The following is a 101773-nucleotide window of genomic DNA, read 5'->3' as shown; positions in this document are numbered from 1 at the left end:
CGGTATTTGCCACATGTCCGTCGCCCGAGTTCTCCCATACGTTCCTTACGCTTGAAGTCTCGCCATATCTGAGTCGATCGGATTCCTCTGTTATTCTCACATAGTCCGGTCTTCTCTGTTTGTTGAGATTATTTGACGTGTATATATTTGGTTCGCATGAGATTTGCATGTTTCTCGATCGTATAATAAGAAATATATAATTAATGCATTAAACTATATATTTATTTAAATATTATATTTTGGATCATACCAACAAACAAATGTATATGTCAACGCGAAGTCGATACCAAAGCCAAGTCGTTGAATCTTTTTCCGGGGGGTTTTTTTGAAAAGACAAAGGTGGTAAAGATTCATGTTGCGGGGCCCACCTTTTCCCGCCATTGTTAATTCTATTACGATTGCTTTATTTTTATTTTTATATTTATTTTTAGTGGTGGAAAGAAAGAAAGAACGAACGAACGAACGGACGAACCACACGGGTCCTGTTTTAGGGTTGCCTCTTCCGGAGCTCCTGCGATGGACACGCTGATTCCCGAGATTTGCCGGCTGCTCAACGACACCTTGAGTCCAGAGAAAGCCGTGCTAGCGTCCGCCACCGATGGCCTGGATCGTCTCTCGCGTTTTCCTCATTTCCCCCTCTCCCTCCTCGCAGTGGCCACAGGTTGGTTCGTCAATCGCTGCTCTCCGTTTTGTTTCTTTTTTTTGGTTCCTCAAGTTCTAGCTGCTTGGATGTTCTTTCCGTACTATGTTGCTTGGGATTTGATAACCAAATGATGTGTGATCTTTAGCAAGTTTGAAGTGTCGATGTGCAATCTTTGTTGCCTCTTTTCTTGAATTTGACGAGGGAAACTCGTGAATTTTGTGGTCCTTATTTGTAGGTGGTGACAGCCAGGGGCTAAGACTAGCAGCGGCTGCTTACCTGAAGAACTTTGTCCGAAGTTGTATGGATGACGATCCACAGTCTCTTGAACTTCAGAGGTTTCGGAACCAGCTAGCTCAGGCCCTGCTTCAAGCTGAACCTGCAGTTTTAAAAGTTCTAGTCGAAGTTGTATGCAGCTAACTATTCTTTGTTTGAACTTTTTGCATGCTGAGGCTGATTGATTTTGATCCTTATATGCATCGCTTATGCAATGTTTTCATTCTATGAAACAATAATTCTAACTTATTTGTCGGGGAATCATCTCAAACAATCTGAAACTATGCAAACAAGGGCTATGACATCTTGATCGATGGTTTTCTTGTGCAGTAGGACCTTGATGTGAACATATGATGCACCTTTTGAATCTCATGACTGATAATGATTAGCCAATTTCCCTGGTCGGATTCTTAACTGAGAATCTACAATTAAAGCTTTCGTAACTAACCAGTTATCAATCGACGAAGTAAAATGATTACCTTCAGTCAGGATTTCTAATTTTATGTTAGAAATGAATGTTTTACAAAGAGTTGCAGCTACAATTTTCTGTTAAGGATTCTAACTTAGCGATGTGAACATTGTCTTACCTTCAGCTCATGTTCTATTCAGCTATGAGCTTAACTTTTAATTTCAAGTGCTTAAATGGTTACCTTAATTGACCAAATGGCTAAGCTACTATTCTGTTAAGGATTGTTCAAGTGTGAACACATTTGGTGGGCTAGAATATCTTGTTAGTGGCTTCCGGGATTTTAAAGATGAGATCATTTTTCCGAAAACATTGGTTATGGTTTTACTTTTGGTGGAGATATGCTCAGAAAAAATATGATGAATGTATCACTTATATGTACTTCAAAATTTATTAACAATGTCAGTGGTGAGCTTTTGCTGATAATTTTTAATATTTTTAAATTATTTGAGCTAGGTTGAATACGAGTTTTCTGAACAGTGTGCAATGACTAATGATATGTCATGTTTTGTGAAACCTGAATTATTGCGCTGTCTGCCTCTTGTCGAAATGACTGATAATGTATATCCTGAGGCATGTAAAGTAACCAATATGATGTACTATATTATGGCATGGGTGTGTGCTTTTACAGAGGTATGAATGTGCCGGAGAAATATGGCTCATGTTGGATGTGCTGTGCCACAATCTAGTAATCAATTTGCATTGTGCAAGTGTGGCCCTGAAATCAATGCTATGAGTTGCTATCCTGTGTATATGGAAACCATTAGTTGAACTAATGTTGGTCTTGTCTTGCTTTCTTGATCCTGGTTGAGTTTTTTGTTATAGAAATATCTTAAAAGCATGATGGGATAAGACATATTGCACCTGATCAGTAGCATTGGGGTGTTAGGTTTTTTTCAGTAGGTCAGCCATTCTTGATCGTTTGCCTCCTGGAGCATCAAATTTGAGAAGCCAAACTTGAGGGTTTTCTTCCTTTCATGTTTGTTTTCCTTATAACAATTTTTTAGCAGCACTTTCCATATGTGAATTGTTTTCTTACAGCCCTGTTGTTTTCATGTAAATTATCTCTAAGATAAGTTGTTGCACTATCATGCTCTCAGCTCTTTTGGGATTTTGTCTACTCTTTGTTATGACATTACAATTCATTGTGGATTAACTGTTTTGTCCATTAGTATTTTGACAAGCTGCCTTGTACAAGTGGGTGAAAGAATATCCAATATTCTCCGGTAACACATAACAAAATAATTAGAAGTCTCTTTACCATCGTTATCTAGTGACATGCCTCAGTTTATTGTAAAGTTGAAATTTACATACTGCTTATCATGTTTTATTTGGCTCACACTCGCATACCTTATCTAAATTAGTAAATTTCAACATCATTATGAATTGAAGCTAATTTCAATCATGTTATACGTGCTGGCGTGTTCATGTACATAAATTTTCTGTGTCATGCAGTTTCGTCTGATTGTGGTGAAAAACTTTGTGAAGGAGAATACTTGGCCTGAACTTGTTCCCGAGCTAACATCGGTAATCCAAAGAAGCAATCTTATCATCCAAGATAAAAATGCTCAATGGAGTACCCTTAATGCACTTACAGTGCTTCAAACAATCCTAAGACCATTCCAGGTATCTTCTGTACATTCAACAGAAGTTCTCCATGTAATAGTAGTTCTAGATTCTTTTCAGATGATGAGTACCTTTGTTCTGTCAATCTCAATTTAGTTGCTCGCTGAAGCATACAATGATGATGCACAAAGAACACGCTATGAACCAGAGTCTGGACACTGAGTTGCTTTCATGTGAATCTGTTGTAATTCTTTAAAAGTGGTTATAGATGCTTCTTGGATGGAGTTTCTTTGCTCTGTTAATCTGAAGTTAGTTGCTTCTGAGAGCCTATTGATGACTATGCACAAGAGCCCATTGTAAATCAGATTCTGGATACTGTGCTACTTTCATGTGAATCTGTTGAATTCTTTGGGAAGTGGATGCATGATATCACATTAAAGGACATTAAAGGAACAATTTCGTTCATGGGTTCATAGCACATGCTCAGTCGAAAAGGCAGTCATTGATCTCCTAACTCCAAAGCTTGAAGAATTCGCTTTTCTCTACTTTGTAAGCATAGAGTTGAAACATGATAGTAACTGCAAAATTATGACATTATTCAGACGGTCATTAAGTGTTCAACTTTTGCATCTTTGAAAACTTAGACGGAGTAATTGTCATGATAAATTTGCATTCAGTAACTAATAGCCTCTGCAATTTCTTGCTTACTGACCCATATTAGTGCCCATGTAATGTTCTTCTCCGTGAGATGGATTTACTGTTTATTTAATTATTTGGTGTATTGTGGGTTAATCAGATGTATTTGTCTCTTTTAGTGTCATTAGGTGAGCTAGTGACAGTGACTGTCCAAGATGACTGACAATTGAGTTAAAAGATCTAGCAATTATCTTCTTCCTAAGTTATGTTCCTGATGACTCTGATTGATTACTTGTTTTTGTCACAGTACTTTTTGAATCCAAAAGTTCGAAATGAATCTGTACCAGTGCAGTTGGAGATAATAGCACAGGAAATACTTGTGCCTTTACAAGCAACATTTCATGACTTTGTTAATAAGGTTGTACTGTTATTATTTATCAGCAATTTTCTACTTATTCACTTAGCTCTGTTGATGCTGATATGCATCCTGTTTTTATTACAGACGTTATCATTTCAAGATCCATTTCAAGATCAAGTACAAAGCAAGCTTGAGGAAATCATTCTTATTATATGCAAATGCATGTATTTTAGTGTAAGTTTTTATTAACATGCTGATCTACTTTGACCTACATTTTTTTATGATAGTACAAGGTTCATAATCGTAACATGCTGACATTTGTTTTCCTGGATAACAGCTGATATTAGATATTGAGCATGATTTTGCAACTTATGTATTGTGTATCTATCTTATAACTAGTAGGGCTTATTGATTGTTAGATTTGTTACACCATAGTTATTGTAAATCAAGTTTATTTAGAGCAATCATGTACCCAACTCTTTAGTCGCAACTTCTGGGGGTACCTACGTTGCTCCTTCACATTTTTGTTGAAGGACAATGTCAAGGTTCAATGACTCAGATGGCCACATGTCATATCTTACTGTTTCCGTCTGGATGCTGCTACACGTCCACCTATCAGCCTGGAGACAGCTAGGACTGGCAAGGGTGGCTGCATCTCTAGTTTATTCAGCAGTTCTGGGAGTGGTCATGATACCTTCTTTGTGACCTAGGCTTTCTTTTGCCTTCCTATATTTTTGTTTAATTTGTTAGCTTGAACTTGACATAGGTTTTTTTTGTTGAAGAACTGTAAGGTGTTCTATATATTTGCAGACCACCTATGTTCTGGAATCATCTTTTTTTTTTAAAGTGGAGATTAGTCTAATTTTTTTAGGCTATAATCATAGTTTATTGAAAATTTTATTGTCATGGAATTTATCTTTTCAATATTGTAGTTTTATGATATCTACATATCTGGATGTGATTCACCATCGTATATTCTGATACATGAGTTATGATTGATCATATGGTCATCCTATAGATTTCTTTTTTTTAGTTGAAGGGCCATATTGGCAGTCTACAAAATATCAGATGCATATGCCCTCGATAATCAATTAATCTTTTTTAAATAATTCCTTCTTGAATAATTGAGTAACATGTTGAAATCATGATGATCTGTTTTAGCCATACCTTCATTATCTGGTCCGATGTTATTAACTATGTGATTCTTTTAACATCTTGATCCTGCTGATTTAATATGGCACCTGCTGCTGATGATCTGCTGATGATATCAAATAAATAATAATTGTACATGTACCAGATCAGATAACATCTTGAGAAGCACTAGTCTTTGATATTGGAAAACATAAGAATGATTGAATAAGGCAGAGAAAGCTGCTTGATACCATTGTTCTATGATATTTCAGCATGTAAATATGACTTGAAGAAGGTGGCCAGAGCTGTTTGATACTTCTCTATGTAAATTAGCATACTATGCAGCTTATTTAGGGTCAAACATGCAATTAACAAACTCCTTATCTGTTTTAGTTTTTTCCCAAATTGGACATCATAGATGTTAAAGACTATATAATTTCATGCAGTAGCATGATGGATGATAAATTCAATTCCAGGTCAATTTCTTTCTGATGGATCTGTATAAAGACCTTGGTCTTGTTTTCCTCATCTCAACAAGTTTTTGTAATTTAACAGAATTTTGTATTCAACTTTACTATTATATTGTTATGATCTTTATGCTTCTCGAAAATTTAAAATATTTGGTTTTAACAGGTAAGGTCATATATGCCATCTGCATTGGGCCCCATTTTACCTTCTTTTTGTCATGACTTGTTTCGGATACTGGATTCATTGAGTTTAGATGGTGCTTCTGATGATGGATCTCTGCTAAGACTGAAGATTGCAAAGAGAGGTTTGATAATTTTTTCTGCTTTGGTGACACGTCATCGGAAACACGTTGACAGGTAACCTCTCATTTACTCATAATTTTGTTTATGCAACAACATATTATTGACCTTGATTTCTTTCTCAGGCTGATACCTAGTGTAGTAGATTGTGCATTCAAAATAGCTAAGCAGAGTGGTAACATATGTGTAAGTTGTTTTCATAAACTTGTTCATTCTTTGTTAATTCATTGCACTCTCTGATTTGTTAACTATTTCACAAATCTATTGCTTTATCCTCTAGAAATGAGCATTGCATGCATGAAAGTTCCCTACATAAAATAAGCCTGCAGAATTTTCGGTTTAGGGGTTTAGTTTATTGTTGCTAATGTACCATCATATTATGGAAATAATTTTTTTGTTTAATTAGTTTGTGCATCTTTTCTTCTCATAGAGTTCTAAAACAGTGAAGGTCATGCAGAATTTGGATTGTATCTCAGAGCGGATTATCTCCTTGGCATTTGATGTCATCTCATATATATTAGAATCAGGCCCTGTAAGTTCTTAATATTTCCTTCTTCTGATTTGAACTTTTACAAGAGGGTGGGTTAAGTGTGGTCAACTGTTTTTGTTTGTTAAGTGGTGAAATCATAGATGATAATTTATTGTGCCGCGGTTTAGTAATGCTTACTGTAAAGTATTGAAACCATATTTTAAAATGTGCTAGTCCTTTTTGTTTTAACAAGATATGGTGGCTTACTATAGGAACCTGTAGAAAGGGTGGTACAAAACACTGTTCATATGTTACATAAACCTTATACACCTTTTCAAAGTTTTTATTTGTTTTTGGAAACTTTTTTACAGGGATGGAGAGTTGTTTCACCCCATTTTTCTTCACTGCTTGATAATGCAATCTTCCCAGCGCTGGTTTTGAATCAAAAGGTAGTTCATTATCACCAATGATATGGCATTGTGTATACTGTGATAATACATGCTCTACATTGTTTCCTTCATACTGTTAACTATGAAATTTAGTTGGGTTTGCATGTGAGCAGGCTTTTGTATGTCATATTGAGGATGCATATTTTTTATGTTTGTAACTATTTTAAACTTTGTTTATCAAGTTGACTGACTGTTGGTTATGGTGGTCCGACATATTGTCAAGCCTAAACTCATAATTGTGATCAGAGTTATTTACATGTTCACTACAGGTCTCAGGCACATATTACAAATGATTTAGGGAGTTTTGAAGTTTTGCATATAAAAAAATGTGTCATCCTTTTGAGTCTTTTGGTTTTAGCCTTGTTTACTTGATTAATTTTTCTTGAGTACACCTAGAAAGTTGTTGACTGAGTTACATTATCAACTTGCCATACTGGCCCATGTAGTCTCTGTAAATGCAATACTTTAATACAGATGGAAAATTGCCAGCCGAGGCAACCATGTAAAAAGTCACTTCCAGTCTCGGTGGACATGTGAAAAGTTCGAGTGCGTGCTAGATGATATTTTATCTAGTTTTCACTAGTAAGGAACTAAGGATTACAACTTTATTTTTTTCCCCTTTGTTGTCTTATTGTATGTATCAAAAGCGACTTGAACACGAAATTTTCCTGATGAACATTGGATAATTAATATCTTTGATATATCCTTCTGATTTACATGAATATGCAAGAGAGCACCAACTACTTTGAGCATTCAATTGTTCTAATCAGGCTTTCTTTGTGAAGGATATCTTAGAGTGGGATGAGGATGCTGAGGAGTACATACGGAAGAATCTCCCTTCTGATATTGTATGATTAATGTTACAGATTGTTGACAATACGTTGTGGTTTATTCTTTATGAAACCATATTAATTTTTGTATCACAGGATGAAATTTCCGGATGGGCTGAAGACTTATTTACTGCAAGGAAAAGTGCAATTAGTTTACTTAGTGTTATTGCAATGTCGAAGGTTATGACTCTTGACATATTTGTTTCCTATACATTCTTTTGAGTACTACTAATTTGCCTTCATATTGTTCCCTGAATAATATGTTGAACCTATTAAGGTCGTTGAAATTGACCAATATAAAAGAGGGTGACATAATGCACGAGGCTCCTGCTGGCGTGGGGCTTGGGAAGGGTCATGTATGTAGTTTTAATCAATTTCTTCTATCGTCAGCGGTGGTTAATTCAGTAAAATTGGTTTTCTTTTCCACTGAATAACATACATCAGTTTGTGAAATCCAATTCTCAGCATTCTTTTAAAAGGATGCTGAGATATCATGATGAGCCAGAACATGAAGCTAAAAGGTTATTTGACCTTGTAGAGACTATTTGAGTTGGTATGCAATGACTAGACAGTCTGTAAATATCAGGAAGAGTCCAACAATCCAATGGACACTTTTTTCATTAAAATGAGGCATATCCATGAGGCTCCCACCAATCGGGGTCTAGGGAGGCCAACGTATACAACCTTAACTCTAGGTAGATTATTTTCGTAACTGATTTCCCTGGTCGCAAAGGAATGACCTGGTACCACACCCTCAATGGACATTGATTTCATTTTGGAGTAGAAATCATAATTCAATTGTAATGCACTTTAGAAAACTCGGACTTATATTAGAATAAATCAATAAACAGGTTGTAAAGTTTTATTTGCTGAGACAGTTAAGGCTTACATTTTATTGCATCAGGTATTGCTTAATACTGTTACATATTAGGGGACATGAGTTTTGTGTAGACTTTGGCAGGCAGCCTTAACAATGATATGGTTGAAGTGGTTTTAGCTTTTAGTGAAGATGTCTCCTTGTCAGTTTTGAGTATATGTCTATCTGGTCAACTTATTGTCTCAACTTGAAGGTACAGTTTATCTTCAGGTGAAACACATCATACTAGCAAGTAGCAAGTTGATTCTGTCTGTCTGTCTCTCTCTCTAACTAATGCCCTTGGTTTTCTTTCTATCCCTTTTAATTGTCAAGTATTGTGTTTGCAGGGTCCACGTATTGCCACTGCCACTACTAAACGTAAAAAAGCAGACAAGAGCAAAGGAAAACAACAGGAATCCTCTATCGGGGAACTCTTGGTTATACCATTCCTGTCCAAGTTTCCTATGCCCTATCATGGGGATAAGGCCTCATCAAAGATTGTGCACAAGTGAGTATATATGACAGGCTGGCATTGTAGTACCAAATACCTACTGCATTAAACTCCATGCATCAACAGATTCTCTCCACATTGCTCTTAACACATCCCCAGACTTGATTTATTCTGTGCTTTTAGTAGTACTGCTCCTGTTAAAATTGTTCATTATATTGGCAGTTACTATGGTGTTTTGATGGCTTATGGCGGTCTTCCAGATGTGAGATGTGTTCTGTTTTCTTTATCCTGTTAGTTTTAAAAAAATCTTGGTAGAGTGAAATTGGAGGATGATTTTGTTTCTTTTACAGTTCCTGAGGGAGAGAAATTCTGAGTATACAACTACTTTAGTTAGAAACCGTGTGCTTCCATTGTATTCATCATGTCCATTTGTTCCATACTTGGTTGCCACAGCAAATTGGATAATTGGGGAGCTTGCTTCCTGCCTTCCTCAGGTGCGCATACTATAACAGTTCTTCAAGCTTTAAAATCATTAATAGCTTTTCTGATGTGCTAAACAGAAATGGTCGTCTCATAAAAAACCACATTTTACACTTTGGATATCTTGGTCATACTGGAATGTTTTTCAAAATAAGAATCAAATATTTAGCCTTCTGATATTAATACAAGTAAAAGAGAAGTGTAGAGTGTTGTAAAACTTTAAGCTTAGTTTTGAGAAGCTTGGATTCTAGTTGTGTTATCACTAAGTAAATTAATTTAAACAGTGCAGTTGCCCTTTATCAAAAAAATTTGTCTAGTTTTTTACTAAACCACTATTTTGTGAGTTCATGATAGACAGGATGTTAAAGGACATTGCTAACTACAATAGATCAGTATTATATCAGTGAATAACTTAATGCTTTTTCTGGGAGGGATGTGCAGTTTCTAACATCGGCTCAATCTTAATGTAGGCCATGAGTTCAGATGTTTATGATTCATTGATCAAGGCATTGACTATGCCAGATATAAATGGTATTAATTGCTATCCTGTCCGTGCTTCTGCTGCTGGGGCCATCATAAGGCTTCTTGAGGTAAGAACCATTTATTGATCTTTGTCTATTTGACAAATGTGGAATTTTCTTTATGTTTGTTTTTTGCAGAATGAGTATGTTCCTCCTGACTGGCTGTCCGTCCTGGAAGTTGTGGTTAACCAGATTGCTAATGGAGAAAAAAATGAGTCATCTTTTCTGTTTCATCTTCTAGGCACTGCAGTTGAGGCTGGACAAAACATAATTTCTGCTCATATTCCAATGCTCATCTCTAGTGTGGTTGGTGCAATTGTCAACCACATACCTCCAATTCCGGACCCTTGGCCACAGGTAGTTCGTTGATTAAATCTTGCCCTATTTAGGTTTGTGATATCCATAATGTCTATAGTTTAGTATAATACTATGCTGTTCAAGTTTGCTTCATTTATATCAACAACAACAACAATAAAGTCGTAAATCTCAATTATTTTGGATCGGCTACATGGATTTTTTATTGTCATTAAAATATGTAAAAAATCATATGTTTAGTTAAGTTTAGAGTATTTAAATTTTTATTTATAGTTTCTATGAAAATTTTTTTTAGGTCTTCCTCTATCTCTTTTCGTACTACTAACATTAATTATTTTACTTCTTCTGGTTATTGAATCTGTAGTTCTCTTAAGCATATTCCCATACTATCTTAAATGATTCTCTTTCATCATATATTCTGTTGAAACGATATGTAATTGTGCATGAATAAAAAAAAAATTTCTTCTATCTTTTTTAGTAACTCCACACATCCATCTCAATATTTTTATTTTAGCAATAAATTTTTTTTGTATATGTTGTTTCTTAATTGTCCAACACTCAGATTCTTTAAACATTATTGGTCTAACAACTGTCTCATAATTTTTTTTTTAAATCTCAAAGATATCCGATGATCACATAAGACTTTTGATGTCTACTATCATTTTAACTATCCTGTTTTTATTCTATGAATAATATCTTTATCGATCTTTCCATATTGTTGAATAATTTATCCGGGATACCAAAAACTTTTACTTAAAGGATCTCTCCATATTGTTGAATAATATCTTTTTGTACTCTTATTTGCAATACTGTAATTCTTTGCTAAATTGAGACACAAGTATGATAGAGAATTCATGACAAGGTTTATTTCTTCTTTGCATTTCTGTGTCATGTTCTTGCTATACTTGCTAAATTGGACACTCAGGTACATGCATCTATTTCTTGTTTGTACATGCAACAGTGTTTGTGAAACCATTACAGCCAGTAAATATGGAAATTTATCTGCCTTTCATCTGTTGTTTGTTCTCACATGAAATGTAACTTATCTTTGTTGCTTGTTTTATTCTGTGTATTATTAACAAAAAAATAAAGTTAATGTTTTGCTTAAGGTGGTTGAGCGAGGTTTTGCTGCATTAGCAGCCATTACAAAGACCTGGGAGGCTTCTAGTGCAAGTGAAGCCCTGGAACATGATGACAGGAAGTGGGAGTCTGCCCAGGCAGTAATTGCAAGGACATTTGCAACTTTGTTGTATCAGGCTTGGGCAGTGTCTGTGCAGTCAATTGTAAGTCTCTGTATTCTTCACTTACCTATGTTATTCTGGAAGCGATATGTCAACATCATTCACTGTTCTCTTGTATTTATTATGTTGATAAGGATTCAGCAGATAGAAGTACATCACCACCTCTATCATGTTTAGATGATGCCTCCACATTGCTTGGATTGATCTTGAAGTCTGCTACTAAAAAGAATGAAATTGAAGAATTGAAAATACCAGAGTTGTTAGCCTTATGGTCTGACCTTATATCAGACTGGCATGGTTGGGAAGAGATGGAGGACTTGGCAGTTTTTGATTGCATTCAAGAAGCTGTCAATCTACAGAGAAGATGTGATTCTACAAACTTCTTGTTGACAAGGATATCATCTCGTGTTTCTCCTGGTGTGGACCAATCGATTATTGAAGGTGTCTCTGCTTTTGTCACCAAGGGCATTATGGCATACCCATCTGCTACTTGGAGGGCTTGTTCATGTGTTCATGAATTACTACATGTCCCTTCATTTTCATTTCAGATGCAATGTGTCAAGCAGTCCATTATTACTTCGTTCACACAGGCAGCTTTTTCTCATTTTAAGGATTTGCGTAACAAGCCTACTGGGCTTTGGAAGCCTTTGTTGCTGGTCATTTCATCATGCTATATATTGTGTCCTGAAATTGTTGAGCAAGTCTTAGACCGAGACGAGGATAATGGCTTTATGATTGTTGCATGCGGGTTGGCACATGTCTCATCAAGATCTTTTGATTCTGGTATTTCATCAGTATCTGAGATCAAGTTAGCTGGTAAGCCACCAGATACCTTTTAAGCTCTTCTTTTCCTCATATTGTTCTGGTACTTATTTTTTGTCAATTGCAGTGAGGATTTCTGTTAATTGTTCTGGAACATTATGCAGTGATTACACTGGAAAAGTTTGTTGAGCGACTTGTAGCCTTCCCATTGGAGGATGGCAATAAGGTTTTGCAAGATTGTCTTGTGTCCTTGATGGAGGCATTCCTGCATCTTAAAGAAGTCGAGGAGAAAGAAGCTGAAGAGAGTGATAGCGAAGTCATAGATGATGAATATTCAGATGAAGAGATTAGTGATAACGAGGTAAATGAATGCTAAGTACTTTAATAGTTTAAAATGCTTAGCTCAGATTTTGTTTTTTTAGTGTTCTGCAAGTTTCCCATTTTCTGGTATTTGTTGCTGAGCCATACTCTTGAAATCCTTTTTTCTGTAGATGTACTTTTCAAACATATCACATTTATATGAGGCTAAAGATAATGCAATGAACCTTACTGTTGGGAATGTGTGTTCTTTGTTTAGGATTCTGAGGACGACGACCTAGAAGAGACACAAGAAGAGTTCTTGGATAGATATGCAAAAGCAGCTGATGAACTAAGTGAAGTAGTTGCAGGAGACATAGAAGATGGAGTCCAAGATCTTGAACTAGGTAAGCTTCACTTAAATTGATATTCAATTTGCTTGTGCTCAGTTATTTAAAATTACATGTTTTATTTTTCATTTAAATTACCCTCTCATATAGTAAAATACTAGGAATTAAGAGTTTCCAGTACCGGTTGGTATGGTTTAGTAGTGGTGGTATTTACCGATTCAATAGGTTACTGGCATATGACCAAGGTAAATTGGTTGGTGGTTCGAAATGCACGTTATAGGGTCGGTACCACCTGGTATATGATTGGATGGCCATTCATACAAAGGGTGGTATAGGTTTTGTACCAGATAGTTTCTTTCTATCTTTTTTAATTTTTTTTTTCAAAACTCGATATATATTGGTGTACCAGGTGTCAGTAGATCAGCATGGATCGGTTTGGTACTGGTCGAAGCCTTGACCAATGCAGTAATGGTTCATGAAATTATGAACCTTGCCTTCAACATATATTTTTATTTTATGAAAGTTTCTTTTAAGCAAATTGTACATGGTTTTAGCCTTTTAGGAATACATACATTTGTAGGATCCGGTGAATACATACATGAGTGCTCGCTTAGGCACCAAGGCCATGCGAGGTGAGGCCTACGTGCTTGGGAAGTGGTCCAAGCAGGTGCCTTCAATTGGGCGTGGCCCAAGCGATCGCTTGGGTCGTGGTGTTGGGCAGGCTAGGTGCACACTTGATTCAATTGATGCGTGTGTGGGTCTATTACTTAATTTTGGTTCGATTGAACCACCTAGCCTGCATGGTTCATTCAACTAGAGCCAACATCTATTGAGCCCCACTCACCCCACATGCACGAGCCCCTGCCCCCTTTGGAAACCTAATCGCGACGGCGATGTCTTCCTCTCCAGTGAATGACGACGGTCCCCTTTGAAAACACAATGTAGTACTTTGGTATTTTAAATGAATGTAATTTAATATTTTAGTGGTGATATTTAAAATATAAAGATATATAATTTATGTAATTTATTATTTTTATTTTAGTCATCGTATTTCTCCTTAATTATATAAATTTATGAATTTTAATATTTGCGGGCGTCTTGTTTCGCTTGGGCAAGTGCCTAACACCTCAGGCATCTTGGTACCTTAATGTTTTTTACCGCTTAGTGCCTTTGAGGTTTTGACTACATTAGCATTGAGCACCATCTTATAACCTCAGATATTTGATCTTTAAAAGCAAACTAATGGTAATTGTGTTGAATGTTAGGTGCAAAAAATTTTTGGTTGTTGATAAAACTAATCTTAGCTTCCTAAATACTCTGTATATATATGTGGTATTATTTTTTTTAAAGATTCTCTAGATTTGACGGGAGAAAATGATTTAAGATGGTATGAGCATGTGCGTAGAAAACCTCTGGATGCAGTAGTTAGAACTTAGAAGAGATAAAATTGTTAATGTTAGTGATACGAGAAAAGGTAGAGGAAGACCTAAAAAGCCTTTAATAGAAACTATACATAAAGACTTAAGTATTTTGAACTAAACTAAATATATAGCTTTTTATATATCTCAATAGTGATAAAAGATCCATATACCCAAACCTAAATAGTTGGAACTTACAGTTTTATTGTTGTTATGGGTTTGATTGTCAGAAAAACCTTTTTTGTGAAATATAACTAATGAGAAATCAAACTTGAAAATCATCTTTCACCATTATGTTTCTAAGTGCATTTTCTCTAATAAATGACTTTTAGTTCCATTTGATAGTAATTTTGAATTGGCACCTCAGATGTTTTTTTTCTCAATTCATTCTTCTGATCGGACTTCCACATCTCTAAATTTGGCCATAAAAGTCCATCAAGATGCATTTCAAACAGGCACAAAACTGAGTGATTTTGAAACATATGATGACATGTTGCTGTTCCGAAGAACTTTCTTTTCAGACTCCCAAATGTTGGAGACCCTTTTCACCAAATGAATGATAACAGCTTCTAGCCTCTATAGTTTCTTCCATTTTCCAAGTTGTTCTTTCTCAGCCTGATCTATCACTAGTGAAGAGATCATGTTATTTTGAGCAAGTCCCTTTGCTTTCATCCTCTGTTCGAAATGTTGCCTAGTAGAGCAAGAGATGAAAGTTGCTGATCTCTGCTAATGCATGCAATACGCACTTCAGGCTAGCATTTTATATTATGAGGATTTTATTTTGTGGTAGTGCTTCAATACGCAATGTGTCTTAAATGGTTATATGTGGCTCTGCACTGTAGGCCCGGTTGATGAGATTGATGTGCGAGAAGAAGTTCTATCCTTAATAAGGAGACACCACCAAGTTCTATTGAAGGGGCAAGTGTTGTCATCGGGCCTCATCCAACAGATGCTTGATGCATTTCCAGAATGCACCCCTCTATTGCAAGTACATTGACAAAGTCAGCTTGGGCATTCTTGAAACCCAAATGCAGATGTTTGTTCTGTTCTCTATATATGTTGTGTGACCCCTACTTATTTTTGAGGATGTCATTTTATTTGCCAAATTCTATTGTGATTAATTTTCTTTTTCTTCCTCCAGCTTGTTCTCTATATATTTACGTTGTATATCGGGTTTCTCATCGGTGCAGCTCTGTTCTTTCCTTTTTTTTATTATTATTATTTTGATTTGCAATCAAGCTGTCACCATTGAAAAGAGTTCTTGATGCCAGCCAGTACTCTCACTTAAACTGTTTTATGAAATTGGGTGCATTAAATTTTTTTTTCGCAAATCTTATATTATTGTAAAAAAAGGATACAAAACATTTTTTTTAACAAAAGAAACCGTTGTGTTTCTGATATTTTTCAATTAAGAAAAAAACAGCGGTAATGCCGGTTGGTTCTTTTATCTGTTTTCCATCAGATTTGATGCTTTCGGGTCCGGATTCTAAGAACACTGGTAATCATTCTTACTCTTTCTTTGTCCAACTTAAATGAATCCCTCACCTTTTTGTTGCGGTTCCAATTAGATTTCTTTGTGCTTATAACTCAAGCTGCTGCTAAACATTTACCACATTGTACCTAAATAGTTCCTTGAACCAACCTGTTTGATATAAATTGTGGTGTAGGCTTTGGTGTTCTTTTGCTTGCCTTGCATGAATTCCATTAATGATCTGCAATTGCAAGTAATTCATCTTCGATCTTTTACATCTAGTTAGACAACAAGGCTGTAACCTCATAGAGAGAGAGAGAGAGAGAGAGAGGGTCAACTCCGTGTCACCATGAATCTAAAAACAAGCAACATGGTAAATGCAGCGACGTCAGGGATCGAAACCTCCCATGGGCTACAGGCCGCCGCACCATCTTGGAGTCAACGAGTTGAAAACTACGTCCGTCCCCGACACAGACAAGCTCGAGACGACAAGCCCCGCCGAACCCAATGCGCTGACTTGGAGAAAGCAACCCAATTATGAGAACCAGAAGTTTCTCGCGTTCTCTCTCTCTCTCTCTCTCTCTTCATGTTTCCAGAGAACCACAGCCACTACTTTCTCCTCAGCTCGTGTCCTCCCGATCCACGCTGTCCAAAACCAGCTTCTTCGGCCGAGCATGGACATTCTCGTGAACTCAGAACTCAGAATCCTCAAAGTTCGCCTGTCGTCAAAAGCTGAAATCATGAGGAAATGACACAAACTCTAATTCTACTGTTTCAATAACAGAGACATGACAGATGTTTTCGCATCTCTCTGCTTTGTATGCTGTGCAGAGATTTCCTTGAGAGTATTGGTTGCTTTAAGAAATGAATCATGGAAATACCACAAACATGTGGTATCATTTTCTATTTCCTTTGGTTTTTCTTTCTCTCTCTTTCGTTCGTCCTTCTTTTGAAATGGATTCACAAGGTTTCATCGTGACATCGAATCAAACAGGCTGTGCAGAGAAGCAGGGCAGTCGATTTGATAGAATTTGGAGAAATATAAAGACTCGTTTATAGTTTGCTGAAACACAACATAATCTCCTCTATATGGAGAGGGAGAGAAGTTGAGGATACAATATTTCACATATATGATGGCAAGATATAGCAATCCACCCAAAAGAAAACTACATTCCATCTCTTCTTCTACTTCATTGGAGAATTCAGAGCACCTTCTCCTAGCTTGGAAGGTTTGATCTCTCCCATCCTTGGACTGAATGCCCTTCTGCCACCAACCCGAGGACTGCGCTCCGGCCTCAGTTCGCCCACCCGAGGGCTGTAAGCTTTCTCCGACAACCGTGGACTACTGAGGCCCCTGACGTCTGTCGCTGGTGTACCTCCCGAGCTCGTCACTTTAGGACTGTTCATGTGTTTGATCTCGCCTCGGCTCCTCGTCACGATCTCATCCAGGACCTCTCTGGTCTCTGAGAAGGAGTATCCTCTTCCCATGTCGACTTCCTAACACAAGCAAGCCAATGCCATCAGCAAATGCTGCAGAAGAACAGTTTGTTGGATCGGACGTGACCCGAGAGACAAACCGTGGGCAAGTTGAAGGTTATGGCTGGTGATTCTTCGTACTCTGCTGCATCCAGATCGGTAAGGTGGGCACCTTTGAAAAGCTTGGGGAGAATGTACTGCCGCACCGGCACCAGAAGCATGATCATGAGGGGAAAGAGAACCCCTGCGATGGGAATCCACGTTATCCCGAAGCATACGAGCAAGTACGCGGTCTGGAAGATTGTGAAGGCAGTGATCGCCTTGAAAGGTACGCTTTCCACGAAGGTCGCGTGGTAGTCCTCGAGCACTCTGTGAGATCGAACCCCATGGTTGAGCAGGCAATACAATCGGCAATAGAGCTCTTACAAACTAGTGAGCTTACTTGTATCTTCTGCTTGGTGCAGTGAAGAGCAGCAGAATCCTCTCCCAGAACTGGTTTCCAGGCAGGCTTTCGATGGCCATGAACGCGAAGTATCCCCACAGAACAGACGTGGGGATCTTCTTGAGGAGCGGCATGGCCGCAACACACCCTGCTACCATCATGGCCTGTAACAGGTTGCTTAGACGCTGCTCTTTGACCTCAACCGGAAGAAGGTCATCGATTTCCTTGTCAATATCGAACACCGAATCATCGACAGGTGCGTCCATGCTCCCCATGCTCGAAGCCAGCTGAACCGTAGAGTCCTTTAGCTCCTTCAATCCCTGCACGGTACGTTCATCACAACCTACAAGCGATTCAGAACCAGAAGACAACGACGACGACTGTAACTTCTCGTACTCGAGCTGACTGTTCTTGGTAGATCAATGGCGTCTGCATTTGCCGATACGCGTCCTGCATGCTTCCATAGAGCTGACTTAAGCTTGAGTTCTGACTCATACTCTGGCGTGCAGTGGCTACCAGCCGATTACGAAGCAGCTGCGAGGAGTTCTCTTTGTTAGGAACTCAGCCAAGCATGAGACGAACAGAGGCAGTGGCTTACTTGATGCTTGAGAGTGGCCAGACTCTTGGTGTGCATGGGAGATTGTGGGATGACACCATTGGAAGGCGGAATTCCGATCAGACCACATAGCAACGTCTGCCATGCAACCCCAAGTTAACCCAAGAGCTAATAATCTTCGGTAGATGCAGTAGGTGTTGCAGGGAGAAAGAGAGAGTACCAAAAAACCCAGAAGAAGCAGGTCATAGTGGAACGATGGTGGCTTTCTTAGATTGAACTCCTGCTGCTGAGCAAGCTGAGATGCCACGCTGTGATCGAAGTAATACAGAACTGCAATCATGGTGGCCGGTATGAAAGCTCCAAGGATGTAGAGGAAGGGCACGTTCAACATGTCCTGTGAGTTGCGAGAAGATGACACGACCAATACACCATGAGAAGATCCAACACGACCAGCAATGGAGTCATGCATACCTTGATCACAGTCCAGTTCTGATAGGCACCAGGTGACCATGGATTTGGGCTGAGGAGGCGTCTCGGAATCCCTTTCGGAACACCACCTGCCGGCATATACGAAACTCCGGTCCACACGAGCACCATGAGCGGCACGCCGTAATCCGCGATGAAACCTCGCAGCCATCCTGCAGAGATCACAATGTTTGATTCTCGCAGGCCATTGCGGTGCGAAGAAGGAGATCGAAGAAGATGCGTACCGGTGCCGTAGCGCCATGATCGTGCCTTCCTGCTTCGCAGCGCGGTGAGCAGAAGCCCAAACGACAGAACCAGAGCAAACATGCCATTGGCAAACCTCCAAGACGACATCAACGCTACATCTCTTGGGTCCTCTCTTTTCGGTATCCGGAACTCATCAACAAGCCCCTGCATGTGTCATCAACACCATGATCTAGTCGTGACCAGATGCAGATTTGTGCCGAACCAAAGCAGAAAAATCTGTTCTGTTCCTACCTTGATGGCCTGCTGCATGAAGAGCATTGCGATCAGGAGGCCAAAAAGCTCCCCAGCTAAACGAGTAAATCTATTGATGATAGAACAAGCACCTAAAATGGCTAACAGAAAGAGCAAGAACGCAGTCCAAACACATACCCTGCGTGATTCAGACAACACAAAAGATTACGTTGCATCATTCGATGTTTCAGCCTACATACACAGGATTACTTGTTCATTAGCTCACCATCCCGTCCATGCCAGGAACATGTTTCGACCGAGATCGGCACGATCTTTGACGAAGTTGAACATGAAGGTGTACATGAGCACGGTGGGCTCTGCGACTCCAAGAATCAGCAGAGGCTGTCCTCCTATGATGGAGTGTATGATGCCACAGAGTGCAGTCGATGCCAGAGTTTGAACTGCTGTTAGAACACCATCTGCCGAAACCATGCAGGCACAAATATGTCACATGAATCAGATTGCAGCACACAACATGTCGGCTCTTGAGATTATAGTTCAGCTCACCTGTGTTCCTCTCCAACTGTTCTCCAAATGATATGACTGGGATTGCTGATGCAAAGAATATGTATGTAGTGGGAGCCAAGATCCTGAAACAAAGAGCTTTGTTGACTAATACTATCATGTGTAGATTTGCTTGAGAATTCCTAAAGGAATGACCACTACCTGATGCCTGCGTTGAAGCCACTACTCCAGTCCTGCTTGTAGCACATCAATCTCCCTCGAAGGTCATTCTTGATTCCGTGAAAAGGTTCGAAGGTCTCCTCCATGCTTGTGTTGTATTTGGTCAAATATGCTCTCTAAAACAACTTTATATCGAATGGATGGAAAAACAAACAAGGCATGGAAGCTTAAATTGATGCTGAGTGATCTGCTTGCTCAAGGAAGAATGCAGCTCAAGGACATTGATATCAATGATCTCATGGAGTTTGGAGAAGACACATGCAACAAATGAATCAAGGACAATGAATCTCCAGTATCAACAAAAGCTGAGAAGGGTCCAAGAGAAGCTTTGAGGCTTTTCTTGCATCAGTTCACTGCCATCAGTGGATGCAGAGGGACACTGGGAATGCTTGATAGAAGTCCAGGTTATATAGGTGGTAAAGCTTTGAAAAGGAAACATGTACATGATGGTGAGCAATATGGTCAAGGTAATCAGTGCGAAGACATCACTATCACTGCCTAAAAGCTTCAAAGAATAATGACTCTCAATTTACTGTGCCATAAAGTATATACCAGACAAATTAAATGTTAGAAGAGGAGTGGTCTCTCTCTCTCTCTGTGACTCTGAAAAGAGTGGTTAGGGAAGAGGAGGGTCTTCCTTCTCTTCTTTGGGTACTTTTACTGGTTTGACGGTCCATGACAATCTGGCTGGAGCAAGAACGAAGCAGATTCTAATGTAATCATTCCACTGAGAAAGAAGCAAAATTTATGGAATCAATGTTGTCAATGAAATGACTGTTACTGGGAACTACTTTTACTCACTGTTTTCTCTGGAGAAGAAACATCCAATACAATCTGAACATTCGATTGAGTCATGATGCTGTGTTGTGTTGCCATTACCTGCAAATCTCTCACCAACTGATCAATAATTCATTGTGTACTTACTGTGTGCTTCAAAAGCATCTCTTTGATGCATAATGCGCTTTTTATTGTGCTTCTCCCTATTGATTTTGGTAGATGATAGTCTGTTTTGCTGATGGATTCCTATGAGCTTTTGGTATATGAGGTAACCATTTGCTCATTCATATGCAACTGCTTTGATGCCTGGCTTTCAGTAGGTTCATCTACCATTCACTAAGAGAAAACACAAGTGTTTTGATAGAAGAAGAAATTAATATTCCTATGTTTGTACTTGTTGGATGATAATACTTCTTGACCTCTGACATGGTGTCCAGGTAAATGAGCTGAGTCATTTCCAGGATCATCACGACATTCAAATATCATATGATTTTGATAGCAACAAATTTGTCAATGATTAAGGTCAAATTACTTGATATAAACACAAAGAACATGAGGCCAGGTAAGAACTTTGACTAAATTATGCCAAGAATGATAGAGGGGAATGAAGCTTAAGGTGCTTTTGAGGAAAAAAATGTTGCTATCAAACAAAAAAATTGTCCTAAATTTTCAAAGAAGAAACAAAAATGAAGTGGTTCCTATTGATAGATACTCCGAAGATGAACCATCTACCTGATCTGATTATTGACCTCTTTGCATTAAACAGTGAACAGCTTGAGGCCTCAAAAAGGACCACGAGAGATTCTAGCAGCATTCATTTCAAAGATTTTCTAACCATATGATGTTATATCATCATCATGTATGGTCTAACTCAAATTCTTAGTAATATTTTTATCGATGTAGAATTTGCGTATCAGCAGAATTCCTAATTAAACATTTTCTTTATGCGATAAAACTCTTCGTGAAAGAAATCAAACTTGCATTTACTAGCAGCATCACCACAGCTGAGGGGCCTTAAGATCAATCATGATTCCGGATTTGTGACTGCTGTTTGTTCTTAAGAGGCATCAGTTGTGTGGGGAGATGAAATTTCCTGATTCCAGCATGAGACAACCTCCGGATGCATTTGGTTATGCTTCATTTTCAAATTATGTGGCTGGAAGATGAAACTGCAGATGTTGAGAACTGAGTCCATCAACACCTCATGACCATGTTCTGACCTATTTGGAGATTGCAGACTACCTACTTTTGTAGAAGAAAGGCTATGATCCATTTTCTTCTTGGCTCACTGTTTTGGAGAGTCTAATTTTAGGTACTACGTTTTCTTTTTATATCTGAATGCATTTTTCTTTTACCTCTTCAGTACCTTCTTACCAAATATTGTGTTTGGCTGATCTGTTTCTTTCATATGAACTCACATGGAGACTCTCTCTCTCTCTCTCTCTCCCCCATGTCTAATGGAGGACTAGAATAAAGATGCTAAGATAAAATTTGGTCAGAAATTTTGGCTAGTGCCAGAAGATTTTCCACTGTATGACTTTTGTTAAAGTATAGCAAATTCCAGTAGATAAGATCTGCAGCAGTGATGCTAAATTTCAATCGAATTAGACCATGTTAGCTAGCTTCACCCTGTCCATGAAATGGCAATTTCCAGGCCTATAAACTTCACAATGCTAGTCTTGATTTGTATAAGTTTCAGAAACTATTTGACAGGCCTTTTCAGTAGCCAAGTTGAAACCCTGTTCCATTATTTGTGGAGAAAGATTGGGATTCTGAAATCTCCCAGTTGGGTGTACTATGAATTTTAGATTTTCTAGATTGTCCTCATGCCTATATTGTCATTACCATGATTTGTCATTTAACAACTGGATGTGACAACATCATTCTAATCACAACCATTACAAGTGAAATGATAGGACTTGTAGCATGGTCCATAAACCTCTCAGTGTTACTCAGCTCTGTGAATTATGTTATTTCTAGAGATGGCAAGAATAGATCCAGTAATTATTCCTTTCCCCAAAAACAGGAAGGAAATGATTCAGTAAACAAAATCTTGTTGGTTTAGTAGAATGTGAAGGTGAAGATGACCATATGATGGTTTTTCTGCAAGCAATCATGATATGAGGATTATTGTGCCTAAAATCATAATTTTATCTTGCTATATGATGATATTTATGTAATTCAAACTAGAGTGAGGAAATGAAACTATTTAGATCTTGAAATCATAGTAGGAGTACTTTTAGTTCTCTTTTTATTTATGAAAATATTTCTATGAATATCAAAACTTATGGAAGTAGAAAGCTTTTACTCGTAAAATTTTCAAAAGAAAAAGTGAAAAATTTGTATTATTATCGAAAACTATTTTTCGACATTAGAAGCAACGGTTATTTTGTGACTAAAAAATCTATTTAAATAAATGAAGTAGAAAACAGAAAAACAAAATTCCAAATACAAAAGACAAACCATGGCAAATGAGTTCTTAGTTGTCATCATGAGAAAAGCATCAAAGAATTGAAGGTTAGGGACAGCTCGGAAGGTCCACTGTCACAGCACCAATCCTAATGTCTAATTTCTATATCTGAAGCAACCTACTTTTGATAATTTAGGTTTAGTAATTGGATCAACTTCTTTTAGAACATGTAATTATTGCGCTAATTATTGCTAGAATAAATGACTTCCATCATTACATAGTACATACATTGTAGTGACTGTCAAAAGCATCCTAAAATGAGCTCATTTTCCACAGTTTTTCATTACTCCTTCCACAACATGACCTACCTATTTAAAATATTCAATGAACAAACAAGAATTAGATGCTTTTGATTATAAACATCAAAATGATCCAATAATGTGCAGAAAGTCAAATTGGGTCTAGAGTGTTCATAGTTCCTTGGAGAACTTGCAGTCTTGTGCCTGCAGAGTGTCTGCATGATCCATGTGTGGACTAGAGCATTTTTAAGAATTTTGTTTTCATTATGAACACTGAGGAAGCAGAATGAGATAGAAAATCAAATTCAATTTTCCAACTTCCAGAGAGATCACAGATCTCCACTACCTACAAGTCACTGTCTCCTGTTGATTTGTGGGGATAGCCAAAGAAATAGGAAGAAAAAGGAGGAAAGACATGCATAGCCATTTCTTGTTTCTGGCAGTATTATTGCAGGTGTGGCTTTCAAGCTATAGATTGGAAGCCTCCAGTGGAACATTATCAATGTGGTGTTCAAAGTGCACGACTGCACAACAATCCTACTCATCCAGTGCTTTTGGATGGGTTCATTTTAGAAATGGTTGAGTGCTTTGAATTCTTTCTCAGCAGTCCAAAAGACTAGGTTTCAGGATGCTTTAGCTTGTGGGACAGGGACTGCAATCCATCTGATTCCACTGTTTCAGTCTGATATATGTCAAGGTTGTCCATTTTCTGTGAATAAAAGCTGCAATCTTTGAGTTTTATTAAAGCATGATTAATACAAACCATAATGGTAGAAATTTACCCCTTTTTTAGTTTTATATCCATAAACTCTATCTACTTTTCATGTTCTAGGCATTCTGTTTTTATAGCCACTGTGTGAAATATAAGTTCAGAGAGAAAAAGTGACACCACATGCTGGTAAAGTAGCCTTTCCCTGTTATCAGTTTTAATTAGTATTTTGTTGCTTAATTGGTGGCACACATCTGTTTCTGCATGTTTAATAGAGAAATAAACATCAATGTGGGCTAAAAGATTGCATGCTCCATGGTAAGGCCTAGAAGGAGAAAAATGCACTCCTCTTCTACTAGTCTTTCTTCTCTCGAGGAATAGGCCATGACAAATATGACCCAACAAATGTTAGATAGGGCTGGACAATCTAACTAGTGAAAATTGAGTCAACTCTACATTATCTTCTCCTTTCTTTTTTTCTTCTCATCAATCATAGACCATGTCTGAACATTTGGAATTCTTAGAGTGAAATCCCAGTATAGCACAAGAATAAAGATGAAGATGGGAAAATTATTCCTAGCACAAGCAGAGCATCTGCTTTTCCTTTTCTTTTACTTTACTACTGATCCAACACTCAAGCCACTTACAAAAGTTGTTTAGTGTGCAAACAAACTATGATTCCTGGGAAAAAGAGAGGACATGTAAAGTGATGACTGTCACAAGCAAAGTAAAATAGCAGAAAGCAACATTGGATTCATCCTAATGTCATTCAACAAAGTGCAATTGTAAGAAAACTTGAGGTAAAACAACAGTCATACTCATGAGAAAGGAGGCCAACACTGAATCATCTTTGTAATATTTCAAGTAACCTCAAACCAAGCTATTAATATAATGGAGATGTGACTACCAAGTGGTCACATGAGTGACTGTATTAAAGTGATGGAGATGCACATGAGTGACTGTATCAGGACCAGGGAGACAAACTAAAGTAGAGATGACATATGCTTGGTGTCAATGGCACACCCTATACCACACTTTATTATACTTTAAGATTTTCTCTAGAATTCCCACATAAAAATACCCTACAGGGAAGGAAGCTTCAAAATGTTGGAGCTTGTAATGTTTGTGGTGTGTGCCTGTGAATCCTGTGGTTTCATGAAGTGCAAAGAGATCATGCATCATGGTGTAAATCCAAGGCAATAACAACATGATAGAGATTCAAATAAGCTGGTCGGAGTTGTAGGTAAGATGTCCTTTTTAATCAAGGTCTCTCTTTTCCATCGCACACAAAAGAACGGTTTAGCAGCAACAGCTGAACTCATTCTGATCGAGTGTGGAAAGCATAGGACTGTTGAAGAGCAATGGCTCTCAAGCATCCACATGCAATGCATTGTCTGGTGTAGTGGGAGTTGAATGATGCTGTCCAGCACAATGGGCTTCCTTTTTCTTCCTACAGTTTGTGAAGTAATGCAAGCCTCATCGCGTGGGGGGGGGGGGGGGGGTTTGGGGATCTCAGGAGTTGACTGTGTGGGACACAGCACCCACAATGCGCTTGTGGCTCCCATTGCTGGGTTGGATCCCTCTCAAGCTGTGTTGGATTTGCTTTCATGGCTGCTGCCTCTGGTGCTGGCCTTGCCGTGCATTAAACTCGTGCCACCGGGCAGTGAGCAGTGCCAAGTCTACCCATGTCAAACCTAGAAGAAGACAAACAAGAGAGAGAGAGAGAGAGAGAGAGAGAGAGAGAAGGAGAAGATGGATCGAGGAAATAGAGTGCATTGCTGAACTCTTTTCTTGTGATCAGATTGAAATGGAGGCGCACGAAAAAGATTGAGGAGATGTGACTTCAGGTAAAGGCGGAGTCTTGAGCGGCTGAGAAGAAGCGAAGCGTTGAAGTCTGCATGAAACAGCATGCACAGGACACATTGACATGACAACAGAGACTGTTCGAGGGTTCAAGTGGCCTGCATTGCTACGTCGCATCTTTCTTGGTGGCGATGGCTTTTCCCATCTTTTTCTTCTTGTTTTTTCTGCAGAGACTTCAATCATGGTTCAGTCTCCATCATGTTCATAAGGTTTTTGTTGCTGCGGAAGGATCAAGCAAACAGAATAGATGGAGATTGTAACCTAAGGCATCTCGATTGATCTGAGAAAGATAAATGTGTGACAGTTAAGCCATCATCATCAGATTTGCATACATATATAAGAGAGAGAGAGAGAGAGACTGTCTCAAACACAAAGATTGTCAAAATCCAACAGGTTTCAGAACTTAGATGATGAATCCAACAGCTTAATGATTCAGAGAACCCCTTATAGCTCATGCAAAACAGTGAACAGACAGGAATGACAGCCATCAACTATTAGCCCATGGAGATTGGACATAATTATTATGTCTGCGAGCAGCTTAAATAGGATGTCCAGATTAAGTCAAAGGGAAACAGTTATCCTGCCCATGTGATTTATGAAGCTCAACATGACTCTGATCCAAAGCCCATTTCCTCAGCTCCAGAGAAAGAAAATCCAGTAGTGATTGCCAGGAGGACTGCACAGAGTTTGCTTACTGAAACTGATTTTGGAACTCAAAGATATAGTTCTGTGCCACATGGCTAATCAAAATTGTTTTTCTTTGATGAGATATAATGAGAAACAGTACAAAAATCCCATCCATTTAAAGAGATCCACATACAAATTCACCAAAGAGATTCAATAGGATGTAGGCAAAACTTGCTGACAGATTCTACCTCCTTTTCTTCTTCTTTCACATCTTTTTTTCATGTATGCTAGGAAGAAAATTAAATTACAGTTATCGCGATGTAAATCGACTCGAGCTAAATGAGTGAATCCGAAGCATAAAAATTAAGCAGTGCAGAAGTAATCAAAGGCAAGATTGGGTTTTGAATACTTTGTTGTCAGTATCTTGGAAGCCACTATAACATTGGCAGCCTCAGTGTAATGAACCCCATCCCAACTGATGTACTTTGAGCCGAGAGGGCACACTTGGGAGCCAAAAGCACCACACTCAATCCTTTGATTGAAGTTGTATGGAGGTCCACCATATCCACAACATGCCATCAGTGCAGTCTCAAAACCTGCAAAACAGATCACATGGCAGAATCATGGAGACTGTCCATGGAAGCAACTTAGGATGATGGTCTTTTGTTACCTATTCGAAGTAATCATGACCATTTTGATGATGTGCACCTTCAAATGCAATCAAAAAGAAACTTTGGAATTTACAAGAAACAAATATCCAAGTATAAGCCATGGATTTTGTGCTATGCACTTCCCTCTCTCAATGAAATTTTGAAAAGAAACTTGGAACTTGAACTATGAAGATAGCTCGATACATGAATTCGACAGCTTACCATATGCAGTGTGATTGGCGATGAGATCGTACTTAATAGAGTAGATATCAGTGTAAACAATGGTGGCATTCTTCAACTCTGAGTTCAAGTTATCACAAAGAGCACTCAGTTGGGCATTGAATTCCTTGGCAGCATTGTTGAACGGAATCAGACATCCATAAGGATCGAAACTGCTGTTGTGTTTTTGCGGCAGGGCAAGCTTTTGAGGCAAACATCCCAAGGGGCCAGTGTTGTGTACCCAAAACTTTTTCCCTCCATTGTCATACAAATTCTGCATTTGCACTTCATCAGAGACATAAGGAAACATAGAGATCAATGAGAATAAATACCAAGTAACAAGCTATATTAGCAGGATGAGTAGGTTTGTTGACGTTGACTATAAGTTCTTCACTGTGGAAAAAAAGAAACAGAAAACTGATGAAGGTAATCTATTTCATGGTTTCAAATACTGGTGAATATGGTGCGATACCAATCGGGTATTATTTATTACCATTATCTTTTATGAGCAACACTACCAAACCGGTCTGATAGATAACTGAATGATAATTAAATCTTTGGTATAGTTAGTCAATTTACTTCATATGGACATTGGAAATCAACCATTATGAATCCAATGCAGCATAAAACGAAGACACATTCAGATTGATATTAACAATTGGCAAATGTAAGATATGCACATTCAATCCACTTTGATTAAACCTAATAAAAAGTCAACATTTTGTGAAAACTAATGTAGAATCAGCCAAAGGTTGATTTCAAACTACATCAAGGAATTGACAAAGCTAAGTTGAGGTAGTCAACGCATTCGATATGGACACGAAAACCCTCTTTTGTGAAACCATTGCATATTCAATCAAAGTCAAATTCAAGTCAACATCAGGAATCAGTAAAGCTAAGATATAGATTGTCAAATGTACCATAGACAACAGCATAGTGTTTGCAGTAATTTCATCATAAGATCGAAAGACATCTTCCGTGAATCAAACAAACATCAAGTAACTGATGATTTATACTAAGACTTGCCTCAATAGCTTTCTTGATCTCATGGATGACCGATGGGACTCTTTCGATGACCTGAACATAGCTTAAATTTGCAGAAAAGGCTGCTGCTAAATCATTCTGCCCGATGTCAATGGCATATATCGCGTTGCGGAATCCCTCTGCATCAATCAGGTCCTCGGCACCTGCAACATGCACCAATGGTGCATTCTACAGCTCATGCTAAGTGCATCGCCAATGCCTTCGATTGAAAGCATTGATCTCAACAGTCTGATAAAGATAAGAGATGAAACCTTGAGCAACGAGCTCCAAAGATCGCAACTTGAAGCGGAGGAACTGCCGCACTTGGACGGCCAAGGCGAAGGGAACGTCCGGTGGGCGAGTGCAAGAGCCGGCAACGGCGAAGTTGGCCCCGCTGCTGAAATCCGCCCCCAGCGGCTCCATGTACGGGCTCAGGTAGCTGGTGTTCAAGCTCTCGCCTGCGAACACCGACCCACTCTCATTCTCCGCTAAAAGATCTCGAAGGAGGTCGGCGAGGTAAGTAGGGTTCACTCACAGAGGAAATCGATGACGAGGCGGCCGTCGCAGAGGCGGCCGGAGGAGCGGCGGAAGAAGACGCGGCCCTCTTCTTGGGGGAGGAGGATGCCGAGGCCGGCGGTGAGACCCCCGGTGTCGGAGTTGGAGTCGCCGAAGTTGAAGACGACGGCGCCTGAGCCGCACGCGGTCTCAACCGGTAATGTTGCCGGCAGCAGAGGCAGCAGCAGCAGCAGAGGCAGCAGCAGCAGCAGCAGAAGGCCCGTCGGAATGCTGCGAAGACCAGCAGACCGTCCCGCGGTGCGGACCATCGCGGCCGAGCCTCTCTTTCTCCCTCGACAGGCGTTCGCTCGATCTGTTCAGTCACAGGATTCAACACTGTCTCATCTCTTAAAGTAGTCGGCGTGGATCAGAGTAAAGACAGCGAAGGCGGGCAGGTTTGTCGGCGCGCTCTCGCTCTGTTCGCAAGCGAACAAATGACGTTCGATTCTTTCTTGAACGCGCGAGGATGGGGCGCGAAGGAGGAGCACGTGAAGCCATGGCAGAAGAAAGGTCTGTCGTTCAGAGGGGTGGAGCTCACCTGTCTCGTTCCAGACAGAAATCATGGAGCTTCCCCCTTGCTATAGCCTGACGGGTCCCACAATATCTTGATTCGCTGACGTCGGCATCATCCTTTTGAGAAGGGAACTGTGTTTGCTGTCGGAACCAATACAGCTCGGCCACTCTGGTGGCGAGAAAAAGGCCTCGTCAACGACAGGTGTACGGTAGATCCGATGGAGAGAGAAAATGTGGAGCCCACATGACTTTGACCACGTGGTGAAGGGTAGGCGAGGTGGGTAAGGCTGCAGGGTGGGGTAAGTTCCGAACTTTATCATGTAGTACAGCTTACTTTCTCTTCGTGGAGGCCCTTTTTTATTGCTAATTAAATATGGCAAATTTATATGTACTTCCAAAGATAAATCATTTGTGTACTCACGTCCTTAAATAATTTGCGTCTGGCATATAACACATTACAAAGTTAGCATTCTCCAATCGATCGTTAATATGACGACACCATTTAATTTGAAGGGGAATATATTGCAATTTCAATTTATACAGGCATACATACGAACTGTTCAACTAATATACGGGGAGGGCGTGAAGTTTGACTGAGGCACCGCCACATAAGTTGACCCACAAATACGAACCGGGGCCGATTGTGGGACCCACTGAGGAACGTCTGGTCCGCACGTTGCCACGCGGGTAGGGAGGGGCCAAGCGCATGACTATCGCGTGACACTTTGTTTGAGTCGGCCCGCCTTTTTCTTGTTCTTCTGTGTCTCTCTCGCCACGGAGAAGCTTGTCCACGGTTCTTCTCGATGGAAGAGGGACAGAGATGGGTTCCGTTTCCAAGAAGCAGGAGGAAACGAGGGATTTAACGCATCGGCCTCGTCTCTTCTCGTCTCCTCCTCTTTGCCCAAGAAGAGGAACTAAGCTCCGAGAAACAACCAAGTAGGTGTTGGGGTTTAGGTCCGCGTGCTGCTTCCATTGTTGTTGACGGTGGTGGAAGAAGGTGACCTGATGGCGGTGGAAGCAGAGGCTACGGCCGCCGACTTCGCCCTCTCCGAGACCAACATCAACTGGGACAGGTTTCCTCCCTTTTTCTCCGTCTACGCTTCTTCTTTTCTTCCTCCCCTAAATTTCTTGGATATTTTCGCTTTTAAGTGGCCCCTTTTTCTTTTCCTTCTTTATATGGTTTTAGGCTGAAGACGTTTCTTTGAATTGCCAAGAAATTTCTGGAGCAGTTTCTGCTCGTTTCTTGGATTTCTTGATCAAATATTTGAGTTGTAGTGTGCGATACTAGTGCTTCTTGGACGATTGGAAAGAAGGAGAAGTTTCCCTTCTCTTTTAAAGCTCCGAGTTGTCAAGATACTCGTGTTGCAGTTTCTATTAATTTCTTGGATTTCTTGATCAAATAATAGAGCCATTGTCTGTATGTACTAGTGCTTGGTGGATGAACGAAAAGGAGGAAAAAGAATCTGTTCTTCTTATAAAGCTTCGTGTTTTTCTTACATTTCTTGATGCGTTTAGGGTAAAGATCATTTCTGGCATTTGTCAATAAATTTTAGTAGCACTTTCTGTTCATTTATCGGATTTCTTGATCAAATAGTTGAGCCGTAGTCTATAATAGTGCTTGGCGGACATATGAGAAGAAGAAGTAAAATTTATGCCCGTCAGAGTTTTTGATCCATTCTCACCGAGCTGATACATTATGATCATATGTTGCCGATCACCAGCGTCTGATTGTGATGATATTGTTGATTGCAGTATGTTTGTGGAAGATATTTTAACAATAGTGTGTGTTTTTGTTTGTGTCCTGGCAATTTATTTTATCTTGTCCAAAATATTTCCATTCATTTCTATGTTCTACTGGCCAGTAAAACTTTAATTACCAAATGCAAAATGCAGTGCAGTCATGTGAGCTAGAATAATCCAGTGGCTGAGTGATGGCAATCTTGCGATTGCAGAAGGGACTACTCAGGCTGTCTTGTTTGTGATAATTATTTTATTAATTATTTCCGATTGATGAATACAAAAGTGCAAAACACAATCATCAACAAATTTTTTTGGCCTGGTAATATTTGACAACAACCATAGGCACACTATAATTGTAACAAAACAGAGAGAACAAATCTTAAACCTAATTTTACAGACTCATTATTGACTTAGCAAATACTCATCTAAGAGCTAACTTTTACTTATCCTGTCTCACCTAATCTTCTTCTACTTCACTGGTTGTCCCCTGATATAAATGTAGACCATTGTGTCACAAAATATGATGCATGCTCATCTAAAAAGCTAATTTGGTGTCACATAAGCTTCTTCCACTTCATTGGTGGTTCCCTGTTATAAATGTAGATCATTGTGTCTCCAAATCTGATGCATATTTATATCTTCATGTCTATTCCTTGGAAAGCATGAGGATGAGGATGTTTTATTGAATGATTTCTGGTATTAGCAGTCACTCTTTGAAGGATGTGCCTGACCTAGATTTATACACTAGCCCACCAAACTACTGTGTTTTGTTATATTCGACCATATTTCTCTTCTTCTGGTGGCATCCCATCTACCTTGTTTGAAATCTAGTAAATGTCAGTTTGTCCTGCATCTTCTGACAGTTAAAAGATTTAATTAATTGCTGGTTTTGCTGTGGACTTAAGGTTGGACAAGATGAGGTTCCATGTTATTGGTGCTGTTCTCTTTACTCTTCAATCTGGGTTATTGCATCCAACAGCTGTTGTTAAAACTAGAATTCAAGTTGCTGAAGCTGGATTATCACACATGCATGGATTTTCAATGTTTAGAAGAATACTAAGATACGATGGAATTCTTGGACTGTACAGAGGTTTTGGTACCTCTGCCATTGGATCGTTACCTGGTCGAGTATTGGCTCTTACATCACTTGAAGTATCTAAAGATATGATGCTCAAATACACAGAACACATGGATCTTTCTGAGGCAACACGCATTGCTTTGTCTAACGGAGCGGCAGGGTTGGTCTCAAATGTATTTTCATCTGTTTATTTTGTGCCTTTGGATGTGGTAAGTTATCTTTATCCCATTCATTAAACATTTCTAATTTGCAGCTCCAATTTTATTTTATGTTACATGTTTTTCCATCTGAGCACTGAAGTCCCTGTCCTGATTAGGCACCATTATTTCACACAATTTCTTCCAGTTAGTAATATTGATGTATGCAGAGGGGCTATTGTTTAAAAGGAAAAGGATATTGAATTTGTGCTGCATCATGTTTATGTACTTTTCATTGCCACCTGATTTATACTTAAAATGATTAACAAAAAAAATGATGCTTTAGGAATACAATAAATTGCAGTTAAAGAATACAGCGATGTGATTTGGAGCAATCAAACAAAAAGAGTGATTTGTCCCTTTAAGATTACAACCAGTAGATATATTCCTCCGGTCCTTCCATTTATTGAAGCCTATCCCCCTCAAATTGTTGTCTCATTTGGTGTGTTCAAATTCCACCACTATAGCATGCATTACGTATCCTGATCTTAAGAAATATGTTATCCAACTAAGGAAAAAGGCTTTTTAGCATAATAGAAGCAAAACATGAATTTGAGCTAGACTATGTTTTGGTTTCACAAGGGCTGTTTGTGCACCCTTTCTTTGTCACACAAATGTTTTGTTTAAATCAGGACAATCAAGGGCATCTTGCTATTAGTCTACTCAACACTGAGATTTGCAACAATGGGTACTTGTTTTGGATTTCAACACACACATCCACCAAAAAAGCCACTCGCACCTGCATCTGCTCACGCACAAAAAGAAAAGGAAGCACACTGACATCACAACATCAGATCCTGTGCATTCTTATATTTGAACTAAGTTTTGCTCATATTCCTAGATTTCCCAGAGACTGATGGTGCAAGGTCTGCCTGAAATGATCAAATATAATGGCCCTTTTGATGTCATTCGTAAAGTGCTCAGGAGCGAGGGACTTCATGGCCTTTATAGAGGTTTTGGGATAACAGTGGCAACCCAGTCACCTGCATCTGCTCTTTGGTGGGGTGCTTATGGTGCTGCTCAACATGTTATTTGGAGGTACGTCTGTCACAATATTGTTCTCTATTTTTAGGGTAGCTTTTGTTCAGAATTACAGGTTGCATATCATAATGGCCAAGTACGTGTATGTACAAACATCTTTGTTATTTTCTTTTTCGGTCAGGAGCCTAGGCTATCAAAATGATGCAGAGAAAAAACCATCTCAGTTAGAGCTAGTAACTGTTCAGGCGACAGCTGGAACCTTGGCTGGTGCTTGTTCATCAATTATCACCACTCCGATAGATACAATCAAGACTCGGCTGCAGGTAAATTTAGTCCTCTAATCTTGCAGAATGGTAACTTGAAAAAAAATTGTATTGAAGAGTGTGATAGAATGAGCTTACTTTTTTTGGTTCTTATCTGCTACTTTGGCCATCATGACATCAGAAATCAAGTGGGTGCTGATCGAGTTCGAGGGATTCATTGTGCCTCAGTCGTAAAAAATAAAGATGAAAGAAGAAGATGAAAAACAAAGAAACTAAATGGGCACAGGTTTATGAGGTCTAAACTATAAAGTGCATTAAATTCTGTGAAGGGAAAAAGACAAAGCATGTGTAAACAAAAAAAAAAAAAAAAAAAAAAAAAAATATATATATATATATATATATATATATATATATATATATTAAATATAAGATAATGTTTTATATTGAAATCCATTGATATAGAGACCCTCTGATTGACTAGAAAAGAGAATGATTTAGTAGAGCACTTGGTTAATATTCTACAGGCACATTTTGGCCTACTGCTTTCTATATGACATTGTGGACCTTGGGATGATGGCATGAATTCCAATTATGCATTCTTTTCTTGTCCAACATTGTATCTGCTTAGTAGACAATGGTCACCAGGCAAGCTGAATATTTTCTTCCTAAAACACAGGTCATGAACGGGTACATAGGCAGGCCATCAGTTACCAAGACGATGAAGCGGCTTGTTGAGGAGGACGGCTGGAGAGGTTTCTATAGAGGGTTTGGCCCCAGGTTCTTAAACATGTCACTCTGGGGTACCTCGATGATTGTGACATACGAACTCACAAGTAAGACTCCAACACTCTGCTCTTCCGTTGGAAACGTGTTGCCTTTGAATTACTATTTATGAACTTGGCTTTTCCAGTTATTATCTTTAGTTTTTTTTTCCCAATCTGCCTTATGTACAGCCTCTGAGGCGGTCGCAATCTTTTAATACATGCTGCTCATGACTGCTAAAATGTGTTGTTGGTTGTGTGTTTCCAGAGAGGCTATCCGTGAAATGCTGAGTGATTCTTTTAACTGGATGAGATACGTGAAAGGGGAGGGGAGGGGATGGCTGCGGATCTTTGAGTTGTCATTGCACTTCCTCTGAAAGTGGTAGATACGACATTGCAGGATATTGGGAATGCACAATTCTTTCTCTCTCTTGTGATGTGTAGAGGTGATGGCACCCGAGCCATTCTCCTGCGCTCTCGATTCCCTTGGTGAAGCTGATTCTTTACGCTAGTGATCAAGGCTGGTTGATGGTCTTAGAGGTGGCCTACTCCACAACCAACAACACATTTTACTGAGGATCGAGAGGATCCTCAGTAAAGGATATGTGCCAGTGATCAAGGATATGTGCCAGCTGAAAGCTGAAAGAAAATTATTCTCCATATTACTGAGGATCGAAGGAATCTGATCTAAGTTAGTTTTTATTCATTTGACTTGGAATTCGTTCATCAACTTTAGCTGAAGGATATGGATGATAAATGACATGAGTAGTCATTTCTCACTTGGAATGGCATGTGTTTCAAATACAAGTTCCTTGGGCCAATATCCGAGTAGCGACCTAATCAAGATTCCTGACTCCCCTACGGCCAACAGGATTGTTAACGAAGCTTAAATTGCATGTTGGTGAAGGGAATAGAGATAATACATTTATTTTGGTCAATGCAGATAATACATTAATATTATTTAATTGCAAACTAAGTGTTCTGCCTTTATTGGGTGGATTGGATGGAATTGAAGAAAAGGGGAAATGGAGAGAAAAGATAAACGACATGATGAACCTTCTGCCCGATTCCAAAAAGTGGAAACGTTCCACCGAAAATAACCAAAACATTTTAAAAAGAATTAAAAATATATCATTTAAAAAATATAAGTTTTCTTTAAAAGAATTCACCTGAGATTGTTCTCAATACCTTCAAACAGATCTGTCTCTAACATTGGTCCCCTCTATCCATTGTTGCAATTGACGGAGTGCGTATCGGCACCCATCAGTTGGTTGCCAAATCTCCTATCACGCTCGACCTCACAACTGATGGTGAGGGCTTCATTATCATAAAAGACCTCGACCACACCGAGGGTCAACTCATCAAAATTGTCTACATCCGTGGGTGTTGAGGGTCGATGGTCAATGCCCCCAATTAAAGCTGAGGGCCAACTCATCGAAATTGTATACTTCTGTGGGTGTTGACAACTAACGACTAATGAGCACTAGTATGAACTCAACCAAATATAACGATGATAGATGGAGGAGGTTGACGATGGGTATTTAGAACATGTAAGCTGAGGGTGGCACCGTCATCCACCACCCAACGTTAAAAAAATATTTTTATCTTTTTATTTTTATATTTTCGTTGGTAAAACTAACATCGTTACAATAAATGAACTATCAATATAATTTTTTAAAATATAAAGATCAAAATATTAAAAACAACTAACTACAAAGGCAATATGTAATTAACCCTATACCATTTGAACTAATGTTCAAGCAAAACTAAACAAGGCACCACAAAGCACTTGCCTACACACAAAGGACGTCATAATTATAGGGCCGAACCCTGAACGAACCCAATTTTGTAGTTTGGACCAATAGACATTTTACAAGAATTTAAAGGAGACAAACGACATACAACTTGTAATCTGCATGTCCTCTTAATTCAAGGAACCTGCAAACTTGTGCCTTGTATTGAAGAAAAAAAGATGTGTTGAAATCTCCGGAACTAAAAATAGAAGACACCAAGTTGAGTATCACTATTCTTTTGAGAAATAGAATCACTCCTGCAGAATGTCTTCAACTCCACTAGGCAAAACTTCTACACAACATCTAATTATCTTTGCCAGATTTTTTACCCTTCTTCTGTTTCTGCTTCAATTGAGTCAATCCTGGAGCTGTTATCTTCACATTGCTCACAATTGCCGCAACCAGTTCTGGGTCTGTACATGCTTTCATAAGTTCCTTCTCCCGGTTCGTCACCTCAGGCATATGATTAAACAAATTCATCGCGGTTTTGGCAGCTGATAAAATGACAGGATCTCAATCATGTTATGACGAGAAATTCTCCCTTAAACACAAAAATAACCATATAGATACCATAATTGCGAAAAGCAAAGCATACCAGCAACAACACATACAGTCAAATACATGCCCATACACACATACAGGTATAGAGAGTGTCACTAACTGCAGATAGGATATGTTCGTATTTGAAAAAGAGAAATAAAAAAGGTCATAATATTATTTAGCACAACAAAATACACCTTTATGGGGTTATAAACACACTCAAGTAACAGTCCATAGAAAAACAAAGAACTATTTACTACTAAGATGGTTACTGCAGGCTGCTATGAATATCAATACTGATGCAAATCTAACTTATAATCTTTCTGACCAGAAAAACAATTTGCAATAGGTACTCGGAATCTGCTAGCGTTACATGTTTTTGGATCGTTAATGTGCAAGTCACAGATGTTAATCATAGCAACAACAAAGGAACCCCATGAATTATTTACTATCCCTGTAGCTACAGACTGTCTGTATTATACTTGTACCTTTATACAAGCCACTCTAAAAAAAGTAAAACTTATCAAAAATTTACAAAAAAAATCCTGAGAATATCTAAATGGAGGCTACCTTTTCATTTCCTAAACCTTCTCATGCACCTCTATGAAGTCATGTTAATATGAAACTGCACAAGCTCCAAAATAATTACATAAAAGTTATGAAATATTACATGATACATGATGTGGTTGAAGAACTAGTTATCAAATAAATAATTAAATACCACATGTTCACGAATTGAAACAACAAAACCTGCTGTAACAAAATTAACTCCGTGACCATTTCATACCAGAGAAAGTTGTGAACAAAGAAATATATGTCAAACAAGTTGTTTCATGAAACAACAAAAAATATTGAGACAACGTCATATATATATATATCCAAGTTTATTATTATTTGAAAATAAAACCAGGAGAATACCTTTTCCTTTTTTTGCAGTTCCTGGAGTTATTTTGACACGATACTTGTATGTTTGCAAGGCACTATAAGGTCCACAGACAGGTACTGCATAGAGCAAAATGTCACCAGGAAGTGGATTTCCAGTTAAATAATCCAAGTCATTCAATCTCTCTCTCTCTTCTTCTCCTATATCATGGATGCCATCTTCCTCCATTGCAGCCACATCCATTTCAATATTAGCTTTATCTGGTTCTGCACTCAGAGGATCTCCAGAAACGTTGCCATTTGCTTGCTTAGCTTGATACGTATATTCCTGACAATCCTTAGACAGGTGACCAGCCTTCTTGCATTTATAACATATTTTGGAAGAGTCGTGTTCATCTGCATCCCAACAAAGGTTAGTGAACAAATCCGTCATCTGAAAATGATTGCAAATCAAAGAATGTTACTTTTCTAGCATGCACAGAATCAGTTACAAAAAGAAACTGAGTGTACATAACTACATCTCACATAGACATGCATCATTAATGCCATTTAGTTGCTATCAGAGATAGAAATAAAGAGCACAAGAGTACATCCATCATCTATCATGAAAAATAAATCACCAAAAAGAACTTAACAAAATTAATACATTCCAAATGTCAACATTTTAAGCAATTACAATTAAGACCAGAGACAAATTAATTTTCAAGCATAGCTAACATGCAAAAGTGCCCACCACAAATGGTCTTGTTGGTGCAACTAAGATGGAAAAGTACATATCCATGTGAATAACATGGATTCCAATAATTCCATAATAACTTACCAGTCGATGATCTGGTTAATTTTCCAGCAACAGCAACATGGTTATCTGATTCCTTTTCCTTCTGGGGAGCTTTTCCAACTGACTGAACCATAAAAAACATTGCAGGTTAGAACAAAAACAGGGAAAGAGTCAAGTACTAATTCAAGATAAGATCCCACATGACCTAAAAGAATTTCAATTTAACTTACTGCAAGTAAAGCCATTCGAATTCTCCTTTCTTCCTCATCCTGTTCTGCATACTTCTCCTTAATCTTCTTATGTTTGCCCCTCTGTCCACGTGCAAACTTCAGATTAGCTGGCCTTAGCTTCTCACTACTATCTAGCTGCAAGTCTACATTGTTCTCTTTTACTTCGGAGACATCTACTATATCGGCAGTGCTCTTCTGGCCTTTCTTAAGTTTTCTTCTTTCAGCTTTTGATATGTAGGGCTTCTCCCTTCCTGCAGCTTTTTTGTCATCATTTATATGAGCCTCCACTGGAGTTGACTCATATGAATCCAATCCAGAACTTTTACTTGACAACTTAGCAGGGCTAGGACCAAGGCCAAGAGCCTTATCAAGAAGAAGGTCAAGTTGGGATGAACTAGAATCATTTATGTCAGATAAGCTTCCAGCATTAAGATCTCTCTGGTTGCCAGCATCATCTTGAGAAAACTCCTCAGATGGATTTGGAGCCCTAAAGTCGGTAGTTAAGGCAATAGAAGTAGCATCAACTCCAGACGCACTATCTACTTCCACACTAGGATGATCCCCACCACAATTCAAGTAATTTTCTGACTCCTTATTTGTGTCTCCTTCACTAATAATCTCCTCATCTGAATCAGAATTATTCTGCTCTCTGCGAGACGCCACTTCCATTTCATGAAGACCCTCATCTTCTCCTCTCACCCTTCTCTCATTTATATGCGATGCCAGGGAACTCTCATCCAGACGAAACAGAATACCAAAGCCCATAACGAGAGGGTGCGGGGGAAGAAAATTCTTTTTACCACGAATCATGAAACTGCCTACTGTGAGATACTCTCCTGTGGGAGCTGTCTTACTAACTTGATGTGGATATACCCACCAGGCACTTGTAACAATTTTTGACTCCCATGCTTGGCTGTGACAGACCTGCAAAGATAAATTGTCTTAAAACCTTCCAGTTACCTAAGGCTCTTAAACTACCAAATGATGTTGATATATCACTAGCACCATATAAAGCAAATTGAATCAATAACCTAATGTTCAAAAGAAAAAGAAAAGACAAATATTTATACTAACAAATAAAAAGTGAAAAAATGTTGGAACTCACAGTAAAACATCCTGCTTGATTTAATGTCAGAGGTGGTACTGGATTATCTGGCTTGTGATTCTTGATCACAGTACTAGAAGCTCCATGCAGGTCCGCATGCACATACCTATATTACACTGAAGATCAGACATGTTGCCAGAAGGTAAATTCTTACAAAGCTTCTTTTATCTGATACCACTAGTAACCATCAGAATATTATTATGCTAAAAGAAACAAGTAGCTGGACAATATATACTAGTATGGCATCACATGATCACAAATTCTAAACTTAATATCATGCAGCCAAATATAACAAGGTTGGTTTAATCATTCTGTTGTCTATCTGGCATTGTTAAAAATTAAATCTTGATCTTGGACCAAATTCAAATTACACCCAGCATAATATGATGTCTTGTATTAAAGGCGTGGCAGGAAATATACATTTCTTGCTAAAATCCTATTAACACTCTTAATGCCTATGGGTCCCCTATGCTGTATTCAGGTTTTATTTGACTTCGATTTCAGTTTGAAGTATAAATCCAGGCTTTAAATATTGTTGCATTCTCCAGCTGTAATCTTGTCAAACTGGCATTTACCCATAGATATAAATATGCTAGGCCTAGGCCTTTGTACACCATGAAGAATAATATTACACAATCATTGGATACGTTTGCATCATCAGTACATTGGTGCACCAGTACAGTATCAGAGTGGTATGGGACAGTCAGTCTACTTTTGAGTAATGTCTCACTGGTTCACTGCCGGATGTATGTTGGTTGTTGGCATGTCAAAACACCTCTAAAGCATTCCCCGTCTTAAAGTTCAATTGTCATATCAAACTTGCAAATGTCAACATTTGTTATTTAATATTTCTAGTTATTAGTGATACATATCACTTTGGCACAGTCTCTACGCCAAGAGAGAATAATCTGAGCATGGCATGAAACACCATGCCAATACTGAGTTCTGGCAGACTAACACTTAAACCTGTGACCCTAACGCTGCACGACATAATATGAGTATTGAAATAAAAAAATCCAAAAATTAAACTATCTAACATTAAAATGAAGGAATTTTACATTGCACAGCATTTAAAAGAATACGCTGAGGCAATCAGAGAAAGGGAAAATTTTAGATGTTTACAATGAGATAGAGGGAGGGAGGGAGGGAGGGGAATAACTACCATGAGATGCATCTTGTTTAGAGACTTTTACAAAACTTGGTCTAGATTTTATGCAACACGATGTGACTTCACACTCATTCTTGACATGCTATATTATGATCTTGAACATCTAGAAAAGGTGTTGTAAAAGATTTTCCTAATGTGCACCAAATAACTCAAGAAACAATTACCTAAATGAGTGTTTGGTGCTTTTAAGATAAACAAATAACTAAGGAGTTATTAAAATTCTCTCTAAACAGAGTAAATGTTCAGCTAAATGCTACAAGTACCAAACAAATACATCAAACTTTACTCACAGATCTCCCTTGGACATATATCGCTTAACTATCATCTCATTTTGTTGTGCATCACGACCACTTATGATCAAATAATTTTCGCTGCTGATAAACCAGTTGAATTTCTCAAACCAATGCACTTTCCGCATATGAGAAATTGCAGCAACAGTCTTCTCCTGCAAATACAGTGACACAAACCTGAGCAGCCAATTAAATGACACCAATCAATTTTTTAAGAAAGAGATTGAAAGTAGCAAATGAACTATGAGAATGTAACTCCAAATTATAAGCCCATAATGCAGCCAACATATTTATCAATAATTAAAGTGTTGGTCAGGCACTCATATTTGATGATACCACTATATGTGTACAGATTCCTGATATTTTGTCAGTAAGTAATATGAATTGATGGCTTCTTATGTTGCGAAAGATCAAAGACATCTGAAAGTTTAGAAGCATCCTGAGTGCTCAGAGAAATACCATGTGAATTTCTAATGAATATGACCAATACATAATATTTCATAAAAAAGCCGCTTATTTCTAAGTGTTTCAAATATTTAATAATTCAAGGAACATCAAATGAGACCAAAACCCTGTTCACAAACGTGCTCACATGAACACTTACAGGACTTGCTTGTTCCAAACTTCATAATTATAAATATACTAAAGAAGACCACAATTTGTATGTCCAGGGCAGCCACAGTGAGTAACTCATACAGCACATCTACATGTCACCTCTGTTTGTTAAGTCCAAATTGAGCCTTAATTGTGTGACTCTTTGAGGTATCACATTTACAAAGTTTAGTTCAATGAAGCAATTTAGACTTGTAACAAAAAATAAAATCAGTTATGCATTTACAGAATCACAAATCATGAATTAGATATATGCATGTTCGTCCCAAGCAAAAAAGAAATAATTTATAATAATCTATATGGTCCGTGGAATACCTGAGCAAGTTGATGTCGAGTTTTCTTCTCAGCAGCTTTGAAAGCCTTCTCATGCGCTTTAATGGTTTTGTCCTGCTTGTTTTCCTGTCTTTTCTTTAATTCATACCAGCGGCAAGCATTGGCATGAGCAGAAAGAGCCAAATCAACCTCAACCTAAAAACATCATAGCTGCCATTAGCAAAGCTGTCATAGTTCCTAAATGCTCTAAATAGTAAACCATAAAAGTTTCAAGAGGAATGCCAAAGAGGACAAGAAGATTACTGTCAGAAATTACCTGACAAAGTAGTACAAACTTATGGACACACTTATTTCCTAGTTGATAAGTTCACAAAAAAATTGTGATGAATTATACAATAACTGATATGGAGTTATTTGGTCCTTCTGATACCATACTCTCGCCCACAATACTTGAGAAGTTTGTATTCCCAAGGGTTTTTCATGGGTGCTTTTTATTATACAATCCACGTAAGATACTAAACCCAAATGCTGATTGAAAATCAAAATATTTGCCAAATAGCATAGTCAAATAACACATATAACAAAGAGCATTCATTACAGAATTTGTAGAACTATTGGTGTCAAATGAGTGATAAAAGGAACATGTTCATGGAACACCACTTATAATGACTAACAGTTAATCCCATTAAGAATCCACATAGGAAAAGAGCCACCTAAGCCGTATGCAGGTGTTAGATTGAACACCTGGATTGAAACTCCAAAAAATGGATATGCATGGAACAACTCAAGCATCTACACAGGACAAGGATAGTCATTGTCTCTTGAATAATCAAAGCCCATGTATTTGAAAAACAGAACCCTATTTTATTAAAGGACAATTGATAAACATCAGTGACATATATATAGGACAACCACATTAGATGACTTTGCAATTCTTGTTAACGTCAAGGACTTCCATGGACATACTTTACAGTGAAAGATGCAAACATTAATACTGCTGTTTGAGAGTTATCATTTAGTTTCATCTGCTAAACCTTTTAAGAGAAAAGGAGCAACAATTTTGCAATAAGAAATTATAAACATGCAGCAACTGTATTTTACTTTGTCATTCTCCTGAACCGAGCCAACCCGGTCGGCCCAAACAAAACAAAGGAATACCAACTAGGATTGGTAAATCGCTGCTGACTTGATTTTCACATATATGTGCATACACATATATATAGTAGAACAATAAAAAAGCAAGAGAAGAAAATTAGGAAATCGGTATCTTAACATCTCCTGAATTCAACTATAAAAATCCCCTGCAGCTCTGTTTCTACAGAAAGTCACTCCCTAAAATAACCACTGACTCAGTTTCTGATATAAAGATTTCCCAAAATATAGAGCATTATAGCAGTTAAGCAGCACTTTTAATATTTTCGAGTCCTAAGAATTTTTTTTAAGCAGAACTTTTAATGTAATCTTTGATGCAGTGAAGGAACATAGTAATGTCCACACAAAAATACTTTACAAGAAGTAACTTGTAGCAGGCTGTATATACACAAACAGTGTGATGACCCTGAACTTCCATCAGTACCTTCTCAACAGGAGCAGTTTTCTCGTCATCGTCCATTTCATCAAGGTTGTTACTTAATAGCAAAGTAATACAATTTCTTTCAAGACGGAGCTTGTCAATTAGACCAGCAACAGGATTCCCTGATTTTCTCTCTTCCTTTACCATACGTGCAAGATCCTCCCAGTTCATACCATTTGCAAGAGCAACACGAACAGCTATAATGGCTGCATCCACATCTTCCAAATTGTACTCGATCAATTCAGCCATTTTGACGGAATAATCAACTTCCTTCTTTAGTGCATGGACACGGTTTTCCTGCATTACAATAGCAAATGGGAAAACTAACACGTGTACTACAAAGATATTTTCTTTGACAACATCTAATATTAACATGTGTTCCTTCCTTGTTATCATAAGCAACAAGATATAAAGGCAAAAGAAGAGGTGTGTGTTTCTCCTGCATCTCTTTTGTGCAGATGGCTTCATCCTCATCCCCTTCTTTTTGTTTCTGTTTATTTTTTTTATTTCTGTGGGAATGTGATGCTAATAGTCATAATGATGATGTCATCATCATTATGTCCATGAAGATAAATTCATTCAAGAAGTATTTAAGAACCTGATCCAGGCGTATTTTATCAAGCTTTTGCATAGCTGATTCTTCTTTTGCCTTCCGCTGCTGTTCTCCCCGTTGACTTTCAATTTTACTGTAAAACTCATCTAGTGCACCATCAAATGTCTCAAAATTCATGCACTCCCTTGATTTAAATTGGTTCAATAGAATAGGACAAAACTCATCATAGACCTGCACATGCAAAGAAAATTATACAATAAGGTTTACCAAGCAAAAAAAAAAAATCAATATATAATCAAATGACCACATTAAAAAGAACATCTTCATGCTTTGATCAGCTTAACCATGGAAGTGATTATAATTAACATAATACCAGTGTCATGTTACTTAAATGAATGTAAGCGAATAAAGTTTCCTCCCATAATCCAATGTGTATGTTCAAGAACAAGAGGAGTGCACACTTACCTTGTCCATAGCAGACTCTTGTGGGACTACAAGATCCTTCTTCCCACTAGTTTTACTCTGCATTAAAATGTATCCTTCAGGAACTGTAGGACCATATATAACATCGGCAAGCCAGTCTTCAAACCTTGTGACAGCTTGTGCCAAAACCTCAAAATTATCTTCATTAATTTTTCCATCAATATCTTTACCAACTTTCATATTTGGAAGCAGGCCAGCATCCAAAATTATATGCTCAGATAATGCAGGTCCATAGCTTAATGCCTCCCCAAGAACGGTCTTTAATGTAGTTTTATTTGATTGATTTTTACTACTGGCGTCCTTGTTTGAGGCTGGCAAGTTCTTGCTCTTACAACCACTTTGATCATTAGATTTGTCACTTGTGCCTTCAGTAGCCTCAGAAATTTTGTTCTCATCAGCTGACTTGAAAGGAATAAGTGCTGACTTTAATTTCATTAGGTTAGTTCTTTCAAAAAGACGACAAGACTCCACTGGATAGCGATGGCGTGACATTATCACCAACCCCTTGTCATCATCCCTGCAATAATCAAGTATATAGTTAGAACTTCCAAATGAAACCAAAAGTTGGGATGCTCTGCTGTAGTTTGGATACTGAGACGCCTTGCACATTAACAGACATCATAAACAAAAACATAAATTGTTTCCATAAATCAGAAGTATCATTTCCACAAATTATATCCAAAACCAGTGTAAACCCATACTGGATATAAGAGGATAACTAAGTTGCTAAAGTGGGGTCTCCTTCCATTAGTTTGTTCTCAAGAATTTTAAACCAGTGGTTTAAATCAATTAAGTCAATATGTCAGCTACCACAAAAGGGCCATTAATTTGGCATGATAAAGGACCCTAGTAGGAAAGGCCTACCCATAGTTGGGATTAAAGGCACATCACTAAGCTAAGCTGGATCTCACATGAATCATGTTAAGGTTTGATTCTAGACTATGATTTGGACATTGACAAGGAAGTCGTCTTAACTGGGGAGATTGTGACACCATTAACTTTGTCTACTATAATTAATTTGAGTTTAGGCAATTGGCCACTATCAAGTTGATGGAAAAGTTACCTCATCAGACCATATCGTAAAGTCAATGCCAGACCGAGATTTCAAACCATGATTAGAAATACTATACTGTAAAAACCAACTAGCACTACAAAGTTAACAACCATTTTTGAAATTCACATCTTTGAAAATTAATAAAATCAAAGCATCAAATACCAATTTATGTTAATTATTTCATGCTATGGTATAAAAACAAACATCAGAAACCAATATTCACACGATAAAATAGACTTTAAACATCATCGCCATGATTACAAATACTACATTGCAAAAACCAACTTTCATTCGAAGTTAGCAACCATTTTTTAATTTCACATCTTTGAAAATTAATAAAGCCAATGCATCAAGACCAGGTAATCTCAACTTTTTCATTCCATGGTATAAAAACAAACAACAAAAATCGATATTCACACAGTAAACAAAATTTTAAGCATTATCACCAATATATTGTGCAAAAGAAACTGTGAAACAAGGATATGAGAAGAACCTGTGTGAGCGGAGAAGTGTCATTACAGTAAAATCAGAATCTGTAAGAAGAATATTTCCTTGGGCATAGAGCTCCAAAATAACATAATGAGCATTGCTACCTAATCCAAACTGAAAAAGAACAATCTGTAGATTAAAAGAACAACATCATTAGAAATCCAACTGGCTAGCGATCAAGAAATAGCTATAAGCTAAACAAAAAAGTGAAAATAAGCACCAAAACATATAACATATTTTTGGTTATCCGAGATAGTTCCTTCTATCTGTAAAAGTAATTACAAGGAGTAATTACACGGTCATATCCAAGCTGCCGAACGTCTTCAAGTCTTCTTGTTCGTATATGTTTCCTCAGTTTTAGAGTAAATCCAGAAGGTGTAGTATTTTTGTCCCTATATAATTACAAATGCGCCTAAGGTGAAGAGATACATTTAAACAGAAATAATGGCTCCCCAGAAAATAGCAAATCTACAAACGCAGAAAACAAATAGCCTCACCGGACATACTGAGTAGTGTGCAACCTTACACCACTTTCCATCAACAGTAACACCTTCTCACTCTCCCCGGACTCTGTAATTCCGCTGCTATTCATCAGCTTGAAGAGATAAGTCTACAAATGAACATTCATCAGCACGACATGGAGAAAGTGAATGCCATTAAGAAGTTAAAGTGACAAAATTAAAAGAGAAATAGAACCAAAACATTAGCAACAAAAAATGTACTCACTTTTGCATAAAACAAAATATAAGATGTTAAAAAGAAGGAACACATAGGGCATCACTTCTGGGCTTCCTGCAAAATTCTGTGCTATGAAGATAAGCTTGATGAATTATATGGTGATCCTCCAAGTCCACATTGATAAAACCCAAGAAGCAAGTTTACAATTTAGCAGTTGTCATTTCACAATAAATTATAGTGTTTGTCCTGCTGCTTATGATGATATGATTAATAGATCATCCAACAACAAGGTGTTCACATGGATGTAAATGAGGCGAAGGTTTTAGAGGTTATCAGATTCAGATGAGGGCATTAATCAAACGGTGTCAAACGTTCACACAGATGCATTCAAAAAATGTAATATGATACATACAAAATCATCATCATTATTGCTAATAGTACTTGTAGAAGTTGGATTAGATGCTTCAATCAAGTGGGATAAGAAAAAGGACACAATGATAAATGAAGAAAATATTTTCCATAGTAAATAAACTAGTGGATCAAAGTAGTCATCCCATGAAGAATAATTTTGACCTCAGAAGGCAATATACTAGCCATGAAGTTCTTGAACTAAAGTGGCAGTGAGCCTCGTTCCACTTGGAAATTAATTGTCAGGCAGAAAACCTACATTTTGATTTACATGGCTTTAGACTAAGTTCATGCCATGAACAATCCACTTTCTCTTTAAATTTTGAGGTATATACAACGACAGTAGCAGGAAATATATAATGCTAAATTTCATCAGTGCACATACAAACCAAACAATCAAAAGAGGATTGAAGAAAACAAAATTAGAAACTGAAAAGGTTCATCGGGCAACGGCATTACCATCAAAAAGAGATGGCGTAATTAAAGCCTGAAGGAAACAACCAAACCAACTTGGAATTAATTACAAGAGAAGAGAAGGGAAAGATACGGGACACTAGATGAATTAGGGTTTTGATCGAATCGCGGGATTGGGATTAGGTTGCCCACCTTGGGTGAGATATCATAGACGTTGGCGCAGCGCATTCCGATGAGCTTGCGGAGGCACTTCAACTCCGCTGCCACATCGGCCGTGTTCATGCGAACCTTCACCATCTTTTCCTATCGACAGACCTATGTTCCGCCTCTCCTATCCTCGACTCTCCCTCCTCCTCTGCTTCGTGTCCCCCACGCCCTTCCGCAGATTTCAAGGGAGCTCCTGATCGGGAAGCAAAGAGTGAAAGCTCGATCGTTGTCTCCGTGGAGTCGTGGCTGCGAGACGAATGCGCGAGGAACTGGCAGAAGGAAGGAGCGGTACCTCAACAAGATTGCTCGAGGTGGTAGTGTGGTCTCTAATCGGGTCGTGGATAAACTTAACCCGTTTAAGGGCAGCTCATAGCATTAGGTGCACGACTTTGTTCCATATCAGGGTCCAATAACGGGTCGGGTTAAGAACCCTTGCCATCCGATATTCGATTCCCAGTTGCGCCCTTAAATTCTCCTTACAATTCACTAAAGTATAACAAAAAAATACATTCATAAAAAAATATAATAGTATTAGAATAATAGATATATAAGATATAAATGATGGTCTATGGAATATAAATATGAACTATAAAATATAAATACAAGGACCGGATCGTGTTATCGGATCGGAGCTTGGACCCAAATACCCGAGTAAATCAGATGCGATCCGGGTTCTACTTGTGTCCACAGCTGGTGCAGTTAAGGCGCCCGCGCCCCTTCATGGTGACGGCCCTGTCAAGCCCTGTTACTGTCGTATGTTCCGTCGACGCCGGGGGCTTTCTTGAATCGGTTCTAGGGTTTTGGATTTCTGGAGAAGTCGAAGAAAGGAAACCGAGGGTATACTCCCCGTTCCCCATTTCGATTACTTCATCGTGATTCGTTTCCTTCCCGTTTGATATCAGCCTTGCGAAATGACGGTATGTGCAGTTTCTGTTGATTTTTCTTGGTAGATTTCGTCGGATTTTGACGACAACGGTTTGTCTTTGGCTTTTTTAATTGATTTTATTTCTTGATGATGTATTTGGTCTTAGGTGGAACGGCTGCTTAAAGATGAAGCTACCGAGCAGAAAGGAGATCGAGCGAGAATGGTGTGCAGTCTCTTTGATGTTTCTTGGATCGTACACGATACTGACACTAGTGTTCCTTTTGCTAGATCAATCATAGCCACAATATCATTCCTTTTCCTCGCATATTCACTTTTTTGAGTTTGATCTTGTCTGTGGCCTCTATAGTAAAACATACTTTTGTTATCAGCCATAATGGTTATGGACGGGTCTGGAAAGTGGATATGTGATTTGCTTCTTTTGTATAATTGGTCTTCTTTTGATATAATAGAATTAAAATAGAGAGTCAATGAGGACAGAGAGTTATTAGATGTAATATGTAGGTCATGATATAACCATTTCCCAAATTCAAGCTGGTCGAGCATCTCATGTATCTGAACCAATACTATGCTAATCTTTCTGCATGTCATAATTACGTATGTTTTAGTGTCAAGAAGTGAACCCAGAATTCTATACCCTGATTTATTTAAGACTGGTTGGAAATGCGCTTGTAAACTTGATATGAAACAAACTGAAAATTCTGTGATCCTTGATTGGATAACTGAAGCTCCATTTTTTTATCCAGTGACTATAGATTCGGAAATAAAACAGGTGCTTGACTGAGTTTTAAAATGATATCGGTCAGTTAACAAAATTGTAAAGCCCAAATAAATATGAGTTGTACATACATATATAGAGAATGATTAAATTTGGTTAGAAACATTGGTACTCACCAATTCCAGTCTTGTTTTCCTTATGCAGATATTTTCTCATGTTTTTAAAGTGGTTACCTACCAAACGTTGTATTCCATTCTACTGATATGACCTTTTTGAAAATTTTCTCATAATTGAATGTTGGCCATGATTTTTTTTTAAACTGCAGGCCTCATTTGTCGGTGCCATGGCAATTGCTGACTTGGTCAAGACAACTTTAGGTCCAAAAGGAATGGTATACTCTTTTACGCTTGTTATATTTTTTCCTTTTCTTCAATATGTTCCAATCAATTAATCCTGTTGGTTGCCGTGTCTAATGTGTAGGATAAAATATTGCAATCAACTGGTAGAGGACACAATGTTACTGTTACTAATGATGGTGCAACTATCTTGAAATCTCTTCATATTGACAATCCAGCTGCTAAGGTCCTTATTGGTATCCTTTGGTGTGCCTTATTGTTCAGTTGATTGATTAGTTTCGTGGATTTTGTACACCATCACCTTATTGGTATCCTTTGGTGTGCCTTATTGTTCAGTTGATTGATTAGTTTCCTGGATTGTGTACACCATCAAATGCTTATTTCGCATCTCAAACTTGCATAATTTAATTGACTTCTTAATTTCTAAACATGATTATGAGTCAGTGGCTTCCCTGAGAAAAAAAAAACCTCAACTTTAGCACCAGATATCTCCAAAGTTCAAGATGATGAGGTTGGTGACGGGACAACTTCTGTTGTTGTTTTGGCTGGAGAGCTTCTGAGAGAGGCTGAAAAACTAGTCAATAAAAAAATTCATCCAATGACTATTATTGCAGGTTTGTGTTAGCATCTCTCTAAATATTTTCTGGATGCCAGTGATATAGTGCTTCAGCACATCTTAGGTATAAGATAATATTAAAATTGTCAACTTCGAGTATGATATGTTGTATTGTACAAGTAGCTACTCATATGTTTTCTTTACAATATTACTTTTAACTGTGATAAACTGATACTTGATACCTCAAAGTGTTTGCCATTATCATATTGGATATGTTAGTGCTTCTAGGGATACATGTTAATTTGTTAAATGCTTCCTTAAAGTATCTGATCTTTCATTAATTGAAAAAGATCGGCTTGTTTTTAAGACACTTAGGTTATATTTTGTGTTCAATTTTGGGAAGAATTCTATTTTTAGTAATATTGATAAAAAAGGGCAACTAGGAGGATATATGATTAGGTAATGAATAAATAAGAATCTTTCTTTTATGTTCTGAGTATCTTTATTATATTTTTGAAGTATTACATAACTAAACATAGCTCTCTGAAGATGAATATGTTAGAAATTCCAGTTAAGTATTTCTTACCATTTATCATGATATTTAGTTACATATTTTGACTTTTTTTTTACAAGGCCAAGTTATTAGTATATCTGTATCATGTTGTATCGGTGTCCTATGCCTGTAATGTGTACTGGGATCCTAGATTAGTATCTTGTTGTATCATTCTACCCATTTCTATTCTTGAAAATTTTCTACTCTTACAAACAATTCCAGAAGAATAGCACATTAAATAGTCTATAATTCTTGTCATCTTGGTACATGTGTTAGGAAGGAGGGGAAAATATCACTTAGATTGATAGTATATGGTGGTCTGCAATATAGCAGTTGGATGGTAATCAAGATTTTGAGTGGGTAGTTTTAGGGACAAAACATGGGCACATTTTTTTTTATTCGTGAATTTTGTATGTTCCTAGACATATCTATAGATTTACATGGTTTTGCAATGACTTTATGGTGTCAGCAGTTTCACACTGAAATCGATGATCTGTTTGTCATTTTACTTTCTTCACGTTGTTGACTATAAAATTTCATGGTGGACTGAGATTAATTGGGTAAACTGGCGAACTTATATATTTATTAAATGGTGATTCATTCTAGAGAGGTTGGAGTGGTAATCAGGAATTTGAGTGGGTATTTTTAGGGACAAAACATGAACAAAGCATTTTTTTTAAAAAAAAGGGAAGATATTTTCATTACATTAACTGGCGTACATGGCGCTCACACGTGGACTCGAACCGGAGATCTATAACTTGTGCAACAATGCACTAACCAACTTTGGATGTCTCAATAGAGACCATGTGAACAAAGCATTTTTAATTAATGGTCATTTGTATGTTCTGATGCATACACATGATTACATGAGATTGTGCAATAGTGTGTTTCACACTCTGAAATCAACGATCTGTTGTTTCATGATTGCTTCGTTTATGTTCTTGACTACAATATATTGTGGTGAATTGGAATTAATTGATTAAATTGAAGTACTTTTATAATTGTAATATCTAAATCCTGTTCTTGTGAGCATGTAGGCTACAGACTGGCTGCTGAGTGTGCATGTAATGCTTTACTGCAGAAGGCCAAGGATAATAAACAGGATCCAGGTATCAGTTATCTTGAATGTGTACATGTTATACTGAAATCTGTTTCTTAGATCGAGGTTTTTAACTTCTTAATTTGCTTTTGAAACAAATGATAATGCAATACATATGACTTGTGCCTGTTGGTTAAAAGGATGAGTGAGATACTATCTCTAACTTTACATTAAACTTTTCCATGTTTAACATATATGATTGATTATTTGCTATTTTTATGTTGCAGATAAGTTTAAGTCAGATTTGATGAAAATTGCGATGACAACCCTGAGTTCGAAAATACTCTCCCAGGACAAGGAACAATTTGCTAAACTAGCAGTGGATGCTGTTCTAAGGCTAAAGGTATTAAGAATATCATAATGCATGTTTTGACATATAGGTTCATCATTTATTCTTTCCTTTTGTGTTTGACAATTTCAAAATTCATGTTTTGCCTCTACTTGAGGTAGTAGTCTCCATGGAGAGGTGGAGGGCTTATTTCATGGCTTCAAAATCACTACTTTAGTTTGTCAGGATAGACCTGCTTTCCGCTGCATATGTTTCACTTTTGTTATCTGAGTCCTTCATTGTGAATGTGAAAGCTTATTGATAATAGTTTGATCTTCATATGTTTTCCTTAGAAGACTTTCTGCACACAGCACATTTGACACTAACATTTTTGTTAAATAGGTCATCATATATCTGTATGTCTCTAGTCTATAAATATGTATAATATAGGTATTTATAATATATACATGTATATATGTTGGGAACACATACCTGCACTTATTTGAGCGGTCGAAGAATTTGATAAAAATTCTACCTCTTTTTTTTTCAATATGTACCAATGCTTTTGAAACTGGTGAATCAGGTGGTTCAAGTGGTTAAATATTTGGTCCAAGGTTTCAAATGCTGGTCTGTATGCATCTGTACTAGGTTGTATGATATCAGTAGGTGATACTTTTTTTTACATTTTATAGCTGGTGCTAGGTGGTATAGATTGCTACACCATCTGACACACAGCATTATCAGAATTGGTAATTGATCGAGTTTTAAAAACCATGTTTGGCCTTAGTTTGTAAAAGAACTTTTTGCAATACTGATTTCAGGTTGATATGAACTGCAATTAGTTTTCAGCTATTTTGCATTCAATGGTATGGTTGCTCTCTGACATCTTAAATCGCTGCTGTCACTAGTTAAACCTGCCTGAATTTCATAGTGTTGTTTTATTTAACAGAAGACAAAAATTTTCAAGTGCCTTTTTGAGGAGTTATGTTTTTGAGGGAGTTATACTTCCAGTGTTTAAACTGGGTATACCTTAATTATGTTCTTTCAAGGGTCCATGCATGTTTGGTAGCTGATTTAAGCTTCGTGTATCATGTTGCATATCATGTAACATTCTCTTTATCGAGGTCAAAATTTTGAACTGGTATGAGGAATATGAGAATTCTGGTCATAATTAAACCTGTTAGATAAAAATTCCTTTTCTCTGAATTGTCAGGGCAGCACAAATTTGGAGTCTATCCACATTATTAAGAAGGCTGGAGGTTCCCTTAAAGATTCATTTCTAGATGAAGGGTAGGTATCTCATAAAAAAATCTTAAAGATTTATGGTATATAATCTGTAATCTAATAAATATTTGTTGTCTGAATACAGATTTCTATTTATCATTCTAACATGTAAGCATATATCTGATTCTGTTGCAAATTTTCTTTAATAACTTGAAAACAAACAACATTAATGGAGGTTAATAGAGAAGACCTGAGAAATTTATAGTAGTAAGGGAGTCAGTGCTTTCATATCTGAAGAAAGTTGTTTTCCACTGCTCGCATAAAGAAGCATTTTAAATTCCAAACTTAAGATTTGGTAGTGATATGCTTTTGTTCTCTAAACATGAGTCCCTTGATACTCTGGACAGGTTTATTCTTGACAAGAAAATAGGAATTGGTCAACCAAAACACATCGAAAATGCAAAGATTTTGGTGGCAAACACTGCCATGGACACTGACAAAGTTAAAATATATGGGGCTCGAGTTCGTGTTGATTCAATGGCTAAAGTTGCAGAGATTGAGGGAGCTGAAAAAGAGAAAATGAGAGAAAAAGTGCAGAAAATCATAGCTCATGGAGTCAACTGTTTTGTCAATAGGCAGCTAATTTACAACTTCCCTGAGGAACTTTTTGCAGATGCTGGCATTCTTGCCATTGAGCATGCTGACTTTGAAGGGATTGAGCGTCTAGCCTTGGTAACTGGTGGTGAGATCGCATCAACTTTTGATAACCCAGAGTCTGTAAAGCTTGGACACTGCAAGCTGATTGAGGAGATAATGATTGGTGAGGACAAGTTGATTCATTTTTCTGGGGTTGAAATGGGTCAGGCATGTACAATTGTCCTAAGAGGTGCAAGGTATGTCTTTAAACATAATAGTCTTCTATTTTGATTCAGATATATCCCTGGTGTTTGTAGCTTTCTTAATAGCTACTTTCTAATCCATGCTTCTTCCACACAGCCATGGAGCCGTGATGCACATATTTTATTTGATATTTTTCCTTCTTTGGTGTGGAGATGGGGATTTTGTTCTAAGATATCTTATATTCAATGTCATGATTGGTTTACCTCTAATGTTTCAGCTTTTTCCTCATATTTCCATCATTCCGAATTATTTTCTTATGCCAGTATTAAGAAATGACATCTTTGCATTCTTTAAGTATCTTCCTGTCTGTAATGAGTTTCCTCCATTTTATGATTGTTTTAGACTATTTTTATCATTCAATTTTCTTATTTTTCCACACTGTAAACTTATTTTTTCTTTTGACTGTTATCCATTCTCTTTATCATCAAACTTTGCATTCTACAAATTGCTCAAACTTATGTGCATTATTAGCTCATTCACTTTTGACCTGCATTTATGGTAGCACAGCCCTGCTTACGCCTATCCAAAATGCAAATTCTTGCTCTGCCGCTGCTTATGCCCTCCTCTTGCCAGAATTTATGTAATTTTTCTTTGTGAAATTTTTGTCCTCTTGATGTTGATTTCAATGTCAGTTGCATGGACAGTTGTCCAGAGCTGAGTTTATGGAGTTTATTGAGTTTGAAATTATCAGCTTTCAGTTTGATATATGAAGCTGTATGTTTCAAAAAAGCAAAGATTTTAGGTAGATAATTATGTTAATGATAATAGCCTTTTTTTAATTATTTCTAGTTCCCATGTGCTGGATGAAGCAGAAAGATCGTTGCATGATGCTCTTTGTGTGCTGTCTCAGACAGTGAATGACTGTAGGGTCTTGCTTGGGGGTGGATGGCCTGAGATGGTGATGGCAAAAGAGGTAGATGACCTTGCACGTAAGACTCCAGGGAAAAAATGTCATGCCATTGAAGCTTTCTCACATGCTCTCCAAGCAATACCCACAATCATTGCTGACAATGCTGGTGTGGACAGTGCTGAGTTGATCTCTCAGCTTCGAGCTGAGCATCACAATGACACAACTAATGCAGGAATTGACATCATATCTGGTGGTGTAAGTGAAATACGGTGGAAGCATCTTTTCATGGTGTTAAGCCTGTGCTTGAATTTTAATTTCCACTGATTTAAATTTCATGTTCCTGATACAGGTTGGAGACATGGAGAAGCTAGGGATATCAGAGTCATTTAAAGTAAAGCAAGGTGTGCTCTTGTCAGCAACCGAGGCAGCTGAGATGATATTGAGGGTTGACGAGATCATAACTTGTGCTCCACGAAAAAGAGAGAACAGAATGTGATGTTCATAGGTCACCTTAACCTTTAGCCGAGGCATGCAAGCAACATTTTGTTACTTTACAATGTTCTAACATATTATTATTTATTTTCTGAGGGATGAGTTCTTATAAAAACAATTCACGGAATTGTTCTGTACAAGGTGTTGGCCCCCCAATTTGCACGCTTGTTACGCTGATGGTCCATAACGAGTCACATATTGAATTTTGATTATAGGGTTAGTGATTGCAACATAAATGCAGGCTTCTGTAATCCCTTCTATTGTTGTAGCTTGACCAGATCATCTGGGAAAGATTTTTCTGTAAGGCTGTGGTTGGTCCATCTCTCACTATGACTTACCTCCTATTTGTGCTATGCTTCTTGCTGTAAAAAGTTTTAGGTGCTTTGGTTGTGGATTACTTAAGTTTGTGCAGCTTGAACAGTTAATCCAGGATACTTTTACTTTCGATCCATCTGAATTCTTGCTTGTGGTTTGGCTGTTTGCCTATTTGAGTTTTGCAGCTCCTTCTGTTGCATCATACCATTCCACTTGAATTCGTTGCTTTGTGCAGAACTACGATGATGACCTCCATTTCTATTTTTTTTATCCTTACTAGAGAACAGTTTTACCATGTAGGTAGTCATAATTATGAGTTATGACTATTATGAGATGCCTGTTATTATGAGTCATGATCTAGATTGCAAGGCAAATAATGGAGGAGATGAATTCTAACGAAGAATATTTGTAGCAGATAAATTTCCCGATCTCTTCATAGACATCTTAACCTACTTCATGTTTTCCGAGAATGATTCCACGTTTGTAACTAGTCGAGTCCACTAAACAACTTCGTCGCCCAAATCAGCTCATATTATATCTATAATAAATGGCACATCAGAAGAATCTTTTTGGTCTTCTTCTGATATCAGTGAAAGTGCCAGGAAGACCAACAAAGTCCAGTGTTCGGCCATCGGATAAGGCCCTCAGGTAATGAATGTAGTATTGGTACTCGAAGACAAATAAATGCCAAGTCCTCCTGTTCACTAATATTGTGCATCCCGAGAAGAAGAAAATGAGTTTGGTGATTCTTTTTGTTGTAGGCAACTCTACCATACCCATGTCGAACTCTGATGAAAAGAGGACTTAGGTTAGCTGTCTAAGACAAGGAACCATCGTGATTCTTCAGCTTGCAACAGCAAAAGATTGCCAAGATTAAGGAGCTTGCCAAGATCCTATCTATTGTTTATGAATAGATAGGATCTTTTATGCACTATCACATTATCGAAAGATTACATATCTATTTTTTCGATATCTTTTAATTTTAATTTTATCATTTATAGTGATCATACAAGTGATAGAAAAAGAGAAAATCGAGTCTGATTGATATCATTGTCTCCTTCAGATCAAATGATAATATAAATTCAAATAAAAAAATTTAAATTATACTAAAAAATATATAATCATGATGTTGATATATATCTGATTTTAATTTTAAGATTTATTTTATTTTTATATTAGAAGCATGATTAGATGATGAGAGGAACGACAGGGGAGTGATGTGGTCCTGGCTTTTCTTATGTCTATTGCTAGACATAGCAGTGTGGCTTTCTTGTTTCCTGCGGGACTAAACTAGTGCATCACCATCCTCTATTAATCTTCCCTGCCTCCTCTCGATCGGTATCGAGGCCATGGCATCTTCCAGGAGACACTTCCTTCTCTGTCTCAGCTTCATGCTCACTATCTCGGGTGACTCCAGCGAATCTGACAGGGTTCTTGATCTCCCCGGTCAGCCACCAAGCCCACCCATCTCCCACTTCTCAGGCTACATAACAGTGAACAGAGAGAACGGGAGGGCCCTGTTCTACTGGTTCTTTGAGGCTCAAACTCTGCCGTCAGATCGACCTCTTCTCCTCTGGCTCAATGGAGGTTGTGCATAATTGACTCTCTCTCTCTCTCTCTCTCTCTCTCTCTCTCTCGTGTATCTTGGAGGTTTATTTATGTAGGCGGATGCGGGTTTTTGGGACATGGAGATGATTACCTCATAAATGTGTATCTCCTACCCTGTAGGTCTTCATCTCATTCAATGTGTCGCTCTTGCTTTACAGGTCCGGGATGTTCATCAATTGGCTATGGGGCAGCTGTGGAACTGGGACCTCTAAGGGTGAAGAGACATGGAACAGGACTCGAGTTCAATAAATACGCTTGGAATAAAGGTCCTTTTCTTCTTTAATTATCATGCTTGCTTTCTCTGTATCAGTCCAATTTTATCGTATGAGTTCTCCTGGAAAATCACTCGAATAATTATTGATTTTTTGTCTTGCTATCAGAGGCCAATTTGCTGTTTTTGGAGTCTCCGGTAGGGGTTGGATTCTCTTACACGAACACATCCTCTGATCTAACCAAACTAGAGGATGGATTTGTGGGTAAATAAACTGCTACTCATCTGAGATATGCCTCTGATCTATGTTGGTTTGTCCAAGCAATTGCATCAGTGAGATCATCCTCATCTTTTGTTTGACTGTTCCAGCTGAGGATGCTTACAGATTCCTGGTCAACTGGCTGAGAAGATTTCCACAGTACCAGTCCCATGACTTCTACATAGCAGGAGAAAGCTATGCAGGTGATCACAAATCCACTTTCCTCCAATTTGATCTCTCAGCTTTATGACATCAAGAACAAAAATAAGAAAGATAAAGATCATGGCCTTCAATCATCGCAATGCAACAGAGCTGTAAAGGTCTCCTGTCTCCTGCTCGTCTGTTGCAGGTCACTATGTGCCCCAGCTAGCTGAGCTACTCTATGACAGAAACAAGGACACAAAGAACTACCCATACATCAACTTCAAAGGCTTCATTGTGAGCGCCATCTTTCCATCTCTAGTTTATGACTGCCTGTAACGTGAACATCTAGCAGAATTCGAAGTACATATGCATACGAGCTTCATCTTTTGGCACAAAGGAGGGATGCTGTAAATTATGGAAAAACATGCATATCTATATGGTGGATTTCTGTGTGTGTTGCAGGTGGGAAACCCTGAGACAGATGAATACTATGACTCAAAAGGGTTGCTGGAGTATGCATGGAGTCACACAGTGGTCTCAGACCAAGTTTACAGGCTTGCAAACCGAGTCTGCGACTTCAAGCTCTTTAACTGGACTGATGAATGCAATGATGCCATGGAGATGGTCTTTAACCAGTACAAGGAGATCGACATCTACAATGTTTATGCTCCCAAGTGTACTCTTCCTCAATCATCATCTTCTTCTTCGTTTGATGAAGATAATGCCAAGGTGACTCGGAATGTACAGTTGTCGATCTATAAATAGTATGCTTCTTTGTAAGATTAGGATATGAATTCTGAGAGATGTTTTTGGAGTTGCAGAAAAGCTTGATGAGGAGGATTAGAAGGTATGCGGGGCACGATCCCTGTTTCTCGACCTATGCTGAGGAGTACTTCAACAGGGTTGATGTGCAGAGATCACTCCATGCAAATGTCAACGGGAGGTGGAGTGTCTGCAAGTGAGCTCGTCTTCCCCGCTGCTGGATATTGTCTCCTCTTCTTCTTCTTCTTCTCCTTGTCTTCCTGCAGGGTAAATGATGCCATTTTGTACTGTTGCAGTGATTCGATACTGAGAACATACAACTTCACCGTCTTCTCTGTCCTGCCCATCTACTCCAAGCTCATAAAAGCTGGGCTGAGGATATGGCTCTACAGGTCTGTGCCTCTCGTTCCCTTCCATTTGTATCACATGACTGCAAAGATTCCACTAGCTTCAGAGAACTGACATGTCGGTCCGTGAGCTACGCTTGTTTGTTTCCTCATCCGACCACACGTCCATCCTCTGATCCATCTGGATTTCTGCAGTGGAGACACAGACGGCAGAGTTCCGGTGATTGGATCAAGATACTGTGTTGAAGCACTACGTCTTCCTCTCAAGTCCCAGTGGCAGCCTTGGTTCCACAACCATCAGGTCCGCAACCATCAGCCTCTGCCATGAACGATAGCTTTGATAGAAATGGATGATGGATGACTGACTCAGTTTGGCCAAATACCTGGGAACTTTGTTCTTGGTTGCAGGTAGGGGGAAGGTTTGTGGAGCACCAGGGGTTGACCATGGTGACAGTGAGAGGAGCAGGTCACTTGGTTCCCCTCGACAAGCCACAGGAAGCACTTGTGCTCATCAACTCCTATCTGAGGAATCAACAGCTTCCAACACACGAGTGATGCTCCATCCTCCCACGAAACATTACAGAGCAATTCATCTTGATTTAGAGAATTTTGATGATTGAGCGAGCAAAAATTCACTGCAAGAGAATTTTGATGATTTCACTGCAAGAAGCTTGTGAAATCTAAATTTTGTGGTGATGCTGCCTTGCCGCCTTCAATTTCTCAAGGATTTCTATGGAAGAGTTCAGTATCTGTTCTATGATGCTAATGTAGAAGTATCAGTGGCCTAAAGATTGAAACCCTACTCCAGTGATCCATCCTATGATCCAATCAGTAGACTAATCTGTATGAATCCCTGAAAGTAGATTATTAGCACACTAATAAAGATGATTATCTTCATAATTAACCAAGAAAAATGCTTCGGAAACACCATAAACATAGGAAATTACTACTGAATTCATAATACTTAACTATGGTGTGTTTTTCTAGTAAGGCTATGTGGATTTGAATTAATGATATGATGGTGTACTGCTACTAACATGGGGTTAAGTATTTTGCATCAATGATTCAAGCTCAATAAATTTAATGATTCAATGGAGGATTATAATAATTACTAGGAATATGTGTTATGTTAGTCCTTGATGAGAACGTTAAATCTATCATTTTGTAACCAAAACTAAAACCTTCTCATCTTACTGTTGTTACCTGAGTCTCAAAAAGCTACTTGATTTAGCTATCTCATTGGGTCATAATAATTGATATCTGGAGGAGTTCACCATTTGTTATCATGCTGGTGATTAATCTGTACTATATTGATCCTTGATGAAGATGTAAAACCTGCTATTATATTGGTCCTTTGATGAAGATGTGAAACCTGCTATTGTAGTAAGATTATTTTGCACCAGTGGTTCCATCTCAATAAACATGTAGAACATGATACTGCATAAGAAGTAGATCAAGCTTCATCCTCTTTCACAGACCCAAAACTATCTTATCTAAAGTTGGCATTGCTTTCAACTTACTGTTGTGATGGGTCTGCTTTCTTCTCCTCTGCCATGGTCTTTGCTTGGTTGTTGTTAAGCATTATCATTAATCTTGTGTCCACCAGTCTGAAGCATGGAGACAAGCACAGGAGGGAATAGTTCTGGAGAAGGAGAGAGAGAGAGAGAGCCATTAATGGTGGCTGTCACTGGTCTCACTGCCACCTGGTTGGAAAGACATGTGTGTTGGCTGGCTTCCCTTGCACCACATAAGCCAAAATGCCAGCCTGGTGATTTCACACACCAGTATGAAGCTGAGGCCAAATATATTTGTTTCTCTGTATATGTTTGTGTATTTGCATAATCTGAGAGTGCAAGTAATATTCTTGTACATGTTATCAAACTCACCAAAGTTGGTAAGCAATTATTTATTGTAGGACAAGTAGGGCATTAAGTCTGAGTCAAATTAGTTAGAATTAAGACACATGACACTAAACATCAATTCAATCCAATTTTAGATTAAGCAAATCTAAATTTGATTCACATTAGTTAGATTGATTCACATATATCAATTCAATAAAAAAATTTAGATTATTAAATCATGAGTCAAACTCAATTAAAAAATTATATGAACATTTATATTATCATCAAATATATATTATTTTATGTCTTACTGTAATATCAGTATTATTTTGTATTTACATTATGTTGTACTCTTATATTCTTTATTTCCTATGTTTGCATGCTACCTTTTTGTTTTGTACTTATATTTTTATATCCTACTTTTAACTAAATTTATAATACTCCCCATATTATATTAATTAATTTTATATATTTTATTTTATAAATTCGTAATTTTTATATCATATTGTTTGATATATAATATATCATTTTTTTTATTTTTATAATGATTTTGTTTTATTTTCATGTTAATCTAAGTTTTTATTATTCATCATTTGATATACATATATAATGACGCAATAAATGAAATACGTGTATATATAACATTATTTTCCGAGAAATACATATTGACTGCGTAATACCGACAGGTGGAAATACTAATTTGCTGCGTGAGAACGGTAGCACGTTAAACCACGATATTTTCATACGCATAAAGAATACGAGAAACACAACGGCCCGTCCAATTGGATAAAAGCGGTGGCCCCTCCATGATCCAACGATCGACGTGATCCCACTTGAGGGCGTGCAGTACACGCGTGCGTCGCTGTGTTATATATATAGCCCTTTCTTGGTCACACGATTAACACTGTGGATTCGTCGCTCCTCGCCTCTCGTCTCTCTCCAGTGTGGAAGCCACGAGGTGGGGTAACGAGGAGGGGGAGTGAACGGGGCGAAGAAGTGGGGAAGCCTTGGTCGTAATCCCGTCTTCCTTCTTCTCTCAATCCGCGATTCTTCTCTCCGATCACCTCTTCTACGTGCGTTGCGAGGTAATCCCTCTTTCTCGTCCCCTTCTTTGGAGCCGCCGGTCGGCCTGTCGTCAAGATTCCATTTTCTCTACATCTTGTTCCGACCCTTGTTGCTTTCGATTGATTTCGAACTTTCCTGATCGAATTCGACTCTTGTTTTTGGCTTTCTGCGTCGAATTGGTTCGTTTCGCCTCTTTCTTGAACCGGGTTTCGCGTGAGGACTGCGGAACGGCGTAGGCTCAGTTCTTCTCCAATGTTCTTTCGTGTGGATGGATGTCCGGCGAGTTTCTTGAATAGGGCTTGAGCTGTGCACGGGGTTCTTGAATAGGGTTTTGTTCATCTCGATCCATGTGGCGAGTTTCTTGACTAGGGTTTTGTTCTTTTTGATCCGGTTTGCGCTGTGAACGGGGTTCTTGATAGGGTTTTGTTCATCTTGATTCATGTGGGTAGTTTCTTGAATAGGGTTTCGTACATTTTTGATCCGTTGATCCTTTCTGATGTCGAACCATGTATTTCATTCTGAATGGAAGTCGTTCGTAGACTTCAAAACGGTGATACTGGGTCAGATTGGTTATCTGCCAATTGGTATATTCTAAAGAGGCTTTCTCCCTTAATTATACCGTGCAGCGATTTAAGAGGGTCATCCAGAGCCAAAGAGATGGTACCTAGGTTTAAGTTAATAAGATGTGATCTCTGGATTGAAGAGCATTTAGTTACATGGTCAATGGGTAGTGCTTGGTGTGCAATCGATGACAATTGTCTTAGCTATATATACTGGCACAATAAGATCTTCATGGAAATCATTTTTTGGCGAATGTTTATATGCAATAAATGGTCGGATGCCCATTGTGCTTGAGCAGAAGTTTTCAGGAAAAATGAAAACATAGTTAAACTATTTTTTATGTTAATTTCTTCATACTGCATCATTCACGGAACTAACCAGTAATGAATCTCATGATTTACACAGCGGGAGCATGTAGGTTAACCTGTCAACTAACATGTTAATCATTTACATAGTAGTCAAGGATTTTAATGTTTTCTCAAAGATCAAATTCTGTATATTTCACATATCACACTTATGTATGCAACCTCAAGGAGAGTTGAAGTTCCAGCTGCATATTTGTGTGTGACAGAAAACAAAAACATTCTTCTTTTTTCTGTGATGCTTCTGCTCTGGTTTCTGCCATGGGACACCAAGATTATTATTAGTAGGTGGAATTGTGGAATTGCCATGGCTTTATAATAGCCATACTGTTGCCCTCATTTTTGGGTATAGAATTAAATCATGGGTAGATGTACTTTCTTCTGGTTAATGTTCAAAGACTTGCTCTGCTGTACTGTTGGTGCTATGCCAAATCATTACCTTGGTTGATGTTTAAATCTACAAGGTTGCTAATGAGTGGTTGCAAGCTAGTGATCAGCCATTTTTCTTGATTTATACAATCAGCAAACACATGATTGATGTAACAGGGTGTCCAATCAGTTCTGCTTTATCACAATGAATTTTTAAACATCAAATAGAATAATCAAATGATGTAACTAATATGATTATTGTATTTTATTATTTGCAAGTTGTTGAGTTTGTGACTCCTGCAATATGTTAATAAAGTGTCAATAGGATTTGCAGCAGATGTCATTGCATTATGAGCAATTTTATTGGTTCTTAACTGCTTTGGCTTTGAGTTTGAAGAAACATTGAGGTATAGGCAACAAATGCTATAGCTGCATTCAAGTCTAATAACTCTGGATTACGTATCCATGTGTATTGCATGTGCAATAGAAATTGTTGCAATTATTTTATTAGTAATTTTTAATTATAAAAGAATTAATTTACAGAATCAAGATATTTAATATGTATACATTTTATTATTGTCCTGAGGCTTGGGGAGCATTCACACAAAATAGCATTGAAGTTCTTATTATCAATTAATTTTATCTTTTGTTTTGTTGTGAATTTTGAGTATCTAAATGCCATGTTTCACATATTTAAATTCCTTAATCTTTGTCTTTTACATTTTGTTACTTGATATTCATCTGATTGTTGTCCATTCTAAGCATTTGGGTCTGGACTGTCAGATTAAATGAGGAATATTATTGACATAACTGATAAGCCATTATCTGATCTGTTGTCAACATTTATTTATTATACTGTCTGAAATGAATGAGAAGGAACAACATGTTTGCCAGTAACATGCAGAGCATCTAAGCCATTGCTTGTTGTGATATATCAGCATTTACATAAATATTTCTCTCTCAATATCTTAAATCTCTGAACTTGGTTTTCATTTGATTACTTTTTTTAAGTTTTGCTAAAACTTGCCCAGGTGTTTCTTTTGTAACCAAAATATGTGTATTGTCCGGAAATCGAACCTGAATTACTCTTGATTGATTAATGCTTCCCTAGCCAGAATAGAGGAGAGTATAAACTATTCAGGTAAAGTGGTCTCACTATTTCTAGTCAAATTGAACATAAAGTTGAGAAGTTAAGAAGCTCAGGATAAAAGTGCTTTGGTGAAAATAGTTTGTGGTTATTAGGCTTTTTACTATGTAGTTTAACTTGAGAACTTTTTGTAATCTGGTTGCATAATTGGTAAATAATTCAGTAGTGAGTTCTTCATATGAGTGTACACATGCAATTGAAGTGAGGACTAAAATGGAGTATGTCAAGCTCTGTTATTCTAGCTAACTCAGATACTATCTACTGCCTTTTAGGTTTATCAGTTTGTTACTCTCTTACAAGTAGTTATCATTGTGCAGTAGCTTGTTACTATTTTCCTTTTTTTCAATAATTAACTGCATAATATGAAAACCAATCTACTTCACAATTATTACCCTTTGCCAAACACAACTTTCTGTTATTCCTAATCTGGCTTTTGTCATTTGCTTGTAGGTGCTATCCTTTCCATGAGGGTATGACATGATGTGTAGGGCCCTTTTAGGCCTTCCAAAGACATTGGCATACCTCTATATTGTGTACTGACAACATAATTCTCATGGCTCGAAAGGGAAATCACCAAAGGAATGGTCTGAATTGTCATACAGCTGATGTACAAGGCATAGATTCAGATGGATTTAAAGAAAATTCAGAGATGCGGAGTGGAAAGACTCCTGAGACAGAATACCCCAACAATGCTGATAATGTTTGTCAGCCAAGGAGTCCTGTAGGGAAGATAAACAAAACCAAGGCAAATGGTAAAAGGAACAAGCAGAGATCTGGATGTGCTCTTACTAGAGAGAAACCAGATGGTCAAATCCCAAGTTTATTGCGATCAGAAGATAGGTCAAGCGGTCTACGAGATCCATCAAAAAGTAACCTTTCATCAAATTCTTTTGAAGAAAAAAGAGACGATGGAAAGTTCTGCCACTATTTTGATGGCCTGCCCATTGGAAATAACAATGGAGCTTTCCTAGCAGTAGCATCTAGGAACTTAAGGTCTTTGGCCTTGTATGTTCTAGGAGCAGCTTCTGAATGGCTTGAACGGCAGAAACCACGATTGAAAGTGATAAATTCAGTCATTCGAAAGAGTCATAATTATGCCCGTGTTAAAGTTGGGCATGCCTATCCTATTATTTTGGCATGGACATTATATCTTGGTAAATTAATTTTTCTGCTATCCATGGTATGGCTGGACTGCAGCATTCGTGGCCTTGATTCTCTATTACGGTTGGGAACTACATCTTTCCTCACGACTATTTGGTGCAGCATCCTCTCCATTACCGCAATGATTGGATTCATGAAAATTCTTGTAGTCATGGTTTGTCCTAACTGTTCCCCTTTTTGACTCATTTTTTGGTTATCTGGTGCATAAACCGATAACTGCCATACTATTCGGCATTATGTTGTTTTTATTTGCTGCCATCCTCTTCTTTCGTGGGGCACAAGAATTGCTGTGCACATCACATGGCTGTCTGGTGCCATTTGATTTAGTACTTGTCACCCACACAGCCAAGCATGTTTCACTTGACCAGTTCCCATACACAGGCTTGGCGACAACTAGACATATGCACCGAGTGCTGATTGATGGATCCAAGTGGCCAGGTTCACACGTTTGAAAAGCTACATATTTTGTCATTCATAATTAAATAAATTAGACCAAGATCAGAGTTTTGGAAGATTATTAACGTTTCCACTGTTAAGAATAACAGCACGTGTGGTTCCTTCGAGTGTTTCATATGGGCATAAATATGTTGTCTTTCTGGTAATAATGTTTTTTTTTTCTTATCTGTCCATTGATTATGTTACTTTGGGTGCCTCTCTATTTTAGTGGCTTCTTCCTATCTAAAATAGTATCTTCTTCTTTCTCTAGATATTGCTAGACAATACCTTTCGTCAAAATAAAACAGATAGCAGCTAGGATTTGTACTACCTTTTCTTTTCCTACTTGAAGTACAGAATTTGATAGTGTATGCTATTTTCATAAATCTTAGCATGCATTGTATGCTCCTTCATCGTGTGCAACTCAAACTTTCTTCTGATTTATTGGTTGTATGATTCAGGTAATTTCTACTGCAATGATAGTTTTCATTGGTATTGGACTCACAATTTTGGTTGTGGCCATACTTGCAATGGGAATTTTATGGTTCTATGGCAGCTTTTGGACAACAGGGCTTGTGTCACTTTTTTCAGGTAATTATGTAGTAGCTTCTCTCACATTCATGTTTATATGGCCTTTATCGTTGCAACAACTAACTATATTTATTTACACTATGCTATCTCATATGCAGGTGTTACATTTATGTTTGGCCATGAACGGGTCGCCCTTCTTATCTCTACAGTATATTCTATGTACTGTACTAGATGCTATGTAGGGTGGCTTGGGTTGCTTTTTGGACTCAATGTGTCTTTCATATCCAGTGACATTCTTATACACATCCTAAAGAATAACACAAATGATTCCAAATCTAACGATTCTTCAGAGCATACTAGGCAAACTCGGAGTCGAGCGGGTCATTTCTTTGGGGAATCTTCTCATTCTTCACTGGGAGACGATGCTTTTCAGTCTTCTTCTGAGACACCAGCTGACCGTTGCCCAGGCGTTCCTTCGACCAGTGGAACTGAGGCAGAACTGAGCTCTGAAGATGAAGTTGCTCGATTGTTGAACTGTGCTGATCACTATTCAGCTCTAGGTTTGACTCGCTATGAGAATGTAGATGCCTCTTACCTGAAGAAGGAGTACAGAAAGAAGGTGATTGTCGTTCTACTATTAGCGTTTAGTTTCTGGGTGCTTGTGTCTGGTTCCGTGGTCTTACTTCCAAGATATGACTTAGCAATTAAACCATATTACATATTTTTATTAGCTTCTAATTACATTACAAATTTACAAACTTGGCTCTAGGCAATGCTTGTCCACCCAGATAAGAATATGGGCAATGAGAAAGCTGCAGATGCATTTAAAAAACTTCAAAATGCATATGAGGTGAAGATTATTTCCGTTTTTCTTTTTTCCTTTTCTTTTTTACGTCACAATTGTCAACTTGCTTATCCTCATAACAATCCCCTATGCAGAAAAAGAACCAATGCGGAAAGAACCTTCACTTGATTGTTATTTTTCTTACCAGGTTCTGTTAGATTCTTTGAAAAGAAAGACGTATGATGAAGAATTGAGGAGGGAAGAGTTATTGAATTATTTTCGAAGGTTTCAGAATTCTCCCCTAAAGGTTGTCTTTGTACTTCTAGTTTCATCTTTTTTCTTTTTACTGAATTTAGTCATTAGCACACTGGGTATATTATGTTTTTTAATACTTGTCCAGGCATGTGTTCTTTTATTTAATTGAACATGAGAGATTGCATTGGATTCTGCAGTAAAATACATGCTGTTATAAATGCTGCAACTATCTTATTATATTGAAAAATAACATCTTAGCAGGTTTTAGCGTAAATTATCCCATACGATTTATGGATTTTGGTATGAGAACTTTGTGCTTTGGTAATTCCTGTTTATTTTTCAACGGAAAAAGGTATTGAAGTTTATTTCGAAAAACAGTATGTGAAACTTAATTTATTGTTTATTTTATACAATGCCTGATATATATTTACGTTTTTAAAGTCATTTTCTTTATAAAAACAAATGACGTTATCTTCTCTCTGGTGTTTACTAAGATGCCAATAAGTTGTAAGCACATCTGGAATTCATCAATTCTCAAATTGTCTTTTCTGATCAAGTTATTTACTAGACTTGCTCGATGGGAGAAATTTGAGTTATTTTTTGTTGATATGTCCATTTTATCTGCAGATTCGATCTTTATGGATGTGATGAATTTTAATCTTAGTAACAAGTTCTTATCTTGACTGTCTCAGTCATATGTCACGCTGTTCTGGTACTGGCAGGGTGGGGGGTGTAGGCATGCCAATATCATTTGTATGTTCAACACACCTGTTGTATTAATCTATCAGCATGTTTTTAGCACAGAGATCGTTTAAAAACTGAAGACCTTAGGATGATTTGAGTAGTCCGCTTTGATAATGTGAAAGTTAATCTCTTCAATCATGCGCCCCTCTCATTGGTAAAGTTCAACCACTCCATCTTTTCTACAGTATATGACCAAAGACTTCCTGCATCTCTGTTTCTGCATTCAATCATCTTTCTTTTTGGACAAATAACATAGAAGTTATTCACTCCAATGCTTCCTTCACCCCCAACTAATGCTAGCATTTTGAGTTGATCTTTTTTTTTCTTGGAACAATTCCTCTTGAGATTATCCTAAGCTTCTTCTCATTTTTTGCTAAAGGTTGGATTAGTTTCATACAGATTATCTCATGAAAAATTAGATTACTTTGGGGTAAGTAAATATCTTGTTGTGAGTGCTGTACTGTAGATCTAAGGCAACAAATAAATTACTTTGAGGAATGTAGCACATATCCATAGAGTGTAAAGGAATGTTATGGTGTTTCATATTTACTGTGTTCATTTTGCTTTTGTAAAATGGAATTCACAATCCACATCAATAATGTGTCTTTGATTGATGCACAGTGTTGGATGCATAAAGAAATATGAGAGGAAAAAACTAAGGTGATGGAGAGGATTCTTGCTGTTGGTTGTAGGAAGAACATATGATTGAGAAAATGGGCTAGAAGAATGACAAAATGAGCAAGGTTACACACCTTCCTCTCATTCAACTTAACCAGTTGAAAGTTGACTAGGCACCTGTTTGATTTATGTTTCTGGTTGAACCAATCTGTTTTTGAGCTATAACTTCTGTCACTTCAGAGGGAACTGAAACCCGCTCAAAACAGACCTGAACCTGAAACCCTATCACCATAGGTCTCTGAGGACTTAGATTACTCATTGGACAAGAGAAAATTTTGCCTGTCTTTTTATTCTGTGATTTCTGTACTTTCATTTGCTTGCCTTTGTTATCTGTTCTTTTTCTTAATTTTCTTTTAATATTTATCTTCTTTTTGCCAAGAGAGCACATTTATTCAAAATTATAGCATGCTCAGCAATAGGGTGGTTCACTAGTACTACTCTAAACTTTTTAAATTATTACTCAGGTGCAGAATGAAAATTGCCTCACCATTGTACTTATTGGTATGAGATGAGTTAACATCTTTGCATCAATGTTCTCTCCAAAATACATGAGTTATTTTTAACTTTGGGTTGTGCTGAAGAGCCTATCTTAATGGTTGTTGAAAAGGCTTAAGATGAAGACTTTTTTTGAACAGTATGCACATTTGATGTAGAAATTTTATTATTATTTTTTGTCTAAGATTTTTATTGTTTAGTGTTCTGTACCATTAAAACTATTAGTCCCTCTGGTCCGTATTTCTAGGATATTTATGAACATTCTTTCTTCAGAAGGGGGGACAGGGCATTTTTAGACCAGGATTTAGTCATTCTGAAGCTGAATATGAAGGCCCATATGGAGAAGCAAGAAGAATAGCATGCAAGAAATGCAGTGATTTCCATGTCTGGATTTGCACAGATAGATCCAAATCCCAAGCAAGATGGTGTCAGGTTATACGTTTGTCCTGCATTGTTGAAAAGAGATGAAACATAGTTTTTTGATATCTCCTGTGCCCCTCTCCGTTTATAGGATTGCAAAGAATTCCACCAAAGTAAAGATGGTGATGGGTGGGTTGAACAGTCTTTCCAGCCCCTTTTGTTTGGATTGCTGCAGAAGGTATTGCAATCTTTTATATTTAAAAGCTTATTGGTCAATAGCATATAGACTGGTAAAAAATTTAATATCATTCCAATATTATGTTTTATATTGATGTGGATTGTTGCAGGTGGATCCACCAAGAGTGTACGTGTGTGCAAAAAGCAAGGTTTATGAGGTCACGGAGTGGTTCATCTGTCAGGTGAGATTGTTGAATATTTGCATTTAAATATAAAGGCTGTTCTAAACACTCTGCTTATGCTGTTTCAGGGAATGAAATGCCCTGCCAACACTCACAAGCCAAGTTTTCATGTGAACACCAGTCTAACAAAGCAAACTAGCTCCAAGGGATCTGGTTCGGCCCCAAGAGGAGGTGGGGCGACAAGCAACAACGAAGAGGCCATCACCGAGGAAGAATTCTTCGAGTGGTTGCAGAATGCAATGCAGTCAGGCATGTTTGAAGCCAACAACAACAGCACAACCAACGAGAGCCCCTCTCCCGGAAATGGCAGCTGCTCCAAAGGCAGCTTCAAGAAAAAGAAGAAAGGCAAGAAGCAGTGGTGAAGAAGGCAGCAGCAGCAAGGTTACGTATATACGGAGTGCAGCCAAATAAAAAGTTTGATGGCTATATATTGAATTGCTCAAAAACCCTCTTAGATAGCGGGGCACTATTGAATTGCTCAAAAAAAAAAAAAAGTTTCTTTTTCGAACGTCGTCACTGCTCGTTCTTTCCGTGAAGTCACAGCATCAAATATGTGAAAGATTCCGTCAGGTACAGCTCTAATTAGTTTCCAATTTTACTTTGGTCTCGTGGTTACAGATATTTCCTATGGGCGCTCTCTCTCTTAAGGGGATGTTTTCTATGACATGTAATCGATCTTTGGTACTTGGGATCTTCTGCATCGCCTTAGTTAAATGCCGTTATCAAGTCAGAGGCTTCCGAAGCTTCACCGTGTGTATAGTTCAGCAAAGATTTAATATGTTGAATCTCTTTAGGCATTGATCCAGTAAGCACCTGTGTTCCAAAGATCCACAGTAAGCATCTTAACATGAATGATTCAACAAAGTGAACTGAATCCCTAACCTCGTGGCCAGTTTCAGTAATGAGGACTTCATCTTCAATCCTTATTCCGATGCCACAGTACCTGTGTATATCCAATCAAAAGACTATGCTTTTTAAACCTGTGTATTATCCATCCACTCCAAGGAAACCATGCACTAAGTTTACTTGGGATCAAACCTCTCTGGTCCATCATAAGATGAAGGGATATACACTCCAGGCTCAATTGTGATCACCTGCCAAGTTGCAAACTCATTTAAAATGCAGCAGTTTGGGGCTTCACACAATCAAGGAAACAAGTGGAAAAATTAGGAAAAGGAGCATTAGACTGATACCGATAACTTGTTAAGGATGAAATCTAATTTCAAGTGGACAATCGCTCATTTGCAAATATGATATATATATAAATCATTGAAATAGAAATGCATGAACTAAAATTTTACCATGTCCCAAGTTTGCTATCAAATCAAAGTAACTTTTTCAAAACAATGGTTTGCTAGCAGTATTCTGCCATTCAGATAAAGTGCTTTATTTAGAAGAAGACCATCCCTCTGTAGGGATATGAGACAATGTTTTACAAGGATGACCTTTTCAGGACAGGAAAAAGATATGTTTCTTTAATAGACTACCGGGTTGAAAATGGAAAGACTACTATTTTCTCCTTCTGAACGAAAAAATTCATGACAATACATGTTTTTAAGCAAAACTAATTTTGAAAAAGATCATTATTCTCTCCAAACAAACCAATGAAAAGAAAACAGAAATGATGAATTAAGACTATGACTTACAACACCAGGCACCAGAGGACGGTCATTATTAATCATGGCACAGTCGTGAATGTCCATTCCTAAATAATGACCTGGCACATAAATGAGAGAACAATCATAATCACTTGATGCTTATGAAGATTAAAAACAATTGATGAAACCTGTTCGAAAGGATGAGTGAAGCTCATCTGCTCTATTTGATTAAAAGATTCCTATGAAATCACTATGCAAACCATTTTAGTTTGCTCACTTCATGTGTAGCAACATAACATTAGTTGGAAAAAAAGCAATCGGGAGGCACGAAAGAATATTATATGGACAGGACCTATTGATGTTGGATTTAGCTGATGGTATAACTGACTGACTTCATCATTCAGAACACCAATCTCCTTGAGTCCTCTCCTAAGCATTTTAACCTACAATTCATGCAGCATTGAGAAGTTAATACAACAGTGTTAGACAAAGCAAGACCTACTATATAAGCCACAAAACACAATTTCTGGCAGATACAAGCAACCAATGTACCCTCTGATGCTAAGTGTACACTAATCACATCAATATGCAGCATCATGTCTTGTGAAAAATGAAGCAGTTGCAGACATCCCTAAATTAAGTGAAACAGATGATGGCTAATGATCAATTAGTAATACTGATAAATACAAAAAAAAAAGAACAAAGTGCTATGATCAATGTTGATTTACCTAAAAGTCTAGAACAAAAAGTACGTCCAAGTGACAAAACTTTGGTTGTTGCCATTTACATCCACGTTTCAAGTTTCCTTGGACAGGCAATTTGTAGCTTGAGGGCAGGCATCAAATTTACACCAAGTCCTACAATTCTGTTGAATCTTTCATAAATCCAACTTTGACTTAGGCTCTATTGCAAGGCTTGGACAAGGAGAAGCTCCACTTAAATTGCATATATACCCAGGTCAGTTTCAGCTCGTCTTTAAAAATATTACCCCAAGATAATTCTAGATCCTGAGATTATAGTTCATTAAGAGGCAGAAAATGATTATTGAGATTTAATAAGAAATTGTGTAAAGAAAACAGGAAGATAAAATAACTATAACCTACAGTAATAATCACAAAAACATCAATATTTTAAAGTAGCCAAAACTAAATTGATCATTCATTTATAGACAGCGTTAAAGTCAGCTATTCTCCCACCAAACAAGGGATCAGTTATAAAGCACTTTAAATTGTAAGGGCCATTAATGATTCAACAATGTTTTAAAACTGGCAGTCAACCTTTGATAATCCATCTTATGAGTCCTCAGTGCTTGAAAAAGAACATAGAGAGAAAGTTAAATCAAGTATTTAGGGTTATGAATCATACCGAATAATTATGAATTTGCTGAAGGCTGATGCCTGGTCTGCATAGCTTCAAGCATTCCTTATTTGTCTCCAGAATCAGACTATACAATATTTCCTGGTCAATCCAAAAACTGAATTAAGAAGTATTATACATGTTAACTGTCAAATTAATCTGAGACAGCAAGAGCAGCATACATGAGTATATTCTAAAAATGAATAGAGAAAACATCAGTTACTTTCTCATAGGTGGAAGATTACTCAGCACATCGCAATTTTCTGATTGAGATGTTTTACAAAGAATGCTGTAAAGAATTCTGTATATCAGGATTCATGAGAAATTTCAGAAAACACAATATACAAGCCCAAAAGATGATTTATGAATCTCTGAAATCAGGATATGTCAAAATAGCCACTGCTTAGTACTGCAGTTTAGAGGGGAGCCAGGACAATGCTAGAACAGCAAGTAGAAAAGCATAATTATGGTACACAAGCAAGATTACTTCAGAATCATAAAATTTATTGCAGGTACATGAACATTCCTCACCTGTCACAGAACCACAACCTTGCACCTGAGCAAATTTAGATCCACATTTCGGCAGCTCCACAGTCCTACACTACAATACAATGACATTTTGCTTGTCATGGTAAAAGTTTCCCCAAATTTATAACCGACACCCAAGCTTTCTTATGGGTCACTCAGGCCCTGGTGTTAACCTATTAGAGTACTGAGTTTACAGAATTGACAAGGGATCTGATGGCATGTCAACTGTGTAGGCCCACCTGTGCTAATGTGATTGGTTTATACTCATAATAATAGGCCTGTACCACAGGAAAACAAGCAGGCCAATACAAACAGGTCTGCCAAAGAACTGGTATTGTACCATGTCATGAAATAGGAATCCTTGGTCTCTCATCATCCAAAGCATGATTTACAGGCTTAATGACAAACAGAGTGACAAACACAATGTAGCGAACAATCTTAGTGATAAGCAACAAATCTGGATTACAAATTTTGTAGACTTTCATGATTAAGCAAGATTGCATGCAAACTCTTAGGAGGCTTTGATATGTGAAGACTCGCACATTTTCAGTTTCTTACAAATGATGTGTAGAATCTCTGACCATATTGAGAAATCAACGAGCTCATGCAAGTGGCTCAAAGCATAATGATACCTTAATATAAAGTTAAAAGATGTAAGTAGTTCTATATATAAAAATCAGTTCCATGTATGAAAAATAAATTTCTTCAAGGTGTGATGCAAAGCCTAAGAAAAGCCTTATTTTACCATTTTCATGTCTTTTCCTAAGCAATGTGAAGCACTCAGATGTAATGAAGAAAAAGCAGACTTGTGCAGCTAGTGTAGGTAATAAATGTATAGACGAGCAAAAGTGACCCAGCACAACCAGCATTCAATGTCCTTCAGATAAGTTCAAAATATTCAACAATGATCAGAGTCTATTAGCTTATACAACATAATAGAGTAGCAGTTAGGTTTTGTAAAAGTTAAGCAATGGTGGTAAGAAAAATCATACCACCATTTTCATGTCTTTTCCTAAGCAACGGGAAGCACTCAGATGTAACGAAGAAAAAGCAGACTTGTGTAGCTAGTGTAGGTAATAAATGTATAGACAAGCAAAAGTGACCCAGCACAACCAGCATTCAATGTCCTTCAGATAAGTTCAAAATATTCAACAATGATCAGGGTCTATTAGCTTATAGCCTTATACAACATAATAGACTAGCAGTTAGGTTTTGTAAAAGTTAAGCAATTTTTTAACTGGGATTTATACCATGGTGTGATAAGTGGGCCTAAGAAAAATAATACCAGTTAAATGTGTAACCAACATCAGATTGATTACAGAGATTTACCCAGAATCAAGAAAAATATATATGCCACATTGATAGGTCTCTTTATGGCCATCATCAACATCAAGATTCAGTGATAAGGCACTCACAGAATCACTTAAAAGGAAATTAAAAAGCTACAAACAAACAGGAATAAAGGATCAAAAGAATAACTGAAAAAAGATGAAAGGACATGTGCAACAATTACCTGAGCAGGGCTAAAGCTACCACAAGGAGGCCATGTGCGGGTTAAGTCACTTAAGTAACCATGAAACTCACAACCAACATCCATTAATACAAGATCTCCAGCTCTAATCTGTCAAGCTTCAGCCATTATAATCAAGTGTTCTACCATATATATATGGGATCTTCAGTCAACAAGATGACATGAAATGTTCTTACATTCTGATCATTTCGTGAGTAGTGTATAACGCTACCATTGACACCCCCACCAACTACAGGATTGAACCTAAAAGTCAAGTCAAGATTTTCAAAGAAAACAAATGCAATTAAGAATGTTATGTTCAATAAAATGGAACAACATACTATGGAATAGTGAAAACCAATAATATACAACAACAAAGTTGCCAGTATCATGCAAAGCTCAAACTATACAGTAAGAAGTCAAAGGACTGTTAGAGTAAAAGGTTTAAATCTACCATTAAACTTTTAAATGTTTGCATTTAAACAGATTCAAAAATTTATATGAAAAAAGAAGTATAAATTCAGTTTCTAGTGTTTCATGCTTTAATGATGAAACACTCGATAACCATTTGGGACCAAATAATCTGATACAACTATGATTCTATTTGTTTTATCTAAGCAGAATCCAACTGAGAATAATGTTCTACAACTCCTTATTTCAAATACTGTTGAAGAATTTATCTCATAGCGATCTTACAAAACCTTTAGTACCACGTTTTCAATTTGTCAATTTTAAATTTGTAGTTGGGTCACATCGTAACCAAATTAGAATCCCAAATAATTTTGACAGAAATATTCAATCATTCATAAAACTTAAGCTTCATCCTAACATTGACACTGCAATGTAGTCTTCCACAATCTTTAAGTCCTTCACCTTTTCTTCTTGAATTCGGTTCCTAACATTGATATTTTAAATTGTGCTCCCAGAGGTCATTGTTACATTGTCCATCTGTCTGTGTTTTTATTTTCTTTTTTAATATTAATGAGCTATATTTTTTAAGATAAATAGATGAACCAGTTACTAGTGACCCTCTGGATTTCTTCCTTAGCATTGCAGAGATCCCACCACAATAGAATTCACTTATAGATAGATGTGATCTTGTCTAATTCATGTGTTGACTATAAAGAAACTCACCAGACTAGCTCCAAGTTCACTTTGTGAGTCTTTTTATACATCAATAACTGCTTAACAAGTCAAACTTTGATTTGTAATTTTGTATACCTCCATTTATAATGAAAATGATTAAACCTACAGTAGTTCCTAGCTAACAAGAATATATACTTTATAGCAATAGTTCCTCACTTGCCAAGAATACAATTACTTTACAACAATTTTTATCTATGATTTACCTATAGCTGATTTTTAAAAAAAGATGACTCCACAAAAAAGAAACTAGTTAAAGTTATGCACAAGGAAAAAATTCAATAATAAGAGCCAGGATAACGAATGTTTGTTGAGCAAAACACAGAAAAGGATAATTTCAAGAGAAAAAGTACATAAGTTAAGGGGCTTAAATGAACGTAACAACCATTACAACAAAACAATCAGAATTAACCTCATCGCCTAAATAGTTCTTAAGTTTTATTCCTTAAAGAATCACTAAAACTAATGTTGAATGCATGGTAGGAACTTAGGTAATTATACAATAAGAAAGCTTACGCCATTCTTTGAGCACCTCTCATCTTGCACTCATATTCAACCTTAGCTGACAACTTGCTCTCTTCTGGAAATATTCTTGAAAGCAACATGGTTTGCAACAAAGACTAGCCAAACAGGAAAAGATTAATGCTGATCAGTCATTGGTGATCTGCTTTGATATTAAGTAACATTAAACGTCAAGGAGACCAATCTGCAATCTTAGTAGTCATGAGATAAGGATTCAACTATTACAACCATAATAACATTCTATAATACATGTATTCTGAAATGGCTAATAGAAAATGGAAAACAATAGCCATTCACATCTAGAAACAACCAGAGACTAGATTATGCTACAACTGATGCTGGTAATGGCATTTAAATGACAGCAATGTAATTATTTTACTCATAAAGAGAATAGATGTAAATTTCAAAAGTTATGCTTTAAATAACTTTTGAATAAAATAATTGTACAAGAAAATTATGGAGGCAAAAGAGAACGTCAATGCTTGATCCAAGTCACTGAGCTCAGGTATTCCGCACTTATTGTTCAGATAGAAGGTAGAGTGTAATAACAACACCATAGTCTGGTAGGTTTGATATAAGAAAATGACATTTTTTTTCCTTTTTCATTTCTCAGTGACATATAAAAGATGTCTAACTCTCACATGTAATATCATTGGCGAGTTTAGTGATTTCAATAGGCGCTTGGGTGCTCGCCTAGGCGCTTGGGCGAGGCGAGGCCCAAGCACCTCGCTTCATTTCCAAGTGGCGCGCTTCAAAGAGGTATCGCATGGGCGCTCGCCCGAGCCCAGGTACCGAGCACTTCGGGCGAGCGCCCGGGGTAAACCAGGCGACCGAACCAACGTTTTAGGTCTGGTTCGGTCTCCGATGCTTTAGTTGGTTCAGTCGAGATTGAACCAACTAAAGCATTGATATTAGCCTTCCTCTCGCGACTTCCCAACCCTAACCTTGCTTGTCGTTCCCGCTGCTCGCTGCTACCGCTGTCGTCACTCATCGTTGCCGCTCCCGCTCCCGCTGCTCTTAGTCAGCAGCCTCGATCTTCCTCTTGCTCACACTCTTCTCACTTCAATAGTATACTATTAACAATATATAAACAGTATACTATTAACTATATACTACTAACAGTGTTTTTATTTATTAGATTAATAATATATTATTTTACTTTTAATACTGTTAATTTTTATTTATTTGAAATTATTGTTATTGTTTTGAATTTTGAGACTTTTTGTTAATGTGATATTGTGATTTTACAAGATTTTCTTAATTTAATATCATATTTTTATTTAAATAATTATATTTACAAGATTTTTTAAATATGGAAGAGTATGACAGCTTAAAAATCACCTATTTGCTTCTACATTCAAATAGATTTTGAAGTCCATGTGTTGTCACATATGCAAAGAGAAATGAATCAAACTTGTCAATGTTCCTAGCAGAAGGAACACATAAGCGCTAAAGAAAAAAAACAAGACAAGGTTCTCAAGAGTCAAGATTGAAACAAACTGCTTAGCTGTAGTTAGAATTAAACAAAAACATATAAAGCAAAGAAAAAATAAAGAAAAAAATTAAGTGCTGCATCAGTCAACAAGTTATGGACAAATTCAACTTAGAAGTGGTTGTCCCAAAACCCACTGTATAAAGTTTGCTTTAATTGGCACAAATATATTTAGTGTGATCACATGTTTGGGCTAGTATATGACTTCATTTTGTAACATAAATAAGAAAATTATGTCTGTAAATTTTTAGAGCAAAAGGGAGTTATGATTCGAATGGAAATCTCATTTTCTAAATAAGATTTTGTAAAAATTGTGATAAGACAACATCTACTGAAAAGTAACACAATGGTAAAGCAGAATGTTATATGGGAGGACTTCTCAGAAGTTACAGTCAAATAATAAAATGCTTCTCCATGTTTTTGTTAGCTCTACTCCTAAAATTGTCAAAAGAACATTAGCGATTTCTGAGTGGCATTTTTTAAAAATACAATATATTGTATTTTATTTTTATAATATATATTCTAACCCACCTACTTCTATATTATGAGCTTGGCCCCACATTGGTTTCTTTTCTTGATATTGCATGTAAGACATTTCAAAGCAATCACGAGTCTTGGTGCTCCAAAACTTTCTCAATGAAAGACAAGCAGTGTCATATTACCCAAAAAAATATTGTTTTGTATTTGGCCAACGTTCTCAGTGTCATTCACTAAACACTTTCTAATTCTTTGCAACTTTGTTCTTAGAAGCATGTTGTCATGCTTGATCTGATATAGATGTAAAAGCAGTACTTCTATTTCTCAAACAGAAAGGTAGAAATAATCACCACAGTTCATAAAACTCAAGGTTTGCAATACAACCCCAGTATAATATGGTATAGGCAGAATTTATCCTGACAACATACCGGCACGTGAACCAAAGTAAATCAACCTGGTACAGGGCTTGTACCACCGAAATGTACAATACTGAACAAGTACCACCTCGTACAGGATGGTACATGCCCTGTATCGAGCAGTTTTTTTTTTTTTGCTTTTTCAGTATTTTTCCAAAACTTAGTGTGTACCAGTAATACCAATACAGTACCAATATACGAAATTGCAGACCCTGGTAAAACTAGTTAGATAATTCATACAAACATATATAATTAAAGAAATAATTAATCAATAAAAAGCATATTTCAACTGTCACAAAACTGACACATGGGCATCTTCTGTGCCATGGCGTAGCATACAGGCACTAGGCATATTGCAGTGTTGATCCAGTGCCCATGTGACTCTGGACACATGGCAAGCACATGCCATGTTGCAATTACAAATCCTTGCTATTAATGCATCATAAGATATGAAGGAAACAACTCAATCTTGTCATCACTCAAAAGATGTCAAATGGAAAATGCAGATAACCTTACTGAACTAAGTGATTACAAAACTAAAATAAATTTGGTAAAAGAGAAAAAGAAGAAGAAACTTTGCTAGGTTGATATCTCAGTCATAAGCTGCTGAAAGATGAATTTGGGATTAGAAAAGAAACACCTGACATGCAATTGATGCAGAAGTCCTCATCAACTTGAGTTCAGACGCAGACTTTATCCACTGTAATTCATGAGTATAGGCTGAAAGATCTTTGACTTTGTTGTTGAAAGATGCCTTAATAAAGGGCTCCATCTCTGTATAAGATGGTGATGCTGTCTTTGCATTGTGAAACAATCTCGATGCTTGTCTCATCATTTGAGGAAGGATCTGAACTTATACATAGAAAAAGGCCAAGCATACCCACATGGTTGTTAACAGGTAACCATTAGCACATATATAATAAATGTTTTCTTTGCATATATATATATATATATATATAATGTATAAAAGAAAGTTGCATTCCTTTATGGAGAATTAAGCCTGTTAGAGACAAAGCATTTCCAAAGAGATTTGGAGAATGTGTAACAACTTTAACCAAAGAAACTCATAAAAATTGCTTACTAAATTGTTCCAAATAATCCAATCTCCTACAGGCCAAAATGATAGGAAAATTAACATTTAGTATATAATGTATGCTCTCAAACTGACATACATTTTCACCACTATAAATTCCCAACTCTTCTTCTTTCATTTTTCTCAGTGTCATTATCTATCTGACATGATGAATCAACCTTAATTTAACATGGTTAATAAAAACTAAGGCAAGGCAATAAGGCTCCTCTACATAAATATGCATGCAGTTACCGTAGCATTATTTCTTCATATCTTTCTTGTATATCTCTTAAACTTGTACTCTTACTTACACCAGAGGAACAAGGCTTAAGAGTACATCCATTGACACTTTGTAGTTTATACTTTGTACCATAAACCCTAACAAATTGCACCATATTGGATCATCAGCCGTCTCAGAAAAGGTATGTGAGACTGTTCTTGCTTAAATAACCAATATTTAACATCTTAGTAGAGTGTCCCAATAAGTATAATAAGCAAGGTCTGCCATACCGAAATGTACCGCCCGTACCGGACGGTACGTATGGTCCAACAGGTTACCGATACGCGGACCACCCGGTACCGCTACAGTGCTACAATATGAAAAAGTATAAAATTGTTCGGTACACTAGGGTGTACCATACGGTACGCCCTGATGTACCGCCCGGTATACCGGTACCATACCGTACCAAGCCCGGGTCGAAACGTCGGTATGGTACGGTACAGCGAACCTTGATAATAGGCACAAAAAAAAAGGAAGTACAAAGATTTCAAGAGCAATGATCTCAATATCAGTCAAATATCCGATATTGACCTTATAAACCTAGCAAACTATTACAAGACGGATATACAAGGGGTATACCAACCTGTACTGCTTGACACTATTGAATAAAATAATAAAGAATTATTTATCGGGCTTTATGGTTTGAAACCAGTACCTTGTCAGATTAGTAAATATAGGTAGGTACATTGTGGTCCGATTGGCATTTAGAAACCTATTCAGAAGTATACTTGTAAACTATATTTTAGAGCATCATACATGCTGAAAGACAACCTTTCACGGGCATAGATGGACAATTTATTTTTCCTGAGGTAAAATTAAGTTGAATAGTTAAGCAAAAACCATTATGAGTCTATAGTCCAGTTAAATAGATAATGAACATGGGAAATTGAAGAACAAGGTGCTACAATAGCTGGAGAACTTAAGGTCTACAATCTCAGAAGTATGTCAGGCCAATGAACATGCAGACAAGTAAACATAGCAATCCAACACCCACCAAAGATTCCAACAATACAAACTAAACTAGCATAACTGTTTGGCATTTCATGGATGCAATAATCTATAATCTACATCATCCACAAAATGAAGCAAGAACCTTGTGCATCGCACTCAGTGGAAATGCTTTATCAGCCTTGAAAAAGTCCAAGGCTGCTTCCACTCCGGCAACTTGACCTTGCCAAACTGCATCCTGTTAAACAATGAAAAAAATATGATAGTAGGAAAAAGAAGAATACATATAAAATGATTTTTTCATAGACAAGTAGTTATCTATATCATAGACACGATTTCTCATGTCCAGACTACAATACTGAAGTAGAACCAGATAACTAGGTGACAAGATATGGGTACAGGATAAAATTCCGGTAGAAATACGGTCGTGCAAGGCAAGAAACAGACACATGTTTTAATTACATATCTTAGTACTGGAAACATCAAACAAAAATAGGATTGTAATTGTTAGCAACAAATCAAAAGAGTAATGCCCCTAATAATACAGATCTCCTGAACATGTGTAATTATGAAACAGCCTAAGTTCCAGCATTGCAAAATCCACATATTTAACACTTTGCTGCAAGAAGACAGAATATTCAACAATCCTGGACTTGATTCATCAAATATCAGAACTAAGGTACTCAAGTACTAAGTGATGTTAATGTTGTTGTTTCTCTAAGAAGACGTTACAAAAGAAAAATAAAATATTTTCAGAAAGAAAAAAAGACATCATAATTCATCTTTTCCATAAATTTTATGGAAAACAAATTGCACTTAAATCTTAAATGGCAACAAAAACTCAAGTGAAAAGCATGAGAATAGCACCAAGCAGACATACTAATTTTTGTGAGCTGATAGAAGAATGATAAAATATATATACCAAACATATGATTTCATGTTGATTGAACATCAGCTAACTATATAACTGAATGTTATATGTGGAACATCACTTCATTTACTGCATAAGCAATTTTGAACAGGAAAATAACAAAGGGGGCAGAAACAAGAGGGAAACCGACTTCACCCGATCACCAATGTCCTGGACCTCCCAGCCTAATGCTAAAAATAGATTAACAAAACAAGAACATAAAAAGAATGGGTCGTCTGCATCACAATCTGACACAACTTTGGTGATGTGGTGGCCATGATGTCTGCATCGAGTTACTTCTTGGGTTATTACAAAAATGCAATGTTATTCACATACAGGGTTGTGATCACGCTTAAATGTAACAAATATCACCAAGAAAAATCTTGTATAGTAAAACCAAGCTATGAATTTTTCCAAATACTCCATAAAATTAAGCTTAGACATCACTGGTTCAGATACTCCATAAATCGGAAAAAGGATACACGAGATGAAGGCTTGGGCTTACGTGAGGATCTGGATCTGGCATAAACATACAAAGGCCACACTCTTCGCTTAGAACTGCTATACCACCAGGTTGCAAGCAACCTGTAATATAAAGAAAATCAGCATCTTGTCTAAATGGGTAGGGCACAACATCTGTCATCATTTTCACAGGGGCAGAAGCAATGATAGCCAAGCACTTTTCAGGGAGCAACTCCAGAAGCCTTTTCCTTCTTGAAATATATTCATCAGTTGCTATCCCAGGTGTAATCTCATCTTCACCCACTAACTATGAAAGACAAGAGTAACAAGTCAAAATGTAGTAATATTATAAAGAATATTAACAGAACCTACAGCGAAAATTAGCTTTCTCAAATGTCTGAGATGCCAAGGAAAAGGAGCAAAATATATGTTTTAGCCATTGATCTTGGTACGTTATGAGGTGCATATTCCAAAAGAAAAAAGAGTAAAAGGTAATAGTTATAATGCTGAAGAACAAGTAAATAAAATTTCCAAGTGAGCCTAAATGGCATTAAATAATAAGGCAAGAGTTAGAAACTGCATGTGACATGAAAAAGTCAGTGACAAGTATAAATGAAGGATAATAAAAGCAAAATATTCCACTTGACCAAGCATCTCACTGTAAGCTTATGTGACTAGTTCCTTTAACCAAAGGCACATGAGTGGTAGTCCAGGCAACTCTATACACTTTAGTTAGTGCCAGAAAAGGGAAGGATATTTCAGATTGATGATTATATCAGTAATCTTGTTGGAATTGGCGCACCAATCTTACTAACCTTACTCCATACTTCACCTTTCATGTTTCCTAGTTTGACTTCAATGTTCCTATCCATTAGTTGTAACAAGAGATCATATATTCATTCTAGTTTCTTTTTCCACCATACTATGCATCACAGGACAAGAGATTATGGGAAATATTGGTGAAGGATGAGTCAAATGGGATGCATATTTCCAAGAGTGTGCTTTCCCTAGAAAAAAGATCAGAATAACGAATACCTTCAGCATACTTGTTCCAGACACCACTTCGTATATTAGGTAGTGTGTCACGACCCAGACCTGATGGGCTAACTAGCCTGTCAACTTCGTTTGACCTAAACCACTGGTCAAAATGATTAGGTTGAAGTTAATAATATAACACTTATCGGGCACTTATAAGTTAATATTAATCTTGTCTACTTCTAATGTGAGACTAATCGGAGTATTACAATTCCCCCACCCAAGGGCTTAATGTCTTCGTCAAGGCCCAACATAGCCCAAATCAAATCCTAACATGATACATATGAGGCGTAGCCCAGTGGTGGCTCCACACCATGACGAGTCCCTCTGACTCCATCCACGAGTAGTTCTTTCCTACTCGAGCCTCCTCACCATACTCAAATAATAGGTCAACTATGATACCAAATGTCACAACTCGGGTCTAATGGGCTAATTGGTCTATCAATTTCATTTGACCTAAATTACTATTCAAATACTTATACTAAAGTTGATAATAGTACACTCATTGGACCCTTATAAGTCAATCTTAATCTTGCTCACTTTCGATATGAGACTAATCGGGGTACTACATAGTGGGTACCATAAAAATGTATATAATATTCTTTCTAATCTTAGTATTAATATCAAGCAAGGTGTTTAAAGAACCGATCGGACTAATTCATGCGAACTATTTATTAACCATTTGAGAAGAAAAAGGGCCATGGACCAAGTGGTATTGCCCATTTTGATCCCCAAAATTGGGAGTATCATTATTTTCTTATAGATTTTTTTCCTTTTTCTTTAATAACCTCTTGCTCTCTCCCTACTACCTCAACCACTCCTACCCCCTCATCCCCACCCCAAAATAAAAGCCCCACCCAATCATTGCTTCCTCCTTCGCCTCAGCTTCTCCTCCTCCCTCTTTCTTGCTGTCAATCGATATACCCATGAGTCTCCTAGGATATTAGGTTATATCTTACGAAAAGTGAGATCAAAGTTGCTAATATTTTCAAACATGATGACTTCCTTACAGTTTTGATCCAGTATCCCTTATTTTGCAAACAAACTAACTGTATAGAAACACTACCATATCATGATAGAGAAATTCCTTAGAGAAAAATCTGTACTGGATTGAGGAGCGGATAAGCCATCCCACACGATAGTCCACAACCAATGCTATTCTAGGTGTTACAATCTACTTCGCTATAATCCCTAATTTCCTAAATAAGTTCCATTCATTCACTAGGATCCTTCACATTCAACGCAGGAAGCCATGGCACCACTATCCTTAGTGCCCTATCCATGTACCAGATTAGAAATTCAACACAATGTGGCCTGCAGTTAATCTTACGATACCATACAATCATGACCAATTGAAATGTCTCCCAAAATAAAAGTATCAAGTAGTTTCATGTTGATGGTGAATAATATATGTGTAGCATTGCATACGATGGACCATATTGTTATCATAACAAACTGGAACATGATTTGTGCATGTGTAACTCTACATATCTTGTATCACATCAAAAAACTTAATAATACATGTAATTATGCCCTAATGAATAAATGCTTTGCACAATTCACTTAAATAATAGACCATACACTTTTTCACATGATTCACAGGAAAGGAAATGTCAAAAAAAGACCAGTTACATAGTGCCCACTCTCCTTTATCTTCTTCCTTCATCTTCTGCTTTCTTGTTCTTCAGCATTTATTTTCCATATTATTTTGCATTAATGATAAATGTTCATGAAGTGTGACTCAACATTAATTAAAGGTTCCGTAGACTTCTGGCTTACTAAGTTTAAGGCAAGATGACAGAAATTACTGACACTTATACAGAAAGATTTTCTTAGTTCATCTTAGTATGAGAGTCTAGGACAGATGCATTTTAAAGTCAATAAGGGAACAGAGAAGCCATGACAAGGTTCATGAAAACCACATAGAATAACTAAGTACTGTTATTTTCTTAGCTTGAACATGCATTATCGAAAATATCTGTTTTACTTTTCAAATAATCCATTTATTTCATGCAACTCAAATTTATAGACAATAGGATAGTTCTTGTACATCTGAGATAACATTGACATTACAACTTCTCAACTTTAAAACGGTAAAGTGATGACAGGAACATTCTAGTGATCAGACAGCAAATAGTTCAGGTGCAGGTGGGCAACTGTTTCTAGATAAGAGATATCTGGATGTCTCAAAGTGCAACAAGAAAGGAAAAAAGTGCTGGAACATATTTAAACCAGTACCTCAGGATGAGAGAGTGAAGTTGGCTGCCCAAAATCAATAGTCCTTTTTGTGGCATATGCAACACGTCCAACATAACCACATAAATTTGATAAAGATTGAAAGATGACCTTCAACAAAAAATAAATAATAGCCTTAGCACAGACTTATTATGTATGGAATCCCAAACTCAATGTTAGTGACCAACTAAAAAAATGGAATATTTGCAATCAGTTAACATTACAACCTCAAGCGATCCACTATCTAGGAAGAAAATAGACATGGTCGGTTTAAAGTAAACTAGGAGCAAAATATAATGAAGAATGGGAAGAACAATGAACAAAGCAAGATGAAGACATGGTCTAAGCAGTCTAAAAGCAAAATACATTTCTTGAACAGAAGATAGTCCAAAGAATGGCCATTAATTTTATGTTCCTACAGAAAAGGCACCTATCATTTCAAAAAGGTCTGAATTAAACCAAAGAAGCACCACCTGCATTAAGAGATATGGCATGAAAATCATGATGATTCCAGCACTGGAAACAGTTTGTGCCCAACCAATTAGAATTAAAAGAAGATGATAACAGAGACAAAACTTTGCTCCGAATATTAACAATAAAGCAGGAGAGAAGGCCGAAGGAACCCTCTATGCGTAGAGATATCAATCCATATTTGTAAAGGATTCAAGCTAAAGAAAGTGACGATCAAATACTCCAATCTCCGAGGCTTTTGCAAACCCACCGATCTTGCAAAATCATCACAAAAGAATAAGAAGCAGACATTTGCTAAGGAACTGAAGACAAGGCACCCGAGATGGGAAAGAAAGAAATTGCTCGTAGGTTCTAGAGAGGATTCAGAGACCAATGACGCCCAAATAATCCGACCGTGAAGGGGATTCCAATCCTTCATCTGGTAAACCATCACAGAAGAAAAAGAATCACCCTTGCAGAAAGAACTGAAGACCTAAGGAACCAAAGAAGAGAAACAAAACAATTAGCTTGTCGGGTTCTTCAGGGGGTTGGCTAGCCAACAATGACCCCAATAATCCAATCTTGTGAGGATTTTCCAAACCCACCCATCTTGCAAATCATCACAAACGAAAAGGAAGAGCACTTACAGAGCGAACTGAATATAAGCACCAAAGACAAAGAAAACAACCGCTTGTCGGGTTGTCGAACGGGTAGCCTGACTAATGACGACCAAATAATCCGATCTTGGAGGGTTTTCCAAACCTACCCATATTGCAGATCATCACAAAAGAAAAAGAAGCGCTCGAACAGAAACAACTCTAAACCCTAAACCCTAAAGCACCAAAAAGAAAGAAAACAATCGCTTGTACGGTGACGGCCAAATAATCCGATCTTGGAGGGCCTTCCAAACCCACCCATCTTACAAATCATCACAAAAGAAAAGAAGAAGACGAACGTTTGTAGGGTTCTCGAGAAGGTTGGCTAACCGATCACAGCCAAAAAAACCTATCTTGGAGGGTTTTCCCACCCCGCCCATCTTGCAGATCATCACGAAAGAACAAGAAACGGTCTTACAGAAGGAACTGACGATTGAAGCACCGAAGAAAAGAAAGCAAACGATAGCTTGCAGGGTTCTCGGGAGGGTTGACTGACCAACGACGGCCAAATGCGCCGATCTTGGAGAATTTTCCAAATCCACCCATCTTGCAAATAATCACAAAAGAAAAAGAAGCAGAAATTACAGCAGGAGAGAGAGAGAGAGAGAGAGAGAGAGAGAGAGAGAGAGAGAGAGAGAGAGCTTCAAGTGTTCTCAAGAGGGTTGGCTACCTTCCTTCTTCTCAAGCTCGACATCGCCATTTCTTGCCAACGTTTATTGTTCGAAAGCTCCCTCCACTCGCGCTTGGCCTCCCTCCGCCATGTAATATACGAGAGTGCTCTGATCCTGGCCGTTGAAATGGAACCATAGGTATGATTGATTGATCAGGACACCAAGGTGTCTTTTGTCATTTTCTATGACAAAAGCAATAAAAAAAAATCCTTTTCGTTTTAATAATATGCGTATTATCAAAATGCTTAGTCTCATAGTTTATAACCAATATATGAAATTAAAAATATATTCATCAAGGATATTTTTAATATTAAAACAATTATATTTTATTATTTCAATAAAACAAATGCCGTCATTTAGGTTATCGCAACAAAAATTATAAGATGATGTGACAAGACCTAATACAACACACACACACCCACCCAGAATCAAGACCTAATTCAGTCGATCTAAATATCATTTTTAGTCAGTCAAAATGAAGCAAAAAAATATAATTTGAATTCAGCTGAAATCTTCACTCTAAATTGGCATATGCAGATGCATCAGGTGAACAGGGCTTAGAATAAAAAATATGACTGCAAATTACGAGTATGTGCCGGAAGCAGCAGAATTGAAAGGATTATATTTTGAACTGAGATCTTCCAAGAACCGTCTCTAGTGTTCAGAACATCATACTGTGATCAGTAAAATTAATGCTACATTGGGAGTCATTTACCAAAAGGTAGTAATATTACACCTGGGGTAAATATTTCATTCTAAAGATCACTAATAATCTTAGCAGACATTTTTCATCAACAAAATAAGTCAAAAAAAAAACCCATGCTAATGTTTAAGCATGCCAGATGACAGTGAGTTCTACAAATAGATCCTGGCATCTAAACCAACATTTAGATGAAGCACCTAAGGAACTCCTTCATTTGATCAAGGTAAGGCGACCGAGTGGGAATTATATGACCCATGTCATGTTCTATGACAATGGAGCACTCCTCCTCAAACATATCCGCAAGTTCCCTGCTGGCTTGGTTTGCAATCTGTCTATCTTGTCCCTGGCTATTGCCAAAACAATGAAGTGAGGGACACCTTATTGATTCCTTGCTTCGATCCCTGGAAATTGCTGAAAACCCAGAACATAGGATTGCAAATCTGAAGTCCATAACACTGCAGCGTTTCTGCTGCTGCTGGCAGAACAAGGCTGTCATTGCCGCCCCCTGTGAGAAACCAAGGATCCCATCAAATGGCCCCATCCGCAAGATTACATCCTTGAGATAATAGTAAGATGCTTCAAAGCCATATGTTTGTTGTTGATATTGCAAGGGGTTGAATGGAACATCTGCCATCCTCCAACCTTGCTCCTCCAAGCTGTTTGAATTCGGGTCGATAAGCCATGCAAATCTCTTCTTGCAATTCATTGTTGGTGGCGGAGACTGTTGGAAAGAACTAGGTGCATCCATGGTTTGTTCTGATAATAGATCTGGTTCAGTGGGACGCAGCTGGTAGATGAGTGGTAGTTGATGAGGAGCATCAACAAAAACAAACTCAACCATGTCCTTCAGTTTCTTTGCTAATGATGATGTTCTTCCTTTAAAACTTGAGGCGTTTTGTCTAAACCCATGCAAACATAGAATCCTTAACTTTCTTAGATGGTTGTTAGCTGCAGAATAGATAACCAATAGTTGTAAAGTTTTAGAAAAAAAAAGAAGAGGGAAAATTTACGCATCAGGTTAATCAACAAAACCTACATCAAAAAGCAATCATTTGTTGATAGATAAACACCAAACCGTCCAAAATTGATCACTAATAGACCAAAATCCAGTGATCAACTGATGGACCTAAGATACAGCCATTCAGGTAAGAAATGGAAGACTTTCCCTTTGATCTAAAGGACCATAATTTAGCTAATATGGGAGTTCAATAAACAGAGAAGCTAGACGAAGAAGATAGCCAGCTCAATGACAGAATCAAATCATCTAATGCATAAGCTTATTACTCCTTTTAGTTAAAAGATTATCTTCAACAGAAAACATACATTGTCAGCATCAACAGTTTGGAATAATGTTCAATGGTCATTGATACAGACCTTACCATATGTCCTATGGGTTTGTGTCGGTGTAGTGACACCAGGAAAAGTGGCATTTGTAATTTCTGTAGCTTCCAATGAATCAGATGAGGGCTCTTCATGTAACTCGTTTTCCTGTAACATCATTGGCTTACTTCCCTTGCCATTTCTCTGACAAAGCTCGCAAACATATTTTCTGCCAGCGATGGCCTGTGCTCATGCAATTTGGCAGCACATAGCATATCAGAGACACATTTCAAGTGACAAGAAAAGAAGAATGTCTAGTAATCATGAAAAAAAGCCACTTTAAGGTGTTCATAAATAGTTCACATATTAGAAACACGATCAAGAATTAAGCCAGTACATCCAGACACGTGAAATACCAAACCATAAAGAAGAATAAATGAACAAAGACTGATTTGAGAAATTATAATCTTTGTATGCAACTACGAATGAGCATAACATGCGAACTGAGGACCATTCAAAGGTCTGAGATTCATGTCAATTTCCAAACACCATTATCATCCAATTTAAATGCTACATTTTCAACAATTTACTCCCAATCTAGATCTTCAAGTAAGTTCACCAAAAATATAAAAGGTTTAGGAAGAATAATGTAGATCACAAAAGCAGACATAATTATGAACTAACCTGACAGTCATAGCAAACTAAAACCAACATCCTACAGTAGTTGCAACGGCAGCGAGAAGAATAATCATCAAAGGAAGAACCACAAAGTAGACAACTGCTGATGACATCATCTTGATTTCCAACTGAAAGACTGTTCATGTCAAAGAAATTTGAAGGTCATAATGCACATCATTCCAAGCCCATGGCATATTTTAAACAAAAATATCTATGAGTGTACCTATCAACAGACATTAGTAGAAATTAGCTGCAACATCAATGGTGACTCACCGATGATCAAAAACAAAATTTTTCCCTTTAAAGTAACCACCATCTGGGAATTGCTCCAAGTATCTCTGAATTCCACCAAATAACTTGCACAGAAATCATAAATACGATAAGTGAATTGCTCCAAGTATTAATATTTCAAAGTGCAAACTATTTTCATATTAGGAATTTATGCCCAATGAATGTCAACAAAAACTTTAACTCACTGTAACACATAATTCCATATGAATGCTAGTTTCCATCTTAGTAAGTTTTGATAAATAATGCAGACTGCAGAAATATTACTAGAAAGAAGGTCAAGGCAAAGAGCTACACCAGTAGCAACTAAAAAAGATCAGTTGCAGATGTGAAATTTTCCTCAAAAGAATTTTCTGCAGGTGTCACAAGCACAATGTTTTAAACATGTGATATGCCTCTAATAATGGTAAGCTAAGTTGTAATCAAGGATCCCAAACCATGTGTTGTAGTTGTATATATCTCTGTTAACTATCAACAATCCATTTAATAATCAAAGATAATTAAATTGACCGTACATAATCCTTAAACATGTTATACATTGGGATGTAGACTAACCAACCATATCATCACCAATATCAGCAGTAATCAAAACCCACTACTGATCAACTTCTTTTAATGGATAGGGAACAGATTTCACATAATCAGGGAGCAGTGTACAGCATAATTAAAGAGGTCATGATGAGTCCGAAGGTTACAGCACCATTTGCAACCCACTTGAGTTACCTTGCTATAAAATAATCATCACAAGGCAGAAAAGTATGTACTCTTTGATCTTTAAAACTTTCTAAGGTATGGACGGTGAATATCATGTTTTGATAATTTTCTATTACAACACAACTTTTGACATTCTACATCTTACATGAGGTGACTCGGTTGATGAACATTTGTCTGCTAATCTTAAGTATAGCTTGTCAACTTATAACAGTGGCCTTATCTACCATAGTGCCCATTATTCCCATTTTCCATTAACATCTCAGACCTCATTGCCCACTGCATGCAACTTAAACCACTGATAGAAGATAATTATCACATTCTCAAATATAATAATGTGTTGTTCACCATGGCATACTAACAAAGTCAAGCATAAACCCAACAAAGAGTTCCTTCCATCCTGATCTAAACTTTTTCCTGAGGAAGACTGACAACAATTCACTCTAATCTGACACAATCACCACTGCCTGCACTTTCACCTGGCACATTACATCCAAGATTGCTGTGGGCTTGCAGCCAACACGTGGACAACATCACAAGCTGCAAGCTCCAATTTTTGCAGCACAATCCAATTTTGCTACAATGATGAGACCAATGCATAAATCTAGAATTCAGTCTTCAGACAGTAGACAGAGTTGATTTATTCATCTTAACATTCCTTATCATATGGATCATGCATCACAAGATTATGTTCCTGCTCTAAAAGGTTGTGAAGAATTGTATAACAAAGGAAAACGATAGATGCAAGTGGCTAACAGCAGAGTGCAGACAGTACAACATTTTTCTTCTATTTCATAATGTTAAATGCAAACAAAAAAATATCATGAAGTACATGAAAGAACTATATAACAGAAGATGTTCTGATGCATTACAGATCATTTGGCTCTTTTTCCCGGTTCATAACCTTAAACATATATATAGTAATATGGAGAAAGCTCTAAATTTGTTTTCTACATAACAACAAAAGATTTACTAAATATGAACGGGTGAATGAGTTCAGAAAGTTTTCCAAATAAAGTTTACCTGAAAGACATTCTCAAAGCCTGCACCTTTAGATCTAATATATGCTGATGCTGTTTCACATCTTATACCTCCAGTACAGTACCTGAAGTATAAGAACAGCAAAAGCAGAAAACATCACTCCCTAGTAGTTATAACCATCAACATAATCATCTGAGTTACATCTATTTATGCAAAAAAAGTGTCCATATAAGTATAGAGAAAGATGCAAGAATAGCAAGCATATAGTCCTTGCACACTAAAACACCCATGCTTTGCAACAAACAAAATGAATTCACATACTTTTTGGTTGCTTACAAACAATCATTTGTTTCAATTGATATTGCATCATACATGAGAAGTTTTTTCTTTCAGAGTTGGTGATGTACTAGCAAGAACACAGATTTAACAGTCCCTGTGCCCTTCTTTGTTAAGGATTCATTAAGAAAGATCACACTGCTGAAGTTGGAACACCAGATCTTGCTAAAGAATTAGCATTCTTCTGGTAGTCTTCCTACCAAGATATGTTCAAGGAATTCCAGTAAGCCTTTGTGATGGATGGATAAATGAGAAACAATTTGCTCCATCATAAATCAGAGTGGAAACTTAAGATACTTTGATGTTCTCCCTTCGGAATCAATCGGCCTAGAGTGTTGAAGGGATGATGTCTTCAAATCTGTTCAAACAGTAATGCTATTCTCAACAAGCAGAGGAGTAATGCAATCATTTTTTTTTTTCACTTCTTGTAAGATCTTTGAGTCTGGAGAACTAGCCACTCATTTCTAGAATTTGTAGTGCTTCCTTGCTTAGATTTCTCCTTAAAGATCAATGTTTATTCCCTTAGCAACTGAATTAATCCTGGTACTACTATGGCGAGCAAGAAATCATAAACCAATACTTCCAAACTTGTTCCAGGAAATACTTACATGAGAATATGTTTACCATGTAGCTTTTCAGAGTGCTCATCAATCCAAGAAGGTAGGTCACTGTATTGCCTTATTTTGGGATCCAAAGTCTCCACATTTGTTGCTTGAAACTTCCCAATCCTTGTCTCATATAAGTTCCTTGCATCCAATAAGACAAATTGATTCTGTGCCTGCGACTCCAAATTATTTCCTGCCAATGCACTTCCATCAGCAAAAATGAATTGTTCGCTTATGTGGTAGCCACCACACTCCAAGATTAGACATGAAACATGTAGATTTAGATTAGAATTTTATTTGCCAGTTGGAAAACAACCCACTCACCGGCATCATGGAGCACAGAATGAAACTCAACCGCAGAGAGGTGCCTTCCAGCATTGCAAACTTTCGGTGAATCTAGCAGAGGATCCGACCTGAACGTAACTAACTCCTGTAATTAACACGACAAACTTAGACATCAAGAACAATGTCACGGTTCATACAATGTTGTAATTTGCTTCGCTCTTAAACAGAACAATTCATCAAATTACCAAATGAGATCTCAAATTCGACTCCGAAACATGTGCAAAATAATAACCTTAACAACTCGGATGGAGAGTGATGTGAACCCACATTCTCTAGCGATTCTATCATCGGAAGGGTGATCGCAAGATGCGAGCTTGAAGTCGGTTCCCTCAAACAGGATCATCGATTTCACGGCAGCAATGTGCTTCTCCAACGATGGCATGCTTCCACCGACCTAATCACATTAATTATAACAAAAATCAGAGCTTTTCCGAAGCTGACGATCGGATTGAAGAAAAGAATCAAAACCACATCGAATTAAACAATCAACAAGAGGTATAAGAAGAAGGATGGTACAAGAAAGCCCCTGTTCTTGGTGGAATCAAGAAAGGCTTACGGTGACGTTGACGCCGTCAGGGGCGATACGGACGCGGCCAAGGAGGGCGAGGGATCGGCAATTGGAGTCATAGAAACGGACGAGGGAGGGGAGATCAGGGACGGGGGCGTACTTGTAGTAGAGGAGAACACCGGCTCGATCGCCTCCCTCGGTTGGACTCTCCGAAGCCGCCATTGGTCACTCTTCGAAACCCTAATCCCCTTCCCGAACCTAATGACGTGAAAATGGAAGATCAGAGTGACCCGAGTGGGGCCCGTATACTATTGACCTTACAAAAGATCCAATATCATAAGAGGCGTCTGCACCCAGTCACCGGTGGTGACCCGACTCGCAATTTTTCACCTTATCTGTCGATACCTTCACGGAGTACGCCCTTAGTACTCTTTCTTCGACGTTAATGGAGGCCACTCTCATGGCCTCTTCTTCCTCCGTTGCGCAGCGTACCCTCTTCTTCCAATCTCCTCGAAGTCATGGGTTCTCGTCCCGTAGGCACTCCTCCTCCGCTTCTGACGCTTTCCAGACGAACTCCCCGGTAGACAGGAGAAATGGGCGTGGCCTGGTGGTAACTGGGGCCAAGAAGAGGAACAAGAAGGTCGATTCCCATAGCTTCGCTCCAAGACCAGACGAGTCCACCGGGCCTTTCCCCGAAGCAGTTCTGCTTAAAAAGGTCCAATCTTGGATAGACACTTTCTAAAACCCTCCTAGTAAAGACTGCCATGTACCGGCTTCTGATGATGTTAGTAATTGGGTGTTTGAATGCTTCTTCAGAGTTCTACATTACATATTTTCTTTCATGTCTGTCAGGATGAACTCTTTCCATATATAATCTCTACCAGGCTTTGGCTCTGTCATTTATTTACTTTGTTGTATGAAATGGGTTTGTTCATGAGGTTCGAAACTTTTGGAAGATTCTATTGCTTTTCCTCATCGCTTATATGTTAACAGGTATGAACATTTCATTTTGAACTGATATAAATTTTCGTATGTGCCTCTCTCTATAATGAGAGGGAAGCCCTCACCTAGAGAATTACCTAGGTCGAATCCATATGCATTCAAATTTATAACCTAGCCAACTGCTAACGAAGGCCTTGTTGGTTGACTTTGAATGCTTCTCATTGTAGAATTCTCCTATCTCTGGACTTGTATATAGATCTTAGTCTGGTTTTGACTTTATCCATTTTCTAAAATTCAGAAAGTTGTCAAGGAAGATGGTAGAGTTTTGCCTGAATTTGCTGATGATGAAGAAGGTCAGAAGCGCAAACTTGCTCATTTTAAAATATACATTTCATTACTTTTGGTTTTAATATTGGAAGTAATACGGTCACTATCTTTTGCAGAGAATCTCTTTGAGTTTCTGTCTCTTCAGCTAGAAAGCGACTTGAATCTTGAAAGAAGTGAGCAAATCATTTTTCCTTAGTTCTTCAGTTCTTATTCACATCATGATTGGCTTTTTAATATCATGTTTAATTATCTTTATAATATCTCCTTTAAAAAGCTTCTGCTGAATATTGAAAAAGAGTTTTGTTCTTGATAAACAAACTTCTATTATGTTTATGGCCTGAGACAGAACATGCTAGTTGCAGATATTGATTATAAGTTTTTTGTACCTTCTCCTGCTGCATTAAGAACTGTCAGCCCATCTCCTAAAATAAACTTCCAGCTTTATCCATTATAAACAGTCACATCCTAGTAGCAGTTTTCATTGAAGGATTAACCATTTGCATAGCATCATCGATTAAGTTGTCCTAAAGATAAATCGTTACCAGCAGTTATGAGCAATATAGTTCCTTGGATGTTGGTTCTAATAAACTATAGAATATGTCAATATGTCTAACCCATAAATGTAGGTGAATTACATGAGAACTAATGGTACTGATTCAGAATCAAGGGAACTGATAAAATTAACCCTGACAGTAATATGCTCGAACACCTTTTGTAATTGGGAAGTCCCAGATAGGGCTAACCACCAGCTGTGCAACTTTCACATCAGCTACAAAGAACCGATCGGCTGCCAAGAAAAAGATATTGGAAAAAAATAGTTGTTAGTGTCCAGCTATAAAAAGAAAGACTGAACTCGCTGACTAGAGGGAGGAAGTCAATCTCTTTCCATTCGTGATTCCAGCCTAGGATGATGGTTTACATCAAATACTCAACGCGGTTGCCAAACTACCCACATCCTATAGTATGAGGAACGAGAAGGCTGATGCTAGGCATATAGGTGGGTGTAGAGAAGGTGACATCCCAGCCTTAATTACCACCATCATTCTATATCTGGGAGCGAACTTGGGACTAACGTTAGGACATCTGAGGTCTAGATTGACCATTTTCCTCTATAAAGTGTCTTCTTATCCCAAGGACAATAAATTCAAATAGTTTGTGGTGATCCAAGGAAATCAAGCAATTAATTAGCCACAATATTGATACTTAATGGAGCTCTCTAAGCAAAATGTATTTTTTTTTATGCAAGTAAAACTTCATCTGTTTTATGGTCAGTGCCTGAGGTAGTCAAAGACCTACTCGAAATTAATGGTTAAGAAGACATGTTTAGTCAATTTTCCTGTGGCCAGTAAACTGGTCAATGACTCGGCACCATCTCAATAGAGAATCAAGTTGTTAAAAGTGTTCGCAAAATGTGCATAAAGTAATTTAACTAGTTTGGTATGTTCACAGAATACAATAAGGAACGTTAATTATCTATGTGCTACTGGCAATTAGCTTATAAGCTGTTGATGTAATCTTTGAATTCTTCAAGTTTCTAGTAAAAGCCAGCACAATCTCTACTAAAGATCTGGCCAATGACAGTTTGCATGAGCAGTGCATGCTCAGACTTCTCTGTAGATGTAGTGTTATGTCAAAGTTGCTTACAATATAATGATACCTATTTGTTTTTGAAATTTCTGGTGGAACTGTATGACACAGCATTTCCATACATGGTTAATTGGATTAGGATCATACTATCTCTTTACAAACAACCAAGAACCGGTGACATGCTTTGAATTATCACTAAATCCTTAGACTGCTTTGTAGATGCAGGTCTGCATCAAAGTGGTTGAACCTATCCTTGATTCATTTATGTTGGATCAAAGTTGTTCAAACCTCATTACATGAATCCATATCTGATTATTTTATGTTGGACTGTGGTGCATAAATCATTATCTATGTTATCACACCGATTGGGGATTATGGTACATCCATAAATACAATGAATATCAGAATGTTCATCTGATGGAACATTCAGGCTACAAATGCTATTTGGTTTTGTATTAGTAGAAAAGTGATGCTAAAATGGATCAAATGAATATCATGTTTTATTTAATCGCCATGCCCCTAACTGAAAAAGTATAGATTGTAGTGCGGATCCATATTATGCATGTCATGCTACATAATTTTTAATAAGCAACATCCATGGCATGCTACATCCTACATGTCATCCCAAGATATGTGAATGACAGTTTCCTATGTCCATGCTTGTGGACAATGAAAAAGGCATATGCCTAGTTCACATGCTTCTGTAGCACTAACACAGTGTGCTGCAGGTTTTGTTTTTTTTTATTTGTGGGATGGGTGGTACTTCTCAGCATTAACATGTATGGTGATTAATCTAGTTTTGTTTTATGGTATCCTTAATCTTTTACTTCTGTTGTCAGTGCGTCACTATGAAGTGGTTTATTTAATTCATGAAGACCATGTGGATGAGGTTGACACAGTCATTTCAAAGGTTCAAGGTACTCTTTTTCTAGTCTCTTAATCTATCTGAGCTGTTTAAGTTGATTATAAAAAGTCTCATGATTGCTTAAAGTATACTGTAATAGTTCTTTCTGCATTTCTAAGACTTAATTTTCTAGCTTCATTTAAGAGTATGCAAAGATAAATATGCACAGAGAAACTCTTTAAGTTCCCGATGGAGAATGAAAGAGAGAGACATTTCAAAGTTATGCTGGAAATTTTGAAGCTGATATGGAGTCGGTGAGGGGGGATGGTTATTTTTGTATTATGCTTTTGTCCCATATTTTAGTTTGTCTTAACAACAAACTAAAATATGGGACAATTCTTGTTTCTCATGCATCTAGTCAACTTTGTTAGGTGGATTAATATTTGCTATTAGTCAAAATGACTAATAGCTCTTTATTAATCCTGCCATAGATAGGGGGTGGGAGCATAACATAGATTGGTGCTTATCTGGAACACCAATAAATAGATGCAATGGAGGGAAGTGGCAGTGGATGTTTCTTTTTGTTTCAAAAGAATAGATGAATTAAATTTGACAGATCTATTGATTTGTGGACATTGACAAGTTGTGAATATGAAGGTTTCTTGATCTATTGATTAGTCATAAGAATCACAATTGTAATTGAAGGTAGTTGATCTTATTTAACTTTGTCCAGGGAGCCTTGTAATATTACAACCTTCTATATCATTAAGGTTTTATAGCTTTCTATGATATCACAGTTACTAATTAATTATCCAAAAAAATTCAAGTGTTTACTCAAAGAACTCTCCTAAGTGATAATATCTCTTAAGCTTCATCTTGTGATTATAATGTGAGGTTTAGCAAGAGTAACAAGGATCGACAGTTTTTATATAACATCATGACCTTGAGGATGCCGAAGGAGGCAACTGCTGCTTCATTTGTACTTCTTTGGCTGTGCATTCCATGGCACTGTTATTAGGAAAGTTAACAGGATTAATTTTACCAGAAAAACCTTTTCCCCTTCATGGACAATTTTTCAAAAGCTTTTATCACCTTTGCACATAATCTTCCGTTGATATACTGCTGTGTTTATGTTGTCCCATTTTCCTGAATCTGCTGTTATTAAGGTCATGCAAGGTTGTTTCTTTCTTCTATCGTCTCCTTCCAGTTAACATTGCCAGAGTGCTTTCTTTTATCTTTTGATGTAGTGCACTTGTTGACCGAATGATGTATTACCACAAAGAGAAGACACCAGTTAAAAGTTTTGGTACCTGTACCAAAGTTTGGCACCCCTTCTGATGATGTATTGCATTGTTTGTGCCTTGTACCATCTTGATCTCTGTCAACTTTTGTTGTTGTCATTTTCCTCCATTGCAATTCCTGCTGTTGACATCTAGCTCTCTCTAGCAAAAACCCATCTAAACATCTCACTGATTACTTGAAGCCATTTCAAATAACTATTGTTAAACATTTTGTTGACAAGGGATTTATATTGGCTAATTATTCATCCTACTTCGATTACTCTGTTATGTTTCCTAATAGTTTATTGTTTTTCTTTGCATTTCTGCTCCTGCAGAATTTATCAGGGAGAAGAAAGGTAGGATTTGGAGGCTGAACAACTGGGGTCTTCGCCGACTTGCATACAAAATAAGGAAAGCAACACATGCCAACTATGTTCTAATGAACTATGAGCTTGATGCAAAGTTTATTAATGACTTCAAGAGCATGCTGGACAAGGATGAGCGGATTATACGGCATCTTGTTATGAAGCGCGATGAGGCTATCACAGAGAACTGCCCACCACCTCCCGAGTTCCACACTTTGCATGCACAGCAGGGGGCAGTCGACGAAGATTTTGATAGTGAAGGTGAGGTCGAAGATGAGGATTGGGGGGATGATGAGATGGAATTGGAAATGGCAGGCCAAGATGACTTTGACAACGAGGCCGACGCCAACATTATCATTGTTGACGCGGACAGTGAAAATGATAGAGATGATGGCACTGGCAGAAGGGCGAGAATCTTAAAGAACTATGAAGGTATCAAGGTAGTCTTTTAGGCCTCGTATTGATATAAGTTCTGGAATTAGCTAGCTGTCTGGGCATGGATGATTAAATGAAGTGATCAACCATTCCATACCTTGTTTGGTTGTGTAGCTCTACTGTTCCATTCCCTATCAATCTTAATTTCAACAGATGTCGACATTCTACGGCCGATGAGAGATTGCTGTGGAAATTATTATAAACCTACAATGTGGAATGAGATGCTTTCTACAGTCAAATAGTTGGCTGAGGTGCCCTTGATTTGTGTCTCAAATTTGCATCCTTGTGGCTCAAATTTGCGACCCAAGGAAGCCATGCCAACTGTTGTTCTGCATGCATTCCCAGGTTGGTGGATATTGTTTGTTTAAGAACAAGAACTATTCTTCTCCCCTACAAAAGACAGAGTTGCCAAAATTATTGAAATTAATATGAAGTGAAAACAAAGCATGCTAGGTTTGGTAATTGGAATCAGCAATAGTTGGCATTTGAGACAGCACAGGCAGCCTCATTCTTGGCAAAAGTTCTGCATGCTGCATTAGCTGCACCAATAGCACTGATGATGCTTGAATATGTAATTGCCCTGCTGCACACAGGAGATGAAAAAACAAGCATCAAATCAGTGTCACTAATGTTCAATGACTAATTAATTATATTTCTCCTTTTAATACCAGGTTTTATCCTAAGTGATATGATAAATACTTTCGTCAACTGAAATCTAGCATATGAAAATTAGTCATGTTAATATTAGATTTTAACAAGAATATTCTTCAAATCAAATATAATATATCTTGTTGTTATGGCCGACTCAGTAGATAGGATCATACTTTTTTCTCTTTTTATATTTACTATAATTATTATATATTATATATTTCTTGACTTGAGTATCGAAAAAAACGCATCTAAAATTAGATACTGAAGCCAAGAGAAAATCTCTCTTCT

General features: G+C 37.5%; 11 protein-coding genes across 21 annotated transcripts in view; 6 read left to right on the top strand and 5 right to left on the bottom strand.

The window, feature by feature from the left end:
* LOC135633656 (uncharacterized) overlaps positions 1 to 15491 on the top strand; it is a 25389-nt gene extending 9898 nt beyond the window's left edge. The window contains exons 2-23 of one of the 4 annotated variants that reach the window (XM_065143397.1): positions 432 to 661; positions 879 to 1048; positions 2838 to 3008; positions 3892 to 4002; positions 4087 to 4176; positions 5707 to 5897; positions 5966 to 6026; positions 6271 to 6372; positions 6681 to 6758; positions 7554 to 7606; positions 7685 to 7768; positions 7866 to 7944; positions 8792 to 8952; positions 9118 to 9157; positions 9246 to 9389; positions 9846 to 9965; positions 10035 to 10253; positions 11321 to 11494; positions 11587 to 12268; positions 12379 to 12575; positions 12792 to 12918; positions 15122 to 15491. In XM_065143397.1, the coding sequence (XP_064999469.1) occupies positions 517 to 661; positions 879 to 1048; positions 2838 to 3008; positions 3892 to 4002; positions 4087 to 4176; positions 5707 to 5897; positions 5966 to 6026; positions 6271 to 6372; positions 6681 to 6758; positions 7554 to 7606; positions 7685 to 7768; positions 7866 to 7944; positions 8792 to 8952; positions 9118 to 9157; positions 9246 to 9389; positions 9846 to 9965; positions 10035 to 10253; positions 11321 to 11494; positions 11587 to 12268; positions 12379 to 12575; positions 12792 to 12918; positions 15122 to 15276 (3354 nt within the window). In that variant the 5' untranslated portion in view covers positions 432 to 516 and the 3' untranslated portion in view covers positions 15277 to 15491. Of the gene's footprint in view, positions 1 to 431; positions 662 to 878; positions 1049 to 2837; positions 3009 to 3891; positions 4003 to 4086; positions 4177 to 5706; positions 5898 to 5965; positions 6027 to 6270; positions 6373 to 6680; positions 6759 to 7543; positions 7607 to 7684; positions 7769 to 7865; positions 7945 to 8791; positions 8953 to 9117; positions 9158 to 9245; positions 9390 to 9845; positions 9966 to 10034; positions 10254 to 11320; positions 11495 to 11586; positions 12269 to 12378; positions 12576 to 12791; positions 12919 to 15121 lie in introns of all 4 variants that reach the window. The other 3 variants (XM_065143398.1, XM_065143399.1, XM_065143401.1) reach the window with 3 other exon arrangements.
* Positions 15492 to 16780: 1289 nt separating this feature from the next.
* LOC135633658 (probable boron transporter 2) lies at positions 16781 to 20239 on the bottom strand. The gene is made up of 12 exons (XM_065143403.1): positions 19854 to 20239; positions 19695 to 19777; positions 19414 to 19606; positions 19188 to 19326; positions 18935 to 19100; positions 18696 to 18862; positions 18445 to 18618; positions 18267 to 18362; positions 18065 to 18202; positions 17669 to 17988; positions 17328 to 17595; positions 16781 to 17247 (listed from the first exon to the last, which is right to left on the bottom strand). The coding sequence occupies exons 1-12, from the start codon at positions 19955 to 19957 to the stop codon at positions 16936 to 16938; spliced, it is 2160 nt and encodes a 719-aa protein (XP_064999475.1). The 5' UTR covers positions 19958 to 20239; the 3' UTR covers positions 16781 to 16935.
* Positions 20240 to 26700: 6461 nt separating this feature from the next.
* On the bottom strand, positions 26701 to 29349 carry LOC135633573 (GDSL esterase/lipase At1g09390-like). Its single transcript, XM_065143174.1, has 5 exons — positions 28984 to 29349; positions 28721 to 28906; positions 28452 to 28612; positions 27429 to 27699; positions 26701 to 27152 (listed from the first exon to the last, which is right to left on the bottom strand). The coding sequence occupies exons 1-5, from the start codon at positions 29270 to 29272 to the stop codon at positions 26920 to 26922; spliced, it is 1140 nt and encodes a 379-aa protein (XP_064999246.1). The 5' UTR covers positions 29273 to 29349; the 3' UTR covers positions 26701 to 26919.
* A 959-nt stretch (positions 29350 to 30308) lies between these two features.
* Positions 30309 to 35320, top strand: LOC135585387 (uncharacterized). 2 transcript variants are annotated; one of them, XM_065143162.1, is made up of 6 exons: positions 30309 to 30589; positions 32162 to 32543; positions 33382 to 33569; positions 33694 to 33835; positions 34452 to 34608; positions 34805 to 35320. In XM_065143162.1, the coding sequence occupies exons 1-6, from the start codon at positions 30522 to 30524 to the stop codon at positions 34825 to 34827; spliced, it is 960 nt and encodes a 319-aa protein (XP_064999234.1). In that variant the 5' UTR covers positions 30309 to 30521; the 3' UTR covers positions 34828 to 35320. The 2 variants fall into 2 exon arrangements, with proteins under 2 accessions (XP_064999234.1, XP_064999233.1); XM_065143161.1 differs by having other exon boundaries at positions 33373 to 33569; positions 34805 to 35319.
* Positions 35321 to 36330: 1010 nt separating this feature from the next.
* Positions 36331 to 48409, bottom strand: LOC135585385 (uncharacterized). 2 transcript variants are annotated; one of them, XM_065144205.1, is made up of 14 exons: positions 48052 to 48409; positions 46857 to 46969; positions 46655 to 46751; positions 46364 to 46488; positions 44799 to 45333; positions 44379 to 44564; positions 43784 to 44077; positions 42250 to 42402; positions 41323 to 41477; positions 39865 to 39970; positions 38760 to 39683; positions 38572 to 38653; positions 37788 to 38147; positions 36331 to 36823 (listed from the first exon to the last, which is right to left on the bottom strand). In XM_065144205.1, the coding sequence occupies exons 1-14, from the start codon at positions 48154 to 48156 to the stop codon at positions 36633 to 36635; spliced, it is 3426 nt and encodes a 1141-aa protein (XP_065000277.1). In that variant the 5' UTR covers positions 48157 to 48409; the 3' UTR covers positions 36331 to 36632. The 2 variants fall into 2 exon arrangements, with proteins under 2 accessions (XP_065000277.1, XP_065000278.1); XM_065144206.1 differs by lacking the exons at positions 46655 to 46751; positions 48052 to 48409.
* Positions 48410 to 48784: 375 nt separating this feature from the next.
* Positions 48785 to 56292, top strand: LOC103978921 (T-complex protein 1 subunit beta). Its single transcript, XM_009394880.3, has 11 exons — positions 48785 to 48983; positions 49098 to 49154; positions 49993 to 50058; positions 50148 to 50259; positions 50509 to 50637; positions 52170 to 52241; positions 52459 to 52574; positions 53713 to 53789; positions 54131 to 54616; positions 55413 to 55728; positions 55823 to 56292. Exons 1-11 carry the CDS (start codon positions 48978 to 48980, stop codon positions 55967 to 55969), a joined length of 1584 nt encoding a protein of 527 aa, XP_009393155.2. The 5' UTR covers positions 48785 to 48977; the 3' UTR covers positions 55970 to 56292.
* Positions 56293 to 57507: 1215 nt separating this feature from the next.
* On the top strand, positions 57508 to 60400 carry LOC135633321 (serine carboxypeptidase-like 26). The gene is made up of 10 exons (XM_065142650.1): positions 57508 to 57867; positions 58047 to 58154; positions 58269 to 58364; positions 58469 to 58561; positions 58708 to 58796; positions 58965 to 59231; positions 59324 to 59460; positions 59561 to 59656; positions 59807 to 59912; positions 60020 to 60400. Exons 1-10 carry the CDS (start codon positions 57630 to 57632, stop codon positions 60164 to 60166), a joined length of 1377 nt encoding a protein of 458 aa, XP_064998722.1. The 5' UTR covers positions 57508 to 57629; the 3' UTR covers positions 60167 to 60400.
* Positions 60401 to 62368: 1968 nt separating this feature from the next.
* Positions 62369 to 71326, top strand: LOC103978924 (uncharacterized). 2 transcript variants are annotated; one of them, XM_018823610.2, is made up of 10 exons: positions 62369 to 62537; positions 65407 to 66271; positions 67014 to 67143; positions 67242 to 67702; positions 67853 to 67933; positions 68076 to 68174; positions 70316 to 70471; positions 70551 to 70637; positions 70747 to 70818; positions 70887 to 71326. In XM_018823610.2, exons 2-10 carry the CDS (start codon positions 65510 to 65512, stop codon positions 71178 to 71180), a joined length of 2142 nt encoding a protein of 713 aa, XP_018679155.2. In that variant the 5' UTR covers positions 62369 to 62537; positions 65407 to 65509; the 3' UTR covers positions 71181 to 71326. The 2 variants fall into 2 exon arrangements, with proteins under 2 accessions (XP_018679155.2, XP_009393158.2); XM_009394883.3 differs by having other exon boundaries at positions 70313 to 70471.
* On the bottom strand, positions 71217 to 88687 carry LOC103978923 (intermediate cleaving peptidase 55, mitochondrial). The gene is made up of 14 exons (XM_009394882.3): positions 88579 to 88687; positions 86806 to 86913; positions 83576 to 83839; positions 82306 to 82398; positions 80501 to 80707; positions 77470 to 77573; positions 76008 to 76074; positions 75814 to 75921; positions 73782 to 73874; positions 72769 to 72859; positions 72465 to 72535; positions 71857 to 71912; positions 71701 to 71761; positions 71217 to 71631 (listed from the first exon to the last, which is right to left on the bottom strand). The coding sequence occupies exons 1-14, from the start codon at positions 88606 to 88608 to the stop codon at positions 71524 to 71526; spliced, it is 1461 nt and encodes a 486-aa protein (XP_009393157.2). The 5' UTR covers positions 88609 to 88687; the 3' UTR covers positions 71217 to 71523.
* A 485-nt stretch (positions 88688 to 89172) lies between these two features.
* LOC135633568 (rhodanese-like domain-containing protein 6) lies at positions 89173 to 95349 on the bottom strand. 4 transcript variants are annotated; one of them, XM_065143166.1, is made up of 9 exons: positions 95215 to 95349; positions 94779 to 94940; positions 94526 to 94631; positions 94205 to 94394; positions 93303 to 93384; positions 91554 to 91636; positions 91287 to 91416; positions 90662 to 90845; positions 89173 to 90230 (listed from the first exon to the last, which is right to left on the bottom strand). In XM_065143166.1, the coding sequence occupies exons 2-9, from the start codon at positions 94926 to 94928 to the stop codon at positions 89467 to 89469; spliced, it is 1689 nt and encodes a 562-aa protein (XP_064999238.1). In that variant the 5' UTR covers positions 94929 to 94940; positions 95215 to 95349; the 3' UTR covers positions 89173 to 89466. The 4 variants fall into 4 exon arrangements, with proteins under 4 accessions (XP_064999238.1, XP_064999240.1, XP_064999237.1 ...); XM_065143168.1 differs by having other exon boundaries at positions 94814 to 94940; positions 95215 to 95344; XM_065143165.1 differs by having other exon boundaries at positions 95103 to 95322.
* Positions 95350 to 95438: 89 nt separating this feature from the next.
* LOC135633569 (protein REGULATOR OF FATTY ACID COMPOSITION 3, chloroplastic-like) lies at positions 95439 to 101005 on the top strand. Of its 2 annotated transcripts, XM_065143170.1 has the most exons (5): positions 95444 to 95769; positions 96295 to 96349; positions 96440 to 96496; positions 98750 to 98827; positions 100370 to 101005. In XM_065143170.1, exons 1-5 carry the CDS (start codon positions 95500 to 95502, stop codon positions 100849 to 100851), a joined length of 942 nt encoding a protein of 313 aa, XP_064999242.1. In that variant the 5' UTR covers positions 95444 to 95499; the 3' UTR covers positions 100852 to 101005. The 2 variants fall into 2 exon arrangements, with proteins under 2 accessions (XP_064999241.1, XP_064999242.1); XM_065143169.1 differs by having other exon boundaries at positions 95439 to 95769; positions 96295 to 96496.
* The last annotated feature ends 768 nt before the right edge of the window (positions 101006 to 101773 follow it).

This window comes from Musa acuminata, chromosome BXJ3-3, assembly GCF_036884655.1.
Source record: "Musa acuminata AAA Group cultivar baxijiao chromosome BXJ3-3, Cavendish_Baxijiao_AAA, whole genome shotgun sequence".
NCBI lineage: Eukaryota > Viridiplantae > Streptophyta > Magnoliopsida > Zingiberales > Musaceae > Musa > Musa acuminata.
Note: the sequence above shows the minus strand (reverse complement) of the source record. Positions and strands in the feature narration are given on the sequence as shown.

Coding starts and splice junctions, on each gene's coding strand:
- LOC135633321 (XM_065142650.1), top strand. CDS start 57,630: ATGGCATCTTCCAGGAGACACTTCCTTCTCTGTCTCAGCTTCATGCTC. Junction 58,365..58,468: donor ACTAGAGGATGGATTTGTGG/GTAAATAAACTG, acceptor TGACTGTTCCAG/CTGAGGATGCTTACAGATTC. Junction 59,461..59,560: donor GGGAGGTGGAGTGTCTGCAA/GTGAGCTCGTCT, acceptor GTACTGTTGCAG/TGATTCGATACTGAGAACAT.
- LOC103978923 (XM_009394882.3), bottom strand. CDS start 88,608: ATGGCGATGTCGAGCTTGAGAAGAAGGAAG. Junction 71,913..72,464: donor GTCCTCTGGTGCCTGGTGTT/GTAAGTCATAGT, acceptor GCAACTTGGCAG/GTGATCACAATTGAGCCTGG. Junction 71,632..71,700: donor TTACTGAAACTGGCCACGAG/GTTAGGGATTCA, acceptor TTTGGAACACAG/GTGCTTACTGGATCAATGCC.
- LOC135585385 (XM_065144205.1), bottom strand. CDS start 48,156: ATGGTGAAGGTTCGCATGAACACGGCCGATGTGGCAGCGGAGTTGAAG. Junction 44,565..44,798: donor AAGAGTCTGCTATGGACAAG/GTAAGTGTGCAC, acceptor TTGCATGTGCAG/GTCTATGATGAGTTTTGTCC. Junction 39,684..39,864: donor ATCAAGCAGGATGTTTTACT/GTGAGTTCCAAC, acceptor TTATCTTTGCAG/GTCTGTCACAGCCAAGCATG.
- LOC135633658 (XM_065143403.1), bottom strand. CDS start 19,957: ATGGAGGAGACCTTCGAACCTTTTCACGGAATCAAGAATGACCTTCGA. Junction 18,619..18,695: donor AGAACTGGACTGTGATCAAG/GTATGCATGACT, acceptor CGCAACTCACAG/GACATGTTGAACGTGCCCTT. Junction 17,989..18,064: donor ACCAAGAACAGTCAGCTCGA/GTACGAGAAGTT, acceptor CGTACCGTGCAG/GGATTGAAGGAGCTAAAGGA.
- LOC135585387 (XM_065143161.1), top strand. CDS start 30,522: ATGGCGGTGGAAGCAGAGGCTACGGCCGCCGACTTCGCCCTCTCCGAG. Junction 30,590..32,161: donor ACCAACATCAACTGGGACAG/GTTTCCTCCCTT, acceptor TGTGGACTTAAG/GTTGGACAAGATGAGGTTCC. Junction 33,570..33,693: donor GCTCAACATGTTATTTGGAG/GTACGTCTGTCA, acceptor TTTTTCGGTCAG/GAGCCTAGGCTATCAAAATG.
- LOC103978921 (XM_009394880.3), top strand. Junction 49,155..49,992: donor AAGGAGATCGAGCGAGAATG/GTGTGCAGTCTC, acceptor TTTAAACTGCAG/GCCTCATTTGTCGGTGCCAT. Junction 52,242..52,458: donor GGATAATAAACAGGATCCAG/GTATCAGTTATC, acceptor TTTATGTTGCAG/ATAAGTTTAAGTCAGATTTG.
- LOC103978924 (XM_009394883.3), top strand. CDS start 65,510: ATGGCTCGAAAGGGAAATCACCAAAGGAATGGTCTGAATTGTCATACA. Junction 67,703..67,852: donor AGAAGGAGTACAGAAAGAAG/GTGATTGTCGTT, acceptor ACTTGGCTCTAG/GCAATGCTTGTCCACCCAGA. Junction 68,175..70,312: donor TTCAGAATTCTCCCCTAAAG/GTTGTCTTTGTA, acceptor TTCTTTCTTCAG/AAGGGGGGACAGGGCATTTT.
- LOC135633569 (XM_065143169.1), top strand. CDS start 95,500: ATGGAGGCCACTCTCATGGCCTCTTCTTCCTCCGTTGCGCAGCGTACC. Junction 95,770..96,294: donor AAGCAGTTCTGCTTAAAAAG/GTCCAATCTTGG, acceptor TCTAAAATTCAG/AAAGTTGTCAAGGAAGATGG. Junction 98,828..100,369: donor AGTCATTTCAAAGGTTCAAG/GTACTCTTTTTC, acceptor CTGCTCCTGCAG/AATTTATCAGGGAGAAGAAA.
- LOC135633568 (XM_065143165.1), bottom strand. CDS start 95,276: ATGGCGGCTTCGGAGAGTCCAACCGAGGGAGGCGATCGAGCCGGTGTT. Junction 94,632..94,778: donor TCTCCATCCGAGTTGTTAAG/GTTATTATTTTG, acceptor TGTTAATTACAG/GAGTTAGTTACGTTCAGGTC. Junction 91,637..93,302: donor GCTTTGAGAATGTCTTTCAG/GTAAACTTTATT, acceptor TTTCTGTGCAAG/TTATTTGGTGGAATTCAGAG.
- LOC135633573 (XM_065143174.1), bottom strand. CDS start 29,272: ATGGTCCGCACCGCGGGACGGTCTGCTGGTCTTCGCAGCATTCCGACG. Junction 28,613..28,720: donor TTTGGAGCTCGTTGCTCAAG/GTTTCATCTCTT, acceptor TGCATGTTGCAG/GTGCCGAGGACCTGATTGAT. Junction 27,153..27,428: donor CGCCAATCACACTGCATATG/GTAAGCTGTCGA, acceptor TCTGTTTTGCAG/GTTTTGAGACTGCACTGATG.